Genomic DNA, 144179 nt, shown 5'->3' on the forward strand with positions numbered 1-144179 from the left:
CCCAGGTGGCGCCGTGGGGTTCTGTGATGTAGAAGCACTGTTTCTGCCATTCCTTTACCGACTCCACGAAAGTGCCTTTTGGTCAGGAGACGTTGGCCAGCTTGCTCACCACCCCGCACTCCGCATGCTGGCCATCCACCACCTTTGGCTTCACGTTGAAGACCTTAAGCCATAGCCCGAAGTGGGGTTAGATGTGGAGGAAGGCCTCACACACGACGATGAACGTCGATACATTGAGGAAGGAGTTCGGGGCCACATCATGGAAATCTAGCCCGTAATAATACATCAGTCAGCGGACGAAAGGGTGAAGTGGAAACCCTAGTCCACGGACGAAGTGAGGGAGGAAAACTACCCTCTCAGTAGGCTTCGGGGTGGGGACGACTTGCCCCTGGGCTGGAAGACGGTGGGCGATTTCCTTCGCCAAGTACCCGGCCGCCTGAAGCTCAGCAATGTCCTTCTCCTTGACGAAGGAGACCATCCACTTGCCTTGACCCCCGGATGAGGACATGGCCGGATACTTTCTGGAGATGGAGAAAGATGGGGACTTGGGCGCTGGAGCTCGAGGATGGAAGGGCAGAGAGAGAGACGGTGTGGGTGAAGAAAGGGAATCCTTATCCCCTTATAAAGGCCATGAATATCAAGCGCCTCCCCACTTGCCTTAAACCTCGCCTATTCCCAAGGGCTGTGTAAACAGCATGGTTGGGTTACCCATACCCGTATTGATGAGAATCCCGCAATAAGCGGACACGATCTCTGCTTCGACAAGACGTGCCAATGGCGACCGCGTCTCGAAACGTGGAGCGGCAGGCGAAAAACGATTCGAAAATAATGACCGGGCAGACGTGATGTCGTGTTGCAAAAAGTTGTCAGTGGATTGGACTTGTGGAATATTATACTCTCTGCGGTTGTGTGTACAGGTCCGGATACAATCATTACGTCCAAAGACAATCTTGGAGTTCGGAAAGGGGAACCCGCCTTGTAATGTCGAAGACAAATCTGCGTGCCGGACTCCTCGTCATTGAAGCCAGGTGTGGCACCCCGGCTCAGAGAAACCAGAAACGCCCCGTATTCCAGCCCAGAGATCAAGGAGAAGTCTTCTGGAATACGGCACTGCTTAGCATAGAACAAATCAGCTCTTTATTGCAATCTATTGGGGTACAAGGGGATTACATCGGCATGGCGACACTATGCCTGCCATGGTTGCTCTATGCAAGCAGCAGAACAACACGACGCAGCGGAATGACTACTGGCAGCGGAGAAGCGACGACGGTGGTGAACTCCACTCCGCAGGGACTCTGGCTGGAACGCTTATCCTAGCGCGCAAACAAGGGATCCATGGCAAACAAGCAATCAAATCCGGCACGACCTGCAAACTGGCATGACACGCCAGGTCAGTACATTGAATGTACTTGCAAGCTCACAGCAACCAAAGCAATCAAGATAAACAATAGCATGGCAATTACAGGTTAACAAGGATTAACATGATACTATCAGATCAATCATAGCATGAACAAGATGATACAGCTAGAACAATACAAGCATGGCATAAACATATGAACATGATGAGACTAGCATGCAACATGATGAAACTAGCATGCACCAACTTACTCTGTTCGGGTTACCTCGTAACCATCACGTGTATCACTTACCATCACGGATATCACACAATCATCTCAGGATCCAATCAAGCTTGGTATTAACAATACCGTAGTAATCATTTATGACCACAAGGAGCTTGACTTTTACCCTTGACTCTTGCATAACATCCCCAAATATCCAACAAGTTGGTATTCACGATACCACAGTGGTCCTCTCATGATCACATAAATATCAACCAACTTCTTTCGTCATCGAACCGGGATTGTTATTAATCAAATTGTTACTATTATTACTGTTGACCCATAGTGTGACCGACACGAACTGGGCCCTTATCCACGGGCACGGCTATCGACAGATTAAACACACACTCTGCAGAGGTTAGCACACTGTACCCACACCACGGAACCCATGGTCTCGCACTCCCATACGTGCGGACACGGCATTCCGACAAAACCGATCTACTGCCATGACACTCTCCCGGCCACTCCGACCAACTCCCCTTTGGGCTAAGTCCTGGGTGGCCCTGTGCCTACCAAAGGCACCAACGGCCACCGTCGTGGCAAAACGGTCCGAAACGGGGACATCAGCTCAAAACCAAACATGGGCACACAAGGCTTATGCCGTCCTACCCGGCCAAGGTAGCGCCCGCACCTAACCTTCCCTCATAGGAGGCACCTGCTAGAGGCATGACAATAGACCCAGTTAGGGCCTTCCCATAAGGCAAACGTGGTTGCACTGGTCAGCTCGATATGGTGGCACCATGACTCAGCCAATAGTTGTTCAAGTTCAATTTAATCCGGTTAAACTTGAATGCAATATGCTGAGCCATGATAAAATAACATGATGCAACTACAATGCATGAACATGATATCAAATAAGCATGGAGGTGCAACATAATCAACGAGCATAACAACATCATTTAATCATTTATCCAGATGAGCATGACATACTGACGAGCATGAATATCACAACTAGAACACTACTCATAGCATAACATGACCACTAACATCAACAATAAATATCATGCATAACGATAAACTACCATGCAAGCATTTAACCAACTCAGTGCAAAGGAACGTGCATAACAACGGTACTCGGAACAGACGATAGTCATGCACCGAAGACCATCACCAACATGTACTACTACCAAGCATGGCCAATATAATACTAGTATGAAGAACAAAATAACAGAGTGCAAGAAAACATAGCATCACGGTAAACACCGATCCATAAGCATAACCGAAATAACGACAGCAGTAGCAAAACAATCAAACAGTTATTAAAGATTCAAGTTGGAAACCAATGCTTCTGCATGGCTATCATGCGAATGGAGGTTGTGGCTTGCCTGGGGATGAAGAAGGCTCCGGGAAGAAGTGCGGAATGACCGCGGAAGGAATCGCCGGAAAGGGTACTCTCTCGGAGGGGGCTGATTGGGACAAGGGCAAAATGGTCATTTCCAGTATGTCAAACCATAGTGAAAATGATACCAAAAGTTTGGGCTCGAAGAGACGAAGAAGTGAGCGTTGGTTTCACCTCAATCGGAGTTACGGTTGCAGAGATATGAGGTGTGGAACACCAGGGACCAATCTGTGAATAAAACTTCCACAAACAAGTCCCTGGAGGCAAAAACTGAAAGCGCCTTCGGGCAGATTATACCTTCTGAACAAGAAAACGTATTCCCAGTCGAAGAACAACGAAAGTACGTTTCCTCGAAAGGTAAAGATTTAGCGGAATACGCTTTCAGGAGAGAAAGGCGCCAACAGGGAAACGTGCCTCCACTTATCCACGTCAGCGGTGCGGCCCAGTCAACGCGTGAGGCTGATGCGAGGGACCCACTGGCAGGGGGAGGGGCACGGGCGCTGTCCTCTTCCTCGCGCTGCCCCCCGCACGGAACAGAGGAAGCAGGGCGGGCCCGCGCTGCGGGCGGCCGTCCGGCCGGCTCCGGCCACCTCTCGCGGCGCTCGGCACACCGGCGAGCTCGGGGAAGAGAGGAGCATCCATTCCTGGGGTGCAAGGCCTCCGAGAGGGACCGAAACGGCGGCGGTGAGGGCTACGGCGGAGGAGGGCTTCGGGTGGAGATGGGGTTCTGGCCATAGTGGCTCCGGCGAGTGGAAGAGGGTCTGAGGAGGGTCGCCGGAGTAAGGGACTTCGGGTGGTGGTGGCTACTAGGAAAGGGAGGGCTCGACTCGCTCCAATTTAGGAGGAGGAGGCCGGCGGCCATGGCGACAGAGGGAGGGCAGGAGAGCTTCTTGAGCTCGAGACAGAGGCTAGGCAGGGCTCTGGGAGTGAGGTGAGGTGCGTGGTGTGCTCGGGAGGGGTCGGGGCTGGCTTAAATAGCCGTGGCAAGGCGGTTCGAGCTGGGTTGCCACCACGGACGCGTGTGCTCGTGGCCAAGCTCGAATGGCGACGAGGGGGAAGTGGACGACGGTCACGGAGACGACAGGGGCTCGGGGACAAGAGAGGGAAGAAGCCACAGCGCCATTAATGCCTTGTCGGCACTGTGCGTCCGTGGACGCGCTCTGTTTCTCGATGAGGACGGGTCGCCAGGGAAGCAAACGGAGGGGGCAAGAGCTCCACAGGGACGACGGCAGCTCGGGGAGCACGCTGGACATGGCTAGGCTCCATGGGAACCAGCGCACAGAGAGGGAGAAGAAGACAGAGGCGCTGGAGCGCGCGGATGATATGCCAACACAGTGGTCACCACTGTGACCGGCAAGGAGAAGCTGCCAAGGGCTGGCAAAGTTTGTCTGGAGGCTAGTCCTATCTCAAAAGTAAAATATAACGAGAAGGAGCCAAGGAGAGGAGTGTGGCATCGCTACAAGTTTGGTGTATCAGATTTGTCCAAGCACTGCTGATCAATAGGAACTTGATTGGGTCAAATGGAGTTGTCTGGGGTGTTTAGGATAGGAAGGACTACGATCCTGTGAATTTTGGATGGAAATGGACCAATAATTAATATAGTTGCTTTACAACTAAGTAATCTGGTCCAGAATGAAGATCATGATGGTGCACTCAAATGGAGAAGCCACTTGAGCTGCAATTTGGCAAGGCAGGGTTATTTGATCATATGAAGATGCTGAAAAAGGTTTCATACCATTTGCATAAACCAAAATGGTACTTCCTTCACAAACATTCCACTGACCAGAAATTTACAAAAATTCTAGAGGAAAAATGGCTAAACAAAATATTCCCAAATTTGGTGGATATAGGTTATATTGATAAGAGAAGGCCTAGGAAAATTTACAGCCATAATGGAGTAAGATAAAATATACTTGCTTCACTAACTGAAAAATTTGGACAAAACCAAATATTTGAAGCTGTGCTCTCATGGAGGCATGACATGAGATCAACTTTGGTGGAGGGCTATGATATGATGATATTGAGGTCATGCATAAATTTCAACTCATTTGAATTAACCTAGCTAGTACTTCCTTCACAACCAATTCCCTTAGACAGGAACTTTGAAAAAATTGCTCAGTAATATTTACTAGGAAAATTAAGTTGAAATTTGTCATGAGGCAATTATTTGGACATGAAAGGATCTTCAGGAAGTTTGGAGTCAACTGGGCAAATATAAATGGCACTTGCTTAACAATTTGCCATTCAGGACACAATAGGAAAAGAATTATTTGAGGATGATGGGAAATATGGCCAACGAAATATTTTGCCATATTTGAGAAAGATATGACCCAAAAAATTTATGAGAATTATTTGGGAATTTTAGGAGTGATGGAAATATAGGTTGCTTCACAACCTGGGGCAATTAGGGTTATTCCTTTAATAGAAAAGGAATATTCTCAATAAAAAGAATATTGGGATTTGGGCTAGGATGAAAATGGAAAGGTCTAGGGAAGGATTTGAGGTTGACAAGCCACTCTGATAGCAAAGAAGAGGTCATCTTCTTTAGTTTCCAGACCACAAAGCCATGGAAAAAGAAAACTCAAGCAAAAATCTCAGAAAAACAAAAGAAAAGTAAGGGCCAAAAATCAGGCTGTGACAAACCTTCCCCCCTTAAAGAAATCTCATCCTCGAGATTTGGTTTCTCAAGGAACAAGTATGAACATACTGCCTTAAGGAAACCGTTTCCAACTCGGGTATCCTTTTTCCTTTGTTGATTGTTCCCATTAACTTCTTCATCTGACTTGCCGGACTGGCTCTGGGGCGGTTTGCTTCACTGTATCCATATCCTGGCAGATCTTACTTCCCATTTTCTTGCTTATACTGGCTCCATTTCTGCTCATATCTGCTGAATTATCTGAGATTTACCATGTCTGAAATATATTCCTGTCTCACAAATCTGAGAGTGATTTCCAATTGTTGTGTCTGTACTGAAAACTGTCCATGAATTGGTGATCAGATTTTCCTGATGAACACCCAAGCTCTGACTCCTTGCATTGGGTTTCTCCACTTAACTACAGGTCCTTCGGGTTCCAAATAGAGAGTTGAGACATAATGGTTTTCCTGATAGATTCTGACTTGTCGCAGGAATTTCTGAATCATCATGACTGGCTCCACTGCCTTGAGTCTCAGCTTCATACCGAATATTTGATTGCCGCATGTCGTGGCCAGCATAAGGGGTATGACCTTATCTGATAATATCCTCATCCTTAACTGACGGTCGTTCAAAATTGAGTAGACTCCTTAGGTGAATATCCATGGCGGTCGATCCTGACTCAGACTATCCGGGGTATCTGCACCATGTGAATCATGCAACAATTATCAGTCTAGCTCCTTCATTACTGTTTTCCTTGCCTGGATCCTTGGGTGAAGGAGCGGGGTCATATTGCTTCTTCGTGTGACCCTAGGTTCTGTCGGTTGCAATATTCTGACAGGCGTACTTTTATTCTCATCTCCTGACATGGTAGCATCATTCCCATTGCAGGTTCATCGTCTCCTCAAGTTTTAACCGTAGGAAAATGATCATCCGAACCCTTGCAAGAAATCGGCAAATAAATCAGTTGCCACCAGAACGGTCTTTACAACTCAGATCTGGGACATTACTGAGATAACTCAACCACGGCTTAGGACGGCTGAAAAGCAGCTCAGAGCATGAGACCGGGTCGGTAAGAAAGTGGCAGCTCCCTAAAATAGCCAAAAGTAGATATAGGGCTACTGTCACAAAAAGAAACTCAACAGATGTATGAGACGGCCGAAAAACAGCTCAGAACTCATGACAGTCGTTGAAGAGAGAAATATAAAGTCGGCATCCACCCTGGACGACCAAAAATGGCTCAGAACACAGGCGTGGTGCCGTTACTAGAGAAAAGAAGACAAGGGCTCATCAGGATCATATTCCAGGTTCACCGGTACTTGTCCAGAGCTCAGTGTTGTCGTCAATCTTCATAGTCCTTTGTCACACTAAGGTGTATATCTGGCTTCCTTCACATATATCTGAGAATCTGATTCCTGAGGCAGACTTGTGTTCTGACCAATTCTTGCTTTTGACCAACTGTTGCGGATCTGATTCTGACATCTGCTGTCAATTCACAATGTACTTGTAAGTGCATCTAGTGCCACCCCTAGTTGGTTTTGGAGTATTGATGACAAACCTAGTTGAGGGACTAATGTGTTATGTGAGAATTGCAGGATAACACAGGTAGAAGTCCCTCATTGATTCGTTTTCCTACCAGAGATGACCCCTAAAAATGTATGAAGACATTGAAGTCAAAGGTGGTATATGAAGATATTCACATTGAAGACTATGACAAGAGAAGACACCACATGAAGCCTATGGAGCTCGAAGACTTAGATCTTTCATAGTTCTTTTTCTTCTTGTATTGAGTCATAGGAACCACCGTACTGTTAAGTGGGGTCCAAGAGAACCAGTCAGAATGACTGAAGTGATGCCTAAACTAAAACCTATGTCTTCGAGTGAAGACTATGAGAGCGAATCTTGTCCAAAGTCGGACAAGTCAGCTTTGCTTGCAGCCCAAGTAAAGTTGCCGTGTGAGTTTGAAATCTGACCGTTGGAACACGTGTCAGTTCCTTAGTGACCCAGGGTCATTTCGGACAAATCAGGTCGGGTTGCCAAGTGGCTATAAATAGCCCACCCCCTACAACCATAAACGGTTGGCTGCTTAGATTCAGAGTACGGCTTTTGTCATTTGAGAGCAACCCACCTCGAAGCCTTTGAGAGAGAATTCCTTGCGAGGATAAAGCCCTAACCACCCAGAGCCAAAGAGAATTGGGCATCACTTAAGTCTTCTTGTCTGTGTGATTTGAAGACTTATTACACTTGAGGACTGTGCATCCTCCAGCCGGTTAGGCGTCGCGTTCTGAGCATCCAAGAAACATTGTGGATTGCCGGTGAACGAAGTCTGTGAAGGTTTGGGAGTCTACCTTGAAGACTTACCAGAGTGATTGGGCGAGGTCTGTGTGACCTTAGCTCAAGGGGAATACGGTGAGGACTGGGTGTCCGGGACTGTGTGTCCTAAGGTTTAAATACCTAGCCGCCCTAACCAGACGTACAGTTGTCACAGCAACTGGAACTGGTCCAACAAATCATTGTCTTCAGCGTGTCACTGGTTTCATCTTCCCTTCCCTTTACTTACAGTTGCTCCTTGTGAAGTCATTGTATGTTTGCACTATCCTTTGTCTTCACTGAGTGACTACATGTTCTATATGGCTTCATAATATCTTCCGACCTGATCCTACTACATTGCTGCTATTAAGTCATTGTGCTTTCACTCTATTGAATACTTGACTATGGCTTGCCTAGTGTAATCTACCTTCCGCTGCATGGTAATAGGTTTATTTCTATCGGTTGTCTTCATAACTTCCACGTTTTGAAGACTTTCATAAAAATCGCCCATTCACCCCCCTCTAGTCGATATAACGCACTTTCAATTGGTATCAGAGCTAGGTGCTCCCTTGTTCTGTGTGATTCGGTTTAACCACCTAGAGTTTTAGCTATGTCGACTGCAGGGATAATTAAAGTCTCCGCTACGTGCCTCGTCTTTGATGGAACTGAATATCCCTACTGGAAGAATAAGATGCCCATGCATCTTGAAGCCATTGACGTCGACCTATGGTATGTCATCGAAAACGGTGTTCCCAAGGCTGGAGAAGGTGTCACTGCTGCTGATGTCAAGAAATTCGTTCAACTGGACTCTACTGCCAAGAATATCATCTGTGGTCATCTGACCAAAGGACAGTATGGCCGTGTGAGTGCTTTGAAGACATCTAAGCTGGTCTGGGACTGGCTCTCCAAGGTCAATGAAGGCATCTCAACCCAGAGAGATCAGAGAATCAGTGTCCTTCGCAACCTCTTCAACCGCTTCAAGCGAAATGACAATGAGAATGTCCAGCACACATTTGACCGACTCACTGACATCACAAATGAGCTTCAAGCCCTCGGCGCTACTGAGATCACCAAACATGAAGTCGTCAAGACACTACTGAGATCACTTGATAGCTCGTTTGACATCCTAGCCCTAATGATTCAAGAACGTCCTGATTTCAAGACACTCGATCCGTCTGACATACTTGAGAGGCTAAACACACATGAGTTTCAGCTTTCTGAGAAAAGAGATATCTACGGTCCAAACTATGGGCGAACTCGTGCCTTGAAGGCCAAAGCTGTCTCCTCATCTGAAGAAGAATCTGACAGCAGCTCTGATGATCCTGAAGACATTGGAAGGGAATTTGCTATGCTTGTCAAGAAGTTCCAAAAATTCACCAAGTGAAAGGCTTCAGAAAGTCTTCCCGATCAAACTCAAGGAATGATGAAGCTTCTGCTCATGACTACAAGAAGAAAACATGTTACAAGTGCAAGAAACTTGGCCACTTCATTTTTGAGTGTCCACAGTGGGACAATGAGAAGAAAAAGAAGAAGAAGAAGAGCAAGGAATATGACTCTGATGACAAGAAGAAGAAGAAATACTCAAAGTCTTCATCACACAAGAAGAGCTCATCTGTCAAGGCACGTGCGTTTGTTGGCAAGGAAATGGATTCAGAGGAGGAGTCTGCTTCTGAGGAGGCGGAGGTGGAGTCTGAGGAGGAGTTTGATTCAGGCGTCGCAAGTCTGGCTACAGCATACGTTGCCAAGTCCATCTTCAACACTGAAGACAATGACTTCATCACCGACACCGATGCAAATGACAAGGACTACTCCGCTTCTACCTACTGCTTCATGGCACGCGGTGCCAAGGTAAACACACGCACTACTTACTATCAAACATCTAGTGACGATGACTCTGATTGTGGTTCAAAACCCAGCTACAAAACACTTGCTAAAATTGCAACTGAACAACATAAAGCTATGGAACATATTCAAAAACTGTTAGACAAAAGCGATGATCTGTTAGGTGCTGAAATGACTCAATCTGAATCCTTAATTGAAGACATAAAAAATCTTCACGTTAAGTATCAAGAACTTGAAAGTCGTCATGAAACTCTCTCAACAACTCATGAAAAGCTTTCCTATGATTATCTTCAAAGGAAGCAAGATCTTGAGAAATTGAGAGCGGCTCATGAAGATCTTCAAAAGGAAAGCGAGTCACTTCGCGCCAAACAGATCAGTTCCGCTCAGGAAGGATTTGAACCACCATGTCTTAAATGCATTGAGCGTGATAATGCTACTTCTGTTGCTGAATGTTCTACTGCTACTGCCGTTGCAATATCTTCAACTATTGATGTGGTAACTAACCCCTCTGCTGAGGATACCACCGCTATTGCTGATGAGAATGCTAGGTTGAAGACATTGCTTGAAACAGGGATGTACAAAAGTCTTAAAGGGCATCAGACACTATGTGATGTCCTCAAAAAGCAGATTCTGAACCGAAACCCGAGGAAAGAGGGTGTAGGGTTCGTAAGGAAAATGAATGCTGATGGCTCGTACTGGAAACCTGATCAGTACCCCAAAACCATGTGGGTTGCTGCAAAGGAACCTTCAGCGGATCCATCCAGTCTATCTGGCTTCACTTGTGCTAACCCCATTATCATTGATGAATCCTTTGATGCAAACTATATATTGTTTAAGAATCAGAATGGTGAAGTGTTTGTCAGGTACATTGGTACTAACTGCAGGAACGGACCGCCTATGAAGAAGATCTGGGTTCCGAAAAGGTGTCTGGAGAATTTTCCTGTGAATGTCATCATGACACCTCACGTGAAGAAGACAAACCTCAGACCAAAGGCTTCATACGGTCCAAAGGCTTCATACAGACAGAGGACTCACCTGAGTCGCACTAACGCAAATGCTTTGCAGGGAAACCATGCTCAGGCATATGAATATGAGAGCGGTTCATCAAACCGCCATGTTCATAAGACCAAGAACTATTCTGCTTATTCTTATGAGTACTATTGTCCGCCTGCAAGACTGTTTGCTAGGGCTCCAAAGCCAAAGTTCTCAGATGCTGCACTTAGACTTATTGCTTCTAAGCCACCCTTGAAGATGTGGGTGGCTAAGAAAGCTTAACTCCCTTTTGCAGGGAAAGGTCTCCAGCAGAAAACCAAAATCGTCTGACGCTATTGCTGGGGACCTTAAACATCTTGTAGGGCGCAAGATCAAATGCCCGAATGGTCTTACTATGTACTTCGTTCCTGAATCGCTTGCTACTCTCCCTATTAGTCCTAATCTGGATCTAAGCTTTCATAACCCATTGGTTCGTCAAATTTTTTTGCTTCACAATGCTCTTGGTGAAGCCTATCCCCCTAACTGCACTGTAGGGTACGACACCAGTGTCTTCAGAATGGATTATTGAGAGTGGGTGTACAAATCACATGACTGGCAAAAGAAGCCTTCTTATGGACTCAACCTTACGTCCATCCGACAAGAGCCACATCACATTTGCTGACACTGGTAAAAGTAAGGTATTGGGTCTAGGTAGAGTTGCAATCTCAAGGGATCAACACATGGATAAAGTCATGCTTGTTGAATCCCTTGGCTTCAACTTAATGTCTGTCTCAATGCTTTGCGATTTGAACATGATCGTAATATTTGGAAAATATCGTTGCCTTGTACTAATGGAATCTGACAAGTCTCTAGTATTTGAAGGGTATCAAAAAGATGATTTGTACGTGGTAGATTTCTCAGCAGGACCACAGCTTGCCGTATGTCTTCTAGCAAAAGCTTCAGAATGCTGGCTCTGGCATCGGAGGCTAGGGCATGCTGGCATGAGGAACCTCCACACCCTTGTAAATAAGAAGCATGTCATAGGCATCGAGGGCGTCAAGTTCAAGAAAGATCACTTATGCGGTGCCTGTGAAGCAGGGAAGATGACGAGGGCCAAACATCCCTCGAAGACAATCATGACCACTACTCGACCCTTCGAACTGCTTGACATGGATCTTTTCGGTCCCACTCATTACTCAACTCTCACTACTACTGCTTGTCTCTATGGCTTTGTCATTGTTGATGATTATTCTAGATATACTTGGGTGCACATAATCCTTTACAAGACTGAAGTGCAGGATGTCTTCAGACGCTTCGCCAATCGAGCTATGAACAATTATGGCGCCAAGATAAAGCACATCAGAAGTGACAATGGCACTGAATTCAAGAACACTGGCCTTGACACATATCTTGATACCTTGGGCATCACACATGAATTCTCGGCCCCGTACACGCCACAGTAGAATGGCGTCGTCGAACGCAAGAACAGAACACTCATTGACATGGCCAGAACGATGCTAGATGAATACAAGACTCCAAGAAAATTCTGGCCCGAAGCCATTGATATTGCATGCCATACAATCAATCGTGTTTATCTTCACAAGCTTCTGAACAAGACATCTTATGAGCTCCTTACTGGAAAGAAGCCAAATGTCAGTTACTTCAGAGTATTTGGCACAAAGTGCTGGATCAAGGACCCACATCACACCTCAAAGTTTGCACCAAAAGCACATGAGGGTTTTATGCTTGGATATGGAAAGGATTCGCACTCCTACAGAGTCTTCAATCTCTTTCATTACAAAGTGGTTGAAACAGTGGATGTGCGGTTCGATGAGACCAACGGTTCACAAAGAGAGCAACTGCCAAATGTGCTGGATGAAGTTCCATCAAATGAATCAATCAAGCTAATGGGAACTGGAGAAATTATACCTTCTGAAGCTCATCCTGAAGAAGAACTTATCATCTCAGCACCTGATCAACATGAAGACAATGCTCAGCCTGAAGACATTCCTTCTAACAATGACAATGATCAACAAGAGCAAAGTCTTCGCCCTGTACATCCTCGCGTTGCCAATGAAGTGCAAATTGAAAGAATAATTGATAGCATCAATGCACCCAGTCCACTCACTCGTTCAAGGGCAACTCAGCTAGCAAACTTCTGTGGGCACTTCGAATTCGTCTCAATAACAGAACCCAAGAAAGTTGAAGAAGCCTTCATGGAACCTGAATGGATTCAAGCTATGCAAGAAGAGCTTCAACAGTTTGAGCTGAATAATGTATGGGAACCAGTTAAGCATCCTGATCCACGGAAGCACAATATAATAGGCACCAAATGGATATACCGCAACAAGCAAGATGAGCATGGTCAAGTTGTCAGAAACAAAGCTCGTCTCGTTGCTCAAGGATATACTCAAGTGGAAGGCATTGACTTCGATGAAACATTTGCTCCTGTGGCTAGACTTGAAGCCATACACATACTGCTGGCCTATGCAAATCATCATAACATACTTCTATATCAAATGGATGTGAAGAGTGCTTTTCTCAATGGCAAGATTGAAGAAGAAGTGTATGTTGCACAACCGCCTGGCTTTGAAGATCCAAAACATCCTGACATGGTATACAAGCTCAACAAGGCACTGTATGGCCTCAAACAAGCCCCTCGGGCCTAGTATGACACACTCAAATACTTCCTGAAGAGAAAAGGCTTCATACCTGGTTCCCTAGACCCCACTCTCTTCACGAAGACATATGATGGTGAACTGTTTGTGTGCCAAATATATGTGGATGACATTATCTTCGGCTGCACCAATCAGAAGTATAGTGAAGAATTTGGATATATGATGCAAGAGCAATATCAGATGTCCATGATGGGGGAGCTGAAGTTCTTCCTCGGTCTTCAAATACGACAACAACGCAACGGCATCTTCATATCTCAAGAGAAGTATCTCAAAGATTGCCTGAAGAAGTTTGGTATGCAAGACTGCAAAGGCTTCACAACACCAATGCCAGCCAAACATCATCTGGGTCCCGACGATAATGGTAAAGAGTTCGATCAAAGGGTATACCGCTCCATGATTGGTTCTTTACTTTATCTATGTGCATCTAGGCCAGATATTATGCTTAGTGTTTGCATGTGTGCTCGATTTCAAGCGGCACCAAAGGAGTCGCATCACTTAGCTGTGAAGCGAATTCTTCGATATTTGGCTCACACCCCAACTCTAGGATTATGGTATCCAAAGGGCTCAGAGTTTGATCTGGTTGGATTCTCGGATGCTGATTATGCTGGTGACAAAGTTGATCGCAAGTCTACATCAGGCACATGTCACTTTCTGGGACGATCACTTGTATGTTGGTCTTCAAAGAAGCAGAACTGTGTATCTCTCTCCACTGCTGAATCTGAATACATTGCTGCTGGATCTTGCTGCGCTCAGCTTCTGTGGATGAAGCAAACACTCAAGGACTATGGCATTCATCTGAAGCAAGTGCCACTCTACTGCGACAACGAAAGCGCCATCAAGATCGCCAACAACCCAGTTCAGCACTCGAAGACAAAGCACATTGAAATTCGTCATCACTTTCTCAGAGATCATGTTGTGAAGGAAGATATTGATATCATACACGTCAACACTGAAGAGCAATTGGTAGATATCTTCACCAAGCCCTTGGATGAGAAGAGATTTTGCAAGTTACGGTGTGAGCTAAATATCCTGGAATCCTCAAATGTCCTGTGATCAGGCACACATCCTAACCCTTATGCATATTGATGACTTAGATGTGCAACACACGAAGTAAAGTATATCTTCAATCAATGAAGACATACATTCTAAGTGTGAATACATTAATGTGGAATTTGACTTCGGAGCACCACGATAATTGTGCGCCGTGTCTGGGTCTAATACTTCCTATACGGTGGGTAACGCCACCACCAAATGTTCTGTTTGAAGTGTTTCACTCATGGCGTTACATTTGCTATGTCTTCACATTTGATTTGGCTTCAATCTCAACATATCTTCATGATTATCTTCACTATGTTGATTATATATATATATATACTAGTGTTCTGTCCTCTATAGCATTCACTTATAGCTATGTCTTCTTGTTGAATCTTTTGAACTAAGTGAATGTGATCGGACCCTGACCTCTCTATGCTTTCTATCTCAAATTCTATCTCTCCAAATCATATGCATTCTATTGAAACTGTCGAATGTCTTTTCTGCGTCCTTGTCAGCAGAAGACACAGAGACAACCATTGAGTCCGTTTTCAATGCTCATTCCTCCACATAAAACCCGGAGAAGTAGGAACGACCACCCGACAATGAAGGCGTGCGTGGGACGTGGAACAAACCCCAAATTTCCGCAAAATGGCCATGTGTTTCTCAGATGCGAATCGCTAGGGGCACCTGTGTAATAGCGCAGTGCCGCCCATGTACCTATAAATACACACTTCACAGCGGTCATTATCTCTTCTTCCACTCTCGCACGAACCCTAGCGCCACCGCTAGCCCTCGACGACGCTGGCGACGAAGCGCTTCGCTGCCGCAACCTCTCCGACGCCGTCTTCACGCCGACCGCGGACATCGTCCTCTCCGCCGTCGCCGTAGGTGTCCTCCGTCGCCAAGTTAGGGCACGGAAGATCGAACTGCTCGGCCTCATCTTCCACTTCGTCTAGCAGTTCTTAGTGTGGTAAATAAAACTTCCTTTTTACAACACAGTTGATCCTATGGATTTGTCACTTTCTACCACAAGCAGTTTCTATTCACACAAGTTAGATCTCTCTCATACTGCATCTCATAACATGCCTAGTATATTCACTTGTGCTTCACAAAGTAGTTAGATTCCTCACTTGTACTGATCTGTGGATTCGTACAAATCTGGAACCAACTCCTTATCTATGAGTGAATATCTTCGCACGATGAGGTCAATGTCTTCTAAACGGATTTATCTTCAAAATCTTCTGAGAATGCATATGACCTCTTCCCCTTCCCTCGCACCTTAATGCTGTCACAGGTACATGTCCGTGGGAGAATCCTTTGGTTCTCATAGTCTGCATTCATTTGCAGAATTCTTAAAGCATCACATAAACTCTCCCGAAGCCAGTTCCTCTTGGTCCAGCAAGCGAAAACCTTTTAAGCCTTTGAACGTGTTGAAGCCTTTCAAGTTAAAGTTTATGGCTTCAGAGAAAGCAGCAAGGAAGGGTGGCAGAAAGCGTCGTGGTGAAACATCCAGAGATCTGCCAGATGAACTCTCAGAACTGTACAAGACAGATCCTGAAGAGGATTACAATCAGCGCAAGACCCGAATCCAATGGATTCAAAGATATTGGGCAGAACAATGGTTCAAATACCGATTTGTAACCCAGGAGTATGCTGAGAAAAACGCCATCAAGAGACCGTGGGGAGACATCCTATACAAGAATCTTCTACCCAGGTCCAGAGATGAAGCCATTGAACAAGGCTTTTATCCCTGCATGGTCTGTGGGCCATAGCCTGCAGATGCACACCCATCATCATTACTATGGTATCGTGACGACAATCTGTTCAAGCGCAACTTCCAGTTTGCCCAGAACTCAGCGAAGCAGAACAAGAAGACTTTGGGGTTAGACTTCAACCCTGGTCCCTCAGCACCAAGGGCAGATGGCACACGAGATGCAGAACCCAATGTCATCGCTCCTTTCTACAACCTTGAAGGCCTCATCACCCGCATCTTGGTTCAAGGACTGCAGTGAATGAGCCTGCCGCTGACGCTGAATCAGATGAAGCGCCTGCAGCGCTGAAGACAAAGAAGCTGAAGAAGGCTAAAGCTTCAAAGCCTGCCCCTTCACCAAAAATAGCACGGGCGAAGCCACTGGCAACTGCACCTCCTGAATACAGTGTGCAGTCTGAAGATTTATCTCGCATCTCCAAGCCCCAGAAGGTCAAGATGCCTCTGCCACACACAGGCCAAGAGCTACCAGCTGCTGCCATTCTGCGCAATGATGACATTGATCTGTCAAGTGATGAAGATCTTGCAGATGACGCTCTTGAGCAACTCATCAAGAGCAAAGAAGAAGCAGAAATCTTCAATGATCTGCCTCTCTTTGATGTGACAATCATCCACAACTTCATTGATGAGTGGTTTGACACGCCAAACATCAGCTTTGAAGATCTGCAGCTACCCATTGGCCTCAGTGTCGCCTTCCAAGGCGCCATTGCTTCAGAGCTAGCTGTCGCCCAGCGCATTGTTGAACTGAAGCAAAAGATTGACTATGAAAAGGCTCAGTTCAAGAAGCATATGGCCAAGATCAGCGTGCAAGAAGTGAAGAACTTCAAGAGTATGATGCACGAGCTCAAGGAAGCCTTTCTGAAGAAACGTGCGGAAGCTCAGGGTTCGCGTGAGCGCATGAAGACTCTGGCTGACAGATGTGTGCAAGCCTACAATGAGGCTGAGAAGCGCAAGGCCCTTGGGCGTCCTGGCATCGACCCCAGGATGGCCGTAAAGAAGAAGAAGAAGTCTGCTACGGCTGAACCCGAAGCACCAAGGCAGGAAGCAGTTCCGATTGTCTTCCCAACTAGGACTGGCTCGAAGCCAAAAATCCGGTCAACCGCTTCAGAGCTCAAGAAGACAAGGACTGCTGAGGCTGAATCCAGGAAGAGGAAACATTCTGAAGCCTCTCCTACTGCCCCCTCCAAGAAGAAGAGGAAGACCAAGAAAGATCGGGCTGCTCCCACAGAGCCTTTGATAGTTGAACCTATTTCAATGGTCTATCCTGAAGCTGAACGTCAACTGACAATCCATGAGCCTGCTTCCACAGAGGCTCATGGAGCTGAAGACTTTCCAGCAGCTGATCCCATCGCTGCTGAAGACATTGGTCGACATGACCATGTAGAAGATGGTGCAGTCCTTCCTCAGAACAACGAACTCATCAGCATTGGTCGTCCACTGACGCCAATTGCACAGGATGCTTCATGGGCGGATCGCCCACAAGAGGAAGAAGACTATGAGGCCCAGTCCACTCCAACTCCACAGGCGTCGCCCGTGTTGCGCAGGCTTCGCAAAGGTCCAAGGCCTCAAGTCTCTGCTGAAGACATTCCGGTTGCATCAGCCGCGGAAGAAGAAGTCCCACAAGTTCCCACTCCCCTGTCCCACCAAGAAGCAGTTCTCAAGGAGAACGTGCTTGTGTCTGACCCTCCAGCTCGTCAAGTGGAGGATGAAAATCTTGAGGCTGCCACAACCACCAATGAAGCTAATGTGGAGCCCTCCCCAACAAAAGCTTCAGAAGCCAGCGAAGCCATTGATCCTGCCACTTCTGTTCCTGAGTCTGATGCCGGTCCCCAGTTCGACTATCATGTTGGGCACAGGCCTCAGGTACAGAAGCCAATCCCAAGATTGCCAAGGTTTCCAGGTCCTGCATCAGCACCTGGCTCCTTCAATATCAATGGCTTTAGGGCAGACAACACATTCTTCGATAGCTCCAGGAACCCCTACTCAAGGGAAAGGATATCATCTGATCGATTCTGGAGCTATCCTCAGCGAAGCTATTACTCATGCATTCTTTACAACCAAGGTCGCATCTTCCCACACAAGCGCCTTGACATTGAAGCTATAGCTGGTCTGCCCTGTCTGGAAGAAGCTTTGGATTGCTTCAAGGAAGTTGGACTGCTGCCGTTCATTACTGACCAAGAGCATTGGAATGAAGAGATGCTGCTCCAATTCTATGCCACACTTCACATCAGCGGGTATAGCAGAGATCCGAAGACTTGGGTCCTGGAGTGGATGACTGGAAACGTTCATCACGAAGCCAAAGCCTTTGACATCATTGAGCTCACTGGCTTGCCCACTCCTGGCGATCTCTACGAGCATGGCTGTCAGCTGCATAGTGAAGCTATTGAGAGCATCTTTAAGAGGCCTGAACCTGATATGAGTCAGATGCTCAGCATGATGAAGCCATTGCCCCAAGATGCTTCTTATCCCACGGAGTTCTTCGTTGAAGACCTTGAGTATCTGCCCAGAACCATCTATCACATCATCAGGCGAACTCTCTGGCCCATTAAAGGGCACTCTCCAAATGCCAAGCTTGAGGGTGCAATGAAGACTTTGGTCTTCTATATTCTTCATGGAAAATGCTTCAATGCACAGGACTTATTCATCCGCCAACTTGCTGCATCAGGCTCTGATTTGTTTGGCTTGAAGTTCTACGCCCCATGGGTGATGCGGCTCATCAAACTTCACTCAGATATCTCATATCAGCCATCTGCTCGCAATCATAGGATTTTTCTGCCTGATGTGGACATCTCTACTGAAGCCATCTATCCTGATCCTGCGAAGGAACCTCTAAGTCTTCAGAATGCAGAGCATCAGAGTTTCTCGTAGAACATTGAAGGAGTTGAAGCAGTCACTCGGGTGTATCCTTTGGATGGCACTACACGTGCACCACACCCTGCGTCCACTGAAGCCACTGATAGTACAACTGCTCCAAGACCCAAGAAGCGCACTCGTGTTCTCAACGACCGAGAGCTTCTTGTGGCTCTTCATCAAAAACAGGATAGGCATCATGACTGGCTGAAGCGTCAGATGAAAAGCCTCTTGGTGGATGTTAATCGCATTCGCAATCTTGCCACCAAGAATGCTTTCGTTGCCCATGAAACCTGTCGCCGCACATGGAAGGGCTAACGATGATGTGTTCTGAAGATGATCTTCAAGCGGATGGCTTCACTGAGCGATTCAAGTTCGACTCCACACCTCCTCGAAGGGCTGTGCTACTAGGAACTCCATCCCTTGAAGACTCTGAGTTCTCTTCATCTGCTGCAACAGTGACTGCCAGAGTTATCGAGGATGAAGATGATGCTACTTCACCACCACCTCATTCAGCACACGTCAACTCTGCTCCAAGCTCTTCAGCACCGCCAAACACCACCACCGACCCTGCTACTTCACCTACTCCGCATGGGAACGAGTAGATGCTCTATGTCTTCAAACCTTTTTGGTCCTTACTGACAAAAGGGGGAGAAGCATATGAGGTTGATAGTCTTCAAGCGGGTCCATATGGGCGGGTGCTTTATATTTTGCTTCATGCTTACAACTCTCATTTTGCTACATTTGGTTCTTTGAGTTGTAACACTTAAACTCGATGGTCGTCTGCTACTTATCTGCCACTTTGTTTTGTGATGATAAATTCCGCATGTGCGACGATAAATTCCGCACTTAGATCACTCTACAGACGTCCATTTTCCATTATGCATGTCATTATCTTCATATACTTTCACATGCATAGTGGATTGTCATCATAAGTTGAAGTGGATCTCCACAAGTACAACCTGCCATGTGCATTTGCATTCCAAAAGCAAATTACTTATATGCACATCTTTAGGGGGAGCCCTTGCAACTTATGAAGACAATTCCTTATCCTTTACAATTTCACAGATTATATTCCCCGTTGAATACTTCAACTAGTTTGTCATCAATCACCAAAAGGGGGAGATTGTAAGTGCATCTAGTGCCACCCCTAGTTGGTTTTGGAGTATTGATGACAAACCTAGTTGAGGGACTAATGTGTTATGTGAGAATTGCAGGATAACACAGGTAGAAGTCCCTCATTGATTCGTTTTCCTACCAGAGATGACCCCTAAAAATGTATGAAGACATTGAAGTCAAAGGTGGTATATGAAGATATTCACATTGAAGACTATGACAAGAGAAGACACCACATGAAGCCTATGGAGCTCGAAGACTTAGATCTTTCATAGTTCTTTTTCTTCTTGTATTGAGTCATAGGAACCACCGTACTGTTAAGTGGGGTCCAAGAGAACCAGTCAGAATGACTGAAGTGATGCCTAAACTAAAACCTATGTCTTCGAGTGAAGACTATGAGAGCGAATCTTGTCCAAAGTCGGACAAGTCAGCTTTGCTTGCAGCCCAAGTAAAGTTGCCGTGTGAGTTTGAAATCTGACCGTTGGAACACGTGTCAGTTCCTTAGTGACCCAGGGTCATTTCGGACAAATCAGGTCGGGTTGCCAAGTGGCTATAAATAGCCCACCCCCTACAACCATAAATGGTTGGCTGCTTAGATTCAGAGTACGGCTTTTGTCATTTGAGAGCAACCCACCTCGAAGCCTTTGAGAGAGAATTCCTTGCGAGGATAAAGCCCTAACCACCCAGAGCCAAAGAGAATTGGGCATCACTTAAGTCTTCTTGTCTGTGTGATCTGAAGACTTATTACACTTGAGGACTATGCATCCTCCAGCCGGTTAGGCGTCGCGTTCTGAGCATCCAAGAAACATTGTGGATTGCCGGTGAACGAAGTCTGTGAAGGTTTGGGAGTCTACCTTGAAGACTTACCAGAGTGATTGGGCGAGGTCTGTGTGACCTTAGCTCAAGGGGAATACGGTGAGGACTGGGTGTCCGGGACTGTGTGTCCTAAGGTTTAAATACCTAGCCGCCCTAACCAGACGTACAGTTGTCACAGCAACTGGAACTGGTCCAACAAATCATTGTCTTCAGCGTGTCACTGGTTTCATCTTCCCTTCCCTTTACTTACAGTTGCTCCTTGTGAAGTCATTGTATGTTTGCACTATCCTTTGTCTTCACTGAGTGACTGCATGTTCTATATGGCTTCATAATATCTTCCTACCTGATCCTACTACATTGCTGCTATTAAGTCATTGTGCTTTCACTCTATTGAATACTTGACTATGGCTTGCCTAGTGTAGTCTACCTTCCGCTGCATGGTAATAGGTTTATTTCTATCGGTTGTCTTCATAACTTCCATGTTTTGAAGACTTTCATAAAAATCGCCTATTCACCCCCCCTCTAGTCGATATAACGCATTTTCAGTACTGTCTTACACCAGTGCCGTACTGAGGACGATTGGATGGCTTATGCTTTGACTGAAACTGCGTTGTTGGTCTTGCACATAGCTTATCTTATTGCTGAGTTGATCATTTCTGCCATGAAGAGTGCACACTGAGGTAGACCTGATTATCCGTACTGCTGTAAGGAGTGCACGCTAATGCAAACATGATACTGACTGCCCATCCAGGATTTCTTTCGCATTCAGACAAGATATTCCAATGTCACTGTAGTTTGCTGATAACTTCATTTCGTTTATCCGAGCTTCCAAATATTTGAATTCCTTACTTATTCTTCAAGTCCGGTGTCGGTTGACGAGAAATTTTAATAAGGGGAAAATTTTGTAACACCGAAGGCCCAAAGAAAGAAATAAAAGAAACGATGAAAACAAAAGCACACAAGCATACTAATATTATAAATAATCAAGCAACATCACATATTACTGCTACTCACAACAATAATATGCATGCACGCCTAACCACACAATTGTCGCTGAAGCTCTGGTACTATGGCCTAATATGCTGTGGCGGTGTGCACGGAACAGAGGAAGCAGGGGAGGGGCCGCGCTGCGGGCAGCCGTCCGGCCGACTCCGGCCACCTCTCGCGGCGCTCGGCACACCGGCGAGCTCGGGGAAGAGAGGAGCATCCATTCCTAGGGTTCACGGGCTCCGAGAGGGACCGAAACGGAGGCGGTGAGGGCTGCGGCAGAGGAGGGCTTCGGGTGGAGATGGGGTTCTGGCCATAGTGGCTCTGGCGAGGGGAAGAGGGTCTGAGGAGGGTCGCCGGAGTGAGGGACTTCGGGTGGTGGTGGCTACTAGTTAAGGGAGGGCTCGGCTCGCTCCAATTTAGGAGGAGGAGGCCGGCGGCCATGGCGACAGAGGGAGGGCAGGAGAGCTTCTTGAGCTCGAGACAGAGGCTAGGCAGGGCTCTAGGAGTGAGGTGAGGTGTGTGGTGTGCTCGGGAGGGGTCGGGGCTAGCTTAAATAGCCGTGGCAAGGCGGTTCGAGCTCGGTTGCCACCGCGGACGCGTGTCCGGCACCGCTGACGCGTGTGCTCGCGGCCAAGCTCGAACGGCGATGAGGGGAAAGTGGACGAGGGAAACGGAGACGAGAGGGGCTCGGGGACAAGAGAGGGAAGAATCCACGACGCCATTAATGCCTTGTCGGCACTGTGCGCCCGTGGATGCACTCTGTTTCTCGACGGGGATGGGTTGCCGGGGAAGCAAACGGAGGGGGCAAGAGCTCCAAAGGGACGTCGACGGCTCAGGGAGCACGCTGGACATGGCTAGGCTCCAAGGAAACCAGCGCACAGAGAGGGAGAAGAAGACAGAGGCGCTGGAGCGCGCAGATGATATGCCAACACGGTGGTCACCACTGTGAACGGCAAGGAGAAGCTGCCAAGGGCTCGCAAAGTTTGTCTGGAGGCTAGTCCTTGATCCCCAAGGCATCTCAAAAGTAAAATACAACGAGAAGGAGCCAAGGAGAGGAGTGTGGCATCGCTACAAGTTTGCTGTATCAGATTTGTCCAAGCACTGCTGATCAATAGGAACTTGATTGGGTCAAATGGAGTTGTCTGGGGTGTTTAGGATAGGAAGGACTACGATCTTGTGAATTTTGGATGGAAAAGGACCAATAATTAATATAGTTGCTTTACAACTAAGTAATTTGGTCCAGAATGAAGATCATGATGGTGCACTGGAGAAGCCACTTGAGCTGAAATTTGGCAAGGTAGGGTTATTTGATCATATGAAGATGCTGAAAAAGGTTTCATACCATTTGGATAAACCAAAATGGTACTTCCTTCACAAACATTTCCACTGACCAGAAACTTGCAAAATTTCTAGAGGGAAAATGGCTAAACAAAATATTCCCAAATTTGGTGGAGATAGGTCATATGGATAAGAGAAGGCCTAGGAAAATTTACAGCCATAATGGAGCAAGATAAAATATACTTGCTTCACTAACTGAAAATTTGGATAGAACCAAAGATTTGAAGTTGTGCTCTCATGGAGGCATGACATGAGCTCAACTTTGGTGTAGGGCTATGATATGATGATATTGAGTTCATGCATAAATTTCAACTCATTTGAATTAACCTAGCTAGTACTTCCTTCACAACCAATTCCCTCAGACAGGAACTTTGAAAAATTTCTCAGGAATATTTACTAGGCAAATTAAGTTGAAATTTGTCATGAGGCAATTATTTGGACATGAAAAGATGTCCAGGAAGTTTGGAGTCAATTGGGCAAACATAAATGGCACTTGCTTCACAATCTGCCATTCAGGACAGAATAGGAAAAGAATTATTTGAGGATGATGGGAAATATGGCCAATGAAATATTTTGCCATATTTGAGGAAGATATGACCCAAACAATTTATGAGAATTATTTGGGAATTTTAGGAGTGATGGAAATATAGGTTGCTTCACAACCTGGGGCAATTAGGGTTATTCCTTTAATAGAAAAGGAATATTCCCAATAAAAAGAATATTGGGATTTGGGCTAGGATGAAAATGGAAAGGTCTAGGGAAGGATTTGAGGTGGACAAGCCACTATGGAAGCAAAGAAGAGGTAATTTTCTTCAGTTTCCAGACCACAAAGCCATGGAAAAAGAAAACTCAAGCAAAAATCTCAGAAAAACAAAAGAAAAAGAAAGGGCCAAAAATCAGGCTGTGACACCAGGTTCAGGGGCTACTGAGGGAGTCCTGGACTAAAGGGTCCTCGGGCGTCCAGCCTGTTATCCATGGGCCGGACTGATGGGTTGTGAAGATACAAGACCGAAGACTCTCCCCCATGTCCGGATGGGACTCTCCTTGGCGTGGAAGGCAAGCTTGGCGACCGATTATGTAGATTCCTTCTTCTGTAACTGACCTTATGTAACCCTAGATCTCTCAGGTGTCTATATAAACCGGAGAGCTTAGTCCGGAGGATATTCATTACCATAGTCATACCAGCTAGACTCCTAGGGTTTAGCCATTACGATCTCGTGGTAGACCAGCTCTTGTAATACTCATATTCATCAAGATCAATCAAGCAGGAAGTAGGGTATTGCCTCCATAGAGAGGGCCCGAACCTGGGTAAACATTGTGTCCCCTGTATCCTGTTACCATCGACCTTAGACGCACAGTTCGAGACCCCCTACTCGAGATCCGCCGGTTTTGACACCGACACCCCCCCCTTTCTTGTGGGTGGGGCGAATTGGAAAAGGGGCCTCCCCATGGCCGGCGCCCCAAGGGGGAACTTGCCCCCCCTTGGTGGCCGCCCTCTCCTCCTCCTCCTCCAACCTATATATACTAGGGGTTTTTGCTCTATGTATACGCAGTTTTTGGAGCATCCTCTAGTTCTTCTAGTTCATGCTCTAGTTGGTCCTCATTGACTAATTAGAGCGTGGCTAATCCTCTTGTCCTCATAATTAGAAGCTCACTATCACTAGTAGAAAAAGGGTCAAATGTGAAGCACATTAGTGCCGGTTTGAATTTGAGCTGGCACTAATGTGTCCATTAGTGCCGGTTCCAATGGCTAGCCGGGGTGCTCTCATTAGTACCGGTTCGTGGCGAACCTTTAGCACTGGTTCGTGCCACGAACCGGTACTAATGAGAGTGGTGGCAGGATGTTGCCAGTCTGGGGCCCCTCCAGCTCCTTTAGTACCGGTTCGTGTCACGAACCGGTACTAAAGGTCGTCCTACATAAACCCTTCGTCCACCCGAGCTCGCTCTGTTCTTCCCCTTTCCCCTCCCTCTCTATTCTTCCCCTCTTCCTCTCGAGCTCATCACACATTTTGCCCAAAATTTGTCAAGATTTGAAGGTCCCCATCGATTCAAATGATCACAAAGGTTAGCAACTTTGTCCTTTCATCTCTCATTGCTATATTAGCTCTTGCAATGCTTTATATAGTGTTTAATTTGTGAGTTTAGTAATTTGGGAGGAATTATATGTGCTAGTGTTTGATTTATATGCAATTTGAGGTCAAAAATAACACTTAGTCTGCATATGTAGGTGTGGTTTACTTAGTGCCTTCAAAATCTCCGCCATAACCACCGTCGATCGTCCGCACCGTCCCGTCGCCGGCACCACCTTGTGGTGAGCCTCTTGTTCATGAAATTTTATATAAAAATTGATGTTTGTGTGATTTGGATATATAGTTACTCGTATAACATACCCGTACGTTGTTTGTTATACATAGTGCCATGGTTTTGATATCCGTCCCCGTCGGCGCCCCTCGTCCTTGTTATGATTCGGATGTGGTATATATATATTCTCTTTTAAAACTAGTTGCATTTCGTGTTTATGACAAATTATGCCCATCAAGTTGACATAGATATTTTTTCTAGGAGGTATTTGAACCGGAAATTCCAACCGACCCTATTGTCGAGAGGTTAAATTTAGTTGAAAGAGAAAACGAGTACTTGAAAGAAAAATTGAAAATAATTGAGGGGGAGAAGATGGAATTGGAGTTGCATGTTGCCGATGTCGTCGATGATCACAAGATCAAGATGGAGAAAATGCGCTTGAAGATTAGAAAGATTAGAAATATGCCATCGATAGTGAGGCTTGGTATCATTATGCTGTTGGATCAATTGTTACCTTAGTTGCAATCTTGATCGCATTTGTTGTTGCATTTAAATGCTTTAGCTAGAGAGTTATTTGTTTGTTGCATTTAAGTGTTGTATGAACTTTATGTATGAACTTGTATTAATTTGGTGTTTTTGGTGCTGTGTATTGAAGATGAGCCGACAATGGATGTACGATGACCGTTGCTCTCTCGAGTTCATTAATGGCGTGCAAACTTTTCTGCTTGCGGCTGAGGCAAACAAGCGGGCAATGGAAGGCAGAGAATGGTGTATCTGACAAGGGATTTGGAAAGTTGCTGGTAATGATAAAGGATATGCTTCCAAAGGACAACGAATTGCCTGAGAGTACGTACGAAGCAAAGAAGGATGTCTGCCCTCTAGGGTTAGAGGTGCAGAAGATACATGCATGCCCTAATGATTGCATTCTCTACCGCGGTGAGTACGAGGATTTGAACGCTTGCCCGGTATGCGGTGCATTGCGCTATAAGATCAGCCGCGATGACCCTGGTGATGTCGAGGGCGAGCGCCCCAGGAAGAAGATTCCTGCCAAGGTGATGTGGTATGCTCCTATAATACCATGGTTGAAACGTTTGTTCCAAAACAAAGAGCATGCCAAGGCGATGCGATGGCACAGAGAAGACCGTAAGAAAGACGGAAAGTTGAGAGTACCCGCTGATGAAGCTATGTACCTAGGGTAGGGTCATGGACCTGTCCCAACTGCCCTAACCAAGGACATCTCTAGAAGAAATCACCTTTCAATCGACTTGGAGGTTTTCCACTCGACAGACTCGAAGACACTCGACCAAGAAGCAATCACTCGACCAAGATCCAACCACTCGACAGCCAGGAGACCTAAAGGCACTCCGCACGCTAACGGTCGGTTATTAAGTAGCTTTTATGGTCATCATAGCACTTTATTAGGGGCGTTACCAGTAACGCCCGACCTTAATGTATTTAAAACCCTGCACAACTGAGGGCCGGAGGGGTCCGGCGAACTCTATATAAGCCACCCCCCTCCTCAGTGTAAAGGGTTCGCACCCCTGTAATTCATACACGCATAATCCAGTCGACCGCCTCCGGGCTCCGAGACGTAGGGCTATTACTTCCTCCGAGAAGGGCCTGAACTCGTAAACCTCGTGTGCTTACAACTACTCCATAGCTAAGATCTTGCCTCTCCATACCTACCCCCCTACATTGTTGTCAGACTTAGAACCACGACAGTTGGCGCCCACCGTGGGGTAGGTGTTTTAACGATTTGTTGGAGGAGTTGCGATCTTTTCCGATCCAAATCATCATGGTTTCTGGCGGAGTTTTGGTGGAGGGCCGCGAGATTCGTCTCGACGCGCTCACGTTCATCGCCGACGACTCCGCTTGGCTTCAGGAGGCTCCGCTCGACGTGGACGCACTCCCTGTCCGCGGGGCAACGCACTTTCGCGCGTGCGTCCGTGGCATCCTCTTGCGGCAACCGTCGACCCATTATCGATCGGTTCCTGTGTTGTCCTCTCTCCCTGTTTCCCGCTGGCGCAACTGTTCCGGTCGGTCGAGACTTCAGTGGTGGGTGAGACACGCGGTGGCACGCCAGTCGGCCACCCCTCAAGTCACGGCGATCGAGCCCGACGAATCCCTCTACGGCCTGTTCGACTGGCTCCGCAGAGACCGCATCCGAGTGCAACAGCAGTGATCCGGTGGCAGAGGTTCTGATGGTCGATGGACCGCCCAGTCCTCCCGGTTTTCCCCGCACCGACGGAGGCGCGGGTGGAGGCGACCCGTCGCGTCCCCATGAGGAATATCTCCCCGAGCCTCTCACGTCGCTGCAGAGAGAAGAACTTCGTCGCCGGAACATGGATGCACTGCACACTCCTATCGTTGGAGAAACCCCCAAGGCTCGTGCCTTGGAGGACGCGCGCCTGGCAAACTTGGCCGAGCGCACCCGACTGGAGAACCTCCAGCGAGCACTCGACGAGCGTGCGCAACAACGGGTTCTAGAACCCAGTCGATGTCAGCTCTTTCCGCCCCCGCAGGTATATCGAACTTTGATTCAGAATTTAGCAGCTGCAGCCCATATAGCAGAGTTGATTCAGCCTTCCCAGTCGGAGGCCGGCAGAGGCTTGTTGCAGATCAGAGCGTTACTCCGGGCAGCAGGAGACCAGAACTCCGCTGTTTCTCAGTCGCGGAACAGGATTCATAGCAGATCCATTGCTGCAGACACAGTCCAGTCGGCTCATAGCCCAAGATCGCCCCCGAGGCGTGAGGGACGTGGGGACCGGCGTAATCAGTACGGGAACCATGAGCAGTATGATCATCGATTCGATCGTGACGATCGACGTCGAGTGCCCACCCCTCCCCCGAGGAGCGGGTCGTATGTGCCTCGACAGCAGGATGACAGGCGCCCTCATAGTGTTGGGGGAAGGATTCCAATCGACCCAAGGGAACCAGGCTTTGATACAAGATCCATTCTCGTTCAAGGTTTGGTCGACAGGAATAGGGCTCACCGAGAAGGTCACGACAGAGATGCACCTACCAGCAGCAGAGTACATGTTTCGGGGCCAGAGTGCTTTAGTAGAGCCATCAGGGCCGTTGTGATTCCTCCCAACTTCAGGGTGGCGACTGGAGTCAGTAAGTTCACTGGTGAGTCCAAGCCCGATACTTGGCTTGAAGACTACCGAGTGGCCGTCCAGATTGGCGGTGGCAATGATGAAGTGGCCATGAAGCACCTGCCTCTCATGTTGGAGGGCTCGGCCAGAGTGTGGCTGAATCAGTTAGCACCCAGCAGCATTTACACTTGGGAAGATCTCGCTCCAGTGTTTGTCACCACATTTGAAGGAACATGCAAGCGACCGGCAGGGCTGACGGAACTGCAGTCTTGCGTGCAGAAGCCGAATGAAACTTTGAGGGATTACATCCAGAGATGGATCACGTTACATCACACAGTAGAGAATGTGCCTGACCACCAAGCAGTCTGTGCCTTCAAAGAAGGCGTCAAGTACAGAGAACTGAATCTAAAATTCGGTCGAACCGAAGACATGTCTCTGAATCGGATGATGGAGATTGCCACCAAGTACGCTAATGGTGAAGATGAGGATCGACTCAGGAGTGGCAAGCTCAAGTCAGTCGCTCAAGAAACCATAGGAGGAAATTCCAATCGGAAACAGAAGCGGAAAGCCGAGCCAGCTGCTCCTGGGGAAGCCTTGGCTGTAACTCAAGGAAAGTTTAAGGGGAAACCGAAAGGACCTTGGAACCCCAAGAAAGTTAAAGACCAAGACGGAAATGATGTGTTGGATTTGCCATGTCACATCCACACCAAGAAAGATGAAGAGGGTAAGTTCATTTACCCGAAACATACCACTCGACAGTGTCGGCTCTTGATCCAGCAGTTCCAGGGCAAGCAACCCAAAGATAAGGAAAAGGAGTCGGACAAAGTTGAGGACAAGGAAGATAGTGATGATAGATACCCCCAGGTCAATTCCACCCTGATGATTTTTGCTGATGTTGAAAGCAAAAGTCGACTGAAAGTTATCAACCGTGAGGTGAATATGGTTGCTCCGGCAACACCCAATTATCTGAAGTGGTCTCAGACTGCCATCACATTCGACCAGTCTGATCACCCAACACATATTGCCACCCCTGGGAGGCAAGCTTTGGTGGTCGACCCAGTTGTTGAAGGCACTCGACTGACCAAAGTCTTGATAGATGGTGGCAGTGGTTTGAACATACTGTATGCTGAGACATTGAAAGGGATGGGCATTTCGATGTCCAGACTCAGTACCAGCAACATGAGTTTCTACGGAGTCATTCCTGGAAAGAAGGCTGAGTCACTCGGCCAGATTGCTCTTGATGTGGTTTTAGGTGATTCCAAGAATTACCGCAAAGAAAAGTTGACGTTCGAAGTTTTAGATTTCCAGAGTGCTTATCACGCTATTTTGGGCAGGCCGGCTTATGCACGCTTCATGGCTCGACCATGTTATGTGTATCTCAAATTGAAGATGCCTAGTCAAAAAGGTGTGATCACTGTTATGGGCAATCGGAAGAAAGCAGAAGAGTGTTTTCAGAAAGGTTCAAAGATCGCTGATGCTCAGATGGCAGTGGTGGAGCTGCAGGAATACCAGAAGACTGCAGACCCGAGTGATTTGTTACGAGCCAAGAAGCCCGCTACAGAATCAGCTTTTCAGTCTTCTGGCGAAACGAAGCCGGCTCACATTCACCCGACCGATCCCAGTGCTGCTCCGACTCATATCTCAACAACACTCGACTCCAAATAGGAAGAAGCGCTCATCCGGTTCCTCCGTGAGAACTGGGACATTTTCGCATGGAAGCCTTCTGACATGCCGGGTGTTCCCAGGGGGCTGGCTGAGCACCGCCTATGAGTCGACTCAAAAGTAAAACCTGTCAAAGAACATCTCCGATGGTCCGCCGTCCAGAAAAGAAAGGCTATTGGTGAGGAGGTGGCTCGGCTCCTAGCAGCAGAGTTCATTCGAGAGATCTACCACTCCGAGTGGCTCGCCAATGTTGTCATGGTCCTGAAGAAGGACAAGTCACTTCGCATGTGCATTGACTTTAAACATATTAATCGGGCTTGCCCGAAAGATCATTTTCCTCTCCCCCGCATCGACCAGATAGTCGAATCGACTGCGGGATGTGAGCGACTGTCTTTTTTAGACGCCTATTCCAGGTACCATCAGATCCGTCTGTATGGACCTGACGAGATCAAAAAAGCTTTCATCACTCCATTCGGGTGCTTCTGTTATGTTACCATGCCGTTCGGCCTCAAGAATGCCGGAGCCACATTCATGAGAATGATTCAGAAGTGTTTGCTCACTCAAATCAGTCGAAATGTGGAAGCATACATGGATGATATTGTGGTCAAGTCATGGAAGGGTTCCGACCTGCTAACTGACCTTGCTGAAACCTTTGCCAACCTCAGAAGGTATGATATCAAGCTTAATCCATCAAAGTGAACATTCGGAGTTCCCGGCGGAAAGCTACTCAGTTTTCTCGTTTTCGAATGGGGAATCGACGCCAATCCAGAAAAAGTTGGTACTATACTCCGAATGAAAAGTCCTGTGCGAGTGCACGACGTCCAGAAGCTTACTGGTTGCTTGGCCGCTTTAAGTCGATTCATCTCTTGTCTCGGTGAAAAGGCATTGCCTCTTTACCGATTGATGAAGAAGTCAGACAAGTTCGAGTGGACTCCTGAAGCTGATGCAGCGTTTGCAGAGCTCAAAGCTCTACTCTCCACCCAGCCGGTGCTTGCTGCCCCAATCAGCAAAGAGCCTTTGCTGCTTTACATCGCAGCCACGGGACAAGTCGTCAGTACGGTACTTACGGTCGAGCGGGAAGAAGAAGGAAAAGCCTTCAAGGTTCAGCGCCCAGTATATTATATTTCTGAAGTTTTGACCCCGTCGAAGCAAAGATATCCTCATTATCAGAAGCTTGTATATGGGATTTATATGAGCACAAAGAAGGTTGCTCACTACTTCTCTGATCATTCCATTACAGTCGTCAGCGACGCTCCATTGTCAGAGATCCTGCATAACAGAGATGCAATTGGTCGAGTGGCAAAATGGGCGATTGAACTCCTTCCTCTAGATATCAAGTTTGAGGCAAAGAAAGCTATCAAGTCCCAGGCAATAGCAGATTTCGTCGCCGAGTGGATTGAACAGCAACTACCGACTCAGGTTCACTCGGAGCATTGGACCATGTTCTTCGACGATTCCAAAATGCTGAATGGTTCCGGTGCCGGGGTGGTATTGGTCTCCCCCCGAGGAGATAAGCTCAGATATGTTTTTCAAATCCACTTTGATTCCTCCAATAACGAGGCAGAATATGAAGCACTTTTATATGGGATGCGCATGGCCATTTCACTCGGCGTCCGTCGCCTCATGGTCTATGGCGTCTCAGATTTGGTGGTTAATCAGGTGATGAAGGAGTGGGTGTCAGGACCCCGATTCCAAGTCACATCGATCTAGCCAGTAACACCTCATATCACTTTGCGGCCTCACGCACGGTATCCCACGGGTGTCGCCTTACCATGGCCCGGGACCGTTTGCGCCTTTTGGCTCACATATATGATAGTGTCGCTAGCATCCATATGACAGAGAACCCAGGCCGACATGGCCAGTCGTGAACCCAAAGCGGCACAGACCTACGGAGACAGGCATACATGAATCACATCGAGCATGTGGTCATCAGCGAGTGATTACGAGCTGTAGCACTGGGCTAACAGGACTCCGGGGAACCCGGGCTGTAGCAGGCTAGGCAGGACTCCGGAAGTCACCGCGTGACATTTCCCCGAAGGGACAGACATAGGAACGAAGTGAAACACATGCCGGCCAGTCAAGTGTCCTGAACAGTAGTGCTGGGCTAGCAGGACTCCGGTGTACCGGGCTGTAGCGGACTACTATGGCTCGAGGAACACTAGACTACATTTCCCCATAAGAAAGGCTGCCAAGGATAAACAACTAGATTGTCGAATCCCACTCATACCAAGCATTTCAATCATACACACAATATGCCCGATATGAGTACATACAACAAGGCATCACAACAAAACTCTACAACTCAAGTACTTTATTTAAAGGCTCCAGGGAGCCATACATAACATGTTCATACAGATAGGGGTCACATGACCCGACACTCAAGTCATACAAACATACAAGCACATGCGGAAGCAACTAGTCTGAGTACAGACTCTAGAAAGAAAGAAGGCTTCTCGAAGCCTGTCTATCTACATAGGGCCCTCCATGGCCAGGATCACCACCTGGGTGGCTAGTCACTCGTCGACGTCAAGGTCTACGTAGAACCCATCGGAGGGGGCGGTGTTGTCGTCTGAAAATAGTAATTAAGCAAACATGAGTACAAAGGTACTCAGCAAGTCTTACATCAGAACCTACTATACATGCTTATTCTCAAGAAGGTGGTGGGGTTAATGCAGCAAGCCAGCTTTGACTCTTGGCTAAGCTATCCTACGGAACTCCACCAGTAAAATAGTTTTCGCACACAAGTCCACTACTCACCAACACAATACTCCACCGGGGATCCTCCCTCGTCATCCTACGAGAGGGCCATCCTCGGTACTCACACTTATCTTGAGTCTTTTAGTAGTATCCATTAACTTGTCTATGAACTGTATAGGAAACCAAGTAGTCCTTTACCACGAACGCGGCTATTCGAATAGTTTTATACCCTGCAGGGGTGTACTTCTTCATACACGCTTTCACCACTTACCGCCGCTTACACGACATGTACTCGGCAACCTTCAAGCGGAAGCCCAGCGAGGGTGTCGGCCACGGCCTACCTAAACACTTAAGTCTCTAGTCCAGATTTATCGCCTATCCAGGTTCCATCCGTAGGGAGTCCGGCCGAGGTTTCCACATACGGCCCCGAATGATGTGAACAGGGTTCCCGAGACACCAAACGGGTGACTCGGTACACCGTGCCACGGTGTATCTACCGCAATATAGCCCACCCCTAGGGTCAGCGTTATGCACGGCCGCCAACACATAACCTACAAACACCAGAAACTATTTGCAACTCCTGGACAGAGTACTAGGGTGATTAAGAAGCCGAGAGGGTCCATTGGTTTCGGGCCCAATGTACGGTAGTAACTGCATCTTAAATCACACATACAGATCTCAGTTCTTATGGACGGCCTCAATGAAACAACCCACCATGTACTCCTACATGGCCTCTCATCGATACCTTTACCAAAACATGTTCAACACATCCCTCACATTACCGGCATAAGCATTTCACTCTATCCCATCACCCAGATGAACCAGACCTGACACAACTCTAAGCATAGCAGGCATATCAAGGTAGGAATCACATACATGGCTGAATCAACTACTACACATGCTAGTGGGTATCATCTAGTTACTGTGGCAATGACAGGTCATGCAGAGGATAAGGGTTCAACTACCGTAGCACACAGCAGTTTGAATCGCGTTGTCTTAATGCAGTAAACAAGAGCAGAAGTGAGAACATGGGTTTGTATCGGAATGATCAATGGGTTGCTTGCCTGATGGAGTGGTAGTGGGATACTGCCCTTCAGTTGGATACTCGTGAATATCCTCGGAGGCAGAACCTACCAGGAAGAACACATCGGAACACAATCAACACATGACGATATGCAACAATATGATGCATGATATGACATGGCAATATGAATGTGTCTTGGCCTAATGCAAGCTATAACAGAAAGGAATGTGCTTATTTGAATCAAAGATTCAACTATTAGCTTATTAAACATGGCTTTAACAGTGCATTTCCTTATTTTGCTTAAATAGCAAGGTAAACTTGTTTTGTCATGCATGAAACCATTACCAATGGATAGATTGAATTTTTTCTGATCATTTTTCATATATAAATCTTTGCATTTGGAGCTATGGTTGATTTTCTATGATTTTTAGAAGTTTTGACTATTTTCTGAAATTCCTGTATAAGAATAATTCCAGTAATTCAATTATTGCGTCAGCATTACGTCACGGTAACGTCAGTGGTCAACGGGGACGTCCAGGTCAAACCTGACTGGTGGATCCCGCGTGTCAGTAGTTAATTAAGCTAATTATTTTTAATTAAAACTAATCTGATTTAGTTAACAGAGGGGGCCCACTTTTCATTGACTCAGGGGAGTCAAACTGGGGTCAAACCCCTGGTCAGCGGGGCTAATCCCGCCGGCGACTCGACGCCGGCGAGGCCCGAGACGGTGGCGCGGCTGGGAAAAAGCCCACAGGGCACGGGCGAGGCCGTTCTTGGGCTCATTGGAGAGCTCTTGTAGGCGCGCATCTAGTGGTGGTGGAGGCCGGGCCTATGGTGGCCGGAGACAACGACGGCGAGCTCCAAGGCGGCGGCCGGAGTTCGGCCATGTGCGGGATTTGGGCTGCGGCGTGCAAACACGAAAACTGAGGCGCTAGCGAGGCACTACGCGATGCGGCAAGCACGTTGCATAGCACGGGATGACCAAATGGTCGGCGGAGCGACGCCGGCGACAAGCTCAAGCGGAGACGAGCTTCGGCCATGGTGGAACTATGGCGTAGAGGGTGCAAACGCATGGGAAAGAAGAGGGGAAAAGCGGCGGAGCTCACAGGGAGGTCGATGAGCAGATCAGTGGGCTCGGGGGCGACCGAAGCGAGGCGAATCGATGAACGGCGTCCGGCGGGTACCGAGGTTGAAGACGGCGCGATAGCGGCGATGCAGGGCCTCCGGCGAAGCGTGGCTCGGTGGGGAGGGCGAGGGCGTCGCGGCGGAGCGATTTGGCTTGTCGGAGGGGCGAGGGGGTGGCTCTGGCGTCGTCTATGGCGAACGGCGGCGAGGAACGCGCTCGAGCATCATGGGAGAGAGTGAGGGAGACGAGGGGGAGAGTGAGGGAGGATGAGAGGGGGACGTGGGGGTCGCGTGGCACCCCTAGACGTCTCCAGGACGTCGGCAGAAGCAGGAGGTGGCCGGTGTGTGGCCACGGGTGCCGGCCACGCGCTCCGCGTCCTTCTGGCGGGAGGAGGACAACGACTGGCAAGCCAGTCGGCTGGGCCGATCCAGGTGGGCTGGGCCAGCACAGGTAAGGCCCAGGTGGTTTCCCTCTCTCTCTTTTTTTAATTGTTTCTGTTTTTCTATTTAACTGCAAATGTTGGGCTTTGTTAAAAAATACTAAACGTTTCCAAAAATCCTGAAAATAATTGTGGGCCCTATTTAGAATATTTCCAACAGCAAACATTTATTTCCAGAATTATTTGAGCATTTAATTTATTTTATAGCATTTAAATGCCCAAATTCAAATACTTATGATTTAATTCAATGACCTTCTGTTGACCTAGAAAATTGTGCACCAATTTTGCCAGAGGTTCTAACCCAAGACAAAGAGGGTGAACTTTTTAGAAGGGCACTTCAGGTTCATTGAAAATAATTTTAGTAAACCCTAGTTGTTTCCAGGGGGTGTTGGGGGTTTTTGCCTTCCCCATTTCAAATTTAAGAGAAATTTAAACATGATGCACACTCTAATGCTTGAACTAGCTAGGGTGTGACAGTGGGACGTCAGAAGTCCAGCCATGACTGGTTATTGCAATGCAGTGAGAAAGCTAGAGAAGAAATTCGAGGGGTTAGAACTTCATCACATACCCCGACTGAAAAATCAAGCAGCTGATGATTTGGCAAAAATAGGTTCCAAAAGAGAAGCCATTCCCAGCAATGTGTTTTTGGAACACATCCACACACCATCAGTTCAGGAGGATCCCTTCACTGAAGAGGCCCCGCAGCCAAAAAGTGCCACGGATCCAACTGAAGTTGAAGTTCCAGTTGTGGTCGACCTGATCATGGAAGTCTTGGTCATCACTCCCGACTGGACAATAGCGTACATCGCGTACATCCTAAGGAAAGAACTCCCGGAGGATGAAGAAGAGGCTCGACAGATCGTCCATCGATCCAAGGCCTTTACAGTCATAAAGGGACAGTTGTATAGAGAAAGCGCGACTGGAGTCAGTCAGAAGTGTATAACACCAGAAGAAGGTCAGATGATCCTTGATGATATCCACTCGGGGACCTGTGGTCATCATGCGTCCACTTGGACCATTGTGGCTAAAGCATACCGAGCAGGATTCTACTGGCCAAGAGCGAATGAAATGGCGAAAGAGATAGTCGACAAGTGTGAAGGATGTCAGTTTTACTCCAATATGTCGCACAAGCCCGCGTCAGCCCTGAAAACCATTCCACTCGTCTGGCCCTTCACCCTTTGGGGACTGGACATGGTTGGACCACTGAGAACGGGCAGGAGCGGCTTCACTCATGTGCTAGTAGCAGTCGACAAGTTCACCAAATGGATTGAAGCTAAGCCTATCAAGAATCTTGATGCTTGCACTGCTATCAGTTTCGTCAGAGAGTTGATATTCAGATATGGAGTTCCGCATAGCATCATCACTGACAATGGGTCAAACTTCGATTCCGACAAATTCAGAGCCTTTTGCGCCTCTCAGGGCACATGAGTCAACTACGCTTCGGTCGCTCACCCCTAGTCGAATGGACAAGCGGAAAGAGAAAACGGCTTAATTCTCAAAGGACTGAAACCTCGATTGATGCGCGATCTCAAGCACGCAGAAGGTGCATGGGTCGACGAGCTTCCATCAGTTCTTTGGGGATTGAGGACAACCCCGAACCAATCGACCGGGAGAACCCCGTTCTTTCTGGTCTACGGAGCCGAAGCAGTTTTGCCGAGTGACCTGCTTCACAATGCACCCCGAGTTGAGCTCTACTCTGAAGATGAAGCAGAACAAGCCCGGCAGGACGCAGTCGACCTCCTGGAAGAAGAAAGAGAAATGGGCATGATCTGATCGACCATCTATCAGCAAGACTTGCGTCGATTCCATGCCAGAAATGTGAAGAGTCGAGCCTTCCAAGAAGGAGACATGGTCCTCCGAGTGGATCAACAGAAACCACACAAACTCGCTCCTACTTGGGAAGGTCCCTTCATAGTCACCAGAGTCCTCCACAACGGAGCGTATCACCTTTATAATGTCGATCGCCAGATTGATGAGCCACGAGCCTAGAATGCGGAGCTGCTCCGCCCCTTTTATACTTGAATTCTCACTCGGATGAGATGTAATAAGAAAAACTCCTGTAGTTTATTTATCAAAGACAAGATCGTTATAATTTTCCCAGTGATTGTTGTTGTTTTTGTTTGCGGAAGAAATCCCCCAGCGAGTGGCTTAGCTGCGAATCCGTTTCACCTAAGTTTGTAAAAGAAAAATCCTACCGAGTGGAGAGCGACCCTCCTACTCGGGGGCTTAGCCGCAGTCCAGTACTCGCCTAAGTTTGTAAAAGAAAAATCCTACCGAGTGGAGAGCGACCCTCCCACTCGGGGGCTTAGCTGCAGTCCAGTACTCGCCTAAGTATTTGAAAATCCTACCGAGTGGTGAGCCAGCCTCCCACTCGGGGGCTTAGCTGCAATCCAGTACTCGCCTAAGTATTTGAAAATCCTACCGAGTGGTGAGCGACCCTCCCACTCGGGGGCTTAGCTGCAGTCCAGTACTCGCCTAAGTATTTGAAAAATCCTACCGAGTGGTGAGCGACCCTCCCACTCGGGGGCTTAGCTGCAGTCCAGTACTCGCCTAAGTATTTGAGAATCCTGCCGAGTGGTGAGCGACCCTCCCACTCGGGGGCTTAGCTGCAGTCCAGTACTCGCCTAAGTATTTGAAAAACCCTACCGAGTGGTGAGCGACCGCCTCCCACTCGGGGGCTTAGCTGCAGTCCAGTACTCGCCTAAGTATTTGAAAATCCTACCGAGTGGTGAGCCAGCCTCCCACTCGGGGGCTTAGCTGCAGTCCAGTACTCGCCTAAGTATTTGAAAATCCTACCGAGTGGTGAGCGACCCTCCCACTCGGGGGCTTAGCTGCAGTCCAGTACTCGCCTAAGTTTGAAAAATCCTACCGAGTGGTGAGCGACCCTCCCACTCGGGGGCTTAGCTGCAGTCCAGTACTCGCCTAAGTATTTGAAAATCCTACCGAGTGGTGAGCCCCAGCCTCCCACTCGGGGGCTTAGCTGCAGTCCAGTACTCGCCTAAGTACGAAACACATCTCAATCCACAAGGACGACGAGGTGCAGGTCGACTGCCAGCTTCTCCTTGGGAGCTTCGCCACAAACACAACGTGCGCTCCATCTCAATCCATAAGGACGACGAGGTGCAGGTCGACTGCCACCTTCTCCTTGGGACCTTCGCCACAAATACAACGTGCGCTCCATCTCAATCCACAAGGACGACGAGGTGCAGGTCGACTGCCACCTTCTCCTTGGGAGATTCGCCACAAATACAATGTGCGCTCCATCTCAATCCACAAGGACGACGAGGTGCTGGACGACTGCCACCTTCTCCTTGGGAGCTTCGCCACAAATACAACGTGCGCTCCATCTCAATCCACAAGGATGATGAGGTACATGTCGACTGCCACCTTCTCCTTGGGAGCTTCGCCACAAATACAACGTGCGCTCCATCCCACTCCGCAAGGACGACGAGGTGTAGGTCGACTGCCACCTTCTCCTTGGGAGCTTCGCCACAAATACAACGTACGCTCCATCCCACTCCGCAAGGACGACGAGGTGCAGGTCGACTGCCGGCTTCTCCTTGGGAGCTTCGCCACAAATACAACGTGCGCTCCATCGCCGACCCGCAAGGACGATGAGGTGCAGGTCAACTGCTAACTTCTCCTTCGGAGTTGCGCCACAAATACAAAAGTTATCTCGAGTGAAGAATGAGTTCCACTCGACGGAGGATTCATGAAGATATTCAACGATAAACCAAGTTCAGATAAATCCTAAAGGTTCCAGACCACAGATCGAAGTGCTCGGGCATTCAGCTTGAAAGAGTTTAACGGTTACAAAAACCACTCGGCATTCCGAGGCAAATTTAAGGTGGGGCATAAAAGTTTGTTCACTCCGCAGGAGGAGGACTGGCAGGCTCGACGAACTCGTCCAGGTCGACACCGTCGGCGATACGAGTGGCTGCAACAATAAAAGTCTCCATAAAAGATCGGAAGTCATGCCTCTGGGTGTTGGCGACCTTGATTGGTGCTAGCTTATCTTGTCGCACCTCCTTGCAGTGGAAACAAACCAAAGACAGAGCCACATTAGCACCACACCAGGCAGAAGATTTCTTCCACTTCTGCACTCGATCGGGGATCTCATTAAGTCGAGTCATCAGGGACTCAAGATCATTCTGGAGTGTGGCCTCTGGCCAAAGTGCCATGTCGATCCGTGACGTGGCGACCTTCAGCCGAGCCAAGTAGTCCACAACACCATCAATGCGGGATTCCAGTCGGAGCAGATTCATGGCAGTTTCATCTTTCATGGGAGAATTGATTGGGTCCAAACCTGGCTCAATCCGCCCAGTCTCCTCCTCGAAGTTCTGGAAAAACTCTGCATTCATGATCCAAGGATAAGTCAATTTTCGTATGCTATGTCGACAAAAAACATCAGTCGGAACAAAATGTATACCTTCAAGCTTGATGAACAACTTCTTGGCAAGGCTCCTCAGATAGCTCTCCAGATTGTCCCTCCTGCGAGCGATGCCTTCCATCTTCTCGTACAGGTTGAGACTGTCCTTCTTCAAGCGCGTGCACACTTTGTTGGCTTCGTTCAAAGCAGATTTCATCTTGGTGTTCTCTTCTTCCAATTGGTCGACCGAAGCCAGTTTCTGTTCAGCCAGAGCGGTTCTATCGTCAGCTTCCTTTTGAGCAGCAGCCAAATCCTGATCCTTCTTCGCCAGAGCTTCTCTCAGTTTTTCTGCAAAGAAATGGTGCTTGATTCAGAAAGAGCAGAAGGGTACTCAAGCCTAAGACAAACCAGTTGACAAGCTCGTCTTACCATTGGCGTCGTCCTTGGCCTTTTGCAGCTCTGTCTTGGCCAATTCCAAGTCAAGGTTCAGTTGGATCTGCTATTTCTCCAAGTCAGCAAAGCGAGCTCCAAGATCACAAGATTTCTGCAATCAGGGAGGAGAAGTTATTTTACAGCGAAAAACGACAAAGACAATAAATACTAAGACTACGGTCGATTGCCCGCGGTCCACCATAGTCTCGGGGACTACACCCAGTGGGTGCACTTTGCGTGCCCCCACCGGTTCTGATCCCACTCGACCGGCCCGCCAGAGTCGAGTGCGGGGAGTAAAAAAAGAGAGAGAAAGAAGAACTCAGACCATAGAACTCAGACCACAGTCGACTACCAGCAGTCGACCGCGGTCTCGGGGACTACACCCAGTGGGTGCACTTGGCGTGCCCCCACCGGTTCTGATCCCACTCGCCCAGACCGAGTAGAAGAGACAAACTACCAGTTCGGTTTACACTCGACGCGGCCAGACCACATCGAGCGAAAGAATCAAAATACAAAGACTACAGTCGACTGCCAGCAGTCCACCGTAGTCCAGTCCACCGTAGTCTCGGGGACTACACCCAGTGGGTGCACTCAACGTGCCCCCACTAGTTCAAAAATTCAATCGACGCACCCAGTGGGTGTACAGATGCAAAGATTTTGGAAAGAGAGTCTTCAGATAGCATATCCTAACAGAACAAGCGGTGACCAACTAACCTGAACGTTACTTTGGAGAGTCGAGCTGGCGTCGTAGGCGGCCTGACTGGCGTCCCGCACCGTCTTCATCTTCTCCATCATAATGCCCGCCTGGCGTATGGCTTCCTTGGCAGCATTCACTTTGTCCTCTGGGACATGATGGGTCGCAAAAACTGAAGGTGGGTCGACAGGGGCCTGAGCAATCGACGAAGAAGGCAAGGCACTCGACAATGGCACGGCGAAGGTAACGGAACCCCGATTGGCATCACCAGCGTCCTGAACGACTAGTTCCGCCCTCGGCGTCGACTGTGGTACCTTGCTTGCATGAGCTTGCCTATTTTTCCTCGTCAAAGGCCTCTCAGGCTCTTCATCCTCATCATCGGGGAGGTCAATAATGTTAGGAGCTGTTCAAAGTTCAATCGCCAAAATCACATCACCCAATGGTACACATTGCAGTTGAGTCGACCAAATAAAGACAGAATGGCAGAAATCATACCCAGATTGGAAGTGACCGCATCCTCCATTGTTGGGGAACGTAGTAATTTCAAAAAAATTCCTACGCACACACAAGATCATGGTGATGCATAGCAACGAGAGGGGAGAGTGTGATCTACGAACCCTTGTAGACCGACAGTGGAAGCGTTAGCACAACGCGGTTGATGTAGTCGTACGTCTTCACGGCCCGACCGATCAAGCACCGAAACTATGGCACCTTCGAGTTTTAGCACACGTTCAGCTCGATGACGATCCCCGGACTCCGCTCCAGCAAAGTGTTGGGGAAGAGTTCCATTAGCACGACTGTGTGGTGACGATCTTGATGTACTACCATCGCAGGGCTTCGCCTAAGCACCGCTACAATATTATCGAGGATTATGGTGGAAGGGGGCACCGCACACGGCTAAGAATATGATCACGTGGATCAACTTGTGTGTCTAGGGGTGCCCCCTGCCCCCGTATATAAAGGAGCAAGGGGAGGAGGCCGGCCGGCCCCTATGGCGCGCCAAGGAGGAGTCCTCCTCCTAATAGGAGTAGGACTCCTACTAGGAGGGGGAAAGAAGTGGGGAGGGAGAAGGAAAGGGGGGCGCCCCCCCCTCTCCTAGTCCAATTCGGACCAGGGGGGAGGAGGCGCGCGGCCCACCTTTGGCTGCCCCTCTCTCTCTCCACTAAGGCCCATATGACCCATTGCTTCTCCCGGGGGGGTTCCGTAACCCTCCGGCTCTCCGGTTTTCTCCGAAATCACCCAGAACACTTCCGGTGTCCGAATATAGCCGTCCAATATATCAATCTTTATGTATCGACCATTTCGAGACTCCTCATCATGTCCGTGATAACATCCGGGACTCCGAACTAACTTCGGTACATCAAAACTCATAAACTCATAATATAACTGTCATCGAAACCTTAAGCGTGCGGACCCTACGGGTTCGAGAACAATGTAGACATGAGTGAGACACGTCTCGGGTCAATAACCAATAGCGGAACCTGGATGCTCATATTGGCTCCTACATATTCTACGAAGATCTTTATCGGTCAGACCGCATAACAACATACGTTGTTCCCTTTGTCATCGGTATGTTACTTGCCTGAGATTCGATCGTCGGTATCTCAATACCTAGTTCAATCTCGTTACCGGCAAGTCTCTTTACTCGTTTCGTAATACATCATCTCGTAACTAACTCATTAGTTGTAATGCTTGCAAGGCTTATGTGATGTGCATTACCGAGAGGGCCCAGAGATACCTCTCCGACAATCGGAGTGACAAATCCTAATCTCGAAATACGCCAACCCAACATTCACCTTTGGAGACACCTGTAGAGCTCCTTTATAATCACCCAGTTACGTTGTGACGTTTGGTAGCACACAAAGTGTTCCTCCGGTAAACGGGAGTTGCATAATCTCATAGTCATAGGAACATGTATAAGTTATGAAGAAAGCAATAGCAACATACTAAACGATCGGGTGCTAAGCTAATGGAATGGGTCATGTCAATCACATCATTCTCCTAATGATGTGATCCCATTAATCAAATGACAACACATGTCTATGGTTAGGAAACATAACCATCTTCGATTAACGAGCTAGTCAAGTAGAGGCATACTAGTGACACTTTGTTTGTCTATGTATTCACACATGTATTATGTTTCCGGTTAATACAGTTCTAGCATGAATAATAAACATTTATCATGAAATAAGGAAATAAATAATAACTTTATTATTGCCTCTAGGACATATTTCCTTCATCCATTACCTCATCCTCGTCCCTATAAGCTGAGGTCCCGGAAGTAGCAGCGTTGCCAGTTCCAAAGTTCGTCTGGTTAAATCAAGAAAAAACAAACAGCACGGGGCGTCGAGTGAATACAAAGGGAGACACTCATGCAGAAGCGGCGGGGATGTCAATCTTAATCTTCGGCAACGCCTTCCGAGGTTTCGGCTCTGCAACTTTGGGATGCTTTGACGCTTTTTCAGTTGGGGTTGGTGAAGAGGTCCGAGGACGCTTTGAAGACTGACCAGCCTGAGCAATCGCCTTTTCACGGGTGCTCGGTCGTTCTTGGTCAAGCTTGGATCGCCTCTTCATGCGAGGAGGCGACTCGACTTCTTCTTCGTCACTTGAGTCGTCACTTTCTTCGTCCCCTTCACCGTCAGAATACCATTCGCCACTGTCGCCGCCGCTCGCCTCTCCTTCCAAGTCTTGCTCTTGCTCTCTGTTGGGCATTGAATACATTTCGATAAGAGCCTGAAAGAAAGCAGGAAATAAAGTCAGTCGATGCAGTATAGACAGTTGCGCGAGTGAATTCAGATTACAATCAAAGCTCAGAATCGGACCTTCTTTGGTACATGGGACTGGTCGAATGGAGGAACTCTCCTGGCTCCCCTGGGGTTGTCCTTGTTTCCGGTCATGCCCGACAGCCACTTCTCCAGTGTGTCGTCATCGACCTCCTCCGGGTGAATCCGAGTGGAGTCGTCAAGACCCGAATACATCCACATCGGATGGTCTCGGGCTTGAAGAGGCTGGATGCGCCGCTGAAGGAAAACCTCCAAGAGACCCATACCGGTGACCTCGTCACGGATAAGCTGGACCACTCGTTCGACCAGCACCCTAACCTGCGCCTTCTCCTCCGGGAGCACCTTCAAAGAGGAAGGTTTCCTCACTCGGTCCATGGTAAAAGGAGGGAGGCCAGTCGACTGCCCTGGCGTCGGCTGGTCTTTGCAGTAAAACCAGGTCGACTGCCATCCACGAACCGAGTCGGGAAGAATCATGGCTGGAAAGGAACTTTTCCCTCTCATCTGAACACCAAGACCCTCACACATCTGAATCACTTGTGTTCTCTTGTCACTCGGATTGGCCTTTTTCACCGTCTGAGAACGACAGGTGAAAATGTGCTTGAAAAGACCCCAGTGAGGCCGACAACCCAAGAAATTCTCGCACAAAGACACGAAAGCAGCAAGATACACGATTGTGTTGGGAGTGAAGTGGTGGAGTTGTGCCCCAAAGAAATTCAGAAATCCCCGAAAGAAAGGGTGAGGAGGCAAGGAAAATCCACGGTCGACGTGGGTGGCAAGGAGAACGCGCTCACCCTCCCGAGGTTACGGCTCGGATTCCTTCCCCGGAAGCCGCGCCGATCCATGGGGGATCAGCCCTCCTTCGGCTAGGTCGTCGAGGTCTTCTTGGCGGATCGTCGAGCGGATCCAGTCGCCCTGGATCCAGCCCTTCGACAGGCCGGCTCGTGAGGAAGATCCACCCCGACTGGTCGCCTTCCCCTTCGCCTTTGCCGTCGCCTTCTTCGCCCGCTCCAGAGCCGCCATCTTCTCCTTCCCCATCGTCGCCGGCGAGACGCGTATGGAGCGGCGGCGCTGGGGCGAGAGCGAGCGCGACGAAGAAGCCTGAAGAGGAGAAGAGGAAATGGGAACGCACTGTTCAAGAAACCCCGGTCCGACGCCTTATATGAGGTCGCTTCCGAGTGGCTGACTGGTAGGCCCAGGCGGTCCTGTCAAATCCCGTAACAATCGCGCACGCGATACGTGGCGAAAAAGGTGGCACGGAGATCGAGGCGGCTCCGCCCTATCCCATCCGATTACTGCGGCCTTCCCCATCCCGCGCGCTTCCCAAAATTCGAATCCCGCGACATCTGCGAGCAACAGAACAACTTGTCAGACGGAAGATCTCCTCCACGCCGTCACTCGGGGCTTTTCAAGTAAAGAAACTCACTCAACAAAAAAACTAAGAATGGATCAAGGCGACTGAAAAGGAAGTTGCCGTCATCACTCAGGATCATTGATCCGAAACAAGATATGCTCATGGCATGAAAGATGAGTCGGAGAAGTTCTCAACTCCTTCCCCACTCAAACCTCGATCCATTCGGGGGCTAATGATGAAGCTCTGTACCTAGGGTAGGGTCATGGACCTGTCCCAACTGCCCTACCCAAGGACATCTCTAGAAGAAATCACCTTTCAATCGACTTGGAGGTGTTCCACTCGACAGACTCGAAGACACTCGACCAAGAAGCAATCACTCGACCAAGATCCAACCACTCGACGGCCAGGAGACCTAAAGGCACTCCGCACGCTAACGGTTGGTTATTAAGTAGCTTTTATGGTCATCATAGCACTTTATTAGGGGCATTACCAGTAATGCCCGACCTTAATGTATTTAAAACCCTGCACAACTGAGGGCCGGAGGGGTCCGGCGAACTCTATATAAGCCACCCCCCTCCTCAGTGTAAAGGGTTCACACCCCTGTAATTCATACACGCATAATCCAGTCGACCGCCTCCAGGCTCCGAGACGTAGGGCTATTACTTCCTTCGAGAAGGGCCTGAACTCGTAAACCTCGTGTGCTTACAACTACTCCATAGCTAAGATCTTGCCTCTCCATACCTACCCCCCCTACATTGCTTTCAGACTTAGAACCACGACACCCGCTGATGGGTCGCAGTGGAGAAAAATCGAAAGAAAGTATGGGAAGGAGTTTGCAGATGATGCAAGGAGCGTATGGTTTGGTCTAAGCGCAGATGGCATTAATCCTTTTGGGAAGCAGAGCAGCAACCATAGCACCTGGCCTGTGACTCTATGTTTGTATAACCTTCCTCCTTGGTTGTGCATGAAGCGGAAGTTCATTATGACGCCAGTGCTCATCCAAGGCCCTAAGCAACCCGGCAACGACATTGATGTGTACCTAAGGCCATTAGTTGAAGAACTCTTACAACTGTGGAATGGAACAGGTGTACGTGCGTGGGATGAGCACATGGGGGAAGAATTTGACCTAAAGGCGTTGCTGTTCATGACCATCAATGATTGGCCTGCTCTCAGTAACCTTTCAGGACAGACAAACAAGGGATATCGCGCATGCACGCACTGTTTGGACGATACCGACAGTATATATTTGGCTAATTGTAAGAAGAATGTGTACCTGGGACATCGTCGATTTCTTCCGAGCAGGCATCTCGTAAGAAAGAAAGGCAAGCATTTCAAAGGTGAGGCGGATCACCGGACGAAGCCTCGCCACCGTACTGGTGCTGATGTACATGATATGGTCAAGGATTTGAAGGTGGTCTTTGGAAAGGGTCCAGGTGGACAACCTGCTCCGAATGACGCTGACGGGTGCGCACCCATGTGGAAGAAGAAATCTATATTTTGTGACATGCCCTATTGAAGACCTAGAGGTCCGCTCCGCAATCGACATGATGCACGTGACAAAGAATCTTTGTGTAACCCTGCTTGGCTTCTTGGGCATGTATGGGAAGACAAAAGATACACCTGAGGCACGGGAGGACCAGCAACGTATGCACGGAAAAGACAGCATACATCAGGGTCATGCAAGCTACGCTCTTACCAAAGAAGAGAAGGAAATCTTCTTTGAATGCCTGCTCAGTATTAAGGTACGATCTGGCTTCTCGTCGAATATAAAGGGAATAATAAACATGGTAGAGAAAAAGTTCCAGAACCTAAAGTCTCATGATTGCCACGTGATTATGACGCAACTGCTTCCGGTTGCATTGAGGGGGCTTCTACCGGAAAACGTTTGATTAGCCATTGTGAAGCTATGTGCATTTCTCAATGCAATCTCTCAGAAGATAATCGATCCAGAAATCATACCAAGGTTAGAGAATGATTTGGTGCAATGTCTTGTCAGTTTCGAGTTGGTGTTCCCACCATCCTTCTTCAACATCATGACGCACGTCCTAGTTCACCTATGCGAAGAGATTAACATTTTGGGTCCTGTATTTCTACACAATATGTTCCCCTTTGAGAGGTTCATGGGAGTCTTAAAGAAATATGTTCATAACCGTGCTAGGCCAGAAGGAAGCATCTCCAAGGGCCATGAAAATGAGGAGGTCATTGAGTTTTGTATTGACTTTATTCCTGACCTTAAGCCGATTGGTGTTCCTGAATCGCGACATAAGGGCAGACTGGATGGAAAAGGCATGCTAGGAGGGGAACAAATAATATGTATGGACGGACATTCTCTCACTGAAGCACACTACACAGTTCTACAGAATTCCGCCTTGGTGGCTCCGTATATGGATGAACACAAGAATTTGCTACGCTCCAAACACCCGGAGCGGTCTGATGACTGGATTACACGTGAACAAATCAGGAGTTTCGCCAGCTGGTTGCAGACACGTACCATGCATGACACCTCTATTGAAGATGACCTGTACTTGTTGTCCCAGCTACCATCTTCGAATATAATGACTTTCAAAGGGTACGAGATAAATGGTAATACATTTTACACGATCGCCCAAGATAAGAAGAGCACCAACCAAAACAGTGGTGTCCGCTTTGATGCAGAAACCAAGACGGGAAAGGAAACATATTATGGTTATATACAGGACATATGGGAACTTGACTATGGACGTGGTTTGAAGGTCCCTTTGTTTAGTTGCAAATGGGTCAATATGACACGAGGCGGGGTAACGGAAGACCCGCAGTACGGAATGACAACAGTGGATCTCAACAATCTTGTGTATGCAGACGAACCATTCGTCCTAGCCAATGATGTGGCACAGGTTTTCTATGTGAAGGGCATGTCTACCAAGCCGAGAAAAAGAAAATATAAGGAAGCGAATGCATCGTACGATGAGCCAAAGCGGCACATAGTTCTTTCTGGGAAGAGAAACATCGTGGGAGTGGATGACAAGACAGACATGTCAGAAGATTATGAAAAGTTTGATGAAATTGCTCCATTCACAGTGAATATTGACCCGAGCATCCCGTTAAATGATGAAGATTTTCCATGGTTACGGCGCAAAGGGACACACGCGAAGAAAAAGTTTCACACCCAAAGATTTGGGATGTGATCGGCTTCACTATCATCACTTTCTTCTGTGTTTCACACCCAGGAGGGAATCTCTGTAATAGTTAGGGTAGTTATGTGTTTTGGCATTTGAAACGCGAAGAAATTTTATGTGCAAACAAATTCTTTCATGCCTTTACTGATTTTTAAAGTTAAGTTATTCAAAAACTAGTGATTCACACTAATTTCAAATAATTCAAAATTCAAACTATTCAAATTTGAAAACTACGGGCACTAACAGAAAGTTTGTAATTTTTTGTACCTAAAGCAAAAATATTCACAAAGAAACTCTAAATACACAAAAAAACAACTCAAAAATAAATAAAGCAAAAAACAAATAAAAAAAGCCCGCCCACTAGGCCAGAGCGGCATGCATACGACTAGAAACCCAACCTGTTGTTGGGCCAGGATGCAGGCCCGCAAAGGCCCAGTAGGCCCACAGGGCAGCACAGAACATGTAGGCCCAATAGGCCTGCTTTGGAGAGGAGCTCGAGAGAGCTACCGCACGGGGGTTTATAAACCAGTGCGGACACCCCTCGGCTAGCGAGGTGGGACTAAACTTGCCGCACCACACCTACGCCAGCGCACCCCCTTTAGTACCGGTTCGTGGCACCAACCGGTACTAAAGGGGGGCCTTTAGTACCGGTTGGAGCCACCACCCGGTACTAAAGGGGGTGCGCTTCCCGCCGCTTGGCCTGGCCAAAATAGGCCTTTAGTACCGGTTGGTGGCTCCAACCGGTACTAAAGGTCCATCCTATATAATTAAACACTTCAAAAATTTCAGTTTCTCATTTGCTTCTTCTCCTCTGCCCTGTCGCCCGCCGCCCCCATCTCCATATCCCTCATCGCCGCCCCGTCCCTGTCGTCGCCGCCCCGTCGTCCCCATCGTCGCCGCCCCGTCGTCCCCGTCCCCATCGTCCCCGTCGTCACCGCCGCCCCGTCCCGACCCGTCCCGCGTCGTCCCCGTCCCCATACGTCATCGCCGCCCCATCCCCGTTGTCGCCGCCCCGTCCCCGTCCCCGTCGTCACCGCCCCGTCCCTGTCCCCGTCGTCGCCATCCCCGTCGTCGCCATCCCCGACGCCGCCCCCGTCGCCTCTCGCCTCGCCGGTGAGCGCACACACACACATACGTTTTTTTAATTTTTTAGTTATAGAAATAGTTATAAAAAAGTTAGAAATTTTTCTTTTTTTAGTTATAGAAATAGTTAGTTATATAGCATTGTTAGAAATGTTATAGAAATGTTAGAATTGTTAGAAATTTTTTCTGTTTTTTAGTTATAGAAATAGTTATAAAAAAGATAGAATTGTTAGAAATTTTTCTGTTTTTTAGTTATAAAAATAGTTATAAAAAATTTATAAATTTTTCTTTTTTTTAGTTATAGAAATATTAGAAATGTTATACAAATGTTAGTTATATAGAAATGTTATAATTTTTTTTTCTGTTTTTTAGTTATAGAAATATTAGAAATGTTATAGAAATGTTAGTTATATAGCATTGTTAGAAATATTATAGAAATGTTAGTTATATAGAAATATGAGAAATTTTAGTTATCAAAATCCAATCATTAAAAAAATATTACTTTTTGCAGGCATATAGCTAGTATTTGTTCTCGACGATGCCCGGCCCGCATCCTCGCCGTCGACCCGTCCGCGACGACGTCCGGCTGACCCATGTCCGGGACTGGGCTCCGCCGGGCTGGCACTGGGAGGTGCTGCCCGGAGGGGCGCGCCGCTTGATGAGGAACCCGGCCCCGGGTCCCGTCGTCGACCCTGATCTCGTTTGGTGGCGTTCGTGTGGGCCAGTTTCGGTGCGGAGGGAGCCGGCCCCGCCGGAGGTGGTACGTCACCATGTCAGGGAGGAGGACGAGCACGTCCATCGCTACATGGTTGCGTTAGAGGGCGGCAGGTTCTCCAATACCTGGCAGTTTCTTCAGGGATCTCATTTCAGCTATGATCCTGTGAGGGTTCCTTCTCTTTGGGTGTCCACCGCCCGCGCCGCAGGAACCGCGAGTGTCCTAGATTCTTCTGTAGTATTCGATCTTTATTAGCTACCTAGCCAGTGATGTATTCGATATATAATATTCGAGACGATGTATTTGAGATTATATATTATTCGAGACGATGTATTCGAGATTATATCTATTATTCGAGACTATGTATTCGAGATTATATCTATTATTCAAGACGATGTAATTTGAATACTAAATTGTTTTATATTTCTTTTCGATTAGTTAAATAAAAGCTATGGCGGAAAATACCGGCAGAGAGGGAGAACAGGTCCTGTTCGATATGATACGCCATCCTCGCGGGCCAGATGATGATCAAAATGAAGAAGATTATGACGGCTCCGAATTTCTAAACAACACCAGGGAGGGTGATATGATATTCGATCGCGACGACCGAATTGATGAAGTCATGAACTATGATTATGATGATGATGAAGAAAATGTTGATCTTGAAACAACAAAGACCGGCAAGGTATATATATTTATATAAGCAGGCATCTGGTGATCATAACATGTTTTAAATGACTTTAAGATATATTAACGAATCGATCTTTCTTCTTTCAGCCATCCGGATCGAGCAAATCTTCAGGCAACAGGACGAAACGAGGCCCGAACAAAAAGTTGAAGGAGGGCGTAAAGTACAATATTGAGGCAATCAGACCTAATGGCGAACCATTAGCGCCTAAGAAGATTGCGGACAAGTTCGTTCGTTAGTGCAGAGTTCTTGTGAAGGACCAACTCCCGATCTCCCTTCAAGAATGGAGAGAGCCAGAAAAGCCACATCCAGATCTTACTTTTGTCGACGACAGACAAAAAGGTCTGCTTTGGGATACTCTCATGGAACATTTCACCCTACCAGATCATTTCACAGAAGCAGATGTGCAGAAAGTCAAGGACGCTGCTCTTAGGAAGATGGCGGTTGCATTCAAGAACCACAAGAATCGTGAATGGGACAAGTACTTCAAGGGAGGAAGGAAGACTCCAGTATTCGAGGGAACACTAGAGAAGCAAAGTGCTCATTGGGACGATTTCGTGAAATTCAAGGATTCGGAATTAGCTAAGGAACGGTCGATAATAAACAAGAAGAATGCCGAAAAAAGGATAAGTACCATAAGCTGGGGCCAGGTGGCTACGCGGTGGCAATGCCTAAGTGGGATAAGTTTGAGAAAGAGATGGAGGATGCAGGTGTCACTCCGGTTACTAGGAGTTGTGTAAGTGCATCTAGTGCCACCCCTAGTTGGTTTTGGAGTATTGACGACAAACCTAGTTGAGGGACTAATGTGTTTGTGAGAATTGCAGGAAAACACAGGTAGAAGTCCCTCATTGATTCGGTTTTACTATCGGAGATGACCCCTAAAAATGTATGAAGACATTGAAGACAAAGGTGGTATATGAAGATATTCACATTGAAGACTATGACAACAGAAGACACGTTATGAAGCTTATGGAGCTCGAAGACCTAGATCTTTCGTAGTTCTTTTTCTTTTGTGTTGAGTCATAGGAACCACCGTACTGTTAAGTGGGGTCCAGGAGAACCAGTCAGAATGACTGAAGTGATGCCTGAATCAAAAACCTATGTCTTCGAGCGAAGACAATGAGAGCGAATCTTGTCCAGAGCCGGACAAGTCAGCTTTGCTTGTAGCCCAAGCAAAGTTGCCATGAGAGTTTGAAATCTGACCATTGAGACACGTGTCAGTTCCTTAGTGACCCAGGGTCATTTCGGACAAATCAAGTCGGGTTGCCAAGTGGCTACAAATAGCCCACCCCCAACCATAAACGGTTGGCTTCTCAGATTTCAGTGCACAGCTTTTGTCATTTGAGAGCAACCCACCTTGAAGCCTTTGAGAGAAAATTCCTAGTGAGGAGAAAAGCCCTAACCACCCAGAGCCAGAGTAAATTGGGCATCACTTAAGTCTTCTTGTCTGTGTGATCTGAAGACTTATTACACTTGAGGACTGTGAATCCTCCAGACGGTTAGGCGTCGCGTTCAGAGCATCCAAGAGACATTGTGGATTGCCAGTGAACGAAGTTTGTGAAGGTTCGGGAGTCTACCTTGAAGACTTACCAGAGTGATTGGGCGAGGACTAAGTGACCTTAGCTCATTGAGAATACGGTGAGGACTTGGTGTCCTGAACTGTGTGTTCAGGACTGGGTGTCCGGGACTGTGTGTCCTAAGGTTTAAATACCTAGACGCTCCAACCAGACATACAGTTGTCACAGCAACTGGAACTGGTCCAACATATCATTGTCTTCAACGAGTCACTGGTTTCATCTTCACTTCCTTTTCTTACTGTTACACATTGTGAAGCCATTGCATGCTTGCTTTATCTTTTGTCTTCACAACGTGAATGTATGATCTGTTTGGCTTCATAACTTCTTCCTACCTGATCCTTATTACACTGAAGCTGTTTGTCATTGTGCTTTCACTTTATTGAATACATGACCATGGCTGACCTAGTGTAATCTAACTTCCGCTGCATAGTAATAGGCATAATCTTCGCTGTTTGTCTTCATAACTCTCACGTTTTGAAGACTTTCATAAAAATCGCCTATTCACCCCCCCTCTAGTCGATATAACGCACTTTCAATTGGTATCAGAGCAAGGTGCTCCCTTGTTCTGTGTGATTTGGTTTAACCACCTGGAGTTTTAGCTATGTCGACTGTAGGGATAATCAAAGTCTCCGCTGCTTGCCCCGTCTTCGATGGAACTGAATATCCCTACTGGAAGAATAAGATGCGCATGCATCTTGAAGCTATTGACGTCGACCTATGGTATGTCGTCGAGAACGGCGTTCCCAAGGCTGGAGAAGGTGTCACTGCTGCTGATGTCAAGAAGTTCACTCAACTGGACTCTACTGCCAAAAATATCATCTGTGATCATCTGACAAAAGGACAGTATGGCCGTGTGAGTGCCTTGAAGACATCCAAGCTGGTCTGGGACTGGCTCTCCAAAGTCAATGAAGGCGTCTCAACCCAGAGAGATCAAAGAATCAGTGTTCTTCGCAACCTCTTCAACTGCTTCAAGCGAAATGACAATGAGAATGTCCAGCACACATTTGACCGGCTCACTGACATCACAAATGAGCTTCAAGCCCTCGGCGCCACTGAGATCACCAAACATGAAATCGTCAAGACACTGCTGAGATCACTTGATAGTTCGTTTGACATCCTGGCCCTGATGATTCAAGAACGTCTTGATTTCAAGACACTCGATTCGTATGACATACTTGAGAGGCTCAACACACATGAGTTTCAGCTTTCTGAGAAAAGAGATATCTACGGTCCAAACTATGGGCGAACTCGTGCCTTGAAGGCAAAAGCTGCTTCCTCATCTGAAGAAGAATCTGACTGCAGTTCTGATGATCCTGAAGACATTGGAAGAGAACTTGCAATGCTAGTGAAGAAGTTCCAAAAATTCACCAAGAAGAAAGGCTTCAGAAAATCTTCACGATCAAGCTCAAGGAATGATGAAGCTTCTGCTCATGACTACAAGAAGAAAACATGTCACAAGTGCAAGAAAACTGGACACTTCATCTCTGAGTGTCCACAGTGGGACAATGAGAACAGAAGGAAGAAGAAGAGCAAGGAATATGATTCTGACGACAAGAAGAAGAAGAAATACTCAAAGTCTTCTTCCAAGTCTTCCTCAAAGTCTTCATCACACAAGAAGAGCTCATCTGGCAAGGCACGTGCGTTTGTTGGCAAGGAGATGGATTCAGAGGAGGAGTCCGCATCTGAGGAGGCAGAGGTGGAGTCTGAGGAGGAGTCTGATTCTGGCATTGCGAGTCTGGCTACAGCATACGTCGTCAAGTCCATCTTCAACACTGAAGACAATGACTGCATCACCGACACCAACGCAAATGACAAGAATGACTCCACTCCTACCTACTGCTTCATGGCACGCGGTGCCAAGGTAAACACACGCACTACTTGCTATCAAACATCTAGTGACGATGACTCTGACTGTGATTCAAAACCCAGCTACAAAACACTTGCTAAAATTGCAATTGAACAACAGAAAGCTATGGAACATCTTCAAAAACTGTTAGACAGAAGCGATGATCTGTTGGGTGTTGAAATGACTCGATCTGAATCCTTAATTGAAGACATAAAAAACCTTCACGTTAAGTATCAGGAACTTGAAGATCGTCTTGATACTCTCTCAACAACTCATGAAAAGCTTTCCTATGATTATCTTCAAAGGAAGCAAGAACTTGAGAAATTGAGAGCGGCTCATGAAGATCTTCAAAAGGAAAACGAGTCACTTCGCGCCGAACAGATCAGTCCCGCTCAGGAAGGATTTGAACCACCATGTCTTAAATGCATTGTGCATGATAATGCTACTTCTGTTGCTGAATGTTCCACTGCTACCGCTGTTGCAATATCTTCAACTGTTGATGTAGTAACTAACCCCTCTGCTGAGGATACCACTGCTATTGCTGATGAGAATGCTAGGTTGAAGACATTGCTTGAAACAGGGATGTACAAAAGTCTTAAAGGACATCAGACATTGTGTGATGTCCTCAAGAAGCAGATTCTGAACCGAAACCCTAGGAAAGAGGGTGTTGGGTTCGTGAGGAAAATAAATGCAGATGGCTCTTACTGGAAACCTGAGTAGTACCCCAAAACCACATGGGTTGCTGCAAAGGAACTTTCAGCAGATCCATCCAATTTATCTGGCTTCACTTGTGCTAACCCCATTATCATTGATGAATCCTTTGATGCAAACTATAAACTGTTTAAGAATCAGAATGGTGAAGTGTTTGCCAGGTACATTGGTACTAACTGCAGGAATGGACCGCCTATGAAGAAGATCTGGGTTCCAAAAAAGTGTCTTGAAAATCTTCCTGTGAATGTCTTCATGACACCTCACTTGAAGAAGACAAACCTCAGACCAAAGGCTTCATACAAACAGAGGACTCACCTGAGTCACACTAACGCAAATGTTTTGCAGGGAAACCATACTCAGGCATATGAATATGAGAGCGGTTCTTCGAATCGTCATGTTCATATGACCAAAAATTATTCTGCTTATTCCTATGAGTATTACTATCCACCTGCTAGACTGTTTGCTAAGGCTTCAAAGCCAAAATTCTCAGATGCTGCACTTAGACTTATTGCTTCTAAGCCACCCTTGAAGATGTGGGTGGTTAAGAAAGCTTAACTCTCTTTTGCAGGGAAAGGTCTCCAGCAGAAAAACAGAATCTTCTGACGCTATTGCTGGGGACCTTAGAAATCTTGTGGGGCACAAGATAAAATGCCCAAATGGCATCATTATGTACCTCGTTCCTGAATCGCATGCTACTTTCCCTATTAGTTCTAATCTGGATCTAAGTTTTCATAACCCACTGGTTCGTCAAATGTTTATGCTTCACAATTCTCTTCATGAAGCCTATCCCCCTAACTGCACTGTAGGGTACGACACCAGAGACTTCAAAGTCTTCAGAATGGATTATTGACAGTGGGTGTACAAATCACATGACTGGCAAAAGAAGCCTTCTTATGGACTCAACATTACGTCCATCCGACAAGAGCCACATCACATTTGCTGACACTGGTAAAAGTAAGGTATTGGGTCTAAGTAGAGTTGCAATCTCAAAGGATCAACACATGGATAAAGTCATGCTTGTTGAATCCCTTGGCTTCAACTTAATGTCTGTCTCAATGCTTTGCGATTTGAATATGATCGTAATGTTTGCAAAATATCGTTGCCTGGTACTAATGGAATCTGACAAGTCTCTAGTGTTTGAAGGGTATCGGAAAGGTGATTTGTACATGGTAGATTTCTCAGCAGGGCCACAACTTGCAGTATGTCTTCTTGCAAAAGCTTCAGAATGCTGGCTTTGGCATCGGAGGCTTGGGCATGCTGGCATGAGGAACCTCCACACCCTTGCGAAGAAGAAGCATGTCATAGGCATCGAGGGCGTCAAGTTCAAGAAAGATCACTTATGCGGTGCCTGTGAAGCAGGGAAGATGACAAGGGCAAAACATCCTTCGAAGACAATCATGACTACTACACAACCCTTCGAACTGCTCCACATGGATCTTTTCGGTCCCACTCACTACTCAACTTTTACTACTTCTGCTTGCCTCTATGGCTTTGTCATTGTTGATGATTACTCTAGATATACTTGGGTGCACATAATCCTTTACAAGACTGAAGTGCAGGATGTCTTCAGACGCTTCGCCAATCGAGCTATGAACAATTTTGGCATCAAGATAAAGCACATCAGAAGTGACAATGGCACTGAATTCAAGAACACTGGACTTGATACATATCTTGATACCTTGGGCATCACACATGAATTCTCAGCTCCATACACGCCACAGCAGAATGGCGTCGTCGAACGCAAGAACAGAACACTCATTGAGATGGCCAGAACAATGCTAGATGAATACAAGACTCCAAGAAAATTCTGGACTGAAGCCATAGACACTGCATGCCATACAATCAATCGTGTTTATCTTCACAAGCTTCTGAACAAGACATCTTATGAACTCCTAACTGGCAAGAAGCCAAATGTCAGTTACTTCAGAGTATTTGGCGCAAGGTGCTGGATCAAGGACCCACACCACACCTCAAAGTTTGCACCAAAAGCACATGAGGGCTTTATGCTTGGATATGGAAAGGATTCACACTCCTACAGAGTCTTCAATCTCTTCCATTACAAAGTGGTTGAAACAGTGGATGTGCGGTTTGATGAGACAAATGGTTCACAAAGAGAGCAACTGCCAAATGTGCTAGATGAAGTTCCAGCTAGTGAATCAATCAAGCTTATGGGAACTGGAGAGATTATACCTTCTGAAGCTCATCCTGAAGAAGAACTTATCATCTCAGCACCTGGTCAACATGAAGACAATGCTCAGCCTGAAGACATTCCTCCCAACAACAACGCAGATCAGCAAGAGCAAAGTCTTCGCCCTATACATCCTCGTGTTGCCAATGAAGTACAGATTGACAGAATAATTGACAGCATCAATGCACCTGGTCCACTCACTCGTTCAAGGGCAACTCAGCTAGCAAATTTCTGTGGGCACTTCGCATTCGTATCAATATCAGAACCCAAGAAAGTTGAAGAAGCCTTCATGGAACCTGAATGGATTCAAGCTATGCAAGAAGAGCTTCAACAGTTTGAGCTGAATAATGTATGGGAACTGGTTAAGCGTCCTGATCCACGGAAGCACAACATTATAGGCACTAAATGGATATACCGCAACAAACAAGATGAGCATGGTCAAGTTGTCAGAAACAAAGCTCGTCTCGTTTCTCAAGGATATACTCAAGTGGAGGGAATTGACTTCGATGAAACATTTGCTCCCGTGGCTAGGCTTGAAGCCATACGCATCCTGCTGGCCTATGCAAATCATCATAACATACTTCTATATCAAATGGATGTGAAAAGTGCCTTTCTCAATGGCAAGATTGAAGAAGAAGTGTATGTTGCACAACCGCCTGGCTTTGAAAATCCAAAACATCCTGACATGGTATACAAGCTCAACAAGGCACTGTATGGCCTCAAACAAGCCCCTAGGGCCTGGTATGACACACTCAAGTACTTCCTGAAGAGCAAAGGCTTCATACCTGGTTCCCTGGATCCCACTCTTTTCACGAAGACATATGATGGTGAACTGTTTGTGTGCCAAATATATGTGGATGACATTATCTTCGGCTGTACAAATCAGAAGTACAGTGAAGAGTTTGGGTATATGATGCAAGAGCAATATCAGATGTCCATGATGGGGGAGCTGAAGTTCTTCCTTGGCCTTCAAATACGACAACAACGCAATGGCATCTTCATATCTCAAGAGAAGTATCTCAAAGATTGCCTGAAGAAGTTCGGTATGCAAGACTGCAAAGGCTTCACAACACCAATGCCAGCCAAACATCATCTAGGTCCTGACGACAATGGTAAAGAGTTCGATCAAAAGGTATACCGCTACATGATTGGTTCTTTGCTTTATTTATGTGCATCTAGGCCAAATATTATGCTTAGTGCTTGCATGTGTGCTCGATTTCAAGCGGCACCAAAGGAGTCGCATCACTTAGTTGTGAAGCGAATTCTTCGATATTTGGCTCACACCCCAACTCTAGGATTATGGTATCCAAAGGGCTCAGAGTTTGATTTGGTTGGATTTTCGGATGCTGATTATGCTGGTGACAAGGTTGATTGCAAGTCTACATCAGGCACATGTCACTTTCTGGGACGATCACTTGTATGTTGGTCTTCAAAGAAGCAGAACTGTGTATCTCTCTCCACTGCTAAATCTGAATACATTGCTGCTGGATCTTGCTGCGCTCAGCTTCTGTGGATGAAGCAAACACTCAAGGACTATGGCATTCATCTGAAGCAAGTGCCACTTTACTGCGACAACGAAAGCGCCATCAAGATTGCCAACAACCCAGTTCAGCACTCGAAGACAAAGCACATTGAAATTCGTCATCACTTTCTCAGAGATCATGTTGTGAAGGAAGACATTGATATCATACACGTCAACACTGAAGAGCAATTGGCGGACATTTTCACCAAGCCCTTGGATGAGAAGAGATTTTGCAAGTTACGATGTGAGCTAAATATCCTGGAATCCTCAAATGTCCTGTGATCAGACACACATCCTAACACTTATGCATATGATGACTTAGATGTGAAACACACAAAGTAAAGTATATCTTCAATCAATGAAGACATACCTTCTAAGTGTGAATACATTAATGTGGAATTTGACTTCGGAGCACCACGATAATTGTGCACCGTGTCTGGGTCTAATACCTCCTATACGGTGGGTAACGCCACCACCAAACGTTCAATTTTGAAGTGTTTCACTCATGGCGTTACCTTGAAATATCTTCACATTTGGTTTGGCTTCGAGCTCAACATGTCTTCATGATTATCTTCACTACGTTGATTATATAGATATATATACTAGTGTTCTGTCCTCTACAGCATTCACTTATAGCTATGTCTTCTTGGTTGAATCTTTTGAACTAAGTGAATGTGATCGGACCCTAATCTCTCTATGCTTTCTATCTCAAATTCTATCTCTCCAAGTCATATGCATTCTATTGAAACTGTCGAATGTCTTCACTGCGTCCTTGTCAGCAGAAGATATAGAGACAACCATAAAGTCCGTCTTCAATGCTCTTTCCTCCACATAAAATCCGGAGAAGCAGGAACGACCGCCCGACAATCCAGGCGTGCGTGGGACGTGGAACAGACCCAAAACTTCCGCAAACTGGCCACGCGTTCCTCAGATGCGAACCGCCAGGGGCACCTATGTAATAGCACAGTGCCGCCCCTGAGCCTATAAATTCACACTTACCGCGGTCATTATCTCCTTCTTCCACCCTCTCACGAACCCTAGCGCCACCGCTAGCACTCGACGACGCCGGAGACGAAGCGCTTCGCTGCCGCAACCTCTCCAACGCCGTCCTCACGCCGACCGCGGACATCGTCCTCTACGCCGTCGCCGTAGGTGTTTTCCGTCGCCAAGTTAGGGCACGGAGGACTGAACTGCTCGGCATCAACTCCCTTCCGTCTAGCAGTTCCAGTGTAGTAAATAAAACTTCTTTTTACAGCCCCTTTGATCTCATGGTTTTGTCACTTTCTACCATAAGAAGTTTCTCTCCACACTAATTAGGTCTCTCACTGCATCTCATGACATGCCTAGTATATTCACTTGTGCTTCATAAAGTAGTTAGATTCCTCACTTGTACTGATCTGTGGGTTCGTACAAATCTGGAACCAACTTCTTATCTATGAGTGAATATCTTCGCACGATGAGGTCAATGTCTTCTAAATTGATTAATCTTCAAAACCTTCTGAGAATGCATATGACCTCTTCCCCTTCCCTCGCACCTTAATGCTATCACAGGTACATGTCCGTGGGAGAATCCTTCGGTTCTCATAGTCTGCATTCATTTGCAGAATTCCTACAGCTTCACATAAACTCTCCTGAAGCCAGTTCCTGTTGGTCTAGAAAAAGAAAGCCTTTGAAGCCTTTGAAAGTTTTGAAGCCTTTCGAGTTAAAGTTTATGGCTTTAGAAGCAGCAGCAAGGAAGGGGGGCAGACAGAGACGTGAGGGAACTTCCAAGGATCTGCCTGAAGACTTGGCAGAAATGTGCAAAACAGATCCAGAAGAGAGCTATGGGCAGCGCAAGACCCGAATCCAATGGATTCGACGCTATTGGGCAGAACAGTGGTTCAAATACCGCTCCGTCACTCAGGAGTATGCTGAGAAATGTGCCATCAAGAAGCCATGGGGGGACATCTTATACAAGAATCTCGTACCCAAGACCAGAGATGAAGCCATTGCTCAAGGCTTCTACCCATGCATGGTCTGAGGACCACAGCCTGATGATGCGCATCCGTCGTCACTCCTCTGGTGTCGTGACGACAATCTCTTCAAGCGCAACTTTCAGTTTGCCCAACAGTCAGCAAAGCTAAACAAGAAGAAATTTGGGTTAGACTTCAACCCTGGTCCCTCCGCACCAAGGGCAGATGGCACACGCGACGCGGAACCCAATGTCATCGGTCTGTTTGCCAATCTTGAGGGCCTGATCACCCACATCTTAGTCCAAGGGACTGCCGTAAATGACCCTCCAGCTGACTCTGAGTCTGATGAAGCTCCTGCTGTGCCGAAGCCAAAGCAGACGAAGAAACCAAAAGCTTCAAAGCCGACCCCTACCTCAAAAATCTCAAGGGCGAAGCCATTGAAAACTGCACCTCCTGAAGTCAGTGTGCAGTCTGAAGACGTATCCCGCGTCTTCAAGCCCCAGAAGGAAAAGGAGCCCCAGCAACAAACAGGCAAAGAGCTCACTGCTGCTGCCATTCTGCGCAGCGAAGTCATTGATCTATCAAGCGATGAAGATCTGGGAGATGACGCTCTAGAGCAGCTTATCAAAAGCAAAGAAGAAGCTGAAATCTTCAACAATTTACCTCTCTTTGATGTTGCCATCATCCACAACTTCATCGATGAATGGTTTGCCTCACCAGACATCAGCTTCGAAGATCTGCAGCTGCCCGTTGGCCTCAGCGTCGCCTTCCAAGGCGCAATTGCTTCAGAATTGGCCATTGCTCAGCGCATTGTTGAGCTGAAGCAGAAAATTGATCATGAAAAGGCTCAGTTCAAGAAGCACATGGCCAGGCTCAGCATGCAGGAAGTGAAGAGCTTCAAAACCATGCTGCATGAGCTCAAGGAAAATTTTCTGAAGAAGCGTGCTGAAGCTCAGGGCTCGCGTGAGCGGATGAAGTCTCTGGAAGAACGATGTGTGCAGGCCTACAATGAGGCCGAGAAGCGCAAGGCACTTGGGCATCCTGGCATCGACCCCAAGATGGCCGTGAAGAAGAAGAAGCAGCCTGCTGTGAATGAACCAGAGGCACCAAGGCAAGAAGCTGTTCCGATTGTCTTCCCCACCGCCACGACTGGCTCGAAGCCAAAGAGCCGGTCAACCGCTTCTGAGCTCAAGAAGACACGGAATGCAGAGGCTGAAGCTAGAAAGAGGAAACACTCTGCAGCCTCTCCTTCTGACCCAACCAAGAAGAAGCGCAAGATCAAGAAAGCTCGGGCTGCTCCCACAGAGCCCTTGATGGTTGAACCCCTCTCTGTCATTCACCCCAATGCAGAAAGACGACTGACAGTTCATGAGCCTGCTCCCACAGAGGCTCCTGAAGCTGAAGATATTCCAGCAGCCGACCCCATAGCTGCTGAAGACATTGGTCACCAAGACAATGTACAAGATGATGCAGCCCTTCCTCAGCTTGAAACAAGCGAACTCATCAGTATTGGTCGTCCTCTGACGCCAATGGCACAAGATGAGTCATGGGCGGATCGCCCTCAGGAGGAAGAAGACTTTGAGGTCCAGCCCACTCCGACCCCACAAGCGTCGTCTGCGTTCCGTAGGCTTCGCAAAGGTCCACGGCCTCAAGTCCATACTGCAGAAATTCCGGCTGCATCAGCCGAAGACAATGAAGAAGCACCACCAGAACCCACTCCCCCGCTCCATCAAGATGCAGTTCTCCAGGAGAACGTGCCTGAGGTTGTCCCTCCAACTACACAAGCGGAGGAAGAAAATGTTGCGGCTGCCACCACAAACACTGAAGCCAATGTGGAGCCCGCCCCACCAAATGCTTCAGCGGACAGCGAAGCTACCGAGCCAGACACTTCTGTTCCTGAGTCTGCTGCAGGTCCTCAATTCGATTATCATATTGAGCACAGGCCTCATGTTCAGAAGCCAGTCCCAAGGCTGCCAAGGTTCTCAGGTCCTGCATCAGCACCTGGTTCCTTTGACATCAACAGCTTCAAGGCAGACAATACATTTTTCAATAGCTCCAAGAACCCCTATTCAAGGGAAAGGATTGTATCAGATAGGTTCTGGAGCTATTCTCAGCGCAGCTATTATTCATGCATCATATACAACCAAGGTCGCATCTTCCCGCACAAGCGCCTTGAGGTTGAAGCCATTGCTGGTCTGCCCTGCTTAGAGGAAGCACTGGATTGCTTCAGGCAAGTGGGTCTGCTGCCGTTTGTGACTGATGAAGAGCACTGGAATGAAGAGCTTCTGCTTCAGTTCTATGCCACCCTCCATATCAAAGGATACAACAGAGATCCGAAGACTTGGATCCTGGAGTGGATGACCGGCAATGTCCATCATGAAGCCAATGCATTTGATATCATTGAGCTCACCGGCCTGCCCACTCCAAGCGAATTCTTCGAGGAAGGCTGTCAACTACATTCTGAAGCTATTGAGAGCATATTCCAGAGGCCTGAACCCAATATGAGTCAGATGCTCTCAATGATGAAGCCATTGCCCCATGATGCACCCTATCCTACTGAGTTCTTCGTTGAAGACCTAGAGTACCTGCCCAGGACCATATATCACATCATCCGGCGGACTCTCTGGCCCATTAAGGGACACTCACCACATGCCAAGATTGAGGATGCAATGAAGACTCTCATATTCTATATCCTGCATGGCAAATGCTTCAACGCACAGGATCTCTTCATACGCCAACTTGCAGCGTTAGGCTCAGAATTATTTGGTTTGAAGTTCTATGCTCCTTGGGTGATGAGGCTAATCAAACTGCACTCTGCGATCTCGTATCAGCCCTCTGCCCGAAACCATTAGATCTTCTTGCCAGATGTGGATACCTCTGCTGAAGCAATATATCCTGAGCCTGCCAAGCAACCGATAAGTCTTCAGAATGCAGAAAACCAGAGCTTCACGCAGAATGTTGAAGGTGTTGAAGCCATATCCAGGGTATATCCGTTGGCTGGCACTACACGTGCACCAGCATCTACTGAAGCCACAGACAGCACAAATGCTCCAAGACCCAAGAAGCGTACTCGTGTCCTCAATGACCGAGAGCTTCTTGTGGCCCTTCACCAAAATCAGGATAGGCATCACGACTGGCTAAAACGTCAGATGAAGAGCCTCTTGGTGGATGTCAATCGTCTTCGAAACCTTGCCACCAAGAATGCCTTCGTTACACACGCAACCTGCCGTCGTACATGGAAAGGGCTCTCAATGATATGTACTGAAGCTGAACTTGAAGAGGATGGCTTCACAGAGCGTTTCAAGTTTGACACCACACCTCCTAGAAGGGCTGTGATGCGCAAAACACCATCACTTGAAGACTCTGAGTTTTCTTCATCTGCTGCCACAGTTACTGCAAGGATCATTGATGAAGACGACGATGCTACATCACCACCACCTGCTTCAGCACCTCCAAGCTCCTCTGCACCGCCAAACACCTCCAACGACCCTGCTGCTCCTGGCAACGAGTAGACACTCTATGTCTTTGAACCTTTTTAGTCCTTGCTGACAAAAGGGGGAGAAGCATATGAGTTGATAGTCTTCAAGCGGGTCCATATGGGCGGGTGCTATATTTTTGCTACATTTTGCTTCGTGCTTACAACTCTTGTTTTTGCTTCATTCGGTTCTTTGAGTTGTAACACTAAGACTCGATGGTCGTCTGCTACTCGTTTGCCACTCTGTTTGCGAAGATAAATTCCGCATGTGCGACGATAAATTCCGCACTTATCTCATTCTGCAGACGTCCATTTTCCATTATGCATGTCATTATCTTCATATACTTTCACATGCATAGTGGATTGTCATCATAAGCTGAAGTGGATCTCCACAAGTACAACCTGCCATGTGCATTTGCATTCCAAAAGCAAATTAACTTATATGCACATCTTCAGGGGGAGCCCTTGCAACTTATGAAGACAATTCCCTATCCTTTACAAACTTCACACATTATATTCCCCGTTGAAAACTTCAACTAGTTTGTCATCAATCACCAAAAAGGGGGAGATTTTAAGTGCATCTAGTGCCACCCCTAGTTGGTTTTGGAGTATTGACGACAAACCTAGTTGAGGGACTAATGTGTTTGTGAGAATTGCAGGAAAACACAGGTAGAAGTCCCTCATTGATTCGGTTTTACTACCAGAGATGACCCCTAAAAATGTATGAAGACATTGAAGACAAAGGTGGTATATGAAGATATTCACATTGAAGACTATGACAACAGAAGACACGTTATGAAGCTTATGGAGCTCGAAGACCTAGATCTTTCGTAGTTCTTTTTCTTTTGTGTTGAGTCATAGGAACCACCGTACTGTTAAGTGGGGTCCAGGAGAACCAGTCAGAATGACTGAAGTGATGCCTGAATCAAAAACCTATGTCTTCGAGTGAAGACAATGAGAGCGAATCTTGTCCAGAGCCGGACAAGTCAGCTTTGCTTGTAGCCCAAGCAAAGTTGCCATGAGAGTTTGAAATCTGACCGTTGAGACACGTGTCAGTTCCTTAGTGACCCAGGGTCATTTCGGACAAATCAGGTCGGGTTGCCAAGTGGCTATAAATAGCCCACCCCCACAACCATAAACGGTTGGCTGCTCAGATTTCAGTGCACGGCTTTTGTCGTTTGAGAGCAACCCACCTTGAAGCCTTTGAGAGAAAATTCCTAGTGAGGAGAAAAGCCCTAACCACCCAGAGCCAGAGTAAATTGGGCATCACTTAAGTCTTCTTGTCTGTGTGATCTGAAGACTTATTACACTTGAGGACTGTGAATCCTCCAGACGGTTAGGCGTCGCGTTCAGAGCATCCAAGAGACATTGTGGATTGCCAGTGAACGAAGTTTGTAAAGGTTTGGGAGTCTACCTTGAAGACTTAACAGAGTGATTGGGCGAGGACTAAGTGACCTCAGCTCATGGAGAATACGGTGAGGACTTGGTGTCCTGAACTGTGTGTTCAGGACTGGGTGTCCGGGACTGTGTGTCCTAAGGTTTAAATACCTAGACGCTCCAACCAGATGTACAGTTGTCACAGCAACTAGAACTGGTCCAACATATCATTGTCTTCAACGAGTCACTGGTTTCATCTTCACTTCCTTTTCTTACTGTTACACATTGTGAAGCCATTGCATGCTTGCTTTATCTTTTGTCTTCACAACGTGAATGTATGATCTGTTTGGCTTCATAACTTCTTCCTACCTGATCCTTATTACACTGAAGTTGTTTGTCATTGTGCTTTCACTTTATTGAATACATGACCATGGCTGACCTAGTGTAATCTAACTTCCGCTGCATAGTAATAGGCATAATCTTCGCTGTTTGTCTTCATAACTCTCACGTTTTGAAGACTTTCATAAAAATCGCCTATTCACCCCCCTCTAGTCGATATAACGCACTTTCAAGCTGGCCCCCCAGGTGCAGGACTTGGTTCTATGCGCATGGGGGGAGTTGGACCTGAAGACAAGCAAAGTTTCGACGAAGGCATGTCTGAACGGAGCCGACGATGCGATACTTGTTACAATAGAAGAGGCTTGATCGGGGGTGTTCCAGCCCAACAGAGAGAATGACGAGCTTATGCGTGCCCTGGGAAATCCTGAACACCCGGGAAGAACACGAGGCAAGGGCGCTATTCCATGGTATGAGGGGTTTTCGGATTGGAACGCCGACTACAGAACCCGTGCGAGAAGGAAGATTGCGGAGGAGAAGAAGAGGAAGATGGAGGAGGAGCAGAGGAAGCTGGACTATGAACGCCTTCAAGGCCTAGAATCAAAGCACGCGGACTTGGCAGTCAAATTCCAGCGGCAGCAGGAGCAGATCGACTTAGTTAGCCAGCAAAGGGGGTCTCAGCAGCTGCAGCAGATACCGGATGATCCAGCATTGGATAGCACCGCCCCATCCATGCCGAGAAGCAGCATGGGTTCCGCCCCGGGCGACGCAATGCTGGATAGATACCCCGTGGATGACATCATGGAGAACACTAACTGCGATCTACACTTGAAAATGAAGAACATATCCATGAAGGTGGTGGACGCTGTTGCTTTTACAAATCCCCCCGAGGCAACCTTCCATTGCAACACGATTCCAGCAGGCTATGCTCGTGTCTTGGTTGATGAGGTGGTGGACCAATATTCGGGGCTAGAGCTTGGCATTCCTGGAGGTGACGAGGAGCACACACTCGGAGAGGCCAAACATCGTATCATCCTATGGAGAAAGGATTGCATCATCTTTTGAAGGCCACCGACACCGCGTTAGCCAACTCCTCATCGAAGTCCGCCACCGAGTCAGCAGACTCCCGCTCCTGGAAGTCCACCAATGCGTCAGGCCACTCCTCCTCCTCCAAGTCCGGCAAAGCATCAGGCCACTCCTCCTCCAAGTCCAACACAGCGTCAGACGTCCACTCCTCCTCCAAGTCCGGCACAACTTCAAGCCACTCCTCCTGCAAGTCCGGCACAGCTTCAGGCCACTCCTCCTCGTCCAACTCAGCCCCGTCAGCCGTCTCCGCCGCCTCAGCAATCGCAGAAGAGACACCCCGCAGCTATGGTGCGTAGCGGTACGAGTTGAGGTAGTATAGGAAGTACAGGCGGAGGCAAGCGATATAAATATGGTCCAAGCAGCCTCGCGCCTCTTCCTCAGAGGGCTTACGACAGGACCAAGGAGCAAACCAATGCCATAGTGCGGGCAGAAGTGGACGCCCATTTTGGACCAAAACCGGCAACGCCGCCGAGGGAGAAAGTGCCTTAGGAAAAGATTGACCACTTCATTCGTATGGCTGCACCACCAGCTCCCAAGCCTGTTGACACAGACTATGAGCGCCACATCAGGAAGTTAAATCGAGCACGTCTACAGAGAGAGGCGAGCTCGAGCTCGAGCAAACAACAAGCAGCTGCCAAAAAATGCGGGAAAACCGTTCCCCAGCTGGGAGAACAGGCGGCGCAATCGATCCCCTCGCTTGTTGTGCCAACAACACGTGAGAGTACGCGCGCCCAATATTATTGTGGGAAAACAGTTTACGTTTCCGAGGTGGGCAATGTGGTAATAACCGAGGAGCATATAACGCAGGCTGAAATTCTTAACATCACTGTTGGACAACTCCTCGAGATCGAGCCCATGCCTGTGCTTAGAGAGGAGGAAATAAAATGGAAATATGTCCAGGGCGAACCTTTGGTCAAGCCAGACGAGGTCAAGAAGCTCCCAAAGAGAATGTATGAATTGCATCAATGGTACATGGACATTACCAAGATTTCCAATCGAGAGTCCCTCATGGTGGAAGTTAAGAAGGATCATTACTACCATCAGAAAGCTGTGGCCGTTGAGTATAATGAACTGTTTCAGTTATACAATCAAGACGCACTCGACAAATCTATCGTCAGTTGCTATTGTCTGTAAGTGATTTCTTTCTGTAATTTAAGTCTCAAGCTAGCTGTAGTGATCCTTTTGATCAATCATTACCTGTAATTATCCTCACTATATTCTTTTTTGTGGTATTATGCAGGATGAAGATGTATGAAATGAAAAAAGGTGGACGCTATGGCATTGGGTTCATTGACCCAAACACCGTTAATGAATACACATGGAAAATAGATGCATATCATGAAAAGCATGTAGAGGACAACATGCTAGAGTTCTTGAAGTGCCTCAAATACAATGAAGATATACTACTTCCTTACAACTTCCAGTGAGTCACACTGTCTTGTACTATAAATTCTCTGTTTTTGCCTACTAGCTAGCTACATGTTTTTCCTTACATATGCCCGCTTAATTAAGACATGCAAACGTGTGTGCATGCAAATCTCACTGGATCTTGTGTATCATTAAAGTTGACGCCGGAATAGTTGAACTACTGGACTCACTACTTAAAAAACAAAGTGACTACATCATCTTGTTTGGGATAGTCAACAGGTAATTTCAATCATTATTAACTATATATCTCGGCCTATTTAGTAATTAGTCATTTCCTGATATGAACTATTTAATAACCCATTTATTCATTTTCTTTGTCGGCGGGCAGGGCTTGGGCAAGGTTCATCAGCGTCACTCCAGGCGAATGGAAAGAAAGACTGAAATGGTTTCGACCCAAGGTAAGTAATTAAGTAGTACTAGCTAGCTAGCTAGCTGCCTTCTCTTTAATTATCATGCTTGATTAATTATTATCTGATCAAATTTCATTCTCGTAAAGGCCCTGAAGCAGGCGTCGGGGACTGATCTGTGTGCATACTGCGTTTGCGAGAACATTCGCATGATGGCGTCCGAAAGGAGCAGATCTCAAAGACAGGAATGGGTACGTTTGTTAGAACACTATTCACAATTTTTACACCATTATCGATATGTAGTCACACAACTAATACACATGCATATTGATCTCCTTCTTAACAGTTCACAGAGGTGCGGGAGAAGCTCCTACCAACGGAGCAAGTACAAGCACTTCAAGAGGAAATAGCGGGATTTTTGCTCGACCAGGTCATAGATCCGAAGGGAGAATACCATTACCCGCTACCGCCCCCATGAACCATTTCCAATTGTCATCGTGCTCCGAAGGCACCAACTAGGCTAATGCCACTAGCTCCGAAGGCAACATTGTAGGAGAAATTGTATATATATATATACATGTGTGTATGTGTGAATTAATATGGTGGTTTGTGAGACATTTGATGATATATATATATATATGATCGGTTCTACTAGAAATTCTATTTATATATATGCATAACGTGTACAATGTGTAGTATCGTAAAATACCAGCAAACAAAAAAGAATTAAATGGAAAACACAAAATTAAATGAAAAAGAAATCATAAACCCAACCCCCCCAACCTTTTAATACCGGTTCGTTTCACCAACCGGTACTAAAGGGCTCCCTGCCCCCGGAGCTGGCTCGTGCCACGTGGTTTCCCTTTAGCACCGGTTCGTGTTGAACCGGTACTAAACGGGGGGGCTTTAGTGCCCACACTTTAGTGCCGGTTACAGAACCGGCACTAAAGAGCCTTACGAACCGGTGCTATTGCCCAGTTCTGCACTAGTGTATGGTTCTAATCTCCTCCCTCTAATTCTTCGGTGACGATTAGCTCTAGACGGCGAAGCGCTGCCAGATCGTGAAGGTTGCGTGCTTGCAACCAAGTAGAGAGGTCGTGCTTTCAGTCTTTAGCTCGAGGGAGTGTTCGTGGGCCGTACGAGGGATCGTTCATCGATGGTTCGACGGACTTCAAGTACGATCTACACCGACACGTTCTTCTTTCGCTGCAATTCGGTGACGGTAACAATCGTGATCCCAACCCGTTATGCATCTTCATATTGATCATGGGTGATCGTAGGCGCGAATTTTTTTGTTTCCTACTATGTTTCCCAACACTTGTCCTACAACATAGAATTTGGACGTCAGATCTCTTAATTCGTCATGGACGGCCCAACTGTGTTCTTTGCCCCCTTTGCACGCAAAGTCAAAAAACGGCGGCTAGTCTCCTTTTCCAATGCCGCTTCACCCTTCGTGTGTGGAATGGATATTCTCCCGTGGCTTGGCATGCACCATATCAATACAACTACTTGGATGTCGAGGGTCCCGGTGAGGGATTGGTGGACCCGAAACATTCACATTTGGTGTGGGTCTCCCAAGGGCACTTGGCTCTTTGATCATGTTCAACTCATGGGAGATTTGGTCGGAGCACAATGCTAGAGTCTTCCGTAATACGGCCATCCCTTCGATGACTCTTAGGGCATCTCCAGCCGCGCCCCCAGGAAGGCCTCCCCAGGCGTTTTTTTGCGCCGACGCCAAAAAATCAGCCCAGTCGCGCCCCCAGGAGCCCGATTTTTGCCGGCTTGGGCCGAAAACAGCGCCGGCGGACCCAGGCCGAACCCGGCGCGCTGGGGGCGCCGGGGCGAACTGTTTTGGCGCGAAACAGCCGTGGGCCCGCCGGGTCAGCGACTCTACCCTCTTCTCGCCCCTTCGTCGTCCTCATCGCCTCGTTTCCCGCGGCAAATCAATGCCAAAGCTGCCACGCTGCCGCGCCGGTCAGCCTGCGCCATTGATGCCTCACGGACGGCGCAGTGAAGACCGGATGACGCGCGTCCCTCACCCTCCCTCGCCCGCCACGCGTATTCACGGCGGCTCGCGCACGGGCGGCACCTCGGCCTATATAAGACGCGCCCCAACACACTCGGCGACTCGTACTCTCTCGCCGTCGTTGTTCCTCCCTCTCCTCTCTCTCGCCGTCGTCGTTCCTCCCTCTCCTCTCTCTCGCCGTCTCCAGCACCCATGGCCGAGCGCTTCCCAGGTGATGGCGCGGCGGCGAACGGCTTCGGCCGCCGCCATCTTCACGAGAGCGAGGCTCGCCTCCTTTTTGAGGCCGAGTACCCGGTCCCGCCGGACATGCGGGTACCCGGGGCGTGGAGGATCAGCGCCGGTGGCGTGGAGGATCAGCGCCGGCGGCGTGCCGGTGCCCCCGATACCCACCGGCGCGGCGCGGCGTGCGGAGATCGCACACATCCGCTCGTCCCTGCCGCGTGCGGCGAGGGAGGGACCATGGTATGTCCCCGACAGCCCGCTCTGGGAGCCCTACTTCCGCCGCCGTCACGCCAAGCAGCTCGAGGCCACCAACGGCGTCGAGCCCTCCGGCAGGCTCAACGCCGTGGGCCGGCGTCGATGGTGGGGCGTACCCGGGCGCACGTTGGAGGCCGTCCTCGAGTACATCGAGGGCAGCAACACGCCGCGCCTCGAGTACCCCGCTCCCCCGTCCTTCACACGCCGCTGGGGAAGCTCCTGGACCCCGCGGCGCATGGAGACCGGGGGGTCCTCCTCCTCGTCCGGCGGCTCCCCTGCCTCCACCTTCGCCCCGTCAAGCCGGAGCCCCAGGGCGCGCCTGTTAGCGCGCGCACCCGCAGCTCCGGCGTCCGCATCGGCGACAACGCCTCCCCCACTGGCCGCTTCGTCCTCGTCGAGTCCAAGCCGGAGCCCGGCCTCCCCGTGGAGTACGAGGAGATAGCCCGGCGTGGCTTCTCCGACGAGGACGCCCTGCGGTGGGCGCGGGACGACTACCTCCGCGACGAGATGGTCCGGCAGCGCCGGGCCCTGGAGGAGATCGCCGCCCGCAAGCGTGGGCGCGAGGACGAGCATGGCGTCGTGGTCCTCAGCGACGACGACGACGACGCCCCCGGACCGTCCAACCCGCCGCGCCAACTGGGGGAGGGATGCAGCAGGGACGGCGGAGGCGTCGGCGGGGGCGACGACGACGGCGGCGGTGACTACACGCGGTTCTACCGCCTCCTCGGCATGTAGAACCGCGTGGGCGGGCGGCGAGGCGGGCGGCGAGGGAGACGGCGGGGGTAGCCCGCGGTAGTTTTTCCTTTTTTGTAAAGTATATTTAAATTTGAACGAACTCGCCGATGTTTGCGTTAAATTTGAGTCGTGTTTGCGCCGTATTTGACTTTTTTAAAAACCCGTGGGGGGCCGCGACTGGGGGACATCACGCCCCCAGTGCGCGGTTTAGCGCCGGTGCGCCCCCAGGGGGCGATTTTTTGCCCCTCCTGGGGGGCCAACGGCTGGAGATACCCTTATTAAGCAGATTAAAGAAGAGGTGCCTCTTTGGCTTTGGTGGGTGTCAAACATTTGGGTGTTGTAATATCACTAGAGTAGTCCTTCTCTTTTCTTGCCGCCTCGCGACTTTGCCTTAAACTTCTTCATTGATCAATGGAATGGCAAATCTTTTGCCTTGTTTGAAAAAATGGATTTTGTTTTTTGCATGCAAGATGCTTGAGTGCGTTATGCACGTGCATAAATTCATGGGCAAACGACATTCGAGGAGATCGCGCCAAGAAAGAAAAATCAGCTATGAACTGTCTCGCATAACTGGAATTTTTTTTTGCCATGAGCTCCTCGCCCAAACTCCACCAAATTTGGCACGGGCATCACACATTTGACCATCTTACAAAAAATGGAATTTTTTGAATTTTTCTACTATTTTAAACAATTTTACAGTTCACACCCAGGAGCATTTGGACCTGGGCGTAGAATTTGTGTTCTCTATGTGGGGGTTGCAGCACTTCTTTGTCTATTTGGCATGGTCGGACTTTTTACTGCTTTAGTCGGCAGAAAGTTTCAGAAATATTTTGCAGTAATCTTCGTGTATATCGCCATCTATATACTTGCAATAGCATACTTGAAGCGTAACTCGCTGCGTACATGGAAGGAATTGCCCTAGCTTATGATTGGAGCACGAAGCCTTTTGTTATTGAAACTGACTCGCAAGTTGCAGTAAATGATCATGCAGCCAGAGACGGATCGATGGTCAACGGCTGCCATAATGGGTGAAATCAAGAGTCTACTTAAGCAGGATAGAGAGTACTCTGTAGTGCATATGCATCGTTCATGTAATAGTGTAGCACACCGGTTGAGCAATAAAAATCTCATTTATTCGCAAAAAGAAAAATCTTCGTGTATATCAGTTGGCTGCGGTCCACAATACGACACAAAACAGCGAGAAAAACTGGCACAGCAGAGTTGAGTAGCTTGTCACGAAATTTATGTCTCACCTTGAGGAGCACATTACATATTCGAGCACCAACACAACGAAATCACACATCATTACAGAAGAAGGTTGAAGCGAGTTGTTGTTCATGGTCGACACTAACTGACCGGTGTCTTGACCAGCATTTTCGATCAAGTGATGGTCCACCAATCAGGAGGTAGACGGTGCGCAAAGTAGCAGTGACGATCGAGGGCCACCTGGTTTCTGACACGCACGAGGCACCCAGCTTCCTTGCATTTGATGGAATCCACCCACGCGTGTTTGTTTTGGTAATGTAGAGTTTCCTGCGATGGGAAATTGAGGTCAAGTTGTCATCTCCAATTCTTCATGGAGATAAAAATGGAATTGAAAAGTGCTAAGGCTTACATCGCGTTTGAGAAGAATGAGTGTAGCTGCCCCCTCAAAGCAACACAGATGACATGCCTTCTGCTCATCCGTGCAGGTCGATCTTTTGGCACAGAAGTCTCTGTACAAATTCCACTCCTCGACCGGCACCAATATACCACGAACATACTGCACAAACAGAAACTTGTTCACATACTGAAAAATAAGGTTCCCCAAATTCCGTTGACCCCTCAAGAACAAATAATTTTGCTTTAACCCAACCTATCCCTTCCTTCAAAAGTTTAACTCCTCAAATTAGGAGTCCCCAACCCACCTCCCATCCCTCCCCGGCAACGGGGAGAGCAGCACATACACATACAGCACCTACACCTACAGCAAAGCATTATGTGCATGAGAACATGACCGCCGGCCGCCGGCCGCCATCCCCAACTGCAGCGAATCGTTGCAGCCTGTTTCACGCCGTCGAGAACCAGCAGAACGAACAGGAGGAGAACTAATTCAGGCGAAGAAGTGCCCAAACCATGGCATGTTGAGGGCAAATTTTGCCGACTTTCTCCACTCCTTCCTCGCACACCTCCATTGCGCTCGATGAGCATCTATCAAATTGATTTTGCAAATCGTCTATCATAGGCCCTAGCTAGCTACTAGACATCATCTAATGGTCAGAAGTAGTCCTTGGCCGCGTAAATTCATGACCATCTTAAAAGAAAGAAGAAAGAAAAGGGGAAAATATAGAGAGAGACTTTCATGTAGGGGCTAACTCATTTGATGAGTCAAGTTTAGGGAAGGGCTGGGAGGAAATTTAGAGAATTAAGTTTTGCAAGAAGGGCTGGAGATGCTCTAAATTTGAACCAGTTACAAGCTAAGCCGAATGGGTAACACTAGCATGATTGATGTTTTTTTTCTTAAAAAAACATGCAAATATTGATGAATTTGGTTATCTTTGGTATGAGTGAAACAACATACACGCCTTTATTTGAGAACGGATGATGACTATGGCTGGATTTAAGCCTATCAAAGAAGTGTAATAGTTACTTACATGGACTGGATATGTTACTGGCTCTGCAACCGTCTTCGGGGCCTCAATACCAATGAATTTGAGCGGCGGCTCCTGGTACTTTCTTCCAATGCGCGTGTACATAAAAGCATAATTCCTTTTTGAACTCTGTCTCCTAGGCCTGCTTGTGTCCTGGGAGGGGGATGGAGCATCTACAAATAACTTGTGGTTAGCTACAAAAGAAGCGCCAAGAAAAGAAGTATGAAGAAGTTTACCACATAAGCAAAAAAGCATGACAGGGCAAGTAATTAAAAGAAGAGAGACAAATAGAATAACATAATATGTAACGCTTCCCAATGCAAAATGACTCTACAAAGTAATAAATTAAGATATCAATGTTACCACACCTATGACACTACCCACTATGAAGGAAATAGACTAGTAACATATGCATGCTATATGTTACTAGTCTAAGTTACTCCCAACTATGACTAGGCTAAGAAGAAACGATGATAAGCACATGGACATAAGGAGTTAATTTGTTCAACAATTAAATGTGGGAAGAAACGATACTAAGCGCGTGGACCTATGCAAAATGCCTACCAACCAATGCATGAAGAAGTTTATTTATTAAACAATTAAATATGGAAAGCATGCTACAAAAAATAAGCACCTTATGCATTTGGAAGATTAGTTGCTAAGGTTTTTAGTGCACTTACCAACTCACCTAAGCCCCAATGCATTGTAAAAGGCTTATGCTCATGGAACAATCTCAAGAAAAAAAATGCTAAGGGACATACCTTTCGATTCGAGAGCAGCATAGATATAAGTGAGGAACTCATGCAATTCTGTCTTGACAGCACTGATCCGGGTATCAGGGTCCAGTCCTTCAGTTGATCCAACTGGGACGTCCTCTTCTCCTGGGTCACTTGGATCACTGATGTCTAATGCTCTTTCAATCTCATTGGAAGAATCAACAAGCTTGTCCGTCATGAACAGCAGTTGGGCACGCAGAAGGGCAATAAGCACTGAATTTCTGAAGGTTCTTGTATTCCTGTTCATGGTAATTAGTATGTCCTGTAGTTTCTGCATCCTAATTTCTTCAGGAGCACCATCAATGCTCTGCACCTCTGCTAGTACAAGAAAGACATGGACCCTCCGGCAATAAGAGTGGTTATCAGCAAGGTCTTTGGCCGTAGCCAATACATCCTCCATAGTACACTGGCCGGAGTTGAACTGCGTCAGAGTCTGTGTGCACTCCCTTGGAACGTGTTCTTTGCATATCATTGCTTGGAACATATCAATTTCTCTCAGCACCTCCGCGTGAGCGGACTTGACCCTCATCTTGGGCGTAGAGTTGCCGTGGGGCGGGAGCTCGTAACCAATGTTGTGCTTCAGCGGGTCATCTGCCACTGCGATCTGGATGGCGCTGGCCCGGCCAAGTTCCTGCTCTGCAGACACGAACCATTGACACGCTGCAAAGACTCTGCCGCGAGCAAGTGCTGTTGCAATGCAGCGGGGAGCAAGAGTTGCTGCGGTCTGATAGTGCGTCTTTGCAGCCTTGTAGTGTTTCGCCGCCTCAGCGCTGGCCTCCTTCAGACGACAGTGCACAAGCTCCAGGGCCTGCTCCTCACCACGGCGCTTAAGCTCCATCGCCTGCTCCTGACCACGTCGCACAATGCCCATGGCCTCCGCTCCCAGACTTTGATGGAGCGCCGCCGATAGGTTCAGAGCGACCGTGCTTTGGGGGGCATCTATCCTTGTCAATGACATAGTCAGCCACGGCCGTCGCCATTTTGTTCTCACCACGGTGATAAAGGCCCAATGCTTCGTGGCAAACAACCCGGATTGAGGCGGGGTCATCTCTCTTCAGATTTCTCACGATGGCTTTGAGTCTATCGAGTTGATCTTCTGTGAACCCACTTCTGGCCGCGGACGACGAGGAGCCGCGTTGGACGGGTGGGGAGCGCAGCTTCTCGTCGGTGCCGCCGGTGGCGTCGAGGGCCAGCGTGGAGGAGCGCACGTCGCGGGCAGGGAGCTCTTCACGATCCTGCGTAACGCGGCCGCGTGTCCTCTCTGCTCCGGGGGCCGCCGTGGATGAGCGGCGGGTGGGGAGCTCTTCGGTGTGACCCTGCGGAACGCCGCCGCGCGCCCCCTCTCCTCTCCGCGCCACAGTGGAGGAGGCCTGGACGGAGAGCGGGTTGTCGACGGCGGTGGCCTCCTCCAGTCCCAGGGCAACACCGCCTCGTGTCCCCTCACCTTGCATCGCCGCCGTGGAGGAGGCCAGGTGCCCGGGCAGCTTGGCGGCGGCGGGCTGCGGGGCCTCGTAGCGAGTCCGATCGCTCGATTCGGCCGCCGTGGAGGAGCCGGGATTCACGTCTGACATGCCGGAGGAGGGGTGGGTGCTGGTAGGAGCGGAGAGGCGGCGAGCGGAGAGACGGGTTCGGTCTCGTGGGAGCGGCGGCTTTGGGGGGTTTGGTCGGCAAGGGGAGAAAGATGGAGCGAGTGCCGGGGCAGGTCGATACGGCCCAAGTGAGGATAGGAATAAACTCTGCTGTTTTCAGAAACAACTTACTCTTTTTTTGCAGGTGGAGAAACAACTTACTTAACTTAAATTCATTATTCAAAAATTCCTACCCATGAGAAACACAGATCTGTGGAATGAACCTTGTCTTTTTTTAGAAAAAAAAGGGCTTAAGGCCATATATTAAATAACATGGAAATACTAAAAACAATCTGACATCAGTTTTTTAGGCATGACAAAAAATAAACTGAGACGGATTTATCATGCTTGTCACCTAAACCTGTCATCCTCGAAGAATATAGTTTGTCATGAAAAGCGTTCGTTTGTCATGGTCAAAAATTTGGCATCGGATTTGTAGTAGAGTCCAAATAATATAGGTCGTTACAAACTTACCCATATAGAAAAATAAAATGACATTCCAATTTTGAGGGAGCCGAAGTCTTTTCCCTCATGCATCCATCAACGGCGCACCATGAGCATGGCTACTGCCTTCGGGCTTATGCCTAGGCGGAGCAAACTTTCTTGAAACCAGGAGCTCGAAGAAGCAGCGGCCAGGAAGTTATCGATGTAGACCAAGAGATGTCGTCGGCCACGATCTGCAAAGCAAATTGTCGTCCCGGAGAAGAAAGAAATCGCGAATGGCATGTATAAACTCTAAAGACCAAGACCACAAACGTCGGTCAAATCCAAGCCGATCCACCGAAAACCTAAACTGATCAGATTTCAAAAGACCCGCCGAAGACACAGCTCCACACGTCTTATTTCGGCGACAACACACCAAGAAAAGTAGATAGGACGGGGAAAACATTATCCCTACAGAGGGTTGCCGCCACCATCTTGTCGTCCTAACCAAGACCCTAAGACAACCTAGATCCCTTCACTGCTAAGGATCTTGTCGTGAAGCCCACCTCTCCGATGAACAGGCTAGGCCAGGTCGTTGCCAAAGGTTGCCAACATGTCAGAGCTGAGTCGCCAACCTAAACTAGGCATCGCCACCACCAACACACACGCACGCCAACACACAAAAGCAACCGGCCCTCCCTGTCGCCGTTGGCTTTGTATTGGCTTTGCCCAGCGGCAAGAGGAGAAGATGTGATCTACTCCCTCCGTCTCATAATATAAGACGTTTTTTGATACTAGTGTAGTGTCAAAAAACGTCTTACATTATGAGACGAAGGGAGTAGGTCTCTGGCGATGCGATAGGAGACAACAGAGAAATTCTACTTGTTAAAGTCACCCCTGAAACCACCCGCAGTGTATGAAATGGACATTGGTGTATGATCACAAAATGCTTAATACTTGGCACTCTCCTGGCCTTAACTAGAAAAGGGTATCTATTATTTTTATTTTAATTTTTTGCGCAAAGTAAAAGGTATCTCAAATGTGACTCATGTTTTGGATCAGTCAATTGATCGGCGCCATGTACAATGCAGCCCGCAGCTCTTTTATCTTTATTAGTCTCACGTTGAGCAACATCTTTTGAAACTTATAATGGGAACAAACTTTTTGTTATCCAACAAGAATAAATAAAATCCTAAAATATAGTAGATCACACAGGATCTCGGGTGTCACGCATCTCTATATGAATATAGTATTAAAAAATTACCAGAAAAATTCTAAAATTTCTGAAATTTTAGGTTATCAAACATGGGTGCCCATTGCACACCCCCCCCCCCCCCTTTAGTTTCGTGAGCAATGGATGCCCGCGGTATTTGTGGCAAAGAAAATTTGGTTTGACGTACGATCCATCCAAATATTCCTTTTTATATGCATAGTATTTTTTTAACTTTTTTTACCGAGAATACCACAGGTCCCATTCCTCATGAAACTAACAACACGGGAGTGAAATGAGCACTCTGTTTGGTATCCAAAAATTCCAGAATTTTCAAAAAAGATCTGATACATTTTTTAATCTATATTCATATAGGGTGTGTGGCACACCGGCACCAGAGAGCTGCCAATCTGGTCACCCACTCTTTAGAAAGAAAGGGAAAAAAGATAGCTAGATCACGCACAAACGGAGGGAGGAGGGGCCGTGCGTATCCTTCTTTCCAATCTCCAGTTGAACCTGCCCTTTCCATTAATTACCTGTAGACAACATCATTCCGAGTGTCAGACTGGCTTCTCTTTCTGCATCTCCGTCGCTCCCATGACAGCTGCGCCAGCCAGCGTGACGAGCGGGCTGCCGTACCCTCTCTGCACGGTACCTACGGTGCGACTAGGCGGTCCAAAGAACCGGTCGTGCAGCAGGGGGAGAGGTCACGAGTGGGTCGCTGGGAGGAGAAGGTGCCGAGGGCCCCGGAGGCAAGGGACTCGAAGAGAGGTCGGAGGCAAACTGCTCTGCGCCGCCGGGGGAGAGAAGATGATGGTTCATGGGAGAGAGAGGTGGGTACAGGTGGGCCTTTTAGTTCGGTTTGTTTTGAAAAAATAGTAGACGAAAAAACAGGGAAAAAATAAAACCGTCGACGTGGCACATTTAGCCGGCACCAAAACTGAGGAAAACACTATATAGGGAAAAATAATAATTTATTGCTAGATGAGATAATGTTTGTCACAACTCGAAACTTGAAGGTAAAAAGTGAAATTAACTCAAAATAAAATTCTATGAGAGCTAGACCAGAATCTTCGAAACTGTTCATGTTTTGTGGGTTCAAGGTTAGAGCATCTAGAGCCGCACGACCCAAACCCGCCTCAAACGTCCGAGCGGACGGCTCGGTCACTGATCGGTCATGAAAATGCGACCCTGACGGGCACGTACGCGGCATGGATCCGAACACCCACGGACCTCTCCTGTTTGCGTCCAATTTGCAAGAATTCAGATATGTAGACACGTTCATGGGCAAATACAGTCCAGAATTGGATAGCAAATATGCCCAGATTATTTGGTTCCAGCGTTTGCAGAAGTTTCAAAGGACGATATTGGAGATGCCCTTATTGCACTTTACATTAATATAAGGTGTCCCCTCTACACGCAACATCATTTCATTTCAATGTCAAACTAGACTAGAGAATAACACGCGCTTTGCCGCTCTGTTTTTCCGTTTTGGAATTAATTCTATTTTTTCTCAAAGTTTATTATGGCTAATCACATTCCATGCGTACCACACAGGCGGGAAAGTAAATGCGGACCCCCGTAGGCATATTGGGCTGGCCATGTAGGCCGCTCCTTCCTGTTTTGGGACGGGTTTAATTTGATTTTTTATTTTATTTTTTTCTCTATTTTTATTGTTGTTTTTATATATGTTTTTCTACATTCATGCATGTTGTAAAATTTATGAATATTTTTTAAAAATTCTGGAACATAATTTAAGTTCTTAAACATTTTTCAAATCTAGAACTTTTTCTTCAAAACGGTGAACTTTTTTCCTAAATTCAGTGAATTTTTTTTATATTCATGGATTCTTTAAATCTGTTAATTCATGACCATTCAAAAAAATGTGAGCAATTATGAAACACGTGAACCATTTTTAGTATTCATGAATTTATTTTTCATATTCATGGAGGATTTTAAATTTACACACATTGCTTAAATTCAAGATGTTTTTTGAAAATTTGTGACCAATTTTTGGAAATACACAAAAAATGAAAATTCCTGAATTTGTTTTTGAAAAGTGTCTAAATGGAACGTCGATTTCGGTATTATCATGTTTCGTGAATGTCGGTTTCGGTATTACCCATGACCCCATTAAACCCTTATAGGTGGGGTCCACTTCCAGGAAACAACATTGAAGCACTCCTAGGCCTCTATTCCTAGGGAGCTTAGTGATTTTTTTTTCTTTTTAAGAATATTTTTGAAAATTCAGGAACATAATTTATGTTCTTAAACACTTTTCCAAATTCTAAAATGTTTTCTTCAAAATCATGAGCATGTTTTAAAAATCTATGAATATTTTTTCATATTCATGAACTTTTAAAATTTATAAATATTTTTGAATCTATGAATTCATAAATATATTAATAAAGCATGAACAACTATGAACACTGTGAACATTTTTTTAGAATTCATGAATATATTTTTCATATTCGTGAAGGACTTTTAAATTTAAGAATATTGTTTAAAAATTCAAGAATATTTTTTGAAATTTGTGAAATTTTTTGGAAATGCAAAAAAGAAAATTTGTTAATTTTTTTTTGAAAAGTGTCTAAATGAAATGTGAGTTATGATATCGTCACGTTGGACCCATGACCCTATCAGACCCTTATAGGCGGGGTCCACTTCCAGGAAAATTCTTTGAATCTCAGGCCTCTATTCTCAGGGAGCTTAGTAATTGTAAGGATTTTAGCCCCCAGATCACGGGAGATCCCTTCCCTGTATCGCTTCCATTCTCTCCCGCATCCTCCGTTTGCTGTCACGCTATATATGGTATAGTACTAGATCAGTAATGGTGCGTGTTGCTGTGCTCATCTATTTATTCCATAGAATAATAGGATTCTTTTTTTATGCAAGTTGCATTAAATATCCAATTGAGTTGTGAGAAAATTAAGAAAAGTAAGAAACTTAACTTTCTAGATATAAAAACAAAGAACCAATATTTGCAATTCATAGGAGCATCTAATTCACGTGTTTTTGTGATCATTCATAATGACAAAACGATGACACAAATATCTGTGAAGATCTGTAGGGTACAAGTAATTGAGAAATTTTGGAAAATAGTATTATTGATAGTAGCATGGAACATCATATATAAACTGGGAACATGCAATTGATAATGACATGAAAAAACAAAAAACGGTGTACACCAAGCAACTACTTTTCTCATTATCTGCAAAGAGTATAGCATAGGTAAGAAATCAAAACATAACGATGTACTATAGATACCACTCCAGTTTTGGCTATTCAGAAAAATGCCACTGCAATTTCTAAACTAAGAAAAATGCCACTCCAATTCTCACGTACGTTTATACTCCCTCCATTCCAAATTACTCTACATCCATTTTTGCGACGAGTAATTTGGAACGGAGGGAGTAGATGCCACTCCAGCTATTTGAGGATCATTTCTTGACAAAAAATTGTCTCGTATATGTTCGTATTTTCCTTCTGGACGAAAATGCCCTTGGCCCCAAAATTCTCAAAGTCAGAGCCCCAGACAAGTAGTCATCGGTACCTGGACGTGGAGTATATCCTCCCGAGCTCAAATGCACCCTGGTAAACAGTAAAATTAAAAAATAGTAAAAGTTTTAAAAATTCTGAATTTTTTGTTGGTAAACTTTCACAAATGTTTTGTATGCATTAGAACAGGACTTCATCGGTATAAAAAGCCACTTTGAAGGACGGGTGCACTGGAGCGCTATATTTTGAATAGTGCCAAAATGCTTTTTTGAAGTTTCAAAAGAATTTGAAAACAAATCAACACGTTTATATGGATGTACATTACACATGTGCAAATTTTGATGCTGAAATAAGTAACCATGTGAGTTACATAAAAAAGACAAAATCATGATTTTGGAAAGATGAACTATGCATGCATTATTCACTATTTGCAAATCACCATTTTATCATTTTTGTATAGCTCACATGTTTACTTATTTCATCACCAAACTTTACATATGTGTAATATACATCCATATGATCACGTAGAATATTTTCGGATTTTTTAAACACTAAATGTGATTTGTAAAATAAGGTCCTCCGATACATCCAGGCTTCAAAAATCCACTCTTCGTCGGTACCTCTTCTCCTCCTGTTCTCTCGATCCCCTCCTCTGTCGCCAAGAACAGGGCGCCGCCGCCGCAGCCCTTCCCACCGCCGCCACCGCAGCCGCAGCCCTTCCCACCGCCGCCGCTCCGCAGCCCTACATCTGCCGCCCCACAGTCCCATACCACCGCCGGCGCCGCCCCCCTTCTCTCCACCTTCCCACCCTGCCCTAGCCGACCCAAACCCCACATCCTCGTCGCGTGCTCCAGCAGCCACCGCCGCCCCGCAGCCCTAGCTGTCTCTGTGCTGCTCATCGCCGCCTCCCTCTCTCCCCCGTTCCTCCCCGCAGCTAGCAGTGCCGTTCGCCTCGCGCCCTTGCCTCATCCTTCCGTCGCTTGCTCCCCACAGCAGCGCCGTCGTAGCTCTTCAGGCAACCAGCTCGTGCAACACCAGCATAGCCCTGAGAGATGTAGCTGGGTGGAGCTCCTCTTCGTTTGCTTCTTGGGGCAATAGCAAGGGCAGCGTTGGTGGCAGCAACATCGAAGAAGGCGACACCTGAAGAATGCAGAAAACATGATGTGTGGAATTCAGCAAAGAAATGCTGAGATTTTGTTTGATGTATAGTAGGCAGATTGGAAACATTATAGTTGTAGATGTAACTGTTTTTTTTTTGGGTGCTCCTTTGTGTGCATTGCTTCTGGTGGTTGTGCTAAAAGTGTAAACTTCTTCTCTGTCTATCATGGATGGAAAGGTGCATGAAGCTTGTGAATGTATTGATGTAAATGTACTGATGCATGAACTGGAGCTTGTGTTTGAGCCAAGACTGTGAATGGAGCAAAGTGAATTTTACAACTTAATTCGAGTGTACAAATGAATGGAGCAAAGTAAACTGTGAATATACTATGCATTGTTTGAAGATGAACAGATGCATGAAGTTAGTGGAAAATTTTGACATGACCTTATCCAAAATACAGATAATTTGCATCAGATTACAAGTGATAATATTCTGCATAATAGTAGATGAACCAAAATAGTCTTAAAACTCCAGATTACTAAAGCAAAGGGGGCATATGGTCTTGCATGAGATAAAGCTCCCGTTTGAGCATCACATGCACGCACACGCACGCACACATGCACACGCACACGCACAAATTCGAGCTCCAGTTTGAGCTAACACACACACAAACAGCTACCCCAAAACACCAGTTCAAGTAACTGTTTGAGCTACCACACACACACACGCATGGCCCAGAACAGATTACAAGTAAGCATATTCATCCCCCAAGCCAATGAAGCAGATTTCTCTTGGTTCCTAGAGTTGGCTTGAGAACAGCATCACTAGTAGATGGTGTAACAAGCAGTTTTTTGCTCTACTTCCCTGCAGGTTTCTTTCCAGTACCTTCACTTTGGTTGCCTTTCCCCTTTTCTTCAGCTGACTTCTTGACTGGAGTCTTCCTTATGACTGGCTCTTTCTTCTGTGGCGTCTTCTTCTTGACCGTCTTCTTCTTCTTGACCGGAGTCGTCTTCTTGACCGGCGTTTTCTTCTTCTTGACTGGAGTCTTCTTCTTGACCGGCGTCTTCTTCACCGGAGTGTTATTCTTGATCTTCACAGGACACAGGAGTCATCTGCCTGCAGATACAATTTGAGCATGTGCAAGAACTAAGTATTGTGTGTTCAGAAATATACAATAATTAAAGTCAGCATGATACCTTTCATAATTTGCTATAGGTCCATCATCTTCCACAGTTTCCTCTTCGGTTGTAGTAGCATCTCTCTTTCTGCATGATAGTAAAAGATGAAAAGATTTAGCAACATTAACCAAATTGACAATAAAAGTTAGGGGAGTAAAATGACACCTTTTAGTAGGAGTGTGCTCCTCTGGTGGTGGTTCTGCAATAACTTCAGGAGGGAGATTGCTAGTTTTCTGAAAGCGACCATTTCGTCCACGTTTCTTGCATTTCAACACTTTCCTGCATGGGACTTCATGGAAACCTCTAATTCTTTGAACCCTAGGCCTCCCAGGTGGCATTTCCTCTTGTACAGGTGGGTAAACCGGGAAGCCAATATCAACTTGTTCCCACTGTGTCAATGCATGAATGCAAGGGTTCCCTGAAACTTGATATACCCGACATGAGCATGTTCTCTGCTGTAGATCAACTGTGTGCCTTTGGTCATACGCTTTGACATCATATAGTGTAATCTCTGCCTCATGTTCAGTATCCCATGCCACTTTATGCAGCCCAATAGTTTTGTAAGTGCATTGAGCCTTTTGAGGACCGCAGGCAAGATTATGCCGGCCAAATACCTACCAACATGCCTCCTCACATTGAACTTCAACATTATTAGCTCTCTGATTCTATCTAGTAGCTCACACACATTGAGTCCTTTCAAGTCATTGATTTGCTTGTTAAAGCTTTCAGAAATGTTGTTTGTGATAATCAAACTTGCTATCCACACCAAAGCCGCATCTATACCAAATCCTATTATGGTGTTTCTCCAGAAACTCAAATAGTGTTTGGATCTGCCTCAAATATCTTTTCCATGTGCCATCTAAACTTGCGCTCTGTGAATCCCCTAGCAGCTAGGTACAAATGATCTGCATACACTTTACCATGGAATTTTTTCATAAAATTTTGGTCTAAATGCCTCATACACTCCCTATATTCGCACTCGGCCACTCAGGGAATACTTTGTCAACAGCATTTTCTAGTCCCTTGCAGGCATCACTGGAAATTACTAGCCCTGGTGGGCATCCTACAGCCCTGAGCAGCTGCTGCATAAACCATAACCAATTTTCCGTAGTTTCTGAATCAAATACAGCATACGCTACATAGTACAACCAGTTATGTCCATCTACTGCAGTCGCTGATGCTAATTGACCAACATATTTTCCATTCAGTGCTGTTGCATCTACTCCTATGTATGGTCGACATCCAGCTAAGAAACCATCTATGCAGGGCTTGAATGCTACAAAGACTCTGTTGAAATAGTACTACTTATCTTTTCCCTTGACCAAGTCAATTTCAACTATACTACCAGGGCATCTCTTCTCCAATTAAACAACAACTGAAAACTGTCCTCATATTTACCATGCATTTGTTCTAGAGCTATCTTCATACCTGCCCAAGCCTTGGAACATTTCAGCTTGAAGTTGAACTCACCCTCTAACTTAGTTCTAGCTGCTTTTGCTCCCTCTCCTGGGTTTTTCTTCCCCCAGTCTGCAAGCTTCTCTGCAACCCAACCTTGTGTTGCCATTTTGCTGTCTACAAGCTTTGTAGTAGGGCAATTGTGCTCAAAGGGGATCTTCTTTATCTGCGCAAAGATGGCATGGTTAGTTTACCAAACAAAAACAAGATACATCTAGGGTATAAGAGCCATAAGAGAAAGGTGAGAAAATGCACAAATATTTACAGCATAAGCAAAGCATACCATGACAACTTGTTGATCACGCAACCTTGACGCACGAATGCGCCAAGGGCAACTAGGATATGCGCAATTAGCCATGAATCTAGTACGGTCAGTCCTCACGTTAGCAAACTCAAAGTCTTCTATCACAGCATGATGTTTTATTGCTTTTCTAAAGGTTACAATGTCAGGAAAAAGAGTCACATTGTACTGAAGAGGCATGTCAGTAACCTCATCCTCTTCCTCTGTTGGATGAGATGCTTAACATCAGAGTCATCCATGCCGTCTTCGGATTCCTCATCAGGTATCGGAGCCGGTGGTTGCACAATGAGAGGTTCAGGAATGCTAAGACCAACTAAGTGTTCATCATCAACTAAAACATACTCCTCCTTGTTATCAAACGGAACAGCTGAACGATTCTGAGGTTGTTGTTGGTCAGCATGTGCCACATTGGGTTCGCTTGTACTACCAACCTCTGATGTGACACTCTCAGCTATAGGTGGAGATACTGGACAATTTTGAGTGTCAGTTTGGTGGTCAGCTTGCGCATCGTTCGGCTGGATTGTATTTTGACAATTTTGAGTGCCCATAACCAAAGGATTATCAGCAGGCACAACAACACAATGCCCATGACCAAAATTAACACCAGGACCAAAATCTGCAGTTTTTTCTGCACCATTGGATACACTAGATCCATTTACATCCACCACTACCACACTAAGTGGCACTTTCTTCTCAGCTGCATACATATCAAACATCACTTAATGCTGGTCATCATGCAATATCCTAACATATTGGCCCAATACTTTGTCCAAATACCAAACATCCACCAATTGATTATTGCCAACATTCAACTCTATAGCTAGCTGACCTGTTAGCACATCTACACTGAATTTTGCAGACCATGTCATAGTTCTTCCTTTCACATAATTCTTCCTACCATCATGACTTGTGCAGAAAAATGCCTCCACAACAATTTGTAAAGTAAATTCATTACTCCCATTGCACCTACCATAATTCAGTCACTCCCATATCAACAATCAGAGAAAAACTAAACACATGGGCCACGAATTGGTGAAACTTGAGCAAGCTGCACAAGCTTGCTGCTGCGGCTGCGGGGCGCGGGGGCGGCTAGAGCGTGGATGGGGCTGTGGGTTGCCGGTGGCGCCCTTAGCTAGGCTAGGGTTCTTGGCCAAGAGGAGAACGGGATGAGCGGGATGAATTGACAGTTTTCCTCGTTTCTTTTCAATATGGTTTGGGGCAGGGGCAATTTTGTCCAGAGGAAATATGAGATGAAAATGTAATAGTTTCTTTTGACAAGAAACGAGCTCAAGTGGCTGCAGTGGCATCTACAGATGTATACTATAATTGGAGTGGCGTTTCTCTTAGTTTAGAAATTGCAGTGGCATTTTTCTGAATGGCCAGAATTGGAGTGGCATTTATCTAAGTAACCGATAAATAGGTGATGAGGCGCCCTAGGTGCATAAATAGGTAAGACAGTGGAGAATCAAATGGTTTTGTATCTCCAGTGGCATCAACTATCATCCTGTACAACACAACTAAGTTGTCAGTATATTATTAAAGGCAAACCAAATGGAAGTATAATTGTATCTAGATCAAGCAAGGTGGAAAATAGAAGAATCACCAAGGTCAAGAGAAAATGCGGATGAGTAGACCCGTCTCACATACAAGTAGAAGCCTACTGAGTGATGTCAATGAATACGCAAGTAGAAGACTCGCAGTAACCAACATCATTACCCCAATTATCTAAATACTTTACATGCCATTCAAGTTCGAAGTTATATGGTAATTGGATGAAACAAGATGGCCATATGTAGCTTCCCTCAATTATCTACAATTCTTAAAATGGTCTACAGGTACAATCTAAATATGAATCAGGAGTTCTTTTAATTACAGAAATTCCTACAAAATTGTCACCAGTTCATCCCCCAAATAGGTTCAGACTTCGGTCATATTTTCATGTCGCATTCAATTTCAGTGAAGAGCAAACTATTGGAGTACAATTCCACATTTCTACATGCGAAGTAGGCTTGCATGGTAGTAAACTGCAGTTTGAAATAAGAATTTCTGCTACCATAGCTCATAGTTGTAGCTTCTTTCAGTTAGAGAATCTGTAGAAACACTGAGAAAGTGACATACAATTTAACAAAAACCTTCAGTTTTGATAAGAGAGTCTCCCATGTTCTCCAAGTCACAAGTCAAATCGAGGTTGACGCAGTTATTGAATGGGATAAGTATATTTTTCGTCCTCGAACTCTTCTGAGATTTTAGAAATCATCCCTCAACTCAAAACCGGGTAGTTTTCGTTCCTCAACTATCAAAACCGGATAGTTTTCGTCCCTCATGCCGTTTTGGGCAGTTTTCGTCCGTCATGAACAGTAAATTCAAAAAAATAGCAGAAAAAATTAAAAAAACTGAAAAATTGTGGGATCAAAGTTCCTCGGGTGCACAAGGTGCGTAAATTTTTTCATATTGTTTGGACATTCCAGGTGCTCATGAGAAAGAAAAATTGTAAATATGTACGTCTGTGAACAGTAAATTAAACAATAGCAAAAAAATATGAAATTTTTTGGCATCAAAGATGCATGGGTGTGCAAGGTCCGTGCATATTTTCGTGCTCAAATGACATAGGAGGAGCTCTAGCAAAAAAAAAAAAATAGTGCAGTTTTTCAAAGTTTCTTTCCCAGCCAATTTTTTTTTGCCACGAGCTCCCACAATGTCCAAACACAATGAAATTTTGCAGACACATTGAGCACCCGAGCATCTTGTATGTCAACATTTTTCATATTTTTTTTAATTTGTTTTCTATTTTTTTCCGAATTTACTGTTCACCGGCGTACATATTTATGGTTCTTCCGTTGTCACGAGCTCCTTGAATGTTTAAATAGAAAAAAATTACGCACCTTGTGCACCCGAGGAACTTTGATCCCACAAATTTCCAGATGTTTTCGACATTTTTGCTATTTTTTTTAAAATTTACTGTTCATCGTTTTACTGTTCATGCGGATGAAAACCGCCCGAAGCGGCATGAGGGACGAAAACTATCCGGTTTTGATAGTTGAGGGACGAAAACTATCCGGTTTTGAGTTGAGGGACGATTTCTAAACTCCCGGAAAAGTTCGAGGACGAAAAATATACTTATCCCTTATTGAATTAAGCCACTTAAATGATTTCTCGGTCAGCCTGTAAAGTAGTGTTCAAGCTGGTTTATTTCCTTTTACTCTGTTTTTGGCCATCAGTCATCGTACCCCTGAACCAGTATATGCTGCTCTTTCTTCTTGTATTAATGATATCTTCTGCATGGTTGACAAAAGATATTGGAGGTTAGGATTCTATCAATGAACTGGATCTTCACAATACATCTTCGAGTCTCTTCTCATTTGTTCCTTTTTAGCGCATTCCTGCTCAGAAACAATAAGAGGTGAAGACATAGAGTTAAGTTTGGTTTATAATCGTAGAAGTTGTTCTTCGTTATCCCTGAAGGTTACTTAATAGAAAAGCAATAGTAGTATAAATGAGTCATAGGGTTTAACAGCATGACAAAAGAATCCTGAAAATAAGCACCTTAACTTTGCTTTTCGTGAATCCACATATATGAGATCATTTTGGAAGAATTCCTTCAGTGCAAGAGACTCGCAACATAATTACATAATAGTGATAATAGTTATTGTAACCAATTATATATGTTAACAAGGTGAACCAGTGGAGTACTGATTCGATGATCGATTTTTTTCTGAAAGTTATCAAGGGCATATTTTCTTTAAAAATTACATGGTTGCATTGTTCGCGTGATCAAAATGTGAAAAAAATCAACTGTGATTTCTCCTCTCTCATCAACTCTACTTTCTTTCTGATTTTTATACATCAAAGGATAACACAACTCAGAGATTTTTTTTAAAGAAACGCAAGGGAGAAACAGAGAAAGACCTCCTTCTGTATAGGCAGAGGCGTAGCCAGGTTAGGAGCACGCCCCGGGCTAACAGCCTGGCTACAGTAGTAAATAGTGTCAAACAGTGTTTTAATCCCTATAGTGAACGAACAAATTAGCAGCCACGCCCCAGGCCATGGCCCTGTAGCCTGGGGCCTGGCTACGCCCCTGTGTATAGGTGAAATCCGTTTATCCCAACCGGGCAGCGCGCGGGTCTCATCTCCTTCCTTCACACGCGCGAAGCTGCTCCGTTGTGAAGTCTTGTCACGCCTCACACGGTCGGTCCGGGCAATGTTGTGTGCTCAAGTTATCCTTTTTTTTCTTCTGTTCTCACATGACTCGTCCCAATCCCAAAGAGAATGGGCAGCAAATCTTTTGCTTCGTTTGCAGACATATCACACGCACCACAGTTGCACTGGATGTCTGCAGAAAATCTTCCTGCATACACACATGCCTACGAGCGCCATATATACTACACGCAAAAAAGATACACAGTAGAGAGCAAGAAGGAAATGCGAGGCACGCCCCTGCAGCGTGGATGGACTTGAGCAGATGCCTTTGAGGCGAAGGTAGCTGAATTGCCCGAGGATCATGTGCCATGGCCAGTCTTTTGGCCTGCCGCGGGGTGAAGAGGAGCAGAGGCACGTAGTTCCCATTCCTTTTATCCATGCATGTAGACGTAGGAGAACACGGAGAGAACAGCAGCGGCGTTTTTTGGTTGCACACTTTCATCTTTCCTCTCCTCTGGCCGGAAGACCAATAGCACCGGCGCACGCAACAACGCAATGTCTTCCTCCTTTTGACCCGGACGACATCGTAGCACTGCACGCTCGGGTCAATCACGATGTGGTGTCAAGGTAATGTCTCGTGCTCTTTCACATTTGTACGCTCGGCGAAGCATTCCTTTTCTTTTGTTGCGCATATGACTCGTCTGTCTCTCTTCCCACAGACAACTCGATCAGCAGCAAATCCTTTGCCCCTGCAACTTGTTTTCGATAGTCCCTACTCCCTAGGTAGAGGGTAGACCGGTGGCACCTCGGACACGACCTTGCACACACATCATGTACCACTATCACTGTTGGCCGCACAATCCACGGGCATGGGCGGCGCCTACATCCACATGCATACAAGCGCATACAGATACCCAGTTGCTTGAAGCAACCAGCTAGCAGGCATGGACACATGGCTACCAGCACGAGATTGGCTATAGGCTACGGCCAGAGTCTTGATCAGTCAGGTGCAAAAACGGAAAAGCCAGTAAATGTGACGCATGCAGCTATCGCTAGACCCGCGGTAGACGGCTGGACGCTCCCGAGAGAGAGCCGAGAGTAGACTGAGGATCATGTGCCATTGGCCAGCCTTTCGTCCGGCCATGACGTTTGGATGGCGGGGCCATATTCAGGCACCGGAACTGCTCCCCACCTCACCATTGTCTCTGTTCTCACAAGTTGATGTCTCGTGAGTCTTCACTTCGTCACCGACCCGTCTGTGTACAACGCTCCCACCCATGTCTCACGAGAAGCATTGCTACCACTCTATATTAGTCAACCAGTACGCTGCATGGATATCTCGTGTATTACATGCTCCCAAGCTGATCTCCTACATTTTAAATAGTCAATTTAAACGTTTCACAAATGTTTTTATTGTTTGTGGATTTTTATAAAGGATGTGTCTACAATCCTAAAAATCATATCCGAATTTGGATTACACGTCAAGAAAAAAAGAGAGAGACAAATCCATATGTTAGTAGTGTCTTTTTTGCTTTTGAATTTTTTGACACCATTATTGCAGGATTTTTTTTAACACGGTACATATGCAGACGCACATACATTCACCCTTATGTACGACACACGCACATCCTATCCTGGCGAGCATCTCTAAGAGACTAAGCCGGCTCATGATTTTGAGATTGACAAAGTCGTCACAGATGTCTTTGTAGTCAACATAAACATTTTTTTCGACTAAAGATACATCACTAGAAGGGGTGAAAGAAAATCCGGAAAAGTGCGAGCATAGGTGTCAAGTTTAAGACTTCAACTCTGATGGACTGGAAATACCACTGCCCTCATAAACATCCAATCCTAGATTGGTTCACAATATTGAATTTTCTTGAGAATGGTCACACATAGATTCCCCTTCTTTTTAATTCATTTGTGAAATGGATTTTGATCTGAAGTTTGTAGGGGTTGCAAACATATGTCTTACGGCTTGCATCAAATGTCTCAGGATTTTTTGAAATATATAAATTGATTATTTAAATGCGGGAGGATGGTTGCTTGTGATGAATAGGAGCATTGGATACACACCCTCTCATGGGTCAGAACCGCCACATAATTTACATGTACGCACCCTCGCAAGTTACATGAAGCAACGTTCCTGCAAAAAAAAGTTACATGAAGCAACGAACACAAATGCAATGGAGGAAGCACAATGGATGTCGTTTTGTGTGTGTGACTTGACTCGTTAGTAATGGCGCGTTGTAGACTAAGGCAACATTGTCGATTATGGCACGGGCAATACAAGGGAGTGACACTCTCTGGCAGCTCCGAGTAAATGGTACACCTCGCTTTCGTAGGCGATACTCGAGGAGTATTCAAAAACTTTATGCATGTGTCTTTTTTTAGGAAAAAAAAATAACAAACATACTTTCTTTTTGAGGAGTACTCATTTGAGTAAAGCATTTTGGAAAAATGTCCATGATGAAAAATAAGACTGCCAATTGATGCATAGGCTGATGCTTTAAAATAGAAGTAGTAAGCTAAATGTCGGATTTTGAGACTCTTTCCTCCTCTGAAAATCCAAGTGCAGTCCAAATAGTGGCAGACTGGAACGAAGGTGTCATTCTACCGGCGAGCTCAAATGCTCCCTCCTGAATAGTACAATCAAAATAAATAGTAACTATATTAAAAAATATATCTTTTTTGTCCAAACATTGACTAATTTTTACATACATTCAAATTTTCGTGAATATTTTTTTCTATTGCTCTGAAAAACAATCATTTCTTCAAAATGCTTGCAAAGAGTATTGAGCATTGACTTTTTTCAAGAGTATTTAGGAATGTTTTCCTACACCAAAAATTTCACGTATGTACGCAATTCATAAATGTTTGTTGACAAAAAATATTAGATTTGTTAGATTTGTCACTGTATTTTTACTGTTTATGAGGGAGCATTTGAGTTTGCGAGCAGAAACTCCATGTCTCAAACAAAAACCGTCTTTTCTTTTTCTTTCATGGAAAGTGGGCGCGTGTGCCCCGACGCGCGGGCCAGGTGAGGAGAAAGGCATGCGTCCCACCCGTCGACGCACTGTTCGCTTTGACACAAGCGCGGTCGAAATTTTGGTCAGGAATAAGTCGAAAGTATACCAGAAACGGACATTGGTCCGTTTGGGACACATATTCCATCCATTTACCTTCAAAGGGATGTGGTCGAACGATTTAAGGGCATGCGTTGAAGTTGGGCTTAGCCGTACACGCTCGGGTCAATCACGATGTCGTGCCACGGTAAAGTCTTTTGCTCTTTCTTTCACTTGTGTACACTCGGCGAAGTATTCCTTTTCTTTTGTTTCGCACAAGACTAGTTTAGTTTGTCTCTCCTCGCACGGACAACTCGATGAGCCATGCAAGGCTGCAACTTGTTGTCGATAGTCTTGCACACACCTCACGTATCACCGTTGGCCCGGTGTCTGCACAATGGACAGGCATGGACGAACGCCTACATCCACATGCAGAGTACACAAGAAAAGGTAATCAAAATTAGACGTACGGAAGAAAATTTCAGAGTACACAAGAAATCCACAAAAGCAAGATGAGATTAGGCGCAAATATTTAATGAGAGGCCTTATAGGCCACCGTCTAATTTTGATTACCCACAGAGGAAGATTGGAGATACTCAACAGAGATTTAATCTAGATTGTTGATGAATATGGTCCTTGGCTTGAGTTAGTGATAAAGTGCATAAGGCCTTGTGTTTATGCTGCTATCTTTTCAAATATTACAATAAGGGACAAGCTGGACTAGCGCATTTGCAATTAATGACTGGAATGGTTGGAACAAGAAAAACGGACTATATACCCATGATGCTAAGGCTAATGTTATTAGCTTTCATAATGCAATAGTAAAAAAGATGTGATGCTTTGATGAATCAAGTTCAGTCAATTCAGGTTGTTTTGATAAACAAACTGATCTTACAAAAAAGCAAAATCGAATCCGACTTAATGCTTTCATTGATTCGGTAAGATACTTGTTGCATTAATGCTTAAATTTCTGAGGCGATGACGAGTCAGAAGAGTAAAAAAAAGAAATTTTTTTAAGAGTTTGTACATACCTTGGTAAACTAAAATAAAGCTATGCGGAATGTAGTTATCGAGTGAACCCAATGGACAAATTTTCTGGCTCCGCCGCTGAGCGGGACGCACATCCTGGCTTTCAGCGTGTGCGCGTACACGCAGACGCACCCCGGCGGCGGGGGCGAGCACGCGCGTAGATCGCCGGCGGGGCGCGCGGTGTAGTGGTCCCTCGGGATGCCGTATTTCTTGCAAACGGCGTCGACATCGTCCGGCGAGCGCATGGACGAGACGAAGCCCTCGGCGTCGGGGCGCTTAGGTAGGACGGCGTCATCGTCGAGGTCAGAGGTCGCGACCTGGTAGTCCGGGTCGGAGGACGAGGGGAAGAACTCATGGGCGCGAGGGTGCTGGTCTCTGTCTTTCGTTTCTCCTCGTGGGACGAAATCACTATTCTGACCCTTCGAACGAACTTTGTCACAAAATGAACTCGATGTCAAAGTATTTCACGATCTGACCTTTTTAGCAACGCTACAGCCCGCGGCGTTTCTGTCCAATATGGAAACGCTGAGGTAGCTAGCGTGTCTGACCAAAGAAGAAACGCCGAGGTAGCTAGCGTTGCGAACCAAGTAAGAAATGCCGAAGGCGCTGGCGTTGCAGCCCATCATGAAAACGCCAATGACCATGGCGTTGCTGCCCTCTTTGGTCGTAATTAATTAGCCTTATTAATTAGGTTGTTTATCCAGGTTTCACATGCACATGAAAAAGGGCAGTAACGCCATGGTTCTTTGGCGTTTCTATGATGGTCAGAAACGCCAGCGCCTTCGGCGTTTCTTACCTGGTCCGCAACGCTAGCTACCTCGGCGTTTCTTCTTTGATCAGGAACGCTAGCTATCTCGGCGTTTCTTCTTTGAGTAGAAACGCCGCGGGCTATGGCGTTGCTAAAAGGATCAGATCGTGAAATACTTTCACGTCGAGTTCATTTTATGACAAAGTTCGTTCAAAGGGTCAGAATAGTGATTTCGTTCCTCCTCATGGGCGCGACCTATATCCTCTTTGGAGTACAGCGGAGATATGAGCAGGCTGGTGGACTACTTTGAAGGTTCGGTGTAAAGTCGATTTAAAGGCTGATTGTGATTCCTGGACGATACTCACTGCATCACAAACAAAAATTGCTTGATATTACTGTGCGTAGGATAATTCGGTGTATATTTATTTTTATATGGCACTTTGATCACCAGGGACATGGTTATCATGCATGGTGCTATGGCGCATATGGCACCTCTGGAATGAACTCTCTCATGAAAAATCTGTAGTGTCATGTTCTTTTCTGAGCAGCTACTATAACACGTTCTGCCAAATCTCATCAAGCGTAGAAGAGATTATGAAAGGGAAATCACATATGGTTTTGGAGCAGGCAGCGAAACATTAAAGAAAAAAACCAATATATTGATCAAATAACAATGTTCTTACAATCGTTCATTACATAGTTTGCCACGCAGGATGGAACACTATTACAAATCACACAATCAGACCTGCTATCAAAGCCAAAATTTGTAATCTCATGCACCGTCTTGGTAGCCTGCCTAGCAATCTTTACAATCTTGATATCCTCAATGAACTTAGAGACGTTTTTCGCTTCCCTTTTTTAGATCCGCCGATGAAAACCTGTCAATGGTTTCTTTTGCAAGAAAAGATGCAACAAAAGAACAACCCGTTTCCAAAACAATAGGTTTATGAATAGTAATACAAATGTATATACCGGCGAGGCACGCACGAAGTTCGGCTTCATCCACACAAGCATGATGGTAAAAAATCTCATGAAGAAACCAGGGCTTCTCCCAGATGATTCCGAGCGACAACCCAACGCTAGCAGATCTCATGCTCTTCACATAACTTGCATCAACATTTATTTTAATATATTATGGATCATATGGCTTCCAAAGAGCACGATCATTTGTAGGCGTCCTAGAATAATTCCCGTTACACCTATCAACCCCTTACCTTTGTTGCTTAAATCCACTTGCGACAAGCATTGGCAGCTGTGAAAGTTTTCCGGTGATTTTCCACGAAAATCACAGAGGCGGTCACATATTCTTTCCCTCTTCCAAAAATCAAATCATTCTCAGGTGCCAAGCTCTCCATAATTGGCGGCGAAACATTTTGCGCTTGAGGCTACAGACCCCCAAGCATACCATGGTCAAGTCTATCTTCGGTGTGGGCTGCACTTTCAGTTGCTGGCTCTTTCAGTTCAAATGATGGTAAGGTTGGGACAAGGATGATTTTACAAGGTGACAAGGGTATGGTGATCTTTGCTGCTTACAGAAGGCTCTTTCACTACAATGAGGCTTTAGAACTGAAATTCAAGCGATTGGTGAAGGGTTCTCGTTGGCGTTAGAACGATCAAGTATACCTATACAACTTCAGTTTGATTGCACAATTGCACACAAGACGCTCATGGGTAATTCCATTGACAGACCGGTGTATGGTCATCTGATTATGGAAATCAAATGTCCCATAGATGTTATGGTAGTTGTTCTAGTAAACAATTCTCGCTTTCAAAATAGAGTTGCACATTGTTTAGCTATACTTCGTCTGGACCGGGACAACACTACGGCCTCTCCGTGTATCAGTGGGCTAGTCGCTGAAGATTATAACTCTATTACCTTGGAATAAATAACCAATGATTCGTAAAAAAAGAATCGATGACGGATTGCCAGGCCACACATGTGCTAAATGGCTGTTATTTTGTGTAGTACGAAAAAATGGTATTGTATTTGAACTATCACACGAAAACGAGAGCTCGTGTTCAACTCCCGCATCGTCAAACAGCCGAGGCGACGCATTGACCCGGCCTAGTAAGGCCTTGTAGAATGCTACACCAGCAGGAAACATGTCTTGATATCCGTCCCCGTCGGCCCTTGTTCGGTTTATGATTCGGATGTGGTATATTATCTTTTATAACTATTTGTTGCATTTTATGTGTATGAAAATTATGTTCATCAAGTTGACATAGATATTTTTGGCCTTCTGGCATTGCGTTCGCGGCTAGAGAATAGCGCCGGTGCCCCAGCTGCCCAGGTTCTTGGGTCTCGCCCGGGATCGCCGGATGTGTTTTTGACTAAATCCGGCGCAAAACGAGATTTTGGGGGTCTGACTGGCTCATTTTTTAGCGCTGGGGTAAAAAAATGGTTCTGGACGGCTTCTTGGGGGGACGGTTGGAGATGCTCTAAGCCTGAACTTCCAACATGGCGTTAAACGAACGTAAGAAAATAAACTGCTTTGCTTTTCCCTTTCCTCTGGAAGAGGCAAAACCAGACGCGACCAGATCCCATCCGTGAACTGCCGGCGAGGCCGTCGGTTCCCTCCCCCTCTGTCTGTCGCCCCGGCGGCGGGAGAGTGGGGGAACCCAGTTCTCGGATTCCATCATGTAGGTAGGGTTAGGGATAGGTTTTCTGTTTCTTGTAGTCTCGCTCGGGTCGAGGTGGTGGCATCTCGCCGGAATAAGTTGCAGCAGTTTCTCCTCCACCACGGCATCCTTCAGGACGGCGGATCGGATTGGGCTGCATCATCTTCTCGTCGCTCGCACGCGACGGCGGGAGTTGTGTTCCTGGGTGTGGATAGCGGGGCGGCGTCGATGTCCTCATCGGGGATTTGGATCCTCCGGCTTCATCGCTAGCGTGACGGTGTTCTTTGTGGTGCTGCTGCGCGGCTGGATGGATCCTGTTTTGTGTAAGAAGGCCGTGATGGTGAACGCGACAGACTTAATCCATGCTTTATTAGTAGGTAAAGATTTGATAAACTTTTTTACAAATTTGATGAAAAAATTTCAAAACCGACAAACCTTTTCAAATGAATGAACTATATTTGGATATCTTTTTTTTGAAATGATAGGGGTTGCCCCCTGCCCCACCTTTTATTAAAAAGCAAAGGCGAGACCAACACCGGACTGTTAACAGCTCTCGGTTCCAGCCATAAGTAGTTGCAGCAGAATTATTACAGAACTAAAGGAGAAACGTCTCTCTCAATGAAGCTAGTCCAGCTAGAATCCAAAAAGGAGGCGAAGACAGCAGAGCTACATGGGCAAACACCAGCTCCATTGTCTAACTACCCCAGCAGCATCAACACGCCAGGCGATCCTATGCAGTTCCCCGCGATGATGGTCGAGCAGCCTCAAGCATCGGAGGAGTAGCGCAGCCTGGGAGTCCATACACATCACCTTCCATTGATGAATATGTTTCCCCACCAAATCCAGCACACACGTGATATTTCGCCACTTTCTTCCCTGGAAAACAAATCCATTCCGAAGCAACCATAAGCTCCATAAGGTAGCAGTAGAAACTAAATTAACAGCATCATAACTTTTCTTCTTCTTCCAGAAGGAGATAAATGAACTAAAAGTGCTAGGGATAGGTATATCAACACATTAGGATATCACTCCTCAAACTTGTCGGGCAACCACACAGTCAAAGAACAGATGTTGTATACTTTCCAGCTCATTACAGAAAACACATGTCAAATCATCAACATGTTGCTGTTTTGACAGATTATCTCTAGTCAAACTTTTGTTGTGCACCATTAACCAAAGAAACACATGTATGTTTGGGCGAACTTTGATTCTCCAAATATAATCTTTCCAAACAGAAGTCACACCCCCAAAATTGATCATCTTATAAAGTGATTTCACAGTATATACCCCCTTACTTTCTAAGGACCAAACAAGTTTATCCAAATCATTAGAAGGAGAAAAACCCCTCACCAAGTCTAGCATTTCTTTCCAAAAATTTAAAGTATATTCATCTACACATCTCCTAAAGGTCAATTGCAAGTTAAAACCATCCCACACTTGGGCCACAGAAGCATCCTGTTGCTGACAGATAACGTACAAATCCCAGAACCTAGTTTTGAGTGAATAATCACCAATCCACGTGTCATGCCAAAATGACGCATTCCTACCATTCCCAGGAACCCACTTATAAAAAGATTTGGCAGCTGAAAAAGCCCAGGTGATGCTCTTCCAAAAAGGGGAGCCCACCCCAGTTTTGGACTAGAGAATGTTAGGTTTGTCCACATTATATTTAAACCTAAGTAATTTTTTCCAGTCACTGTCTCTATTATCAAAAAAGTGCTTACTCCAAGCAGCTAGCAATGACATATTAAACTCCCTGAGATTAGGGACACCCAAACCACCCCATTTTTTGCTGGGAGATCACCTCCCAATTGGCCAAATGGCATTTATGATTCTCACCTACATTACCCCAAAAGAAGTGAGACATCTGAGATGTAATGGCATCAATTGCCCATTTAGGAAATTTCATCATGGACATCAAGTAGGTAGGGATGCTGGCAATGCAGGTGGTAAGGAGAATAAGCTTCCCTCTATAGGATAAATTCCTCCCCAACCATCCAGCAATGTTCCTAATGATCCTATCACTAATAGGTTGGATGTCCTCCCTTCTGAGCTTCTTATAATGCAATGGAACACCCAAATACTTGAAGGGGAAATCCCCAATTTGACAGCAAAAGATTTGAGCAAACTCCTTAGAAGTCTCCTCATCAATATGGATAGTATGAAGATCACTTTTATGGAAATTAATACACAAACCAGAAAGTTTTTCAAAATAGGCCAAGATCCATTTGAGGTTCCTAGCATGATCCACACATGCTTCTAAGAAAAGCAGTGTATCATCAGCATACTGCAGTCTGACCACACCTCCTGGTATTACATGAGGTAAAAGCCCCTTGATCAAATCATGACTAGCAGCTTTCTTAAGCATCTTAGAAAATACATCAGCTACCAAATTAAAAAGTAAAGGAGATGAAGGATCTCCTTGTTTAAGACCTTTTCCACCAACAAAATGAGGACCATTAGTATCATTAATCCTAACAGAAAAAGTTCCTTGGTGTAAGCAACTACACACCCACCCAATCCATTTATTCCCAAAACCTCTAGATCTGAGCATTTCCACAAGGAAATCCCAATTCACCTTATCATAGGCTTTCTCATAATCAAGCTTCAAGACCAACCCACTAGCCCCTGTTCTGCGAATTTCATGGATCACTTCATGGGCCATAACCACACTTTCCAGGATAAATCTCCCTTTTATGAAAGCAGTTTGGTTCTGAGAAATAATCTTGTCACAAATGGGAGAGGCCCTAGTATTCATAGCTTGGAAAAAATCTTAACAGAGCAGTTACCAAGGCTAATAGGTCTGAAGTTCTTCAGATCTTTAACATTAGTAACTTTAGGAATAAGGGTGATAATAGCAAAATTCAACCTGGAAACATCAAGGTTACCATTTTCAAAATCTCTAAACATCCACATAAAGTCATTTTTAATCAAATCCCAGAATTTTTGATAGAAAATAAAGGAGAGGCCATCCGGGCCAAGGGCCCCCCTGCATAAGAACTCATGATAGCATCTCTAATTTCCTCCTCGGAAAAGGGTCTCTCGAGGACAATTCTATCTTCTTCATTAATCATCTCACATTCATCCCATAAATTTGAGTCTAGATGAATGTCAGGTTTGGGTTCAAAAGAAAATAACCTCTTATAAAAGGTAGTAGCAACAGATAACATATCTGAAGTGGAGGTGAAAGGGCCATCAGGCCCATTCAATTCTGTTAAATGGTTTTTGCGGTGTCTATGATTAGCCAGGGCCATAAAATAGGCATTATTACGATCACCTTCCAGGATTTTCCTATCTCTGGATGTCTGCCATAAGGCAGTTTCCTCCTTCTTCCAAATTTCCTCTAGTTCAGTTTTAATCTGATTCATTCTCCCATAATCACTAGTTGAAAGAGGGTTACTCTCAGAGAGCACATCTAAGATATCAAATTCCATAAGGAGGGATTTTTCTTTTTCTTCATAGCAGCCTCAATATTAATACTCCAGCCCTTAATGACTTTCCTAAGGACCCTGGTCTTGCACATCCAATTTTCAATAGAGGCTCTAGGATCCCCATTGGCCAACCATACATCATGAACCAGCTGGGAGAACCCATGGTTGGGATAACCACCATTTTTCAAATCTAAACATTTTTGGACTAGAAACTTTCCTAGCCCCAGTATCCAAGACCAACGGGGTGTGGGCACTTCCCACCCTAGTGAGAGAAATCAAGGAAGACAGAGGGAAATGGTTGTCCCAATCCACAGAAGTGAAAATCCTATCAAGAACAGCAAAGATTGGGTTGCTCTGATTATTAGACCAAGTAAATGTCTTGTTGGAGATAGGAATCTCCAACAAGCCCCACCTATTCACCCAATCATTGAACAAAAAAGTAATGTGAGAGTTAATGATCCCACTGCTTCTGTCAGTCTGCTGTCTAACTAAATTAAAATCACCACAAATCAACACAGGATAGGAGACAGCTCCCAAAATGTCATGTAACTCAGCAATAAAGTCTAGTTTAAATTCAGGCTATGAAGAACCATAAAGCACAACTAACTGCCACACAAGATTATCAATTTTGGGCCTAATAGTAGAAACCACTCCAAACTCTTTGTTAGAAAACCCAATCACCTCAAACAAATCATTTTTAAACCCTACTAAAATACCACCAGCAGTTTTTAAAGCAGGCAAAAAATGCCAAGTAAATAGACTTTTTTTGTCTGAAGCCTTGAGGAAACCCTCAGATATAAGTTCTCTTTTAGTTTCTTGAAACCCAATGAAATCAGGATTAGCTTTAGCAATAGTATCACAAAGGCACTGAATTTTCCCAGGTTGACCTAATCCTCTAATATTCCAAATGAGACCAATCATAATTAAGCTATTTTGGAAGGGTGAGACAAGCCACAAGGCTTAACTTTTGTCAAAACAGCAGGTGATTCCCTCATAACATCAGCAGTGCCCACTGATTTAGGGAGTGTAGACCTAACTGGAGTATATCTATCATTATTCAAATCAATATCCAAATTGGGTGGTAAAACTATTTCAGGATTATTATTGGCAAAAAACAAGTATTTTTCCTTCTCATTAGCAATCAAATCATTAATAATCTCAGACTGGGAACATAGATCATTACCAAATTTCAAACTAATTTTATCAGTATGCTTAGCAAGGATAACATGATCAAGGATAGCAAATGAGTTACCTTTGTAAGTCTGAGGTACCACTGGTACGCGTCGGTGCTATACAAATGGTTTTTAACCCCTTTCCACGACGGCATTTGGAACCGTCGCCAAGTGAGTGTGGTCGATAGGGGGGTCCTTCCCGCACGACCCAGAAATCGTCGGGTATAGGCCCTCCTGGGACACAGGCTGGGGCAAAATGAGCTCGTGTGCGATCGGGCGAGGCATTGAAACCCAATCATTTCCGTTCGTATGTACATCCCACACGGTGAATCCCAGAAAACGTTTCCGTTCGTATGTATATCACACACAGTCGGTCCAAGGAATACGTTTCCGTTCTTATGTACATCCCACACAGTCAATCTAGAGAAAACGTTTCCGTTCGTATGTACATCTCACACAGTTTTATGTGTAGGCTCGTGTGTGAAAGGTGTAACTATCACACACGCTCTTCCTTGGTTAACTGTTTGCTTTTATCAACTACATCACACATGATTTGATAAAGAAAACTGTGCGGCATTGGGCTATCCATCACAAGCGTTTTTACTGCTAGAACTATTTGCAAAGTTCCATCACACATTTAGCAGGTTTATTAGTTTACAATTAATAATTCCAGTATTACGCAAATTCACATTTCATATCGAACAACTGTTTGCCAATTTCATATCAGGCACATAAATATATTTTAACATCACAGTACGATAGCTACATGAAAACAACACAGTACAACATATAGCTAGTTCAACTTCATAAGAACAATATTAGAACAATATATTCATTTCCCTAATCGAGATCATCTAGGCTCGTCTTATCCACGTCTGCTTTCAGTTCAGTAACCTGTTTTGCACTGGCCAACTAGGAAAGTGCCTCCTCCTTCGCCAACACCATCTTAGCAAAGTCTGATTTAAAAAATCTGAGCTCATTCTCCACCTTCCTCTTTTTATCCCGCATCTTCAAATATTCTTCAGCATTGACAACACTTTCTCTGTTCTCTTCCTCATACATGCCCCAGAGCTTCGCTGGGCACACCTTCAAAGACTGTGGCCACTCTTGATCAACCCACTCCAAGTAAGAACACTTCCGTTCATCCTATAGTATTTAAAACTAGATCAGTAACAATTATAGGGGAAATGGGTTTATAGCAACATAGAAAATCACCAATGCTTATTTTGAAAAACTGAAGAAACATGTTATTTATGACATATCTTCTAAAAAAGATCAATGTGCAAATGAATTAATTGCTACTGAGACAACAACCAAATTCTGGAACATCAAAAGCTATAATTAACTACAACAACGCTACAAGTTCTTACGCATGTACAATAAATAACAAATTGAACATTTCATGAGGAAGGTAAATATAACTGCAACAGCATAGCGACAGTGTTCGGATGACAGCAAATTGATACTAACAGGTGTGTACATGCACAAATTTAGTAACATAGAACAAATAGCACTAAGGCCGTCCACTATGTATGCCAAAACTGGTGTAAAGACAACTGTTGCTACATCTCGCACCGGTGCCCTGCACTGGCGAGCCGATGCAGCGGAAAAAAATCAGGGACCCGGATTTCGGAGCACCTAGTTGCTCCGATGCCTAGTTCCTTCGTGCCATAAAATTTTAGTATTTTACTGCTTGGCTGTTCGGATGTGTGGATCAAAGTTGGCTACACAAACTGCTGAAGCGGTGCCAAATAATTTTCTAATGGCACCGCTGATGAGATGGCAGCAATTTTAGATACTAGGTACAAACTGTGACAATGTCTTAGGATGCGTTTGGTTGAAGGTGTGGTATGAATGGGTTGGGACCGTGACAGTGTCTGAATCACATCTAACAAATGATTTATAACAACGAAAGAGGATCTAACCTTCTCTACACATGCCAGAAACTTCCTCCCACTGTCCATAAATTCAAACGCAACTAGCTTCACGCATGGAGATTGATGGTGACAACAAGCAGATAGATCTTTAACCACCCGCTCCATTCGTTGCCACTGATGGTCCTAGGGAGCTACAAGAGGAAGAAATGACTCAAATCGACCGCCGGGTAAAAATCATTCATTCCAAGTCATAGCCCGAGTGAGAGAGAGAGAGAAGAGAGGCATACCCGGGTGGTGAAGGAGTCATCGCCGGAGGAGGAACGGCTGGAGAGATCTTTGAAGAAGACCATGGCGACCTCGACGGTAGGATGCGAGACGGCGAGAGTGAGGAAGCGGCTATAGCTTAGGAAGGAAGGAAGGAGGAAACAGGGGAAGCGTGACTTGTGGTCGGGGAGAAAAGGGGGTGGGGAAGGGGGGGGGGGGGCGGGGTAGATATTTTGACGGTAGGCCAGAATTTTGGAAATGTGGAGGGAAACTTTGCGCGCGGTACCGCCGGACCATTCACTTTGAACGATTGTGTGCATTGCAAATGATTCTTCTGCTGTACGCGCATGGGTTGAGTTTGATAATTCAAATTTTGGTGGAAATTTCCCCGGGTATGTCATTGCATAATTTAACATCGCTTGCTAATTTGGGCACACAAAAGAGCGTACAACAGACATACCACACTTACTGAATCAAGCAATTTTAGTAATTAAATAGAGCCAGTTGACCTAAACATTGCTCTAACAAAAGACCAGCATTAAAAACCAAGCCTAAGTACGCATAATTTTAACAAATCCACCGCCGCGCCGGCCTATGCATCGCCGGTGTGAGATGAGATGTCGATGACTTGTCCTGGCGACATGCCGCCGTTGGTGGACTCCACGTCCCCCCTGCTGAAGTTGACCGCGTCCTCATCCTCGGCGCCGCCCTCAAGGTTGTAGTACTCGTAGTAGTGGCTGCGCCAGAGCTCGTGTTGGTACTCCACCGCTAATTTCTCGATGGACAGACTCTTCTCTACCTCGACCTCGGCCACGCGCAACTCCTCCTCCCGGCGCTCCTCGATCTCCGCCGCCTCCTACATCTCCAACTCCCGCTCGACGACCTCATGAGGAAGCAGGTGCTCCATGGCCACCGCCGCCTTTTCGGACGTGGGTTGCATGCTGGAGTCCGAGGTGGCCTGGAATATCTTGGCGTGTGCATCCTCGATCTTGGCATGGATGGTCTCGACCCGGGCCAGGGCGACATCGGCGGCACGGACGGTAGCTCGAGCGCTCTTGGCGTTTGCATTCACCATCACAGCAACAACTGCCATGTCGACTGCCGCAGATGCCCTCTCGGCGGAAGCAGTCACGCTCAATGAGGATGCAGCAGCACTCTCGACGTAAGGCGGCGGCGCTCTTGGCGCAGGTGGCGGCGCTCGGAGGGACGCGGCCATCGTATGGGCATTCACAAAGCGTTTCCACAGCATCATCTTTGCAAGAAGGGGGTGCGGGAATGGGGATCGGGATTCGTGGATCCGGGGGTTGCCGACACTGGAGCAGATGAGCCGGTGAAGCTTAAGGAGGGAGACTTAAATAGACCCAGATATTTTCATCGCAAACGGTTCCTAGAAAACAACTCTGTGTGATGTTGTACATATTGTTTATTAGCTATGGAAGACGAATTTGGAGTAAAGTGACAACGGATGGTGTTTTAAATGTACGAGAAAATTTGTAGTACTAATACAACTGTCATGTCAGATTTTGGAAAATTTCAGGGGTCATTTGACCTTTTAAGACATTTAAGTGATTTTCTAGCCATTTAATGACCGTAATTCAAATTTGAACTACATGTACATGCAACAGCTAACCATAACAGTTTGAAAAGTCATGTTTTCTGTACTTGTGTGCGATTTAATTCCATGTGCAGTAAATTGGAAGGAATTTTCAAACATATTGGTCTAACGGCTATTACACAATTAAGCATGGAGTGCCATGGCATTTAAATTCCAAAAAATTAAAAAAAATAGAAACACATGAAACCTTGGTTGATGTAATGTCATGACACCAAGATGATGTGGTAAAAAAATTGGCATGTGTGACGAAAGTTTGGACACACACCCCTCACAAACCGGAGCAACTCACTAGAAGGCTCGTGATTCCAAGAGGGAACAATGGATGTTTGATGACGAATGAGAGATAGCTTCCTCTTACGGCCTTCAAATTTTTTCTACGTGTAACGTGCACTAATACAATTGCCATGTGAAAATTTTGAAAATTTCAGGGGTCATTTGACATTTTGAAGACATTTAAGTGATTTTCTAGCCATTTAATGACCGTATTTCAAATTTGAACTACATCTACATGCAACGGCTAATCATAACAGTTTGGAAAATCATATTTGTGTACTTGAGTGCGAGTTCATGTGCAATAAATTAGAAGGAATTTTCAAACATATTGGTCTCACGACATGGACACATGCATATGTATGCATGGAGTGCCATGGCATTTAAATTCCAATTTTTTTTAAAAAAATATCAGAAACACATGAAACCTTGCTTGCTGTAATGTCATGCCACCACGATGATGTGGTAAAAAAATTGGCATGTTTGACGAAATTTTGGACACACGCCCCTCACAAACCGGAGCAACTCACTAGAAGGCTCGTGGTTCCGAGAGGGAATAATGCATGTTTGATGACGAACGGGAGATAGCTTCCTCTTATGGCCTTCAATTTTTTTTTCTATGTTTAACGTGCACTAGTACATCTGTAATGTGAAAATTTGGAAAATACTAGGGTTTTGACCTTTTAAAGACATTTAAGTGATTTTCTAGCCATTTAATGAATGTAATTCAAATTTGAACTACATCTACATGCAATGCCTAACCATAATGGTTTGAAAAATCATATTTGTGTACTTGTGTGTGAGTTAATTCCATGTGTAGTAAATTAAAATGAATTTTCAAACATATTGCTCTCACGACATGGACACATGCATGTGTATGCGTGGAGTGCCATGGCATTTTAATTCCAAAAAGTTAAAAATGATCAGAAAACATGAAACCTTGCTTGATGTAATGTCATGCCACCAAGATGATGTGGTAAAAAAATTGGCATGTTTGATGAAAGTTTGGACACACACCCCTCACAAACCAGAGCAACTCACTAGAATGCTCGTGGTTCCGAGAGGGAAAAATGCATGTTTGATGACGAACAGGAGATAGCTTCCTCTTACGGCTTTCACATTTTTTCTATGTTTAACGTGCACTACTACAACTGTAATGTGAAAATTAGGAAACTTCTAGGGGTCATTTGACCTTTTAAAGACATTTAAGTGATTTTCTAGCCATTTAATGACTGTAATTCAAATTTGAACTACATCTACATGCAACGCCTAACCATAACGGTTTGAAAATCATATTTGTGTACTTGTGTGCGAGTTAATTCCATATGCAGTAAATTAGAAGGAATTTTCAAACATATTGGTCTCACGACATGGACACATGCATATGTATGCATGGAGTGCCATGGAATTTTAATTCCAAAAAATTTAAAAATGATCAGAAAACATGAAACCTTGCTTGATGTAATGTCATGCCACCAAGATGATGTGGTAAAAAATTGGCATATTTGACGAAAGTTTGGACACACCCCCTCACAAACCGGAGCAACTCATTAGAAGGCTCGTGGTTCCGAGAGGGAACAATGCATGTTTGATGACGAACGGGAGATAGCTTCCTCTTACAGCCTTCACATTTTTTCTACGTTTAACGTGCACTACTACAACTGTAATGTGATAATTAGCAAACTTCAAGGGGTCATTTGACCTTTTAAAGACATTTAAGTGATTTTCTTGCCATTTAATGACCGTAATTCAAATTTGAACTACATCTACATGCAACGCCTAACCATAACGGTTTGAAGAATCATATTTGTGTACTTAAGTGCGAGTTAATTCCATGTGCAGTAAATTAGAAGGAATTTTCAAACATATTGGTCTCACGACATGGACACATGCATATGTATGCATGGAGTGCCATGGCATTTTAATTCCAAAAAATTAAAAAATGATCAGAAAAACATTAAACCTTGCTTGATGTAATGTCATGCCACCAAAATGACGTGGTAAAAAAATTGGCATGTTTGAAGAAAGTTTGGACACACACCCCTCACAAACCGGAGCAACTCACTAGAAGCCTCATGGTTCTGAGAGGGAACAATGCATGTTTGATGACGAACAGGAGATAGCTTCCTCTTACGGCCTTCAAATTTTTTCTACGTTTAACGTGCACTTGAACTGTAATGTGAAAATTTGGAAAATTCTAGTGGTCATTTGACCTTTTAAAGACATTTAAGTGATTTTCTAGCCATTTAATGACCGTAGTTCAAATTTGAACTACATTTACATACAACGGCTAACCGTAACGGTTTTAAAAATCATATCTGTGTACTTGTGTGCGAGTTAATTCCATGTGCAGTAAAATAGAAGGAATTTTCAAACATATTGGTCTCACGACATGGGCACATGCATGGAGTGCCATGGCATTTTAATTCCAAAAAATAAAAAAATGATCATAAAAACATGAAACCTTGCTTGATGTAATGTCATGCCACCAAGATGATGTGGTAAAAAAATGGCCTGTTTGACGAAAGTTTGGACACACCCCTCACAAATCCGGTGCAACTCACTAGAAGGTTCGTAATTCCAAGAGGGAACAATGCATGTTTGATGACGAACGGGAGATAGCTTCCTCTTACGCCTTCAAATTTTTTCTACGTTTAACGTGCACTAATACAACTGTCAAGTGAAAATTTGGAAAATTTCAGGGGTCATTTGACCTTTTAAAGACATTTAAGTGATTTGCTAGCCATTTAATTACCGTAATTCAAATTTGAACTACATCTTCATGCAATGGCTAACCATAATGGTTTGAAAAATCATATTTTTGTGTACTTGTGTGCGAGTTAAAAAATCATCAGACGATGTAAATATCTGGTGTTCAAAAAAGAAAATATAAAGATCTGGCAAGACAACCGCCCCCACACGATTGGCACTCTATCTTGCGGCTCGAGGTTGTTGGGGAACGTAGTATTTCAAAAAAATTGCCTACGACCACGCAAGATCAATCTAGGAAAAGCGTAGCAACGAGCGGGGAGAGTGTGTCCACGTACCCTCGTAGACCGAAAGCAGAAGCGTTTAGTAACGCGGTTGATGTAGTCAAACGTCTTCGCGATCCAACCAATCCAAGTACCGAACGCACGACATGTCCTTGATCTGCACACGTTCAGCTCGGTGACGTCCCTCGAACTCTAGATCCAGCTGAGGCCGAGGGAGAGTTTCGTCAGCACGGCGACGTGGTGACGGTGATGATGAAGTTACCGACGCAGGGCTTCGCCTAAGCACTACGGCAATATGATCGAGGTGGAAAACTATGGAGGGGGGCACCGCACACGGCTAAAGGTCAACTTGTGTGTCTATGGGGTGCCCCCTCCCCTGTATATAAAGGAGGGGAGGAGGAGGAGGGCTGGCCACAAGGGGAGCACCCAAGGGGGGATTCCTACTCCTAGTAGGAGTAGGTTTCCCCCTTTCCTAGTCCAAGTAGGAGAAGAAGGAAGGAGGAAGAGGGGAGAAGGAAGGAGGGGGGCGCCACCCCCTCCTAGTCCAAATTGGACCAGCCCATGGGGGGCGCGCGGCCACCCCTTGAGGCCCTTCTCTCCTTTCCCGTATGGCCCATTAAGGCCCACTACTTCCCCCGGCTAATTCCCGTAACTCTCCGGTACTCCAAAAAATACCTGAATCACTCGGAACCTTTCTGATGTCCGAATATAGCCTTCCAATATATCGATCTTTACCTCTCGACCATTTCGAGACTCCTCGTCATGTCCGTGATCTCATACGAGACTCCGAACAACCTTCAGTACATCAAATCACATAAACTCATAATACCAATCGTCATCGAACATTAAGCATGCTGACCCTACGAGTTCGAGAACTATGTAGATATGACCGAGACACCTCTCCGGTCAATAACCAATAGCGGAACCTGGATGCTCATATTGGCTCCTACATATTCTACGAAGATCTTTATCGGTCAGACCGCATAACAACATACGTTATTCCCTTTGTCATCGGTATGTTACTTGCCCGAGATTCGATCGTCGGTATCACCATACCTAGTTCAATCTCGTTACTGACAAGTCTCTTTACTCGTTCTATAATGCATCATCCCGCAACTAACTCATTAGTCACATTGCTTGCAAGGCTTATTGTGATGTGCATTACCGAGAGGGCCCAGAGCTACCTCTCCGACAATCGGAGTGACAAATCCTAATCTCGATCTATGCCAATTCAACAAACACCATCGGAGACACCTGTAGAGCATCTTTATAATCACCCAGTTACGTTGTGACGTTTGATAGCACACAAAGTGTTCCTCCGGTATTCGGGAGTTGCATAATCTCATAGTCATAGGAACATGTATAAGTCATGAAGAAAGCAATAACAATAAACTAAACGATCATAGTGCTAAGTTAACAGATGGGTCTTGTCCATCACATCATTCTCTAATGATGTGATCCCGTTCATCAAATGACAACACATGTCTATGGTTAGGAAACTTAACCATCTTTGATTAACGAGCTAGTCTAGTAGAGGCATACTAGGGACACTCTGTTTGTCTATGTATTCACACATGTACTAAGTTTCCGGTTAATACAGTTCTAGCATGAATAATAAACATTTATCATGATATAAGGAAATATAAATAACAACTTTATTATTGCCTCTAGGGCATATTTCCTTCAGTCTCCCACTTGCACTAGAGTCAATAATCTAGTTCACATCGTCATGTGATTTCACACCAATAGTTCACATCTTTATGTGATTAGTTCACATCTCCATGTGACTAATACCCAAAGGGTTTACTAGAGTCAATAATCTAGTTCACATCGCTATGTGATTAACACCCAAAGAGTGATCATGTTTTGCTTGTGAGAGAAGTTTAGTCAACGGGTCTGCCACATTCAGAGCAGTATGTATTTTGCAAATTTTCTATGTCTACAATGCTCTACACAGAGCTACTCTAGCTAATCGCTCCCACTTTCAATATGTATCCAGATTGAGACTTAGAGTCATCCAGATTAGTGTCAAAGCTTGTATCGACATAACCCTTTACGACGAACTTTTTGTCACCTCCATAACCGAGAAACATGTCCTTATTCCACTAAGGATAATTTTGACCGTTGTCCAGTGATCCATTCCTGGATCACTATTTTACTCTCTTGCCAAACTCATGGTGAGGTACATAGTAGGTCTAGTACACAACATATCATACTTTATAGAACCTATGACTGAGGCATAGGGAATGACTTTTCATTCTCTTTCTATTTTCTGCCGTGGTCGGGTTTTGAGTCTTTACTCAACTTCACACCTTACAACTCAGGCAAGAACTCCTTATTTGACTGATCCATTTTGAACTCCTTCAAAATCTTATAAAGGTATGTACTCATCGAAAGAATTTATCAAGCGTCTTGATCTATCTCTATAGATCTTGATGCTCAATATGTAAGAAGCTTCACCGAGGTCTTTCTTTGAAAAACTACTTTCAAACACTCCTTTATGCTTTCCAGAAAATTCTACATTATTTCTGATCAACAATATGTCATTCACATATACTTATCAGAAATGTTGTAGTGCTCCCACTCACTTTCTTGTAAATACAGGCTTCACCGCAAGTCTGTATAAAACCATATGCTTTGATCACCTTATCAAAGTGTATATTCCAACTCCGAGATGCTTGCACCAGTCCATAGATGGATCGCTGGAGCTTGCACACTTTGTTAGCACATTGAGGATTGACAAAACCTTCTTGTTGCATCACATACAACTCTTCTTTAAGAAATCCATTAAGCAATGTAGTTTTGATATCCATTTGCCAGATTTCATAAAATGTGGCAATTGCTAACATGATTCGGACAGACTTTAAGCATCGATACGAGTAAGAAAATCTCATTGTAGTCAACATCTTGAACTTGTCAAAACCCCTTTTTGACAAGTCGAGCTTTGTAGATAGTGACACTACTATCAGCGTCCGTCTTCCTCTTGAAGATCCATTTTATTCTTTATGGCTTGCCGATCATCGGGCAAGTCAACCAAAGTCTATAATTTGTTCTCATACATGGATCCTATCTCAGATTTCATGGCCTCAAGCCATTTTGCGGAATCTGGGCTCATCATCGCTTCCTCATAGTTCGTAGGTTCGTCATGGTCAAGTAATATGACCTCCAGAACAGGATTGCCATACCACTCTGGTGCAGACCTTACTCTGGTTGACCTACGAGGTTCGGTAGTAACTTGATCTGAAGTTTCATGATCATCATCATTAGCTTCCTCACTAATTGGTGTAGGCATCATCGGAACTGATTTCTGTGATGAACTACTTTCCAATCTCGAGAGAAGGTACAATTACCTCATCAAGTTCTATTTTTCTCCCACTCACTTCTTTCGAGAGAAACTCCTTCTCTAGAAAGGATCCATTCTAAGCAACGAATATCTTGCTTTCGGATCTGTGATAGAAGGTGTACCCAACAGTCTCCTTTGGGTATCCTATGAAGACACATTTCTCCGATTTGGGTTCGAGCTTATCAGGTTGAAGCTTTTTCACATAAGCATCACATCCCCAAATTTTAAGAAACGACAACTTAGTTTCTTGCCAAACCACAGTTCATATGGTGTCGTCTCAACGGATTTAGATGTTGCCCTATTTAACATGAATGCAGCTGTCTCTAATGCATAAACCCCAAAACGATAGTGATAAATCGGTAAGAGACATCATAGATCGCACCATATCTAATAAAGTACGGTTATGACGTTCGGACACACCATTACGCTGTGATGTTCCAGGTGGCATGAGCTGCGAAACTATTCCACATCATTTCAAATGAAGACCAAACTCGTAACTCAAATATTTGTCTCGGTGATCAGATCATAGAAACTTTATTTTCTTGTTACGATGATTTTCCACTTCACTCTGAAATTCTTTGAACTTTTCAAATGTTTCAGACTTATGTTTCATCAAGTAGATATACCCATATCTGCTAAAATCATCTGTGAAGGTCAGAAAATAATGATACCCACCGTGAGCCTCAACACTCATCGGATCGCATACATCAGTATGTATTATTTCCAATAAGTCAGTTGCTTGCTCCATTGTTCCGGAGAATGGAGTATTAGTCATCTTGCCCATGAGGCATGGTTTGCAAGCATCAAGTGATTCAATCAAGTGATTCCAAAAGCCCATCAGCATGGAGTTTCTTCATGCGCTTTACACCAATATGACCTAAACGAAAGTGCCACAAAAATGTGCACTATCATTATCAACTTTGCATCTTTTGGCATCAACATTATGAATATGTGTATCACTACGATCGAGATTCAATAAACCATTCACCTTGGGTGTATGACCTCAGAAGGTTTTATTCATGTAAACAGAATAACAATTATTATTTGACTTAAATGAATAACCGTATTGCAATAAACATGATCCAATCATATTATGCTCAACGCAAACACCAAATAACATTTATTTTAGGTTCAACACTAATCTCGAAGGTAAAGGGAGTGTGCGATGGTGATCTTATCAACCTTGGAATCACTTCCAACTCACATCATCACCTCGCCCTTAACTAGTCTCTGTTTATTTTGCAACTCCCGTTTCGAGTTACTACTCTTAGCAACTAAACCAGTATCAGATACTGAGGGGTTGCTATAAACATTAGTAAAGTACACATCAATAACATGTATATCAAATATACTTTTGTTCACTTTGCCATCCTTCTTATCCGCCAAGTATCTAGGGCAGTACCACTTCCAGTACCCATTTCCTTTGCAGTAGAAGCACTCAGTTCCAGGCTTGGGTCTAGCTTTGGGCTTCTTCATGGGAGCAACAACTTACTTGCTATTCTTCTTTGAAGTTCCTCCTTCTTTCCCTTTGCCCTTTTCTTGAAACTAGTGGTCTTGTTAACCATCAACACTTGATGCTATTTCTTGATTTCTACCTTCACCGATTTCAGCATCGCGAAGAGCTTGGGAATTGTTTTCGTTATCCCTTGCATATTATAATTCATCATTAAGTTCTAGTAACTTGGTGATAGTGACTAGAGAACTTTGTCAATTACTATCTTACCTGGAAGATTAAAGCCCACTTGATTCAAGCAATTGTAGTACTCAGATAATCTGAGCACATGCTCACTGGTTGAGCTATTCTCCTCTATCTTGTAGGCAAAGTACTGTCAGAGGTCTCATACCTCTCGACACGGGCATGAGTATGAAATACCAATTTCAACTCTTAGAACATCTTATATGCTCAGTGGCATTCAAAACATTTTTGAAGTCCCGGTTCTAAGCCGTAAAGCATGGTGCACCAAACTATGAAGTAGTCATCATACCGAGCTTTGTCAAACATTCATAACATGTGCATCTGCTCCTGCAATAGGTCTGTCACCTAGCGGTGCATCAAGGACATAATTCTTCTGTACAACAATGAGGATAATCCTCAGAACACGGACCAAATCCGCATCATTGCTACTATCATATTTCAACTTATATTTCTCTAGGAACATATCAAAAAAATAAACTTGAAGCTACATCGCAAGCTATTGATCTACAACATAGATATGCAAATACTATCAGGTACTAAGTTCATGATAAATTAAAGTTCAACTAATCATATTACTTAAGAACTCCCACTTAGATAGACATCCCTCTAATCATCTAAGTGATCACGTGATCCATATCAAGTAAACCATGTCCAATCATCACATGATGGAGTAGTTTTCAGTGGTGAACATCACTATGTTGATCATATCTACTATATGATTCATGCTCGACCTTTTGGTCTTAGTGTTCCGAGGCCATATCTGCATAGGCTAGGCTCATCAAGTTTAACCCGAGTATTTTGCGTGTGCAAAACTGGCTTGCACCCATTATATGTGAACGTAGAGCTTATCACACCCGATCATCACGTGGTGTCTCGGCACGACGAACTGTCGCAACGGTGCATACTTAGGAAGAACACTTGTACCTTGAAATTTAGTGAGAGATCATCTTATAATGCTACCGCCGTACTAAGCAAAATAAGATGCATAAAGGATAAGCATCACATGCAATCAATATAAGTGATATGATATGGCCATCATCATCTTGTGCCTTTGATCTCCATCTCCAAAGAACCGTCATAATCACCATCGTCACCGGCTTGACACCTTGATCTCCATCGAAGCATCATTATTGTCCCGCCAACTATTGCTTCTATGACTATCGCTACCGCTTAGTGATAAAGTAAAGGAATTACATGGCGATTGCATTTCATACAATAAAGCGACAACTATATGGCTCCTGCCAGTTGCCGATAACTGTTACAAAACATGATCATCTCATACAACAAATTATATATCATCACGTCTTGACCATATCACATCACAACAAGCCCTACAAAAACAAGTTAGACGTCCTCTACTTTGTTGTTGCAAGTTTTACGTGGCTGCTACGGGCTTCTAGCCAGAACCGTTCTTACCTACGCATCAAAACCACAACGATTTTTCGTCAAGTTTGCTGTTTTAACCTTCAACAAGGACCGGGCGTAGTCACACTCGATTCAACTAAAGTTTGGAGAAACATACACCCACTAGCCACCTGTGTGCGAAGCACGGCGGTAGAACCAGTCTCATGAACGCGGTCATGTAATGTCGGTTTGGGCCACTTCATCCAACAATACCGCCGAATCAAAGTATGACATGCTGGTAAGCAGTATGACTATTATCGCCCACAACTCTTTGTGTTCTACTCATGCATATAACATCTACGCATAGACCTGGCTCGGATGCCACCGTTGGGGAACGTAGTATTTCAAAAAAAAAATTCCTACAATAACGCAAGATCTATCTAGGAGAAGCATAGCAATGAGTGGGGAGAGTGTGTCCACGTACCCTCGTAGACCGAAAGCGGAAGCGTTTAGTAATGCGGTTGATGTAGTCGAACGTCTTCGCGATCCAACCGATCCAAGTACCGAACGCACGGCACCTCCGTGATCTGCACACGTTCAGCTCGGTGACGTCCCTCGAACTCTAGATCCAGCTGAGGCTGAGGGAGAGTTTCGTCAGCACGACGGCGTGGTGACGGTGATGATGAAGTTACCGACGCAGGGCTTCGCCTAAGCACTGATACGTCTCCATCGTATCTACTTTTCCAAACACTTTTGCCCTTGTTTTGGACTAGAACTTGCATGATTTGAATGGAACTAACCCGGACTGACGCTGTTTTCAGCAGAATTTCCATGGTGTTATTTTTGTGCAGAAATAAAAGTTCTCCAAATGACCCGAAACTTCACGGAGAATATTTTTGGAATTTATAAAAAATACTGACGAAAGAATCAAGACCAGGGGGCCCACACCCTATCCACGAGGGTGGGAGGCGCTCCTGCCTCGTGGGCCCCCTGGTGCTCCATCGACCTCAACTCCAACTCCATATATTCACGTTCGGGGAGAAAAAAATCAAGGAGAAGGATTCATCGCGTTTTACGATACGGAGCCGCCACCAAGCCCTAATCTCTCTCGGGAGGGCTGATCTGTAGTCCGTTTGGGGCTCCGAAGAGGGGAATCCGTCGCCATCGTCATCATCAACCATCCTCCATCATCAATTTCATGATGCTCACTGCCGTGCGTGAGTAATTCCATCGTAGGCTTGTTGGACGGTGATGGGTTGGATGAGATTTACCATGTAATCGAGTTAGTTTTGTTAGGGTTTGATCCCTAGTATCCACTATGTTCTGAGATTGATCTTGCTATGACTTTTCCATGCTTAATGCTTGTCACTACGGCCCGAGTGCCATGATTTCAGATCTGAGCCTATTATGTTTTCATGAATATATGTGAGTGCTACCTCTTGAGCACTGCGTTGGTTTTCCCTTGAAGAGGAAAGGGTGATGCAGTAAAGCAACGTAAGTATTTCCCTCAGTTTTTGAGAACCAAGGTATCAATCCTGTAGGAGGCCATGCACGAGTTCCTCACACCTACACAAACAAACAAGAACCTCGCAACCAACCGATAAAGGGGTTGTCAATCCCTTCATAGTCACTTACGAGAGTGAGATCTGATAGAGATGATAAGATAATATTTTTGGTATTTTTGTGATAAAGATGCAAAGTAAAATAAAAGGCAATAGAAATAGCAAAGTGTTGGAGGATTAATATGATGGAAAATAGACCCGGGGGCCATAGGTTTCACTAGTGGCTTCTCTCAAGATAGTATAAGTATTTGCGATGGGTAAACAAATTACTATCGAGCAATTGATAGAATTGAGCATAGTTATGAGAATATCTAGGTATGATCATGTATATAGGCATCACGTCCGAGACAAGTAGACCGACTCCTGCCTGCATCTACTACTATTACTCCACACATCGACCGCTATCCAGCATGCATCTAGAGTATTAAGTTCATGAAGAACAGAGTAACGCATTAAGAAAGATGACATGATGTAGAGGGATAAACTCATGCAATATGATATAAACCCCATCTTTTTATCCTTGATGGCAACAATACAATATGTGCCTTGCTGCCCCTACTGTCACTGGGAAAGGACACCGCAAGATTGAACCCAAAGCTAAGAACTTCTCCCATTGCAAGAAAGATCAATCTAGGCCAAACCAAACTGATAATTCGAAGAGACTTGCAAAGATAACCAATCATACATAAAAGAATTCAGATGAGAATCAAATAGTGTTCATAGATAATCTTGATCATAAACCCACAATTCATCGGATCTCGACAAACACACCGCAAAAGAAGATTACATCGAATAGATCTCCACAAGAGAGGGAGAGAACTTTGTATTGAGATCCAAAAGGAGAGAAGAAGCCATCTAGCTAATAACTATGGACCCGAAGGTCTGAGATAAACTACTCTCACTTCATCGGAGAGGCCTTGGAGATGATGTAGAGGCCCTTCGTGATCAATGCCCCCTCCGGGGGAGTGCCGGAAAAGGCCCCGAGATGGGATCTCTCAGGTATAGAAAGTTGTGGCAGTGGAATTAGGTTTTTTGCTCCGTATCTGGTAGTTTGGGGGTACGTAGGTATATATAGGAGGAAGAAGTACGTCGGTGGAGCAACGAGGGGCCCATGAGGGTGAGGGCGCGCCTGGGGGGGGGGGGGGGGGGCGGGCCCCCCTTACCTCGTGTCTTCCTCGTCTCGTTGCTTTGCGTAGACTCCGAGTCCTCTGGATCACGTTCGTTCCGAAAATCACGTTCCCGAAGGTTTCATTCCGTTTGGACTCCGTTTGATATTCCTTTTCTACGAAACACTGAAACAGACAAAAAAACAACAATTCTGGGCTGGGCCTCTGGTTAATAGGTTAGTCCCAAAAATAATATAAAAGTGTATAATAAAGCCCAATAATGTCCAAAACAGAATATAATATAGCATGGAAAAATCAAAAATTATAGATACGTTGGAGACGTATCAGTGAGTTCTTGATCCTATCTTGCAAGTCAATAGTCACCTACTATGTGTTATGATCCGGCAACCCTGAAGTGACAATAATCGGTACACTCCCGGTGATGACCGTAGTTTGAGGAGTTCATGTATTCACTAAGTGTTAATGCTTTGTTCCAATACTCTATTAAAAAGGGGGCCTTAATATCCCTTAGTTTCCAATAGGACCCCGCTGCCACGGGAGGGTAGGACAAAAGATGTCATGCAAGTTCTTTTCCATAAGCATGTATGACTATATTCGGAATACATTCCTACATTACATTGATGAATTGGAGCTAGTTCCGTGTCACCCTATGTTATAACTGTTACATGATGAACCGCATCCGACATAATTATCCATCACCGGTCCAATGCCTACAAGCTTATCACATATTGATCTTTGCTTAGTTACTTTTCCGTTGCCACTGTTACAATTACTACAGAGCTGCTACTGTTACTTTTGCCACCGTTACCGTTACTTCCATATTACTTTGCTACTAAATACTTTGCTGCAGATATTAAGTTATCCAGGTGCGGTTGAATTGACAACTCAACTGCTAATACTTGAGAATATTCTTTGGTTCCCCTTGTGCCGAATCAATAAATATGGGTTGAATACTCTACTCTTGAAAACTGTTGTGATCCCCTATACTTGTGGGTTATCAAGACTATTTTCTGGCGCTGTTGCCGGGGAGCATAACTCTATTATTTGAGTCACTTGGGATTTATATCTGTTGATCACTATGAGGGACTTGAAAGACGATAAAACCAAGATTTATCCCTCAACTACGAGGGGGGGGGGTAAGGAACTGCCATCTAACTCTGCACTTGATTCACCTTCTGTTTTGAGTAAACTTGCGACACCTAAACCAGCTTCTGCTATTAATTCTGATATGTCGCATGTTATTGATGATGCCACTTCTGCTATGCATGATGCTTATGATGAAACTACTTCTATGCTTGATAATACTGTGCCATTAGGTGAGTTTCTTGATGAACAACTTGCTAGGGCTAGAGAGAATGAAATTATTGAAACTGATAATATTGATTGAAGTGATGACGAAGATTCTCCCCCTAGATATGAATTGCCTGTTGTGCCTGAGGGTTATGTTATGGATGAAGAAACTGCTAGAGATTATCTTGCTTGCAACGATAGATCCGATCTTAAGAAATTATTAGCTAAGCTGAAAGAAAAGTCTTTGAATGCTAGAATGAAATATGACCCTGCTTTTGCTACTTCACCTATCTGTGTTACTGATAAGGATAATGATTTCTCTGTCGATCCTGAGATAATTATTTTGGCTGAATCTGACCCTTTTATGGCTATGAATCTGAAACTATTGTGGCACATCTTACTAAATTAAATGATATAGCCACCCTATTCACTAACGACGAGAAAACTCGCTACTACTATATCCTCAAATTATTTCCGTTCTCATTAAAGGGTGATGCTAAGACATGGTTTAATTCTCTTGATCCTGGTTGTGTGCGTAGTCCCCAGGATATGATTTATTACTTCTCTGCTAAGTATTTCCCCGCTCATAAGAAACAAGCTGCTTTAAGGGAAATATATAATTTTGTGCAAATTGAAGAAGAGAGTCTCCTACAAGCTTGGGGGAGGCTTCTCCAATTACTTAATGCTTTGCCTGATCATCCTCTCAAGAAAAATGAAATACTTGATATCTTTTATAAGGGACTAACTGATGCTTCCAGAGACCACCTGGATAGTTGTGCTGGTTGTGTTTTTAGGGAAATAACAATCGATCAAGCCGAATTGCTATTGAATAATATGTTGACTAATGAAAAATAATTGGACACTTCCTGAACCAACTCCTAAGCCAACTCCGAAGAAAAGGGGTATTCTATTTCTCAGTCCTGAAGATATGCAAGAGGCAAAGAAATCAATGAAAGAAAAATGTATTAAAGCTGAAAATGTTAAGAATTTACCTCCTATTGAAGAAATACATGGTCTTAATTTGCCACCTGTTGAAGAAATACATGGTCTTGATAACCCGACACAGGTAGTAAAGGTAAATTCTCTCTATAGATTTGATGAAGGTGATATTCCTCGTTATAAGTCTGCTAGCTAATGCTTAGATGATTTTGATAATTTTATTGTCAAACAAGAAAACTTCAATGCTTATGTTGGTAGACAATTGAAACGCAATGCTTATATGATTGAACACTTGAGTGATTATATGTCTAGAGTTAAAGGTGAACTTAAACTCATTAGTAAACATGCTTCTATGGTTACCACTCAAGTAGAATAGGTACTTAAAGCTCAGAATGATTTGCTCAATGAATTAAATAATAAGGGAAACGATAATGCTGTTAGAGTTGCAACTAGAATGGGTAAAAGGACTCAGGAACCTTTGTATACCGAGGGCCACCCTAAGAGAATTGAGCAGGATTCTCAGAGAACTAATGTTGATGCACCTAGTCCTTCTAAGAGGAAGAAAAAGAAAAATGATAGGACTTTGCATGCTTCTAGTGAACCTGTTGTTGATACACCTGAGAATCCTAATGATATTTCTATTTCTGATGTTGAAACACAATCTGGTAATGAACATGAACCTAGTGATAATGTTAATGATGATGTTCATGATGATGCTCAACCTAGCAATAACAATGATGTAGAAATTGAACGTGCTGTTGATCTTGATAACCCACAATCAAAGAATCAACGTTATGATAAGAGAGACTTTGTTGCTAGGAAGCATGGTGTAACGCCCTCGATGCGGCTATATCTCCTACGTGTCGAAGCACGACTTAGAGGCATAACCGCATTGAAGGCAATGTCGCAAGTAAGGTAATCTTCACAACAACCCATGTAAATAGATAATAAGGGGAAAGGTACATAGTTGGCTTACACTCGCCATGTCACACAAAGTACATGAATAACATTACAATCATCCAATCACTCATGGTCCGACTACGGTACCAAAATAAAAGATCAACCCCAACATGCGACATGGTCTCGATCGCCCCAACTGGGCACCACTACTGACCATCAGGGAAAGACACATAGTAATGGCGTGAGTCTTCGTCGAACTCCCACTTGAGCTCAAGCGCATCATCTGGCACGGAGTCATCGGCCCTGCATCTGGTTTGGAAGTAATCTGTGAGCCACGGGGACTCAGCAATCTCGCACCCTCGCGATCAAGACTATTTAAGCTTATAGGTAAGGCAAGGTAATATGTGGAGTTGCAGCAAGCGACTAGCATATATGGTGGCTAACCTGTTCACAAAAGAGAGCGAGAAGAGAAGGCAAAGCACGAACGAAGAACTATAGAAAAACCTACGGCAAACATTACTCCAACACCGTGTTCACTTCCCGGACTCCGCCGAGAAGAGACCATCACGGTTACACACACAGTTGATTCATTTTAATTAAGTTAAGGTTCAAGTTATCTACAACCGGACATTAACAAATTCCCATCTTCCCATAACCGCGGGCACAGCTTTCGAAAGTTCAAATCCCTGCAGGGGAGTCCCAACTTAGCCCATCACAAGCTCTCACGGTCAACGAAGGATAAACCTTCTACCGAGACAATCCGATCAGACCCGGCATCCCGGTTCTACAAGACAACTTCGACAAAGATAAAACAAGTCCAGCAACACCGCCCGAATGTGCCGACAAATCCCGATAGGAGCTGCACATATCTCGTTCTCAGCGCACACTCAGATTGTCCAAACTTCTGGTAGGCCAGCCCAGAGTTGCCCCTGGTGGCCACCGGCGGCTGACGAGGTGGACCAACACTCAGAGGAGCACTGGCCCGGGGGGGGGGGGGGGGGGGGGGGGGGGGTTAAAATAAGATGACCCTTGGGCTCCGGAAACCCAAGGGAAAAAGAGGCTAGGTGGCAAATGGTAAAACCAAGGTCGGGCATTGCTGGAAGAGTTTTATTCAAGGCGAACTATCAAGGGGTCCCATTATCATCCAACCGCGTAAGGAACGCAAAATCCGGGAACATAACACCGATATGACTGAAACTAGGGCGGCAAGAGTGGAACAAAACACTAGGCAAAAGGCCGAGCCTTCCACCATTTACCAAGTATATAGATGCATTAAGATAACAAGATAATATAGTGATATCCCAACAAGAAACAATGTTCCAACAAGGAACGATCTCCAATCTTCACTTGCAACTAGCAACGCTATAAGAGGGGCTGAGCAAAGCGGTAACATAGCCAATCAACGATTTGCTAGGACATGGTGGGTTAGAGGTTTGACATGGCAATTTGGGAGGCATGATAAGCAAGTGGTAGGCATCGTAGCATAGGCATAGCAAAAGAGCGAGCATCTAGCAAGCAAAGATAGAAGTGATTTCGAGGGTATGATCATCTTGCCTGCAAAGTTCTCAGAGTTGACTTGATCCTCGTAAGCAAACTCAACGGGCTCCTCATTAGCGAACTAGTCTCCCGACTCTACCCAAACAATACAAACAAGCAAAAGGAACACAATCAACCATGTGCAAAGCTCAAACAACATGATGCAAACATGAGATGCTATGCGGGATGCGATATGTGATGCATATGCAAGATTTGACAAGGAATGATTGAACCTGGCCTCAACTTGGAAATCCAAGAGTGCCACTAGAAAGTTGAGGTGATTTCGGTTGAAATCGATATAAAGATCACCAGAATCGGATGCACGGTTTGGAAATGGCAAGCAAAACAAATATGGCACCGGTCTGCGATAAACTACAAGTAGCCATCTAAATGCAACAAGTTAAATATGCTACAACACTCAAACATGACAACAAAATACATGTCAGGAATCCACTCATAATTCTTGACAAAAGATGAACACTGAGCTACAGCCAATTCATCCATTAACAGGTTCAAACAAGCATGGCAAAAGTGCAATTGATAAACAGGTTTCAGACTTAGTGAAATTAACACAAGTCTGGAATTTCAGAACATGTAGCACACTTTGGAGCATGAAAACTATATGCTACAGGAACTTAACATGGCAAAGCAAGGAATTACATGAAGCTACTCAAAGAGCTTAACAAAAGTCCCTTAGTGACCTTGAGCCAAAAGGGATCAGAAAATACAATTGCAAGCATGTGAACATGGCAAAAACATAATCAGGTTACAGACTTAGTGAAAAACTGGAGCATGCAAATATGTTAACGAGTAGGCATGTTTACGAGCTCGATGCACTCACTACAGAGCATGGCATGACAAACTAAGCATTCACCCATCAAGAATAGAAATTATATAAGCTATACATTGCGAGAACAACAATATAGAATGCACGGATCAACAATAACATCCTCGGCAAAATCGCTAACAAGTAGACAATCTGTCAGGATTCACGAAATAGCAAAAGTAGAGCTCGATTGACTCAAGCTAGGGTGCTCCATAATTGCAAACAAAGACATGGATGGATAGAGCATCACAATATTAACAAATCATCCTTACTGATCATCCTCAAAAGAGGCACGGATCACTAGGAAACAACATGAACATATGGCATATTGATAAAAACAGATCAAGGACTTAGAGAAATTCCAAGTCCCTGAAATCAGCTATAACGAATGCACTACTTTGCAAGCTTGTGCTAGTCACCACACATATCACAAAAATACATGGTAAACACCTCTGTAAAGATGGCATGGCATATAACAAAACACATGTAGAGCTCAGGGGCATATCATGCACACATTAATCATGGCAAAAATGACAAATAGCCATTTGATGCAGCAGATCTGACAATTAACTCAAATAGCACTCTTCCAACAGCATTTCGGGCGTCAAGATGAGCTCAAATGAAAATGATTCAATGATATGAAATGATGTACTCTCTGAGGCGAACATTTCGATATGCTACACGTCCAAAACGGAGTTACGGCTGCGGAGTTACGGCATGATGAAGAATGCAAAATAATACAAGGGAGAGGGAAAAAGTCAACCCTCTAGGGTTTGGATCCAGATCTGGATCGGGGTGGCACGCGCAACAAGGATCGCCGGAACAACTCGGAGTCGCCGGAGTTGGTGGTGGTGGCCGGAGCTCGCGGGGTTGCCGGACTTGGTGGTGGTGGCCGCGGGCGTCGGAAGGGGCGGCGGTCGTCGGCGGAGACGAACGGCGGCGGCCGGCGGCCGGGAGGAGGCGCGGCGGGCGATGGCTGGGAGGAGGTGCGGCGGCCGGGCGGCAGAGGGGCGGTCGCCGGTGTCGAGGCGCGCGAGGCGCACCGGGCGGCGGAGGGAGAGGCGCGGCCTGGCGGCGGAGGAAGTGGGCCGCGGGGGCCGGATCTGGGCCCGTCGGGCCTCGGCGGCGCGCGGGTCGGCGGCGGTGACGTGGCAGCACGGGAGTGGTTGGGCGGTGTGTCCGGCGCCGGCGGACAATGTCCGGCGCGCGGAGGAGCGGATCTAGGGTTTCGGGGAAGGAGACCCGTGAATTTCGGAGGGGGTTCTTTAAATAGGCATAGGGGGAGCTAGGAGAGTCCAAATGAGGTGCGGTTTTCGGCCACGCGATCGTGATCGAATGCTCTAGATGATGGAGAGGGTTTAGGTGGGTTTTGGGCCAGTTTGGAAAGGTGTTGGGCTGCAACACACACGAGGCCTTCTCGGTCCCTCGGTTAACTGTTGGAGTATCAAACGAAGTCCAAATGGTACGAAACTTGACAGGCGGTCTACCGATAGTAAACCAAGGACGCTTGGCAAGTCTCGGTCCAATCCGGAAATGTTTAACCCCCACACACGAAAAGAAGGTAGAAAGGACCACTGGAGGAGATAGGAGCGCCAGAATGCAAAACGGACAACGGGGAAAATGCTCGGATGCATGAGACGAACACGTATGCAAATGCAATGCACATGATGACATGATATGAGATGCATGACAACAACCACAACATACGGAGACAAAAAAACCGAACCCGAGGAAATAAAATAACTTAGCGCCGGAAACGGCAAGAGTTGGAGTACATATAAGGTAAATTACATCCGGGGTGTTACACATGGTAAAGATAGAGAACCATGGGTTCAGAAACCTATGACTTTTCCTCCTAAACCATCCAAGAAAAAGGATGATGAGGATTTTGAGCGCTTTGCTGAAATGATTAGACCTATCTTTTTGCGTATGCGTTTGACTGATATGCTTAAAATGAATCCTTATGCTAAGTATATGAAAGAAATTGTTACAAATAAGAGAAAGATACCTGATGCTGAAATTTCCACCATGCTTGCTAATTATACTTTTTAAAGGTGGAATACCAAAGAAACTAGGAGATCCAGGAGTACCAACTATACCATGCTCCATTAAAAGAAACTATGTTAAAACTTCTTTGTGTGATCTTGGAGCCGGTGTTAGTGTTATGCCTCTCTCTTTATGTCGTAGACTTGAATTGAATAAGTTGACACCTACTGAAATATCTTTGCAAATGGCCGATAAATCAACTGCTATACCTGTCGGTATTTGTGAGGATGTGCCTGTTGTGGTTGCAAACGTTACTATCTTAACGTACTTTGTTATTCTTGATATTCCCGAGGACGACAATATGTCGATTATTCTTGGTAGACCCTTTTTGAATACTGCAGGGGCTGTTATTGATTGCAACAAAGGCAATATCACTTTTCATGTTAATGGTAATGAGCATACGGTACACTTTCCGAGGAAACAACCTCAAGTCCACAGTATCAATTCTATTGGAAAAATTCCAACTATTACTATTGGTGGTTTTGAATTTCCTCTTCCTACTGTCAAGAAGAAATATGATATTCTTATTGTTGGGGACATGTATATCCCCGTTGAGGTAACCTAGTGTTATTCGAAAATTCTCTGGTTCCATGTGATTCGGAAAGAGTTTGTTAACAAGACTTGATCAACCTTGTTAGTGGATTCCTTTTGATGAGCATAAGATGGATGAAGTTAGAAAGCAGAACTCTCTATACCCTCTTTTTACTTTCTTTTATTTTGATTAGATAAAGAAAAATTAGTATTTTCTGTCTGTTTTCTGAATTATCCCCGCAATAAAAAATACCCCAAAAATAAAAGTTCTCCAAATGTCCCGAAAATGAAATATGATTTTTTCTAGAAACTTTGAGAATATCTGGCACTGAGAACACATCAGGGGAGCTAGCACCTGGCCACGAGGGTCCAGGGCGCGCCTCCCTGCCTCGTGGGCCCCTGGTGGCCCCCCTCCACTTATTCCAGCACCCACACACTCCTTCCTCCCAAAAAAATCACCAACTAGCTCTAGCTCATTTTGCTGCGATTTTCGATCTCCTTGCTCAAAGCTCCATGTCGGTGTCAAAACTGGCGGATCTCGGGTAGGGGGTCCCGAACTGTGCGTCTAGGCGGATGGTAACAGGAGACAAGGGACACGATGTTTTTACCCAGGTTCGGGCCCCCTCGATGGAGGTAAAACCCTACTCCTGCTTGATTAATATTGATGATATGGGTAGTACAAGAGTAGATCTACCACGAGATCAAGGAAGCTAAACCCTAGAAGCTAGCCTATGGTATGATTGTTTTTCGTCCTATGGACTAAAACCCTCCGGTTTATATAGACACCAGAGAGGGCTAGGGTTACATAGAGTCGGTTACAATGGTAGGAGATCTACATATCCGTATCACCAAGCTTGCCTTCCACGCCAAGGAAAGTCCCTTCCGGACAAGGGACGAAGTCTTCAATCTTGTATCTTCATAGTCCAGGAGTCCGGCCGAAGGTATAGTCCGGCTATCCGGACACCCCCTAATCCAGGACTCCCTCAGTAGCCCCTGAACCAGGCTTCAATGACGACGAGTCCGGCGCACAGATTGTCTTCGACATTGCAAGGCGGGTTCCTCCTCCAAGTACTTCATAGAAGATTTTGAACACCAGGATAGTGTCCGACTCTGCAAAATAAGTTTCCACATATTGTCATAGAGAGAATAATATTTACACAAATCTAATCTGCTGACGTATTCCGTAGCGTGACATCACACCACGGCCAAGCCTTTATTCGAATCGTTTTATTGTCCCACCTCAGCGCGTTTAGCGAGGCGGTTTCCTTGGCACGTCTTGTCGAAGCAGAGATCGTGTCCTCTTATTCCGGGATTCTCATCAATACGGGCATGGGTAACCCAACCGCACCATTGATTACGGCGCTTGGGAGATAAGCGAGTTTTACTAGGCTAGTGGGGACGCGTAGTTGCGTCCGCCCATATAAGGGGATAAGGATCCACCTTTTCACCTACGCCTTCTTCCTCCTTTGCCTATCCATTTTCCGCGCACTCGAGCTCCAGCGCCCAAGTCCGCACTTCCCACCTCGACCTTCTCCAGCCATGTCCGGAGCGGGAGGCAGGTGGATGGTCTCCTCCGTTACGGAGGGACACATCAAAAAGCTGAGGAAGGCCAGATACTTGTCCAACGACATCACGCACCGGCTTCCCGAAGAGGGGCAGCTCGTCCCCACCCCCAGGCCCCATGAGAGGGTGGTATTCCTCCCCCACTTCCTCCGCGGACTGGGTTTCCCTCTCCACCCATTTGTCCGGGGGATCATGTTCTACTATGGCCTGGATTTCCACGATCTGGCCCCGAACTTTGTCCTCAACATCTCGGCGTTTATCGTCATGTGCGAGGCTTTCCTCTGCATCCGCCCCCATTTCGGCTTATGGCTCAAGACTTTCAATGTCAAGCCAAAGGTGGTGCGCGGCAACCAGGCGGAGTGCGGAGGCGCCATGGTGGGCAAGATGCCCAATGTACTATGGCTCAAGGGCTCCTTCATGGAGACCCTAAAGGGGTGGCAATCGGGGTGGTTTTACATCACCGAGCCGTGCGACCCTGAATGGGTCGCAGCCCCCGAGTTCCGATCCGGTTCCCCTACGCGGCTCACCTCCTGGAAGGAGACCGACCTGTCGTGGGGCGAAAAAGGAGAGGTGACCGGACTGCAAATATGCATCCAAACCCTGGCGGACAAGAAGCTCAAGCTTGTCAACGTAGTCCAGGTTATGCTCATCCGCCGGATCCTCCCGTGTCAACAACGGGCTTATTTTTTTGTAGTGTAGGTATTTGACCAGCGAATTCTTGCATAGGTTGCCTGCTCGAGGGCAGGTTATTCCCACTCCCAAACCTGGCGAGAGCGTTGTATTTATCTCTCACTTCCTCCGAGGGCTAGGCCTTGCTCCAGATCCCTTTGTCAGGGGGCTCATGTTCTATTATGGGCTGGATTTTCATGACCTGGCCCCGGATTCCATTCTTCACATCTCGTCGTTCATCGTCGTATGTGAAGCCTTCCTCCGCATCACCCCACACTTCAGCTTATGGCTCAAGACCTTCAATGTGAAGCCGAAGATGATCGAGGGGCGACACACAGAGTGCGGAGGCGCTGCAATAAGCAAAGGCGCCGATGTTCCATGGCCAGAGGGTTCCTTCCCAGAGGTGTCTAGTTTATGGCAACGGGAGTGGTTTTATATCATAGCTCCCCGTGGTACCAAGTGGGTGGCCGCCCCTGCCTTTTGCTCGAGCCCCCCTCCACAACTGACGTCATGGATCAACAAGGGGCTGGACTGGGGGCCAGCAAAAGACGTGTCGTTATTGCAGAATCGCATCCGAGATCTCCTCGACGGAGACGTCGGCCTGGTAACGGTAATGCAAGTCATGCTAGTTCATTGAGTCCTGCTTTGCAAACGTCGACCCCTCCGAATGTGGGAGTTCAACCCGGAAGGACCGCGAGCTATTCAACACTTCCTCGGCATGACGCTCGAGGAGATGTACAAATTGTTCTTCGGACCACAAATAAGGTGTCCGGACCTCACCGAGGATGCGGGCCTGAGCTGCAATCGCCCAGATACCCAAGTAAGTAATCCCATGGCCGAATACGCTGTCTTTTTATTTATCACAACATCATTCTGAAAAGTCGCTCTTTGACCAGGACTGGGTAACAAAGGCGAAGATGATTAGGTGTTTGGCCCCCCTTCCCGAAGGCTCAGCAGACCCGGTACTGTCCAGAATGCTCGAGCCGGCGCCTTATCAGGCGCCATCAGGGGAAGATAAAGGGGGGAATAAAGAGGCTGAAAGCGTGCCTCACTCATTATTCATCCAAACCGGGGTAATTAGCGCCTCCGCGAAGGAGGATAATAGGGGAGAAGAATCCAAAATCCCCTCTCCCCAAGGAAGGAAGAGGACCACCTCTGAAGACCCGGAAACAAAAGTTTCCAAACGGGGGAAGAAATCTTCGCCAGAGGGTCCTGCCTCGGGGGGCACCCTTGCCGCACAGTACCCGCAAGGGGACCAGCCCTCCACCGAGCTGTAAGTAAACAAAAGTAATTTATAGTAAATATGCCCTGCTTTATTTCTGAGAACAATAACCGAGACGTGTGTCTTGTAGTTCGGATTATGGCCCTTCTCGACAGAGTTTGTCTTCGGGGGATCTTCTTCCGGAGATGATGGAGAGCGAAACACCTCCCCAAGCCACCCGCCTCATGAGGCGGGCGACACTGAAGTGTCGTCGCGAAGGGTTTCTCCTGATCCGCCAAGGCCAGAGGGTAATCCCTCGGCCACCCGAAGTCCTCAGTATTCGGCTCCTGAGGAGAGAAAAAGAAGGAGTCCGAAACTATCCGGTGTGAGATCGGACGCACTGAAGGATCTTCTGGAGCAAGCGGCTATCTCAGAAGCACATCATATGCTAATGGGTACGGTGATTCAGAGGATTTCATCCGCCGAAAGCGGGTTGCATGAAGCTTTCATGAGTCTGCTGAAAGGCTTTGAGGTGCACAAAGTAGTATATGTTTTTGATGGTACCGCAGACGCTAAGTGTGCCATATGCAGATAGTAGCCCCTGAGACTCTGGTTGCTGAAAACCGCAGCAAATAGAGGATCATAGTCCCAGGTAATAAGCATGCTGCCTTCATGTGCAGGTCGCTGAAGGTCCGGTGTCTAGCCGGACTAGTGAGTTTGCCGAACTGAAGCAGCAACTTGATGCACAGATGCCGAGATCGTGCTTGTAAACAAGTGGCTTGACGAGGTGCAGGGTATGTGATTTCTCTGGTGATTAACACATAATAAGAGGGGCTTGATGCTAGTATCTTTAATATGTTTGTGAGTACAGATGGAGCTGCTGCCGTGGAGACCCTCCGGGCAGAACTGGCCCGAGCCACAGAACAAGCCAAGAGTAGTGATGCAGCCGCTCTGAAGGCGGCCGAAGAGCTGAGAGCCGAACAGGCTGCGCATTGCCAAAGCAAGGAAAAGATGGCCAAGATGGCCGTTGAGTTGAAAGATGCCGCCGACCGTTACTAGCTTCTTGAAAAAGAAAGCCGAGCGAAGGCGACGGACCTGGAGAAGGCCATGGTAGCAGCCAAGGAAGCCCACTCTAAGATCAGAGCGGCAAAGGAGGAGTTGCGTCAAGCTGGATTGCGGCTGGGAAGCCCTTTTTGTTGCGGACGAAGTTCGGAGATCCGAAGTATGCACCTCTTGATGAACTATGGAGTTCTGTAGACGCATACGCGGATTTGGCAACCAGTGCTGCTGATGCGATCGAGTACTTCAAGGATCAAAAAGATCGTGAAGTGGAAAAGTTGTTCTGGTCGTAGTTCAATGTTCCAATGCGTCCGCTGCTATTGAATGAGCGAATGGCCGAGTGGGTCGAGCTCCATAGGTTGTCCGGGCTTGCCATGAGGTCCATTGTGGATCATCCGTGGCCAGAAGGGCCAAGGCCGAATAGTTATTTTAATTTGGTGCAACAGTTCCTTGGTGCTGTGCCGCACATCGACGCTATGAAGAGGTCGGCGTGTATAGAGGGTGCGTGGATGGCTCTGGCCCATGTCAAGACATGCTGGGCAGAGATGGATGCCACCGCTATTGCAACCCAGAGTTCGGACGTAGGCCGGGTAGCGGCCGAGCATTATTTTGAAGAAGTCCTAGAAGGCGCTCGTTTAATAGAGGCTCAGTGCTCGAAGGGTATCTTGTTTTAGTGACATGTATCCCAATTGTAAGAACAATGATGTTTGAATTCTAAAGGCTATATTTATAGTTTGGCCTGAAAGTATTATTATGCCTCCTGTGTGGCCGTTTATGTACATGTATATATGTAACCTGAAAGTTTGCAGTCGTCGGCTTCAGCCCCCAAGCATATAATGCGGGGGTGTTCGCAAAAACACGTCTTCACACTTGATCCAACGTCTTGGTCCATTAAGGAGGTGGTAGCATAGCGAACGAGGAAATCGGACTATATTGCTTGAACACTTTCACTTAACCATAGGAGTTTGACAGTGGGGCTACTATATAGCCCCTGGTATTTCCGCACTCATCCATTCACGGGGCGCGTACATACATGATCGGGAAACGGCCCTTCGTTAATGCGGAGGAATCCAGAAGATTCCGCTAAGTCATCGAGTGGTTGACCAGTCTCGCGCTTTATCATGACAGTCAGTTTTCGGCTTTCTCTACTGAGGTGCTCGTCCGGATGAACTAGGGCACAATCGCAGTAGTTCTCCCGGTGCCACCTTAGCCGATAGAGCGGAACGTAAGGTAGAAAAACACGGGAGCCGGGCAAACCCAACATTTGACCAAAGACATGATTCGGAGCTGATGCATATAAGGCCAAACTCGTGATGCCGAACACTCCCTAAGGTATTCGGTCTTTATAACATATGCCAGGCTGAGCAATGCCCTTGATAATGAACCTCGAGTGTCCAGGTACGTCCAATGTACTGACGTGGCGAAATGCCAATAACGTCAGCATCCTTCTCGGTTATACTGAGTATCCGGAGGATGTGAAGCAACAAAAGACTGTAAAAAAAGGTTTATGCAGGGTCTTAATCTAAAAAGAAACCTTTGAGCGGGTCCCTGCTGCACGTCTGCGCCTGTGTCTCTGTTGTGCGTATCCTGGAAGGGTGTAGCATGATTGTCATCTGCAAAAAAGAGAAGAACTTAGGTGAAAGTTGTCGTGCAAAAAAATTGGTTATTCTCAATAAACCATTAAAAGTCAAGGTAAGTAAAGTTGAGCCGACATAGTCCTTTTTACACGCGGGAAGCCCCTGGTACCGTTTATGGGAGTATAATCAGCAAACGGATCTCAGGTATATCTAGGCTGTTACAGCTTAGTGATGTGTCGGACTCGTCTAGCCGTGTCCGCGGTCTTGACGACTGATCCATTATTTTGGTCGGGTAGGCCGTCTAGTGTTCGGCTGTTAAAGCCGCCGCATGTTCTTTCGCGCGTAATGAACGCTCAATATTTCCACCAAATGTGATGATGCCATGTGGACTGGGCATTTTAAGCTTAAGAGAAGAGTAATGCGGTACTGCATTAAAACGAGCGAAAGCTGTTCTTCCGAGTAGCGCTTGATAGCCGCTTTGGAATGGAGCGATGTCGAAGGTTAACTTTTCACTCCGGAAGTTGTCGGGTGAACCGAATACAACCTCTAGTACTAGAGAGCCCGTACAGCGGGCCTGTGGGCCTGGTATTACCCCCTTGAAGGTAGTAGTACTTTGGCAGATTCTTGTCGGGTCTATCCCTATTTTGCGGACTATATCCTGATAAATCAGATTCAGGCTACTGCCGCCGTCCATGAGGACTTGGGTGAGATGGTATCCGTTGATAATTGGGTCTAGCACCAAAGCAGCCACTCCTCCATGTCGGATACTTGTCAGGTTATCCCTACGATCAAGGGCGATTGGGCGGGCCGACCAAGGGTTGAACTTGGGAGTGACGGGCTCTATGGCGCATTTGTCTTGGAGTGCATGTTGGCCCTTTCTTTCTGTTACGTGAATCATGTTCACTGTTTTGATCTCTGGTGGGAATTTTTTCTGTCCCCCAGTGCTTTGCTGACGAGGCTCATCCTCGTCTTCACTTGGTGTCTCCCTCCCCTTGTGTTCGCCGTTTAGCTTACCGGCCTGCTTGAAGACCCAACATTCTCTGTGGTATGATTTGCAGGTTTATCAGAGGTGCCATGAGTCTGACATAGTTTGTCTAGAATCCTGTTTAGGCTGGACGGTCCATCTCTGTTGCCTTTAAAGGGCTTTTTCCGTTGACCGGGTTGAGAGCCCCTGAATCCGGCGTTTACCATCGTATTGTCTGGGATGTTTTCATTGTTTTGATGCTTGCTTTTGTTGTGTCATGGTTTTCCATTGCCATCCCTGACTTCGGATGTGCCTGGGTCGCTGGTGCTACTACGGGCCAGCCAGCTATCTTCGCCCGTGCAAAAGCGGGTCATAAGTCTTGTTAGGGCAGACATTGTCCTTGGTTTCTATTGGCCGAGGTGTCTAGCAAGCCATTCATCGCGAATGCTATGTTTGAAAGCTGCTAAGGCTTCGGCGTCCGGGCAGTCGATGATTTGGTTCTTCTTAGTGAGGAATCTATTCCAAAGCTTCCGGGCTGACTCTCCGGGCTATTGAATTATATGACTGAGATCGTCTGCATCCGGAGGTCGGACATAAGTCCCTTGAAAATTGGCCCTAAAAGCATCCTCAAGCTCCTCCCAACTTCCAATTTAATTTTTGGGGAGGCTCTTCAGCCAGTGCCGAGCTGGTCCTTTCAGCTTGAGGGGCAAGTATTTGATGGTGTGGAGATCGTCTCCGCGAGCCATGTGGATATGGAGGATGAAGTCCTCAATCCAGACCCCAGGGTCTGTCGTTCCATCGTACGCCTCTATGTTCACGGGTTTGAATCCCTCTGGAAATTCGTGATCCAGCACCTCATCGGTGAAACATAGGGGGTGTGCGGCACCTCTGTATTTAGATGTATCGTGGCATTCGGACGGTTGTAGTATTCAGTTTTGATTTTGTGTCGGGGCGCGCTTCCTAGATCCATAAATGGACTTGGTCATACCGGATTTTTGGCGCAAGTCCTCACGTAAATCGTGTGTCGACTTATGTGCGGCCTCGTTAGCCACCCTATCGCGGCCATGAGGTGGTGAATCCAGTAGTTCGGCATCACGGCTCTCGTGAGGGGTGAAGTCAATATCCGGCTCTATTGCCGCTGAGAGTGCGGCCTCCACGGCGGGGTCTATCCGCCCGTCCTCAGATGGCGCAATTTGCTCCGGATTGAAGGCCGGAGTAGTCGCCGGTGTGATCTCCCGAACACTATCCGACGGCAGAGCTAAATCATGCTCGTCGTGATCGTGCGGCGCACCTGGCATGGGCTCGAATCCGTCGAAGATCAAGTCTCCGCGGATGTCGGTGATGTAATTCAAGTTTCCAAACCTAACCTGATGGCCAGGGGCGTAGCTCTCGATCTGCTCCAGATGGCCAAGCGAGTTGGCCCGCAGTGCGAAGCCGCCGAATACGAAGATCTGTCCGGGGAGAAAAACCTCACCCTGGATCGCATCATTATTGATGATCGAAGGAGCCATCAAGCCTTATGGTGACGACACAGTGGAACTCTCAATGAAAGCACCAATGTCGGTGTCAAAACCGGCGGATCTCGGGTAGGGGGTCCCGAACTGTGCGTCTAAGGCGGATGGTAACAGGAGGCAGGGGACACAATGTTTACCCAGGTTCGGGCCCTCTTGATGGAGGTAATACCCTACTTCCTGCTTGATTGATCTTGATGATATGAGTATTACAAGAGTTGATCTACCACGAGATCGTAGAGGCTAAACCCTAGAAGCTTGCCTATGGTATGATTGTTGTCCTTATGGACTAAAGCCCTCCGGTTTATATAGACATCGGAGGGGGCTAGGGTTACACAGAGTCGGTTACAAAGGAGGAGATCTACATATCCATATTGCCAAGCTTGCGTTCCACGCCAAGGAGAGTCCCATCCGGACAAGGGACGAAGTCTTCAATCTTGTATCTTCATAGTCCAACAGTCCGGCCAAAGGATATAGTCCGGCTATCCGGAGACCCCCTAATCCAGGACTCCCTCACATACCATGAACTATTAGGGTATCCAGATACTTATGACTTCGCCAGGGGCTTGTCCATGGGCAGCCACTCCTCGTCGCTGTGAGTGGCTGCTGTGGAATAGTCCGGAGGAAGGGTCCTTCCCTACTTGGACCCTTCGGCCTCCCCGGATGGGGCAGCCTTACTTTTCCCCCCCCCAGCTGGGGGGGGGGGAAGCTTTCCTCTTCCTCCTCCTCGTCTTCAGGGGAGGAGCGCAACTCAGAGTTTTCGGACGGTGAGTCCGATACAACCTGGCGCAGGAGACACTTCCTGGTCACCGTGGCCTTCTTCTTGGCCTTCTTCTCCGGCACCTCATAGGGCGCCGAAGCCAGCATCTTCGTTAGGAGCACATCTGCTGGATCTTCGGGCAGGGGGGCTGGATAATCGATCTGCCATGCTGTCGCTACCCAGTCCTGTTAAATGGCGTGAAGGCTTAGACCCCGCGCATGGTTATACTGGGGAAGAGAACATCTTATGAGATATAAAAGACTTATCGGATTGGCAGGACGCTTCGCGCTGAGTCCGCGGTCCTCGATAAGGGAAGGAGGTACCTTGGCGCCCTTGAACAGCACCTTCCAGACGTCCTTGTGCATCGTGTCGAAGAGCTCTCGCAGCGTCTGGTGCTTAGCCGGGTCGAACTCCCATAAATTGAAAGCTCGTCTTTGACATGGGAGGATCCGGCGGAAGAGCATGACTTGGACCATGTTGACAAGCTTAATTTTCTTGCTCATCATGTTTTTGACGTAGGTCTGGAGTCCGGTCAGCTCCACCAATGAACCCCAGGATATGCCCTTCTCTTTCCAGGAAGTGAGCCGCAAGGGGATTCCGGATCGAAATTCAGGGGCCGCCACCCAGTTGGTGTCACGCGGCTCGGTGATGTAGAACCACCCCGATTGCCACCCCTTCACGGTCTCCACGTAGGAGCCTTCGAGCCAGGTGACGTTGGGCATTTTTCCCACCATGGCGCTGCTACCTCTTGAGCACTGCGTTGGATTTCCCCAAAGAGGAAAGGATGATGCAGCAAAGCATCGTAAGTATTTCCCTCAGTTTTTGAGAACCAAGGTATCAATCCAGTAGGAGGCTACGCGTGAGTCCCTCGTACCTACACAAAGCAAATAACTCCTCGCAACCAACATGAATATGGGTTGTCAATCCCTTCACGGTCACTTACGAGAGTGAGATCTGATAGAGATGATAGATAATATTTTTGGTAGTTTTGGTATAAAGATGCAAAGTAATATAAAAGGCAAAAGTAAAAAAGCAAAGCAATAATAAAGCGTAGGAAGATTAATATGATAAAGATAGACCCGGGGGCCATAGTTTTCACTAGTGGCTTCTCTCAAGAGCATAAGTATTCTACGGTGGGTGAACAAATTACTGTTGAGCAATTGACAGAATTGAGCATAGTTATGAGAATATCTAGGTATGATCATGTATATAGGCGTCACGTCCGAGACAAGTAGACCGACTCCTGCCTGCATCTACTATTATTACTCCACTCATCGACCGCTATCCAGCATGCATCTAGAGTATTAAGTTCAAGAAAACAGAGTAACGCCTTAAGCAAGATGACATGATGTAGAGGGATAAATTCATGCAATATGATAAAAACCCCATCTTGTTATCCTCGATGGCAACAATACAATACGTGCCTTGCTGCCCCTACTGTCACTGGGAAAGGACACCGCAAGATTGAACCCAAAGCTGAGCACTTCTCCCATTGCAAGAAAAACCAATCTAGCAGGCCAAACCAAACTGATAATTCGAAGAGACTTGCAAAGATAACCAATCATACATAAAAGAATTCAGAGAAGATTAAAATATTGTTCATAGATAATCTTGATCATAAACCCACAATTCATCGGTCGGAACAAACACATCGCAAAAAGAAGATTACATCGAATAGATCTCCACGAGAGAGGGGGAGAACATTGTATTGAGATCCAAAAAGAGAGAAGAAGCCATCTAGCTACTAAGTATGGACCCGAAGGTCTGAAGTAAACTACTCACACTTCATCGGAGGGCTATGGTGATGATGTAGAATCCCTCCATGGTCGATTCCCCTTCCGGCGGAGCTTCGGAACAGGCCCCAAGATGGGATCTCATGGATACAGAAAGTTGCGGCGGTGGAATTAGGCTTTTGGCTCCGTATCTGATTGTTTGGGGGTACGTAGGTATATATAGGAGGAAGGAGTATGTCAGTGGAGCAAAGGGGGGCCCACGAGGCAGGGGGCGTGCCCTAGGGGGGTGGGCACGCCCCCACCCTCGTGGCCGCCTCCCTTCTTTCTTGACGTGGGGTCCAAGTCTCCTGGATCATGTTCGGTGAGAAAATCACGTTCCCGAAGGTTTCATTCCGTTTGGACTCCGTTTGATATTCCGTTTCTTCAAAACACTAAAATAGGCAAAAAAACAACAATTATGGGCTGGGCCTCCGATTAATAGGTTAGTCCCAAAAATAATATAAAAGTGGAAAATAAAGCCCAATATGGTCCAAAACAGTAGATAATATAGCATGGAGCAATCAAAAATTATAGATACGTTGGAGACGTATCAGGCATCCCCAAGCTTAATTCATGCTCGTCCTCGAGTAGGTAAATGATAAAAAAGAATTTTTGGCGCGGAATGCTACTTGGCACAATTTCAATGTAACTCTTCTTAATTGTGGTATGAATATTCAGATCCGAAAGATTCAAGACAAAAGTTCATATTGACATAAAAATAATAATACTTCAAGCATACTAACTAAGCAATTATGTCTTCTCAAAATAACATGGCCAAAGAAAGTTCATCCCTACAAAATCATATAGTTTAGTCATGCTCCATTTCCGTCACACAAGAATGCTCTCATCATGCACAACCCCGATGACAAGCCAAGCAATTGTTTCATACTTTAGTAATCTCAAACTTATAAACCTTCACGCAATACATGAGCGTGAGCCATGGACATAACACTATGGGTGGAATAGACTATGATGATGGGGGTTATGTGGAGAAGACAAAAAAGGAGAAAGTCTCACATCAACGAGGCTAATCAATGAGCTATGGAGATGCCCATCGATTGATGTTAATGCAAGGAGTAGGGATTGCCATGCAACGGATGCACTAAAGCTATAAATGTATGAAAGCTCAACAAAAGAAACTAAGTGGGTGTGCATCCAACTTGCTTGCTCACGAAGACCTAGGGCACTTGAGGAGGCCCATTGTTGGAATATACAAGCCAAGTTCTATAATGAAAAATTCCGACTAGTATATGAAAGTGACAAAACAAGAGACTCTCTATCATGAAGATTATGGTGCTACTTTGAAGCACAAGTGTGGAAAAAAAGGATAGTAGCATTGACCCTTTTTATTTCTCTTTTTTGGGCCTTTTTTTCTTTTTGGCCTTTCTCTTTTTTTGGGACAATGCTCTATTGAATGATGATCATCACACTTCTATTTATTTACGACTCAATGATCACAACTCCATACTAGAACAAAGTATGACTCTATATGAATGCCTCCGGCGGTGTACCGGGATATGCAATGAATCAAGAGTGACATGTATGAAAGAATTCTGAATGGTGGCTTTGCCACAAATACTATGTCAACTACATGATCATGCTAAGCAATATGACAATGATGAATGTGTCATGATGAACGGTATGGTGGAAAGTTGCATGGCGATATATCACGGAATGGCTATGGAAATGCCATAATAGGTAGGTATGGTGGCTGTTTTGAGGAAGATATAAGGAGGTTTATGTGTGAAAGAGCGTATCATATCACGGGGTTTGGATGCACCGGCGAAGTTTGCACCAACTCACAATGTGAGAAAGGGCAATGCACGGTACCGAAGAGGCTAGCAATGATGGAAGGGTGGGAGTGCGTATAATCCATGGACTCAACATTAGTCATAAGGAACTCATATACTTATTGCAAAAAATCTACAAGCCATCAAAAACCAAAGCACTACACGCATGCTCCTAGGGGGATAGATTGGTAGGAAAATACCATCGCTCGTCCCTGACCGCCACTCATAAGGAGGACAATCAAATAACACCTCATGTTTCAAATTTGTTACATAACGTTTACCATACGTGCATGCTACGGGACTTGCAAACTTCAACACAAGTATTTCTCAAATTCACAACAACTCAACTAGCACGACTTTGATATTATCACCTCCATATCTCAAAACAATTATCAAGCATCAAACTTTTCTTAGTATTAAACGCACTCAAAAGAAAGTTTTACAAATCATGAATACCAAGCATATTATTATTAAGAAAATTACCATGCTATTTAAGACTCTCAAAATAATCTAAGTGAAGCATGAGAGATCAATAGTTTCTATAAAACAAATCCACCACCGTGCTCTAAAAGATATAAGTGAAGCACTAGAGCAAAACTATATAGCTCAAAAGATATAAGTGAAGCACATATAGTATTCTATCAAATTTCAATTCATGTATGGCTCTCTCAAAAGGTGTGTACAGCAAGGATGATTGTGGTAAACTAAAAAGCAAAGACTCAAATCATACAAGACGCTCCAAGAAAAACACATATCATGTGGTGAATAAAATTATAGCTCCAAGTAAAATTACCGATGGAAGTAGACGAAAGAGGGGATGCCTTCCGGGGCATCCCAAAGCTTTGACTTTTTGGTGTCCTTGTATTATCTTGGGGGTGCCATGGGCATCCCCAAGCTTAGGCTCTTGCCACTCCTTGTTCCATAATCCATCAAAATATTTCACCCAAAACTTTAAAACTTCACAACACAAAACTCAACAGAAATCTCATGAGCTCCGTTAGCGAAAGAAAACAAAAGACCACTTCAAGGTACTGTAATGAACTCATTCTTTATTTATATTGGTGTTAAACCTACTGTATTCAACTTCTCTATGGTTTATAAACTATTTTATTAGCCATAGATTCATCAAAATAAGCAAACAACACACGAAAAACAGAATCTGTCAAAAACATAACAGTCTGTAGTAATCTGTAACTAACACAAACTTATGGAACTCCAAAAATTCAGCCAAAATAGGACGACATAGGCAATTTGTTTATTGATCAGCAGCAATTTGAATCACTATTTTATCACGTTCTTGTGATTTTTAACAATTGTTTTCATGAACAGAAAGTTTCTGGAAATTATAGCAAGATCAACTAACTATCATCCAAGAAGATCCTATAGGTTTAACTTGGCACAAACACTAATTAAAACGTAAAACCACATCTAAACAGAAGGTAGATGGATTATTTATTCCTAAACAGAAGCAAAAGAAAAAAACTAAAAATAAAATTGGGTTGCCTCCTAACAAGCGCTATCGTTTAACGCCCCTAGCTAGGCATAAAAGTAAGGATAGATCTAGGTACTGCCATCTTTGGTAGGCAATCCATAAGTGTCTCTCATGATAGATTCATATGGTAATTTTATTTTCTTCCTAGGGAAGTGTTCCATGCCTTTATTTAATGGAAATTGGAATCTAATTTTCCCTTCCTTCATATCAATAATTGCACCAATCGTTCTAAGGAAAGGTCTACCAAGAATAATAGGACAAGAAGGATTGCAATCTATATCAAGAACGATAAAATCTACGGGCACATAATTCCTATTTGCAACAATAAGAGCATCATTAATTCTTCCCATAGGTTTCTTAATAGTGGAATCCTCAAGATGTAAGTTTAGAGAGCAATCATCAAAATCACGGAAATCTAGCAAATCACACAAAGTTTTGGGAATAGTGGAAACGCTAGCACCCAAATCACATAAAGCATAAAATTCATGATCCTTAATCCTAATTTTAATAGTTGGTTCCCACTCATCATAAAGTTTTATAGGGCTAGAAACTTCCAACTCAAGTTTTTCTTCATAAGATTGCATCAAGGCATCAACGATATGTTTAGTAAACGCTTTATTTTGACTATAAGCATGAGGAGAATTTAGCACGGATTGCAACAAAGAAATACAATCAATTAAAGAGAAACTTTCATAATTAAATTCCTTAAAATCCAAAATAGTGGGCTTAGCAACATCTAGGGTTTTGCTTTCTTTAGTCCCACTTTTATCAATTTCATCATCAAGATCTAAAAACTCCGAATTCTTGGAACGCCTTCTAGGTAAAGGTGGATCATATTCAGTCCCATCATTATCAAGATTCATATTGCAAAACAAAGATTTAATAGGGGACACATCAATAACTTTTAGATCTTCATCTTTATTTTCATAGGGATTGGAAGAACACGCTTTAATAAGCGGTTCTTTCCTTGCACTCATCAATGGAAATTCTCATGGCTTTGAGAGACTCATTGATATCATGCTTAGGAGGGATAGATCTAAGCTTTAAAGAATCAACATCAAGAGAAATTCTATCAACGTTCCTAGCCAATTCATCAACTTTAAGCAAATTCTCTTCAAGCAAAGCATTAAAATTCTTTTGTGAATTCATAAACTCTTTAACACTAGTCTCAAATTCAGAGGGCATCTTATTAAAATTTCCATAAGAGTTGTTGTAGGAATTTCCATAATTATTAGAAGGATTACTAGGATAAGCCCTAGGATTAAAATTCCCTCTATACGCGTTATTACCAAAATTATTCCTACCAACAAAATTCACATCCATAGATTCATTATTATTCTCAATCAAAGTAGGCAAAGGCATATCATTAGGATCAAAAGAAACACTCTTAGTAGCAAATAATTTCATAAGTTCATCCATCTTTCCACTCAAAGCATTAATTTATTCTATTGCATGCACTTTTTTATTAGTAGATCTTTCAGTGTGGCATTGAGAATAATTAACCATATTATTATCTAGGAGTTTAGTAGCATCTCCTAAAGTGATTTCCATAAAAGTGCCTCCCATGGACGAATCCGAAAGATTTCTAGAAGAAAAATTCAATCCGGCATAAATTTTTTGTATAATCATCCACAAGTTCAAGCCATGAGTAGGGCAATTATGTATCATTAATTTCATTCTCTCCCAAGCTTGTGCAACATGTTCATGATCAAGTTGCTTAAAATTCATAATATCATTTCTAAGAGAGATGATCTTGGCGGGAGGAAAATACTTAGAGATAAAAGCATCTTTGCACTTGTTCCAAGAATCAATACTATTTTTAGGCAAAGACGAAAACCAAGCTTTAGCACGATCTCTAAGCGAAAAAGGAAATAGCTTCAATTTAACAATATCATTATCAACATCTTTCTTCTTTTGCATATCACATAAATCCACGAAGCTATTTAGATGAGTAGCGGCATCTTCACTAGGAAGGCCGGCAATTTGATCTGTCATAACAAGATTCAACAAAGCAGTATTGATTTCACAAGATTTAGTGTTGGTAAGAGGAGCAATCAGAGTGCTAAGGAAATCATTATTGTTGGTATTGGTAAAGTCACACAATTTGGTATTATCTTGAGCCATCGTGACAGACAAGCAATCCAACACACGAGCAAACAAAAAGGCAAGCGAGAAAAAGGCAAAGAGAGGGCGAATAAAACGGCAAGGGTGAAGTGGGGGAGAGGAAAAACAGTGGCAAATGGCAAATAATGTAATGCGAGAGATAAGGGATTGTGATGGGTACTTGGTATGCTGACTTTTGCGTAGACTCCCCGGCAACAGCGCCAGAAATTCTTCTTGCTACCTCTTGAGCACTGTGTTGGATTTCCTCGAAGAGGAAAGGATGATGCAACAAAGCAGCATAAGTATTTCCCTCAGTTTTTGAGAACCAAGGTATCAATCCAGTAGGGGGCTACGCGCGAGTCCCTCGTACCTACACAAAGCAAATAACTCCTCGCAACCAACGCGAATAGGGGTTGTCAATCCCTTCACGGTCACTTACGAGAGTGAGATCTGATAGAGATGATAGATAATATTTTTGGTATTTTTGGTATAAAGATGCAAAGTAAAAAAGCAAAGCGATAATAAAGCGTAGGAAGATTCATATGATAGAGATAGACCCGGGGGCCATAGGTTTCACTAGTGGCTTCTCTCAAGAGCATAAGTACTCTACGGTGGGTGAACAAATTACTGTTGAGCAATTGACAGAATTGAGCATAGTTATGAGAATATCTAGGTATGATCATGTATATAGGCATCATGTCCGAGACAAGTAGACCGACTCCTGCCTGCATCTACTACTATTACTCCACTCATCGACCGCTATCCAGCATGCATCTAGAGTATTAAGTTCAAGAAAACAGAGTAACGCCTTAAGCAAGATGACATGATGTAGAGGGATAAATTCATGCAATATGATAAAAACCCCATCTGGTTATCCTCGATGGCAACAATACAATATGCGCCTTGCTGCCCCTACTGTCACTAGGAAAGGACACCGCAAGATTGAACCCAAAGCTAAGCACTTCTCCCATTGCAAGAAAAACCAATCTAGTACGCCAAACCAAACTAATAATTCGAAGAGACTTGCAAAGATAACCAATCATACATAAAAAGAATTCAGAGAAGATTCAAATATTGTTCATAGATAATCTTGATCATAAACCCACAATTCATCGATCTCAACAAACACACCGCAAAAAGAAGATTACATCGAATAGA

Source organism: Triticum urartu, chromosome 2 (assembly GCF_003073215.2).
Source record: "Triticum urartu cultivar G1812 chromosome 2, Tu2.1, whole genome shotgun sequence".
NCBI classification, from domain to species: domain Eukaryota; kingdom Viridiplantae; phylum Streptophyta; class Magnoliopsida; order Poales; family Poaceae; genus Triticum; species Triticum urartu.